A 144,179-nucleotide genomic window follows, 5' to 3' on the forward strand; every position below is an offset into this window, starting at 1 on the left:
GATGTAGTTTAACCTTCCTAGAAGGCTCATAACCTCAGTTTTGTTCTTTGGAGGTGGCAATTCTTAAATTGCTTTTATTTTTGAAGGATCCAACTCGATACCTCTTCGACTGACTATAAACCCCAAAAGCTTCCCTGATGGTACTCCAAATACACATTTTGCAGGATTAAGCTTGAGATTATATCGGCGGAGCCTTTCGAAGAATCTCCTTAAGTCTTTCACATGATTTGACTATTTTTTAGATTTAATGATAACATCATCCACATAAACTTCGATTTCTCTATGCATCATATCATGAAACATGGTTGTCATTGCTCTCATATAAGTTGCCCCTGCATTTTTTAATTTAAAAGGCATAACATGATAACAATATGTACCCCATGGAGTGATAAAAGATGTTTTTTCTGCATCTTCATCATCCATAATAATCTGATGGTAGCCCGCATAACAATCCACAAAAGATGCAACCTCATGTTTAGCACAATTATCCAATAAAATATAGATGTTAGGCAAAGGAAAATCATCTTTCGGACTTGCCTTATTGAAATCACGATAATCAACACACATTCGAACTTTTCCGTCTTTCTCAGGGATGAGTACGATATTGGCTAACCAAGAAGGATATTGAGAGACTTGAATGACTTTGGCCTCAAGTTGTTTTGTGATCTCCTCTTTAATTAATACACTCATGTCAGTTTTGAGTTTTCTCAACTTCTGCTTTATCGGAGGAAAATTAGGATCAATTGACAACTTCTGAACAACCATGTCAGTGCTTAATCCAGGCATGTCATCATAAGATGACGCAAAAACATCTTCATAATCAAACAGGGCCTGGATTATATCGTCCTTTTTGTTGTCGAACATGTACACTTATCTTAGTCTCCTTAATAATTTCCTGATCCCCCAAATTTATCGTCTCAGTTTCACTCATGTTTGGATTTGACTTATTTTCAAAATGATTGAAATCCCTCCTTACTTCTTCAAATACTCTGTCTTCATCATATTCAATTTCTTGACTTATTATTTCAATATTAGGTCGAAGATTAGATTGGATATTAAGATCTGGCGAAAAATTCTGCATGCATGTCATATCACTAGAATCGGCATAGAAAGAACTGTATAGAAGAAAATGAACAAACATATTAGGCTGAAATAAAGATGCAATTATATCCTATTGAAAAGGGAAATAGAATGTTTGAAATAAAACGACAAGAAAAAATCTGAATTACAATCCTTGAATGAATCGGACGACAAAAGAAAAAACAAGACAGACTACCAAGACTCGTCTTTAACGGGGAGAGGGGTGGCCTCCCAATTATTTAGATTGACATCAGGACTAATGAATTGCACATCTCTGTCGCTAGTGCCTTCTCCGAGTTCCACCATATCAACCTCGACAAATAAATCTTGAAAATAGTTGATCATTTCTTCGCTAACTTTTATCGCTGGCTCTAGAAAAGATGATTGATAAGATTTTATTGTCCGGGCTTTGATGAAAGATTTGTAGATTGGTTGTATATGCTTGGTAAGTGACCATACATCTCTCTTATGCTTCTTTGCCTTCACTTGGTCCTCGACTCTAGGCTGGTAGCCTAATCCAAAAGTACCGATGCTCTTTCGTAGACTCACTGGATAAGCTCTCCCTTGCAAGCAGATTCCTAAGCCTTTACCCGGCTCAAACCCATGTTTCAGCAATTCATTCACCACCATTACAAACGTGATGGTCATATTTGGTTTTGAAATGACACTCCCTTCAGGGACATGCTCAATAACCACTACCTCAAAAGCTTGATAAACCAGTGCGTAATTCTCATTATCCGCCTTGATAAAAGGGGAGGAAGAGTCTTTGTAGATTGACGAATCCCCCTCACCATGAACAATCACCTCTTGTCGGTCGTATTCAAACTTAATCATTTGATGCAACGTTCAGGGGACTGCTCCAGCCCTATGCACCCATGGCCTCCCCAACAATAGATTGTAGGACGCGTTGATATCCAACACTTGAAAATTCACAGCGAAATCCACAAACACTATGGTTAGTATGAGCTCTATCTTACCAATGACATCAGTTTTTGACCCATCAAAAGCTCTAACACATACATTGTTGGGTCGGACCCTTTCAGCACTAACATTCAATTTCTGTAGAGTTGATAAAGGGCAAATATTTGCTCTAGATCCTCCATCAATTAGAACTCGAGTGACATATGAAAGCTCACACTTTACAGTGATATGTAGGCTTTGGTTATGTCCTGTACCTTCTTTGCGTAGTTCATCATCTGAAAAGGTGATGCGGTTTACCTCAAATATTTTCCCAGCAATCTTCTCTAACTGACTCACTATAACTTTACTAGGAACATGTGCTTCATTCAGAATTTTCATTACAGCCTTACGATGTTCATCAGAATGTATTAGCAAAGACAACAACAAGATTTGGGCTGGAGTTTTTCTTAATTGTTCCACCACGGAGTAGTCTGATAGTTTCATCTTCCTTAGGAATTCCTCTGCCTCTCCTTCAGTGACCGGACTCTTTATTTGTATTTGGTCATTTTTAGTTTTCCTTAATTCCATCGGGACATAACATCTTCCTGAACGGGTTATTCCTCCCACTTCATCTATTTCTTCATCAATTTGTTTTCCCTTGTATGTCACGACAGTAGGATCATAATTCCAGGGAACAGCTTTGGGGTTAGTCATTGGGAGTTGGGATACTGACCTGATAATCACAGGAGGAATATGGGCTCTTCGCACGATCAAGATAGGCTTTTTTGGACCTTTTGGAACAAACGATTTTGCCTTACTCGGGATTGCCCAAACATCTTCAAGGGCTCCTTTCACAGTTAAGATGGGTGTGTTTGATGGACTCAACTTTTCTAACACATTTTCCGCCCCTAAAGGCATCATTTTTGTTAAATCAACAACATTTGCTGACTTCTCAATGCCAGTTCCCACCCTAAGGATTGGCTTATACGGAGATGCAAACTCTTCATGACCCTTCATCATTTCCAGCATGTTTATTTTAGTATGCCTCGGCAATGGATTTTGATTGATGTTGGGTCCACTCAGACTTTCAACTATAATTCGATTAGAATCGATCAAATCCTGAATGACCCTTTTCAAATACCAATATCTCTCTATGTTGTGCCCTGGGGCATTAGAATAATATGCGCAATGTTGAGAATAATCCAAATTTCTCGGGGGAGGATTCTACATCTTTCTCTCAATAGGACTCAAAACATTCAACGTCCTTAATTTTTGGAACAAGCTAGCATACGTCTCCCCAATAAGAGTGAACTCATCTTTAACGCCATTTCCCTTTTTGTATTGTGGTCTAGGACGGAAAGGAATTCTAGCAGTATTTTGATGAACTTGTGGGGGTGGTGGATGATTTTGTGGAGTTGGTGCACGCCATTGTGGATAAGAAGGGGGTGCAATTGGTTGTGCATTAAAAACATGATATGGAGTGTATGGGACAAAATATTGTGGAGCTTGGGAAGGAAAATAATGTTGTGGGGAATTACCTAGAACATGAGTCCTAGGCGCTGATACAATAGTGGCCACATCCTCCCTTCTCTTCTTCCCTCCAATATTTTCAGAACCATTTTGAAGCACTTGTGTTGTGGCTTTTAAGGCAGCTTGACTTACAATCTTTCCAGACTTGATGCCATTTCCCACCATTTCCCATACCTTAATAACTTCAGCGAATGTCTTCCTTACGGCAGAAAGCAGATAGTGAAAGTAATCAGGTTCTTGCGCCTGGAGAAAACGCCAATCATCTCTGACTCATTCATAGGTGGTTTAACCCTAGCAGCTTGTTCCCTCCATCTGATAGCATATTCACGAAAATTTTCCGTGGTCTTTTTTCTCATGTTGGCTAATGAGGAGCGATCTGGAACAATGTCAATATTATATTGGAATTGTTGTACAAAACATTAAGCCAAATCATCCCATGTGTGCCAGTTCGTGATATCCTGATCTATGAACCATTCAGATGCAATCCCTACTAAGCTTTCCCCAAAATAGGCCATAAGTAACTCTTCTTTTCCCTCTGCACCCCTCAATTGGTTGCAATATCTCTTTAGATGAGCTATGGGGTCTCCGTGACCATCGTATTTTTCAAAATTTGGAGTTTTAAAACCAGCAGGCAAGTGGACATGAGGAAACATACACAAGTCACTGAACGAGATGCCTTTGTGGCCTCCTAGTCTTTGCATATCTCTTATACTCTGTTCCAAACTCTTCATTTTCTTAGTCATTTCTTCATGTTCTTCATTCTTGACCATCTTCTCAATTTCGACAGGGGAACTATATTGATGAATGTGGGGATGAGAGCTTGGAATTTTAATGGCCTCTTCAAGAGTGTAACTCTGATCACGCCGAACTTTGGGCGGAGGATCGCTGTTGGATTTGGGCACCATCGTTGGTTGCGGGATGCTGTTAGTCGGGGCAGTTGACACAAAGAGTGGATTACTTATCAGAGGCGTATTCGAAGGGCGCACCATATAAGTTCCAGCGACATTGGATGTGTTAGCATAGGGGACGAATCCAGGGGGATATATCGGATCGCTTGTCGACACCTGGATAGGGTGAGACATATTTTTATTAAAATAGTCTCGAATTGAAGACGGTGGAGGTTGTCCACTCATCCAAGCCTCGTACATCTCTGCCATTTGTTGTCTCAACACCTTTATCTCTTCTGTTGTCCCTGTTTCCTGTAAAGTCATCTGGTTTTGGATCTCCTCATCATTGTCCGATTCATTTCCTTCTTTGGGGGCCATTTTCTGTTTTCCTTTCGATCTTGTGTTGTAAGGATGTGATGCCAATTTAACCACAAACCAACTACCTTTAAGCTAGTATGTCTCTCTTTATTTCTTTCTCTCTCTCTCTCTCTCTCTCTCTCTCTCTCTCTCTGAATGGAGTAACAAACCGATTAGTGTTAAGAAATTATGCACATTGCATCCACATACATACTTCTAATATGGAGGACCTTATGTTTCATCCAGGCTTACCTAGGCATTCTTCTCTTCATTAGTTTTTTAATATTTTATTATTATTTATTTATTTATTTATTTATTATCATTATGATCATCATTTTTTAAGAGAAAGAAGAAAGAAAAAAGAAAAGAAAAAAAAGAAAAAGAAAAATAATAATAATTTGGATCGAACCCCCTGGGTTGCCTACATATCATGTTTGGCCCATGAATCAGTTCTTGCGTAGTTCGAGAAAGATATTAATAATAATTTTTTTAATTATTTTTTTATTGTTATTTTTTTTTGCATGACATATGCACATAAGGTGACCGAAAAAGCGAATCTTTTTCATTCATTTTTAAATATTTTTAAAACAATGATTTGAATAATACAAGAAAAAAAAACAGAAGTACCTAGGACTTAGATAGACTCTAACTGAAGTAAAATAACTAAAACGAAAAGAAAGAAAAAACTTAAAATAATAATAAAATAAAATGAAATAATCACTACTAAGAAAATAGACTCGAAAAGAAACTGAATCCTCGAATCTCAATCATCTCCAAGACCCTTATAAGTCTTCGCCAATGCTTTCGGTAGATATGGAGACAAAGCACGGGCCTGTCAGCCCAACCTCTCATCGTTCTCGTGTAAATATCTAGCATAAACATTGTTGAGTTCATCCCTGAGTTGTAGTATTCGGTCTCTGGCTTCATCCATATTGTCATAACAATTCTGTAACCAGTGGTGAGCAGTATTGACTTCATGCGTCAAATTTTCCCTTTGTTCTTGGAACTCTTCAATTTGAAGGTGGAGTGCATCTCGCTCGGCTATCCTTTGACCCCTCTCAATCTCACAGTCTGTCATATAAGCACTGAAACGCCTTGCTATCTCTCTTTCGCCGTTCCATAGAGGCTTTAACTTGAGTATGGAGCCTAGACTGTGCGCAGATAAGTAAGTTGGGCCTTTTCTTTCTTATACTCCTCTTCCTGTTGCTCCATAGCGCCTGTGGCAATGCCCAAGTCTTCTTGTAATGTTAGAATAGTAGAGCGGTGTTTTCTAACTCTAACTTCAAATATCGCATCACGTTGGGCCAACTATTCTTTAGCGTTTTTCAGGTCATTACTTAGGATATCCAAGGTAGATTTATAGCTTCTTTCGACTTTGAGGCGAGCTTGCTTAATCTTAATTTCAATTTCTGCTTCTCGATCTATAGGTCCTTTTATTGACCCTTCTGGCATAACCTTAGAAAGGGGCTGATCATGAACCCAGTCTAAGTATGCTTGGTCTACCTCGCCTCTTGTGTGATCCTTCACCATATCGTGGGGACTTGAGAGTATGCATCCCCCCCAAATCTTAAATATCTCTGATTGCCTTAAAGGTATCTTGGGATGAAACTCATACATGAATTCACGCATATCTTCATTAGGTGGTAGAAACTGGCGTCGCCCAAGTTGTCACATGACTCTAAGTGGCATGTAAGGTTGGACACCTCGAAGACCCATTAGGACAATGAACGATCGAAAAGTAGACATGTATATCACCTCGGCCGATGGAAACCAATGATAATTCCACACAATCTTGTCAGCAGTCAGATTATTTAGGTGTTGCTTCCAAGTTTCAATACCTTTCGGAAAACTATGATCTTTGATTCTTTCTTTGTGACCTCCAATATAATCATCCCATTCTACTTTAAAGTCCACTGCATAAGGGTGATGACGAATGTGTTCAATCATCCATAGTTGTAATAACATATTGCATCCCTCAAAGTAATCTTTTCCATCCTTGCAAATAGTAAAAGCACGATAGATGTCTGCCAGAATTATTGGTACGATGGTGATTTTAGGCTTTTTCTCAAAAGTTGTAATGACTACATCCAAGTTCATGCTAATCTTTCCTTTCTTTTTTTGAAATACCACGATCCCCAAAAAAGCCACCACGAAGGCATCATAATTGTGTGCTTCCCAGGTCAGACGACACCCATTATTACGGAGTTTCTTTCCATACACTTTGAATCCATCACTTTTGCCATATCTTTTGTACAAAAATTCTAATAGAACCCATCCATTATCGAGACAACCACCTATATCATTCTCATTTATATGCAGTAATTCTAGAAACCTCCTCCCATTAATGTGTTTTGGTATCATAGGCTCTCCTTTGTGAAGATGTTTACCCTTTACAATGAATGCCCCTATCTCCTCAAGGGTGGGGGTGAGTTCACAACCAGAAAAACGGAATACATTCCTTAACGGGTCTCAAAAATGCACTAGTGCTTCTATCAAATCCCGTCGTGGCTCAACATACAAAAGGTATCGTAGAAATCCCAAGCGTTTGAACACCATTCCTCGTCCATGGTTTGTCATATTTTCATACCATGTCTTCAAGAGTATCGGGGCCTTATCCAATATCATGAATCGAGGTGATTGGTCCTCTCTTTGTCTCTTATCTTCCTTTCCATATGGATTCATATTTCCCTATATTATGATAGTGACAAACTAGGCTTAATAAAATATCTATTTTTTAAACAAGAATAACGGGAAAATCATACACACAAAAAAAGTAAATTTTTTCATTATTATTTTTTTTATAATAAAATAATCATACACACACAAAAGTAAATTTTATTTTATAATAAAAGTAAATTTTTTTTATTATTATTTTTTAATTTTTTTTTTTAAAAATGGTTATTAAATGAAGAAGGAGAATATATATATATATATATATATATATATATATTAATAGCCCTTAAAATTTTTCCAAAATTAAAAATATTAGTATTTTCGATTGTATTTTATTTTTGTTGATTAAATTTTTAATTTTTTTTTATATTAAAAGAACTTTGATGGTAATGATAGATTTTTCTATTTCTAAAAGAAATATGAATTTTGATAGAAAAAATTGTGTTTAAAAAAGGATTACGTCAAAACTTTAATTTGATATTTTTCGTTATAATTAATTTTTCATTATAATTCATTCATCTAAAGCCGATCAACATTTGTATAGTCTTCCCAATAATGCAACAAGTAACACAAATAATATACATGATACTCTCAAGTAGGGATACTTCTCCTGGACATGCTCGACCCTTGTGTCGAGTTCTCCATTAATTCAACATTATGCAATGCAGATAAATCGAATCCTATTAGGGATAGTCATCGTTGAGGTTTGTTTTACTAGGTAAACAATCTAATAGGGAAGGTATTTAAATTGACCATAAAACGAGCGGACTACTCGAGTCGAGAAGGGACAGCTTACCAGTAGCAGGGCTTTCTGGCCTCACTGTTAGTCCTTCCCATCCTAAGACATGTGTTACTATAGAATCCTTCCCAGGAGCGTTGCCGCATCTCTGGTATCTCAAGGCTTGGGAGCGTAATCGCATCTCCAAATAAAGTATCTCAGAAGACTTAGATGGATGCGCGAGAAAAGATAGTTATATGATAATTCACTTATTATCAAAAGGGTAAATAAGCAAGCAAATAACATATTATGCCATTAAACACAATATTCACACATCGATAAGTACGTAAATAAATAATAAAGTCATGTAGAAGTCCATGTTTACAAGCTCGAATTCTATTTCCCAGCGTAGTCGCCAGAGATGTCACACCCTTTTTTCACGCAGAGGCGTAAGGGTGTTTCCAATTTAAGTGACGTTATTAATTAGGGAATTATTTTAATTTTTTCAGAGTCGCCACTTGGAATTGAGTTACGGTGTTCCAAGTCACCTTTTTTGTTTAATCCCTAATCAAAAGAAAATGACTCTTTGTTTGGTCTGCGAACCAGTTCGGGTAAGGAATGCTGTTGACCGAGGGGAAGGTATTAGGCATCCCTCGAGTCCCATGGTTCTAACACGGTCGCTTTATGGACTTTTATGACTTGACTAATTTTTTGAATATTATATTGTTAAAACAAATGTATTTACCCCCAATCTTTGATTTACCCGATATATTTAAAACCATCCAATTTTTATAAGCATGTGAAGTTTTTACACAATTTTATTATTTATTTATTTATTTTTCATGCTTTCAACATTTGCTTACTTCTTAATTTCTCTTTTTTATTTTATTTTTTTATTTGTTTTTTTATTGTATTTTGGTTTCTCTCTTCTTATTTCTTTTTGTACTAATTTTTCACGTTTTTTTAATTTTCCTTATTTTATATTTTTGGTTTTTACATTGATTTTTATTCTTTTTCTTTTCTTACCTTTTTTTAAAAAAATAGTTGTGTTTTTTTTTGAATTGATCATACTAAAATATTTTTTTTAACACTATACTTTTTGTTTCTTTTCATTTTTTGCAGTATTTTTGTTACATTTATTTTTTCCTGTACATTTTCTCCATTCTTTTAATTATACTTTTTTTTGTATTATTATTTTTCTGATTCAGATGTTATTTCATCACTATTTCTTTTCTTCTTCTGTTATTCACGTATTCTACCTCTTTTCTTATTCCATTTTTATTGTTATTATTTTTTTAAATCTTTTTTTCTTTCAATTTATTATCCTCTCCTTATCCTAACAAGTTTATTATTATTATTATTATTTTTAATAGAATCTAAAAATAACAATGTAAGACAACACACATAATATCATATAAAATATAATTTAATACATTTTTAAACACAACCAAACAAAAAATTCATTCAAATTAGTAAGACATGAATATAAAAATTTGGATAACTATGCATATTATCATTAGAATCATAATAACTACACACATTATCATTAAAAACTAAACATGAAAAATAAGAATAGACTTAGACAATAATTTTACTAAGCATGAAATAAACTATGAGTTATTTAATATGAAATAAACTACGGTTTGTTATAGCATTTTCACACAAAATATAATTATATAAAAGATCTAAACATAAAGTTGATATGAAATATTTGAACAAACTTCATATAAAAACATAACGGTTTAACCACGTGTGAAATTTGACAACTTCAATATATTGCAATTCATTCTCGCATTATCATGACATAAAACTAATACAAAGTAAAATTAGTATTACCTCTTGTAGAAATTATTTCACGAAAAGAAAGAATTTAGGAACCACGAACTTAAAACCTCGAGCTCCACTATTTTTAGTTGTGTTTTTCTTTGTGCGTGGGTTCTTCGGAAAAAAAAAGTTTTCTTTGTTGTTTCTTATTTTTCTTTTTCCTTTCCCTTTTTCCCTTTTTTTCTTTCTGTCTGATTTCCTCTTTTTTTTTCTTTTGCTTACAAATTTTGTTTTCCTCTTCTCTTCTTTCTGTTTTCTCCTTTCTGATTCTTTTTTTTTCGTTCGTGTGTTTTTTCTCTTTTTTTTGTGTGTGTTTTTCTTCCCTTTTCCCTTTTTAATGTGTTTTTGTATATAGTAGTACTAGTAAATGTGTGTACGTGTGGTGTGAGTGGGGAGTGGGGAATGGGGTCATGGGGTCGTGAGTGGTTTGTTTTATATATATATATATATATATATATATATATATATATATATATATATATAGAGAGAGAGAGAGAGAGAGAGAGAGAGAGAGGAATAGTTAATCATGCAAGACCTTTTATTAAAGATTTAGGAAAAATAGCAGGACCATTTTTATCCTAACGTAGTTGGTTTGTAATTTTTTCCAAATTGTTTTATTCTTTTAGTATTATTATTATTATTATATATATATATATCCTTTTTTTTAACAATCAACATAAACTTATCTAATAAAAATTATATTTATGTTGTTTATTCTTATATCTTTTAAATAAACTTAATGAAAATAATAAAAAAGTCAAAATATATTTAATTTAGATTGATAAAATTATTTATGCTCTAAAAATTTGTGTTAAAATTTAAATTTGGTCAAAAATTACGTGTCTACAACTGATCAAGACAACAATACTCCCGCTCAGGCTAATGTGAAACAGCAAAACAATCAACAGCACACATGCTTCCAAAAATTCTAAGCAGGACACTGTCCCTGAGCCAACACCCTTTATTATAGTACAATCCTTTGTTGCTCGATTAAGGTATAATCAGGCCAAGAATGAGAACCCCATTGTATTAGATAGTTCAATATTCACCGTTAGACGAGGGTTGCCTACAATATTTCTAGAAGAGGATGATTATATCATCAAATTGGTTGAGAGCTGCAAATACACTTTCGTTGGTAAATTTACTAACACAATGCCAAAGTTCATTTGATTAGGAGAAGTTTCATCCTTCAAACCCAACTATATGAGGGATGAAGATAGCTCATTTTAATTCTCAACATGTGTATATTGATCTCGACAATGAGTTTGATTATGTTATGGTTTGGATGAAAAAAGAATGAGCACAGAAGGCCAACAAATGAGAATCCAAGCTTGGACCCCAGACTTCAAACTAGAGGAAGAAACTTCTATAGTACCTACTTGGGTAGCATTACCTGAACTTTCATTGCATTGCTATGACAAGGTTTTCTTAACGACTATATTGAGCTCCATTGGCAAGGTATTGTATCTTGATTTCCCTTCCTCACAAAACACTAGAGGAAGCACAACAAGGGTGAGAATTCATATTGATCTTACTAAGGAAAGACCTCTATATGTTTGGGTGGGATTTAAAAATTCAAACCCCAACAAAGGGAGGTGGCAAAAAGTTCAATATAAAGAAATCTCTTACTACTATATGTACTGTAAGCACCAAGGGCATATGGATAATGCTTGTAACATCAAAAGAAGATATGAGGATTTTAAAAGGTAAAAAGAAATGGAAGTTAAAAAAAAAGAACAAGAATAAGGGTGAATAAGAGAAAGGTGGCAATAGGAGCTTACAGATTTATGACAATGTTAAATATGAGGCAACTACAAGTTCTCATGCTCATCAGAAACAAGTTCAGGAAAAGGAAAACAGATCAAATGAAACTTAATGACAAACTCAAGGAAAGAAGCATATTATAGACCCTCAACAAACAACTCCTAACCATTTGCAGAATCATCAAGAGAAGGAAACAACGGACCAAGAAGAACAATGGCAGATACAGAAAAGAAAACAAAATAGGAATCAGGAACAACCTAATCCTAAGGCTGCATGGAGTCCTATATCACCTCAACACAAAGGAACCAATGGAAACTAGCAACAGATAGCAGCATATTCAGGTATGATTTCTACATTTCCTACTCACAATAATTATATTGATTTAGATGTGTAGGAAAAAGAGGACAAACTCATAGCTGAAGAGGGAAATAATTTCAAAGTATCATATCAAGGAGGTCATTCAATACAAGAGTCAGATATTGACTCAACTTTATTAATCTTTCACAATAATCTAAATATGCAAAAAGAATAGGTTGCAACTAAAAAGAAACAACATATCAGGTATTGACTCAAGAATTCCAATATCTCATCACCCTCATATTAATTATGTAGAGAATATTGAGTTTGCTAATGAAGTTGAAGAGGTATGGATGGGGGGTGTCAGGAGAAGCCTACTAACTAGCCGAAAGGGGTATCCAAAGGGGGATGGAGGGATTCGACTCATGTTATGCATGAGGTTGAACACACTAACTCTAGAATTGACTCTAGAGCCCCTGCTACCACTTTGTAAAGGCATTTCAATCAGAATTCTCAGAAAAATAAGAACCAAATATAAGGTGATGATACTAGTCAGATTTAGAGAGAATTAGAGCTGCAGGTTACTAAAACTAATGAGGGTTTGCGAAATCAGAAATCTGGTAACATTTCGACAAGTTATGATATTGTCTTAAAACAACAGTTTACAAGAGGTAATGAGGTTACAAGTACTCTATGTAACAAGCATAAAATTGAAGGTATTAATAATAAGCCAATGTAGTCATATCAATAATCCAACAAAGATCCTGCTGGGAAACAAATAACAAATCTCAGGGTAGACAAATAAAAAAAAAAGATACTATTAAGAGCAGAGAACAAAAGAAACTGAAAAACAAGATCACATTGATCAAGGTAAGGATATTGGTAATGATCGAAAATAACAACAAAATACTGAAAAGAACAATCAAGATTTATATTATGATGTAATAAATTCAGAAGATGAGTTTGATGAGGATAGTCAGCCCATCAATGAAAATGAGGGTGATGAGGAAGGGGAAGAAACTTATGCACATTTGATTAAGGCCTTTGGTTTTACTTTTCCAAGTGAATACCATGCAGAAATTTAAGAATTGAGAAATCAATAGGGCTTATCTGAAAAAGGTAGAAAACAAGTCAGAAAACATCCTAAACCAGTCTCAGTAAGTACATATGCCAATTCAAGCAGACTTACTACAAGGTCCAAAAGAAAAGAATTTTGATGATTAATACAATATGTTGAAATGCTAGGAGTATCAACACCCAAGCTTCTATGGAAAGACCCAAACTCTCAAGAAAATGCGTAATATCTCCATGATAGCTATTTTTGAACCTTTTGCAGACAATTCCCAAATCAATAAATACAAATTATTACGAATCATGGACAATGCTACTTGTAATCACAATGGTAAATTTTTTTGGCTTTTTTAGTCCAAGGATGTGGAATGTGATATTTTGAAAGGACATGACCAACATATCACTTGTATAGTAGAGCATGTGGAGCACAATGAGAATTTTATGGATTCTTGCATATATTCCAAATGCAAAGATCATTTGAGAAGACCCCTTTTGTACAAACTTTTTCACTTTTCTAATATGGACATTCCTTGGTGTACCATAGGCGATTTCAATGTTATTACGTCTACTGAAGAAAAGTATGGAGGTCTGCCCTATAATATGAACAAAAGTTTTGATTTCATTAACATTATTAAGGCTTGTGGACTTATGGATATTGGGTATAATGGACAAAATTTTACTTAGGTGTAATTAGAGAGCAAAAGAAGCAAGGTTGTGGAAAAGATTGGACAGAGCTATGATCAATGATATATAATTGGAGCTAATGTCGCAAACTACTATAACGCAATTTTCCTTCTGTAGGTTCGGAAAATCAAATACTTTAAGTTCATGTACTATTGGACTAAAAATGAAAAATTCTTAGACATTGTTAAGGATTGGTGGCAAAATGAAATTTCTAGTGTTCCTATGTGAAGATTCCTATCAGAAACTGAAAAGATTGGCTTCCACTTTGAGTATATGGTCTAGGAATAAATATGCCAATATATTCTCTAGGGTTCTTAATTTTGAGGAACATGTCAGAAATGCTGAAAAAAATGTTAATCTTCATAATACTGAAGAAACTAGAGCCAAACTTCATCTTATCAATGCTCAACATATCAAATACCTCAAATTGGAAGCATCAATTCTAAAACAAAAAAGTCAACTCCAATGGTTCAAGGAAGAGGATATTAATTCCAAGTATTTCCATTCTATTATAAGAGGCGAGAGTATGAAACTTTTCATCCACAAAATTTGTACTGGTGATGATGTTTGGGTACATGGGGATGAAAATATGGCTAAAGAAACTTGTGACCACTTTTAAAACATCCTTACAGGCCATGATGACAGGATCAATGAAGACATCCTAAATTGTATTCCTAGAATGGTTACACCTAAAAATAATCAAACTCTTCAACAAATTCCTAGTTTAGAGGATCTGACTCTTTGTTAATACTAATTCTACAGCCGGACCTGTTGGCTTTGGGGAAAAATTCTATCAATTTTGCTCGGAGGTTATTAAAGATGTATCGAATGTTGTCCAGTACTTTTATGGACACGCCATGCCTAAATTTCTCATGCATGATTGGTATTGTTTCCTAAGGTTGAGAATCCTAACAGATTCAATGAGTTTAGGCCCATCAGTTTGAGTAATTTTCCAACAAGATTATTTCCAAACTTCTTATCTCAGATTGACTCCTATTCTTTCTCAATTTATCTATGAGAATCAATCTAGATTTGTTAGAGGGAGAAACATCTCAGAGAACATCATACTTGCACAAGAAATCACTCATAGTATCAAGAAACCCAATGAAGGTGATAATGTTATAATTAAAGTAGATATGACCAAGGCATATGATAGAGTGTCTTGGTCATACACTAGTTTAGTTTTGAGAAGAATGGGTTTTGGAGAAATCTTTACTAATTTGATTTGGAGGATCATGAGAAATTTTTGGTACTCTGTAATTGTAAATGGTACTAGACATGACTTTTTTCACTCCTCTAGAGGACTCAAGCAAGGAGATCCTTTATTTCCCTCTCTATTTATTTTAGGGACTGAGATGTTATCTAGGATGTTGAACATGCTATATCAAAATTGGAGATACAAGAATTTCCAAATGGAGATTAGAGGTCCTCAAATCAACCATCATAACTTTGCAGATATCATCATATTTTCCTGTACTACCAGAGATACCCTTCAGTTAATTATGAAATCTCTTTCCATTTATGAGACAATTTTTGACCACCTCATTAATAAGGACAAGAGTCACTTCATGATACCTGAAAACACCCCTTCTTATATCATTGAATTGATTAGGGAGATCACTGGTTTCACTCAGAAGAGTAATCCAATTACTTATCTTGGATGTCCTCTATACATCGGAGGACAAAGAATTACTTACTACTCTGATTTAGTGGTAAAAATGTCCAAAAAAATATTGGATGTAAATATAAGATGCTAAGCTTTATAGGTAAGGTCACTATGGTAAAACATGTTCTATAATCAATTCATACAATGTCAGCTACTTCTACTAAGACTATCATCAGATGCATCAAGAGAGTTGTTATTGGGGATGGGATAAGAAGAAGAAGTATCACTGGACATCTTGGGACACTCTAAGTCTGCCTTATGATGAAGGAGGTATTGGAGTAATACATCTGAAGAAATATGTACTTCACTACAATTGAAACACTGGTGGACTTTAAGAACCAAAAATTACTTTGTGTGGTTAATTTTTTAAAGCAAAATATTGCCAAAGACCTCATCCTGTGGCCAAGAAATTTGATACTGGATAGTCATTGATTTGGATATATATAATGAAAAACAAAGGTACTACTAAAGTTCAAATCACTTGGGAAAATCAATGTTGGAAATATCTTCTTTTAGTGGGATTATTGGTTGGGGAATGATATTATAGCTCCTCAATACCAGTCATATTACAAGTCTGAACAATACCACAATTTCTCAGTTCTTAATAGATGGGCACTCGAATGAATCCTTAGTGAGACAATAGGTTCCTCCTCTTATTGTTCCTAAGATATTTAATACTAACATTCTTATCCAAGAGGGCATTCCTGAAAAACCTTTCTGAAAACTTAATAACAGTGGGGTTTATCTTGTTCCTCAGCATGGAATCATATTAGACAGAAGAAAAACAAGAGTATTATCAGTAAGAGCATTCGGCACAAACACATCCCCTTAAAAATTTCTTTTCTTGCTTGGAGGGCTCTAAGAAACAAGTTACCAACCAATGATAAGATCACTAGTTTTGGAATGGAACCTGCTCCCTGTTCTTGATGTTACAGACCTGGAGAAGATACTATTGAACATTTTTTTATATCACGTAACTTTAGCAACATTATTTGAAATTTTTTCTTTGTAGCTATGAGTGTTCAACATGTTCACATCCTCTCAATTCTTTTCTGATAAGACGGTAGAGACAGGAATATAAAAATGTAGTGCAGAAATTGATCATCCAGCTCTTCCCATTGATTATCTTATGGAACCTTTGTAAAAATAGATGTGCAGCAAAATATGGTACCAAGCAGACCAATACAACTAGGGTTAAATTCTTAATCCTTAAGGAGACTATTCACCTATTTTAGAAAAGTCTACCCCTTACATCTAATGGATTTTCACATGGAATGACCTATCTAGGACAGTGGAGACTAAAAGACATGAAACTATGGTTAAAATTGTGATTTGGGAAAAGCCTAGTCAACCTTTCCTAAAGCTTAATCCAGATGGTTGTGCTCATAACAAACCAGGGAAGATTGGAGGAGGGGGAATTCTGAGAGATCATCAAAGCAACATGATTTATGCTTTTAGTATCCCCCTTGGTTTTGGTTCAAATAATTTAGCAGACATTTCCAGACAACACTATACTCACCATCAGCTTCCTACATTAACTAAAACGAGTTACATGCTAGAAAAGATGAGAGCGTCAAACTTTAGAAGGAAGAAAATGAAGAGAATCAAACACTCCCTTTGAGAGCTTAATTTTGGTAGCTTAGTTTTAAATAGGTTTACTTTTTTATTCTTCTCTTTGTAAGGGGAGAGTCTCCCTTGTTTATTGCTTACTAGTTATGATGTATTGGAAGGAGTCCTCTCTTCTAGGAGAATGGTTAGTAGGTTTCTTTTATATGACGGGGATGAGTTGACTACCTCAGTAGGATGGTCGACTCATACACCATCATAGTTTCAGAGGTAAGGTTTATGTCTCCTTCTTTGTATTTTGGTTTTTATTTATTTATGATAGGTCCTGGGGGTGTTGGTAAGCCCCTGACCCCCCCAAGGGTTGTTAAACTAAGAAAAAAACCTGAAACACTGAACCCTAAACCCTCTCCTGTATTTCCTGTGAATCAAGTTTTAGAGTCTTACCATTCCACAAGTAGTTTGAAATTTCATGTTATGACTTTTCTTGCTTCAGATGTTAATGACAATATTTATCTTGTGCCTATTGTATCCTCTTAGATTGTTTTTGTTCCTCCCCCTTTGTCTCATGAGGAGCCAATCAGGAGGTCTCACAGGACCACAAAACCTCCTATATCGATGCAAGACTCTATAGCTCCGATTCCTCTGAGAGTCATACCTCTTGTCAGTTTCCTATCTCCAACTCTGTCACTTATGATAGTTTATCCAAATCATATAGTAGTGTTCTTGTTACATATTCAACTACTTTAGAGCCTTCTTGGTACTATGAGGCAGTGAAGAATCCTCTTTGGATTGATGCTATGAAATTAGAAAATGTTGCACCGAAAGATAATCATACATGAACTTTAGTAGATCTTCCTCCTGGCAAACTTTCTATCGGGTGTAAATTGGTGTTCAAGATCAAACATAAGGCCAATAGTTAAGTTTGAAGGTATAAGGTTGTACTGGTTTCAAAGGGGTTTAATTTAGTCAAAAGGAGGGGCTAGATTATACCAAAATCTTCTCTCATGTGGCTAAAATGGTGACTATAAGATTCGTGGTTGCAATGGTTGCTACTAAATACTGACCCATTTTTCAGATGGATGTTCACAATGCTTTCCTACTAGGTGATCTCTTTAAAGAGGTTTATATTTGGTAGTCATAGGGGAATTGGTAAAGTTTGCAGGCTCAATAAGTCTTTGTATGGTTAAAGCAGGCACATAGACAATGGAGTAGAAGCTTACTGAAGCTCTAATACAACTTGGCTTTTTTAAGCAAAGTCATTTTGATTATTCCTTGTTCACTAAATGGAGAAGCTGTCATATTGTTGTAGTTTTAGTCTATGTGGATGATTTACTTGTCAGTGAAAGTAGTTCAAAGTTGATACTATAGACTAGAAATGATCTGAAGCTAAAATTCAAAATGAAAGATTTGGGACAACTGAAGTTTTTCTTAGGCATTGAATTTTCTAGATCACAACAAGATATACACATGATCTAGAAGAAGTATGCCCTAGAACTAATTGTTGAGATGGGACTAGGTGGAGCTAAGCTAGCTAGAACACCTACAGAATCTAATATCAACCTTACCTATGTAGAATTTGATGCTCATATGAAGAGTCCAACATCAGGAGATATGATAGAATTCTGGGTGATGTATGTCCATATCAAAGGTTAGTTGGAAGATTACTTTATCTAACAATGAGAAGAGTTGACATAGCATATGCAATATAAGGGTTAAGTCAATTTATGCATAAATCAAAACAGTCGCACATAGAGGCAACCTTGAGGGTGGTAAGGTATATTAAGGCTGAACCAGGGCTTGGTCTGGTAATGCCCTCAAAAGAGATAGACAAGTTGATGGATTATTGTGACTTTGATCGCGGAGGATGTATTGAGTCTAGAAGATGTGTCACAATGGATATATAATAATGTTTGGTAAAGCCTTTGGTGTTTTGGAAATCAAAGAAACAAAACACTATGGCTAGAAGTTCTGCAGAAGTTGAGTTCATGTCCATAGCTTTTTAGGTAACTTGGTTAGAAGGATTGTATAAAGAATAGGGAGTCAACATGACACGAGTACAACTATTTTGTGATAGTAAGGCCACTATTAAAATTGTAGCTAATTCAATTTTCCATGAAAGAACTAAACATATTGACATAAACTGTCACTTTGTAAGGAGAAGATAATTTAGTTCAAACACATCATGTGTCCACAAAAGGAGCAGCTAGATGACTTACTTACCAAGTGCCTAGGAATGCTACCACATGATTACTTAATGACCAAGCTTGGATAGAAGAATCTCTTCCAACCATCAGCTTAAGGAGGGGTGTGAAATACTTATGACAAATGTGTGCTAGCTGTCCAAGTTAAGCTTAATTAAACTATATGTAACAAACTAGTTAAAAGTTAGTTATAGATTATTAGAGTCGGTTAAAGCTGAGTAAGTCACTGTATAAATACATATGTATAAGCATTGCTCATGTTAGATGTTTTGAATGATAATGAGAATCTTTCTTTAATTTTTGTTCCATGTATCTTGATTGTTTCACTTCTAACTTTCATGTACATGTTATGCATGGGTTGTTTTGCTAATTGGTCAATATTTAAAAAAATATCTATACAAATTAACCAGTATGGACACATCCACTTAAGTCAAATGAAGGAACCCTAAATTAGTCATGGATCATTGAGGGGGAAATATTTTCTAAGATCAAAAACTCTTTTAACAAATATACATAGCTTTTCTTCTCTCTCCCAAAATATTGGGGAAATCTATTTATTATAATGTGAGTTATGGTTATCTAACTCATAATACCATATTGCTTTCTTTTAATAGTATGAAGTGCGTTTCGAGCTGGCATATTCGTCCATGATACCCTACTATTAGTGGAAACAAATCTAGTTACACAAATTAATTAAATATCTTATATTTATAATCCAAAAATAAACAATATAAGTAAAGTGGGGTATCCACTTTGGCTAAATTTTAGAACCAATCTTCTCTTAGGTTGCACCTAGAAACGTCTACGCAGTAAAATTAAAAGATTGTATATTTGGCTCAAAAGATGAGTTGCTTTTATATTCATTTTCTATTGAGTGGCACCTCTTTATCCATCCTTAGATAATTACTTTGTGATTGTAGACGCATAACGTGAGATCATCGATTGCAATCGATACCCCATTTGTTTCTATTTACTTATCAAATATGTTTTAATTTAATTTTTCTTTTTATTTGTTATTTCTTAGTTTTTTCTCATATTATACCCTCAACTTATGGAAAATATAGTGAGCAAATATGTATACGATTTTATCAATTAAGGGATAAAGTGGTAATGTCACTATATCAATAATTGTTTTCTTAATAAATATGCCAAGTTAAAATTTAACAAGTAAAAAGAAACGCATCAGATATTTGAGTTTGTAGTATCACATGCCTATAATATATATAATTTCTTTCATGTCAATTTGTGCGGTATCGGTCGACTTTCGAAAGTCAAAACAATTTAAGTTTGACAGTGAAGTTTGAGCGTGGAATTTTTTTTTTGAAATAAATTTATATATTTGGAAATTACATAATAAATATTATAAGTCGCACTTAATAATTCAAAAAATACTTAAAAGATGTATGAAAAAATTATTATTAAAGATATTACTTATTTGAATCTCAAAATTCAAAAAATGACATATAAATTAAAACGTAAGGAGTACTTTATAATACTTTATGCATTTTAAAAAAATATATATATAACAAATTAAAAGCAAAATAATTAAATTAAAAAAAAAATAACTTTTGTACCTGAAATGACCAGAATAGCCTTTAAACAACAAATAAGCATGACAATTGCCAACTGCTTCCCAAGCAGCTTCTATATATAAAGTAGTTTTTAATTGTAAAAAATCAAATTGTCATGCACTTTACCTCGTATAACATGTTTTCTTTATTAGATTTAAGGGAAAAGGGTCAAAATATGCCCCTAAATTATTCGAAAAGGTCTAGATAAATCATCTGTTTAAAGTTTGGTTCACTTATGTCCTCGCCGTCCAACTTTTGGTCCAAATATGCCCTTATGGGTGTTTGTTGCTATGTTGGACATATCCAACTCATTTTTCATTTCTTTAAATGTCACATAAAATTGTCATGTCATTTTGACCTTACCATATGACATTTAGATGAAAATAGAAAGATAGTTGGACTCATAAACATCTAATCCGATCCATAAATAACCTCCTTTTAAATTCACTATCCGACCCATTTTTAACAATTTTGTTTAATTTTTATTTTTTCAATAAATCTCGAAAATGAGTAATTGGTTAACAAAAATAGAAAAAATATAAAATTAACACCAAAAATTCACAAATAAATATAGTAACCTTAAATCTAACATTTTAATATTTTTTAATTTTTTAGGTTAATCTCGAAAATGAGTAATTGATTAATAAAAAAATATGAAAAGTATGAAATATATATAAATTAATGCCAAAAGTTCACAAATAAATATAGTAACATTCCATTCTATAATTTTTTAAATTTTTTTATATTTTTCGGCAAATCCTGAAAATGAATAATTTATTAATAAAAAGGGAAAAATATGAAAACAAAATAAAAAATTTATGTCAAAATTCACAAATAAATATAATAACCTTAAATTCAATAATTTCAACAATTTTTTTTATTTTATGTTTTTTCCATATTTTCCTATTTTTTATTTGTAAATTTTCCATATTTTTTGTTAATAAACTCGTTTTTGGGATTTTCCGGAAATATTTAAAATTAATAAATTATTGAAATTGTTGAATTTAAGGTTACTGTATTTATTTTTTAATTTTTGGTGTTAATTTTATATTTTTTTCATATTTTTTATTAATTAATTACTCATTTTTGGGATTTATTGAAAAAATAAAAATGTTTAAAAAAATATTTAAATTGAATTTATGGTTACTATAATTATTTGTGAATTTTTGGCGTTAATTTTATATATTTTGTTATATTCTTCCTATTTTTTAATTAATCAATTACTCATTTTCGGAATTTATCGAAAAATAAAAATTAAAAAAATTGTTGAAAAGCGGTCAATAATTTATTTAAAAGGGGCTTGATTTATGGGTCGGGTTAGGTATTTATGATTCCGAATATGTTTCCATTTTCATATAAACGTCATGTGGTAAAGTTAAAATGACATGGCAATTCCATGTGACATTTAAAGAAGGCAAAATACATAAATAAACCCTTTAACTTGACTTCAAATCACATATATGCCCTTTAACTTTGGGTGTGCATAAGTAGACACTTAAATTTGTACAAAATTGAACAAATAGACATACATGTCCTACATGTCATTTTTTGTCCTACGTGGTGTCCTACATGTATTTTGCCATGTAGGACTCATGTGTTTATTTATTTAAAAGTTGGATAGTTAAAGTGTCTTTTTGTTCATTATAAAAGTTGGAGGTCAAAGTTAAAATTTGAAGTAAAGTTTAGGGTCCAATGTATGTATTATGCCTTTAAAGAAATGAAAAATGAGTTGGATATGTCCAACATGACAACGAACGCCCATAAGGGCATATTTGGACCAAAAGTTGGATGACGAGGGCATAAACGAACCAAACTTTAAACGAAGGGTATATCTAGACCTTTTCAAATAGTTTAGGGTCATATTTGACCCTTTTCCTTATATTTAAAGAGTTACCTATTATTGCAAATAAATTTTATTTTCTTTTGTCCAATATTAGAGGGATATGTTATTAAAACTATTTGTTTTATATTATTTGATCACTAATGTTTTTATTTTATCCCTATAATTAATTTTGGTTTTGAAAGTTCAAACACTTTTTGAAGATTTAGAATTTTTTTTCAAAGCTAATAATTAATATGAACAAAGGGCAAAATAGTAAAGTTGATTAATCTATTAATGATTTCTTATTTATCGTGTAAAAAAGTGTTCATTTAATATGAGATGGAGGGAGCAGCTGGCGAGAGGCGAAACCACGAATATGAGTTTGGAGGTTCTTAATTTTAAGACACTTTTTTTTTTGAAAAAAAATAGAGAAACTTTTGTTGATAGTAATTTCAAACTCACAACTCTAACGTGAAATACATTTTAACAGTCCCTTTTTTATTGCTAAACCATCAATTAGTTTTGTTAGGATGTTCACGAGCTAATGTATACATATAGTTATTTAATTTTCAAATACAAATAAAAACTATACAAAAAAAAATAATTTTTTTTGAAACTTATAAACCCGCACTTACCTCTGTCCTGCTCACGTTAAAAAAACCTATACGACTGTGAGTGCATGCATACATTACTCTTGTCCAAAATACCACAACTTTTTGGTCTCGTACGATTATTGGTGGATTTCATCAAAGACTTTGCATTACAATAATTAACATGTCATTATATGTTTCTTTCGTCCAATAAGTAGCTAGAATAATCCTTTGCTCATCATGTAACAAAGTTAGTGGAATAAACTTTATATTTATTTGGAATTAGCTATATGTATATTCTTTTAATTAGTAAAGTTGATGTCTCTATATATATATAATAATATAAATTAAAGGGCATTTTTGTGAGATTTTGCGTGTGAAATCTAGCCACGCGTCCGCTAATCACTTTCATAGAATTTTGTATTCAAGATCATGTTTCTCAAGATTATGTTGTTGTTATGTTAGTTCCAAATTCCATACATCAATGATATGTATATATATTATTGGATCAATATTAAGTATATATTTAGATAAAAGTATTTGTCATAAAGTAATTATTTAAAATATTTTAATAAAAGATTTAATAGATCATTTAGGTGCTTATGTGTCGTCTACTTATATGATAGATAGTTTTGGTGTATATAGTTTTAGATCATATGAGTAGGATTAAATTATTGATTCTTATAATTATAAAGTTTTAGCTTTATAAGATAAAAAATAGGAAAAATCACCGGTATGTTTATTGCACAAAATTAAATATAATTTATCTTGATTATGTTATTTGTGTTAGTGTATTTTATATGTATTAAATGGAACTAGTAGAAATAGAAGTTTTAAACTGTTTGACAAAAACCTATTCTCCCAAATTCATATATATATATATATATATATATATATATATATATATATATACACACACACACAAACACACACACATACACACTTATATTCATATTATAAATATTTTAAATTGTATATGCTAATTATCATTTTGATTTATTAAAAGGTGAAATTCTGAACAATATTTATGAAATGATAACAATATATATTGGTGAAATGATTAGTTAATTAATAGAAATATTCATGTCTCGATATAGAAATCATACGTCTTTTTGAAAAGCTTAGAACTTTGCATTGTGTAAAATCTTTCAAGTAAATGTATGAATTCGACACATGAAGTAAGTTAAGTAGTGCTCTAAAGAAAATTAGTAGTGAATTATTTGTCACTAATTTAAGCTATTGATTATAATATGTAATCTTCATATGGAGAATTACAAAGTGTTTAATAACATCACAATATAAATAAAGTAGACAATTACGAATTACAGTGAAATGATTTGTAATTTAATATGGTATGATTAATAACTCAAATCATATTTTCAACTTATTTCTACAATATGGAACCTCGCCAATCAATTTTCTGACCCCTATTGCGCTCATATAATTTAATTAGTATTCACAATTTTATTTCTTGGAGAAAAAAGAAAAGACACTCGTTTTTGTCTAGGTTATAAACGAAAAAAGGGTTCTTTCTAATGTAAAAGAATAATGATTTTTTTCACCCTACTTTCCCATCCATATATTGAATAGGGCCGATGATTAATTTATAATTACTATAAAATACAGAAAGCTGATTTTACACTTATGAACTTGTTTCAAGATTTTGCCTATACTTCGAGAAATATTTTTGAATTAAATTTATCAAGTTTATATATTATATCTTATTGAGAATTGTTATTAATTAATTTGTTAATCACAATCTAAACTTAATTAGTTAATCGATCCATTAGTTGTTAGAGAGCAGTTAGTTAGTAGTCAGTTAATTAGTTAGTAGATATTTTCTGTTTTTTTCTTTACAGCTAACATTCTTGTGTATATATACTTCAATTAGTAATCAAAGGCATCATCGATTCTCATTCAATATAGTACAATTTCTTCTTGATTGTTCTGGGTTACAGCAGTTCATTGGAGCTCCACCATTGATATAGAGTTTAATATGGTATCAGAGCAAGGAATCACTCGTCTTGTTTGAATCTTCTCGTCGAGTTATCTCGATTTTTAGTGTGAATCGTTATCTCGGTTTGTAGTGTGAAATTCTACTTTGAATTTTTTTCTCTCTGTTTGATTCTAGATCTATTTGATCTCCACATTCATGGATGTTGGTGAAAGTTTGTCCACCTCTGATGGTAGCGCCATTGTTAGCACTGATTCAAGCAGTGCTTTGTATGTGCATCCTTCTGATAGCCCTGGGATGACACTTGTTCCTGCCCAATTCGATGGAGCAGGTTATCGCTCCTGGAGAAGAGGAATTATGCGAGCTTTTTCAGTGAAGAATAAACTCGGATTCATCAATGGAAGCTGTGTGAAACCAGCTGCAAATTCACCTCAATCGCATCAATGGCAGAGATGTAATGATATGGTAACATCTTGGATTTTGAATTCTCTGAAGAAGGAAATCTCGGACAGTGTGGAATATGTCAATGATTCTGTAGAACTTTGGAAGGAGGTAGAAGATCGTTATGATCAAAAAAATGAAGCTAAGTTGTACTAAATCCAGAAGGAAATCAATGATCTTACACAAGGGATCCTCGATATCACTGGTTACTACACAATAATTAAGAAACTATGGGAAGAAATAAGCAATTTGAACTTGAGAAATCAATGTAATTGTGTATGTGTGTGTCGTGCTAAGGATAATATGCACAAAGCATAACAAGATCGTTGTTTGGTTCAGTTTCTCATGGGTTTAGATGAGGTATATACAATAGTGAGAGGCAACATTCTTATGATGAATCCGCTCCCTTCAATGGACCAAGCTTTCTCTCTGTTGATTCAAGAAGAAAAACAAAGGGAATTTCGACCCACTGTCCAATGATCTTCCTTGAATGCAAATGTTGTCACCAACAAAAGAAATCTACCAAGGAATTTCAAAACTAATTATGCTGGAGGCAACAACAATTCAGGAGGTAACAGTTTTATCAAGGCAGTAGTAATGGAAGAAATGCTTTGATTTGTGATTACTGCAAAAGACCAAGTCATACTAGAGACAGGTGTTATAAGTTACATGGTTTCCCTCCAAATACTAACAGGCCACCTAACAATAATCAACCTTACAAGCAGAATAATCAAAATTTCAAGGGAATGAGGTTGGTAGCTAATGTGCATGATATTACTGGCAATGTAATGTCTTCTAATTTTGCTAATGAATCTGCTAATGAAGAAGAACACTCACAAAGTAATTGATGTAATAACCCTAGCATCACAAAGGATCAGTATGGACAAGTTATGGATTTGATCCAACATTTCCAGCTTGAGAACACAGGGGATACCTCCAACACCTCGAATGTATGAATTTTGCAGGTATTGTAGTATGTTCCTCTTCCATTGATTTTGACAAACCTACATGCAAATGTTTTGAATCGATTTCTGACATGTGGATCATAGAGTCAGGGCATCTAACCATATAACTTTCAACAGAAACTGACTAACCAACATTAAAACCTTACCGTATCCTATGCTAATCTCATTGCCTAATGGATATAGAATTAAAGTCACTGAGTTAGGTGATGTATTAATAAATTCTAGGATCATTTTATATAAAGTTTTGTATGTACCTTCCTTTAAGTACAATCTCATTTCAATTCACTCTTTAGCAACATCTATGAAGTCCATAGTTTTGTTTATTAATGCATTGTGTCTATTACAGGCCTCTTCAGTGAAGAGCCTTTGAGTGATTAATAATTGCAAAGATGGTCTCTACTTCCTATGTTCAAGGTGTCTAAAGGCTGCTGAAAATATCACTAATTGTTCAACATGTTGTTTTTCTAGTCTTTCTAACAGTCTTTCAAATCTTTGTAGCAACACTCGCGGTTCTTTACCTATTCCCATTGAGAGTAAAACATGTATTCCTAGTAGCTGTCATGTTTCTTTTCCTATTTCTGTTGAGAGTAAAAACAATTGTAAAATACCTCCCATAAATAATATATCTTTCCCTGTTTCTCACGATGTTATCGCCTGTACTTCTTATTCCATTAATAACAATTTCACGTTTGATAATGACTCATATACACCTACTAATGATAATGTTGACTTGTGGCACAATAGACTTGGTCATGTACCTTTTGTTAAAATGAGAAATATCCCCACTCTTCCTGCTAACTTCTCCCCCAAATAACCATTCTTCTGTACAATCTGTCCAATGGCTAGCAAAGAGAGATTATCTTTCAAACAAAGTACCAGCCAAACCAATTCCATATTTGAGTTACTACATGTTGATATTTGGGGACCATACCATGCATCAACTCATGACAACTACAAATATTTCATCACACTTGTAGATGAGTACAACAGAACTACCTGGACTCATCTCATCAGTACCAAAAGTAATGCTTTACACATCTTGAAGGCCTTCACAAGTATGGTAGAGAATCAGTTCAAAACTACAATACAAAACATTAGGTCTGACAATGGCCTAGAGTTCAATGACAATGAGGGAACTCAATTTTTCTTAGAAAAAGGCATCATTCATCAGAAAAATTGTCCTTACACACCACAAAAAATAGTGTGGTTGAGAGAAAACACAAATACCTACTAGAAATAGTTAGGGCTCTCTTATTTCAATCAAAACTTCCTTTGAAGTATTAGGGAGAACGTATTCTCACAGCCACTCACCTCATAACCAGACTTCCTTCTACCCATCTCCACAATAAATGACCATATGAACTGTTGTACAATAAAAAACTAAACTTTAATCAGTTGGGATCTTTTGGATGCCTTTGCTATCCTACTGTACCTAAGCCACTCAGAGACAAATTTGAACCAAGAACAACTCCTCATGTTTTTGTGGGATATCCTTTTGAATAAGATGTTAAAAGGTAATGAGTCTTGCCACAAGAAGAATATATATATTTAGAGATGTAGTATTTCATGAACATGTCTTTCCTTTTACTTTGTCTTCAAAAATATGTAATTTTCCTTCTGTTCTTAGGAATGTTCAGAAATATACTATTCCTGTTTGTTTTGATCCTTCTGATTCTGTAGAGTCAAGGTCTCAAAACAACACCGTGAATGATCATAAATTTGATACTAATGCAAACCCTGACTTATCTCTTAATTATACACCTGTTAATGAACACCAGTCTTCTCATTCCCACTTTCACAATCATCACCATTCATTAACCATCCTTTATTACCTGTTGATGAACACCAATTACCACAAACTTCACAACCTTTGCAAACCTCACAAAGAAAGTGACACAAAGAACATAAACTTCCAGTGTACTTGAAAGACTACATTGTTTCCATACCTGCCACAAGAACTTCTCACAATACCATGTCATCTGACTCTAGTCTCTCGCTCAAAGCATTGTTTACCAAACACTATCACATTCCCTCTGAAGTCCTTGCATCTATCTGTCAAGTGTTGGTTGAGAATGTTTGTCATGACAGTGAGCCAATTTCATATGAAGAGGCATCTCTTAACCCTGCTTGGCAGAAGGCCATGAGATAAGAATTTGAGTCTCTCTATGATAACAACACCTGGAGTCTAGTTGAATTACCAACTGGAATACAAGCAATTGGATGCAGGTGAGTATACAAAGTTAAGCACAAAGCTGATGGGAGTATTGAGAGATTCAAGGCAAGATTTGTAGTAAAAGGCTTCACGCAACAGGTTGGGGTGGATTATACTGAAACATATTCACCCATAGTTAAAATGACAACAGTAAGGACTTTAGTGGCATGTGCTGTAAAGAAAAAGTGGAGTATATCCCAACTTGATGTCAACAATGCATTTCTTCATGGTGATTTACATGATAAAGTGTATATGAAAGTTCCACAAGGTCTTGAGGTGCATAATACAAGGTTGGTGTGTAAACTCAACAAATCACTCTATGGACTTAAACAAGCAAGCAGGTAGTGGTATGAAAAATTGACTGAAGTCTTGTCCCACAGAGGTTATTCACATTCACACCATGATTACTCATTGTTTTACAAAAAATTAGGGCCCCTGGTAGTGTTTTTGACAGTATATGTAGATTATGTTCTCCTCACAGGCACATATATTACTGAAATTGCTCAACTCAAGAAGTATCTGAATGACACATTTAAGATAATAGATCTTGGAAAGCTTCACCACTTCCTAGGATTGGAGATTTTGATACACCAACTATAGTACTGATTTCCCAAAGAAAATTTGTGTTGGATTTACTGAAAGAATATGATTGTTAGGAAAGCTAAACTTTCTCACGAATACTCAATTGGACATAGCTTTTGTAGTTCAACAACTAAGTCAATTCATGCAACATCCCAGGACTCCTCATTTACAAGTTGTATTTCACTTGCTCAGATACTTAAAACAAGACCCCACTTTAGGAGTGCATTTCTCAAATGATCCTGATTGCACAGTTCAAGCTTTTTGTGATTCTGATTGGCCTCTTGTCCAGATTCCAGGAGATCAGTAAGTGGATATTTGATTTTACTAGGGAACCGTCCTATTAGCTGGAAGTCCAAGAATCAAGAAACCATCACATTATCATCAGTTGAAGCTGAGTATAGGTCAATTCGAAGGGTGGTAGGGGAACTAACTTGGCTTCACAGATTGCTCATTTGAACTAACTATACTTGATCCTTCTCCCATTACTGTTTATTGTGATAGTCAGTCTGCCATACACATAGCTCACAACCATGTGTTTTATGAAAGGACTAAACATATAGAGGTTGATTGTCATTTTGTACGAGATAAAATTCAGTAGGGGCTCATATCTTTACAACATGTTTCTACGACTGATCAACTTGCAAATATCCTTACTAAAGCTCTCACTGGTGTCAAGCATTCTGCCATTTTGAACAAATTGGCTGTGAGATTCTCACCACCAACTTGAGAAGGGGATTGAGAATTGTTATTAATTAATTTGTTAATCACAATCTAGACTTAATTAGTTAATTGATCCATTAGTTTGTTAGAGAGAAGTTAGTTAGTAGTCAGTTAATTACTTAGTAGATATTTTCTGTTTCTTCTTTACGGCTGGCAGTCTTGTGTATATATACTTCAATTAATAATCAAAGGCATTATCGATTCTCATTCAATACAGTTATAATTTCTTCTAGATTGTTCTGGATTACACCAGTTCATTGGAGCTCCATCATTGATATGGAGTTTAATATATCTTCTATGGAAAAAACAATTTTAAGAAAAATTGTGGATCACCTTTCTAGAGCCTTTTCTCGTTTCATTCATTTTTTCAAGTAGGATATTTGTTCGTATGATTTATCCATTGGTTGCTTGACTTAGTACTTAAGTGGTGGTGGCCTTTACTATTCAATCATTGGGTATATTTTATTTTTAAGAAGATTTGTTCTTTTGTCCAATAAATTTATGAGAATTATCATTACTCTACTTCTTAAGAAAATATCATCTTATTCATTACTAAATATGAGAAAATAAATTAAAAATCAATTTGTTGTTCAAAGAAATATTTTTCAAGAAACACAGTTGACAACAAAATGTGGAATACCTAATTATATTCAAGTTATTATAAGGTCGCTTACAACATCTAGGTATATCAGGTTCACTAGGGGCAATTTTGAGACAAGTACAAAATTATTTTATTTGTTCATTATATTAAACATATATACTTATTTTTATTTCTCATGTCATTTTTATAATATAACAAGCGAAAACTATAAAATAAATAATGATCTTATTTATCATTAATATTAATTACTTATTTTCTAAATCATTTCTCAAATTTAAGATAGAACATTAATTAATGTGAGTATTATTATATTATGATAAAAAAATATTTATATCGATTATTATATTTTAGGATCCATGCAAAATTTAAATTGAACAAGAAAATAAATAAATGGTGAAGTAACAAGTGATACATGCTGTAAAAACCTCAACTATCAATCTTTAGGTTGAAGATTCGAGTCTAACTAGAGGGCAAGTGAGAACTCATAACATAAACACTATATTTATTCTGTTATGATATTTGATGTTGTTATTCTCTTCTTATTGCTATTTAGCGTGAATATTATTCTGAGTGAGAATTTTATTATTTTTTTTTGTTTTAATATTTGGTGCTTTTTTTTTATTGCTTTTCCATCAGGTGTTTGGAGCCCACTTTGAAGCTTTGATTAAATTTGGATAGCGGTCTGCAGGGCTTATTCGGAGGTGGCGCTCCCAACGTGTTTTTCTCCATACCCAAAGCTCGAACCTAAGACCTCGAATTAAGAGTGAAACAGTCCATATCGAGGTGCCATTGTTACTATCTTTATCATTGCTATCTGGTATGAGATTATCATTTTTCCAATAGGGGGAGGAGGGGCAAGGAACTATGTGACCTATACAAAGTGATACCACCCACAAAATCTCTGTGAGTGTCAATTCTATTCTTTTGTAAGTATCAATGATTAATTAATTATCATTTGTTATCATTGTCGAAAGAAAAAGGTTCCTTAACCAGGGTTAAGCAAAAGAAACCAAATAATTAACCAAACTTAATTATTACTTTCCACTTACCCTATATATACTAATCATTCCACATGCAATCCTCTCACGACAAACAAGATTCCATTTCCAGTATTTTAGTTATTTTAGTTGTACACCTTTTACATTTTTAAGTCCCAAAATTAATTAAACATGAAGCTCTTCATGCTAGCCCTCTTCATCTTAGTTATTTTTTACTATGCTTATCCATGGCCTTTCACTCTTGCAACTCTCCTCTTCTCCCTCCTACTTAATTTCCTCTTGAACTATTGGCTAGTGCCCGGAGGGTTTGCATGGAGAAACTATACTTACTATCATCGAAACCCTAATAAACTTCATGGTCCTTTTTCTTGGCCCTTTTTGGGATTTCTACCTCAAATGGGGTCGTGTGCTCACCGGAAACTAGCCAAGATTGCTTCATCATTAGGCTCAACTCGATTAATGACTATAAGCCTTGGTGCTAATCAAGTTATCATTAGTAGCCACCCTGACACTGCAAAGGAAATTCTATGGAGTGCTTCATTTTCTAGCCGTCCCTTGAAGGAATCAACCAAACTTCTCATGTTTGAAAGAGCCATTGGTTTTGCTCCCTATGGGAGTTATTGGCGAAACCTAAGAAGAATTGCAACGAATCACATGTTTTCTCCTAGGAGAATTTCATGTTTTGAGAGTCTTCGACAACTTATAGCTGATAAAATGATAGGAGAAGTTGTCAAGGAGATGAATGAGAGTGGTTTTATTGAGATTAGAGGGTTGTTGAGACAAGGGTCTTTGAGTAATATCCTTGAAAGTGTATTTGGGAGTAGTTTAGGGTTAGAAGGTGAGAGGTTAGGGTTAATGGTAAAGGAAGGATATGAATTGATTGGAGAATTTAATTGGTCAGATTATTTTCCTCTAGACTTTTGGGGTACTAAGAGAAGGTGTTATAAGTTGGGAGCTCAAGTGAATGAAGTAGTTGGTGAAATAATGAAAAAAAGGAGAAGAGAGGGAGAATTAGTAAATATGAAAAATGACTTTCTTAGTGTTTTGCTATCTTTGGCAAAAGAAGATCAACTTAAAGATGAAGATATGGTGGCTATTTTGTGGGTAAGGATTACTTCTGCCTCTTTCAATTTTGAATTTAACTTTTTTCTATATCCTCTGTCTCAAAATAAATGTCATCTTAATAAAATCAAATTTATTAAATAAGTACGGTAGGTAATTTATTAAAATATCCCTAGTTAATATATGTTTCTTCCAAAATTGAAAATTAGTAATTAAATGGAGTAGAAAGGTATAGTTGAAAAACTATAAGATGATACTTATTTTGGAACAAATTTCTTTTTGCTAAGATAACCTTTTATTTTAGGGCGTAGAAAATAACACTCTCTCCGTCTCAATTTAAACAAGTTTATTTTTACTGTTAATTTTCATATATTTTTAAATTATTTTGAATTGTCAATTATTGTGACTTATAGTATTTTTTACGTAGCTTACAAATATATAAATTTCATTTAAAAACAAAATAGAAGATTCCACAACGATTTGACTCTCGAAAAACCAAAAATATAAATTAAAATAAAACGAGTATTTTCTAATAATAAAAAATATTGTCAACTCGTTGAACATATCTAGAGTATATAATAATTAAAACTAGGTTGATAGTTAAGATTCGTGGATAATTTAAAGTGAAATGACTCATTATTAAAAGTTAACTTTGTTTTATTTAAAAATTACTATTAACTATTTTTTGGTTTAAAAATGAAAAAATATTGATTAGGTTTCAAAAAATCAATTAATCTTATTATTTAAGAAAAATTGACTTTTCGAATTACGGAGTCGCCACTTGATTTTGATAAAATCAAGAAAAATTTCAAAAGATTTAAAACAGATTAAAATCAATTGAAAAAACAAAGGTTCGAAGTTCAATGTACATCCCGAGAAGGTATTAGGCCCTCGGGATGTCCGCTAACTTGCGGTTGACCGGCGATTTGACTAAATGACTATTAAAAATAAATGGTTAACTAAATAAAAAGAAATTCGCTTTAATATTTTTTATTTTCATTGTTATTATTTTTATTTATTTCTAAAGGGAGATATTTTGAGGGAATTAATTTAAGGAAAACTAAATTATGATAAAAGTAAGTAAAACAAAAATAATAAAATTTAAATAATGAAAAATGGCCACCCCTTTAGGAGATTTTTTTTTTAAAAAAAAAAAAAATTCTACCAAGATATTAAATAATTCAAACAAATAAATAATAGAGAAAGAAATATTTGAACTTGGGCTTGATTGCCCAAATTCATTCAATTGGGCTTTGGCCCACCTGTCCTAATCTATTTACTTAGATTTGGGCCTTCTTTAAAACCTGCAGAAAAAAAAATGGCCTTTGGGCCTGTTAATAAAGGGGGGGGGGGGCTGAAGGGCCCTGGCCCAATCCTGAAAAAGAATCACAAAGTATACACAAGTGTATACATGCTGTATACAGCATATATTTGACCCATTTGGACCTCTCAAGCCCCGCACCTATTTGAATATATATTTTTCGCTACTTTTCCCTGTATTGCCCTGCGTATTTGTACCTGTACAATTTTTAAAACTTACTTAACAAATGTATATCGTCGCCCGATAATGTATACTAATGTATACGGGCTGCACCCTACGTCCGCATTGTTTGCCTAATTCCGAATTTTAATTAGAATAGGCGTCCCTCTACGTTCCCCTGCCAATCACATTTTTTACACATATTTATATTATATCGTGTCTGTATATCAGTGTATACAGACTGTATATCAGCCTGTTTTTCGACTTTCGAGAGTTTAAAGTCCCTTTCCAGAAGCATATTTTCACTTCCATCAACCCAGATTTTGGATTAGGCCTCCTGTGCACATTTCAAACTGTATATCAGTGTATTACGGATGTATACAGCTGGTATACAGCTTCTCAAATCTGCAAAACTTGCTTTCCAGCACTGAAGCTGCTGGTTTTCCGACCTGCAAATTAATTTCCAGCAGCTCTCTTCTTTTGTTCAACCTGTACGCCAGTTTTGAGGGGGTCTACGACTCGAAGAATATGTTTTGAGCCTTTACGGCTCCACGAGAGAATGCAACGAGTTGGAGTAGAATCCATAAGGATTCGAGAGGAGTTTCACATGCGATAAAATAGAAGTAAGTTAACATGTGAACGATGACGTAAACCAGATGTATTTTGAATGAAACGCAAATAAAAGAAACACATATAACTTTAGAGAAGGCCGAATGAAACCCAAACTAAGAAAATTGATCAAAGCTAAGGAAGCAAACTAAGCCTAAACAATAGCAACTCATGTTTGTCATTAAGCAAATTTATCACTAAAGCATGCAGTGAATGAACATGGATCATTAAATTCAGGCATACAAAGGCCATTAATTAGTCGAATAGCTACCAACACAAACGATAAAATGCATACCCGAGGACCTCACTGAGAATAGCACTATGAACTAGAGGGATAAAAGGTCCATTTTAAAGTGAGATAGCATGAATGAATCCAAGCAAACGACAAAACGTACAACACTATTTGGCAACTAGAATTTGAACTACCAACAAACCATATTTCAGACGAAACGAGATAAGAACTAAATTAAGATCGAACCATACAATTTCAAGAAGCACAAATCGAAGTGTACCCCTCCCCTACGCACTTAGAAACTCAAACTATTCCAAAGGGAAAAACACATTATAGCTCCATAGGGAATTCTTAGAAGAAGAAAGAAAGACAAACTTAAACAAGACTTGAACCAAGATTTGTATTCTATCAGGCAACGAAATCTTATGCTAAGGCAATAACCCATGATGAACAGAAGGGTAACAAAGCTTACATAACAACAATGACGTAGTAGGGAACATCATAGGCATTTGAGACATAATGCAAATCGACGCTAGAAATCGAATCCGATACTTTAAATGCAAATCACAATGAAATCCATAACCCATCAATCAACAAGAAACCTCAATACTGGACACATTTACAGTAGAAGCAAACCAAAGTCGAACTCGAATCGATGAATTAAACAAAGCTTAACTGAGATAAATTAACATAAGCATAAACTGTATTTACCTTTTCGAAAGCAGCGAGCGGAAACGACGAGCAAGATAGCAAGCTTCCACCACCGAAATGAACTCCAAACGGTTCCAAAGGCGAATCAACAAGCAGAAGAAACAGAATCGCGGCTTTCAATCTCCTTGAAGTCTCTTTCTTAAGTATTCACACGTAAATGTATATGATTGATGATTTCTAGCCTTAAGGTAGAGAAAAGTTCTCAAAAAAAATCCCCCTGTGACTGAAAAATCGAGGGTATTTAGAGGGGGACGCTAGGCTTCCTCTTTGAATTCGAAATTCGAAATTCCCTTGGGTCAAACCCATTGCGTGTTGGCGAGAGTGACCGTGACGTCTTGCGTGTCGCAGACCTGCGTGACAGCGGCAGGAATGGGTCTCTGCCATTCCGTCTCGTTCACGCGAAGGGGAAGGGAGAAGAGTGTGGGGAGTGACGCGGGGTTGTTGGCGAGTCGCGTCTGAGTTTTCTGGATTTCTGTCGAGAGGGGAAGGAGAGAGCGAGCGTGGGGGAGACGCGGGAAGGAGAGGGAAGGAGAGGAGAGAGGACGAGAGTGCGAGAGCGTGGGGAGAGACGCGATGGGGGAGAGATCGCGTCTATTTTTCGCTGGGTTGTTGGGGGTTCTGAGAATTGCGCGATTTCAGGGGAATTTGTCGCGTTTCTTTCTGGGAATTATTGGCTGTGTTCTGTTTCTAGAAAAGGGGCGTGAGGAAGGGGGAAGAGGGAAGGGGAGCTGGGTCGGAGCGGGTCAGGAGATTTGGGGCTGGGTCGGGTAGGAAATTAGGGGGTTTGGGTTGGGTTAAAATTAAAGGGAGATGGGCCTGAGGTGTAATTGGGTTGGGAATAAGAGTGGGCTGATGGGTAAAGGAATGGGTTTAAGATATACATATATACATATACATATATGTATATACATATATGTATATATGTACATATATTTATTTTCGCAAGGTTTATAAAACTAACTAACTCATACCGACGCGGGTCAAAATTGGGTGTCAACAACTGTCCCTCATTTTACTTGGGTGGATGCAAGCAACTCGAGGAAAATGAAGTTGACCGAACCAATTTTGACCAACTCCACTCGCCTTTAGGAAGGAGGATTTGACAAAGAGTTTAGGAATTATGGCCGAACCCTTGCAAACGGGTCTCCTACATATCTCAGGCTATATGAGAATTCAGGCCACTTGTAGTTCGATAAGCTTGATTTACCGCATGATTTCAAAGAATCAAAAGCCACCTCGACACCGAATTATGAAGGTGTCGAAATGCTCGAGAATAGAATTCGAGAGCGAATGTTGGAATACAGCCGAGTTTTCAACATTGAATCTGCCTACATACCCTTAAACCTTCGGAATCAGGCTGTGTGTAGTTCGACTCGATCTTTGGAAAAGGAAAACTATTATGCTAGCTAACCTTCGGTTTTGGACGAGTGACACATTAAACGAGTATGAAAAAGAGGCTTGTAACCTCTTAGCCATGAATGTGGCGCGCTTCACACCCATAATTAAGAACTTACACGGACATAATTTCCAAATGTTTTGGCGTATTGTCACTCAGATTGGAAACTTGCTTCCGATAAAACAAACTTTCGGAAGCGAGACAGAAACTGACAGAACTAGAGAAAACCCGTATGCCTCGAGAGGGTGGTTCGATTGTGGTGGAAGTCGCTCCTCTGCTCGCGTCCTAAGAGTTTGACACTCCTCTTTGGACTGTGTCCCAGTTCGCTGCTAAGAAAAAGTTCCACGTTGTGCTGCATCCCTTTTGATGTCGTCCGCACCTGTGGTTTTTGGAGAATTCATCCTTTTGGATGCTCTCGACAAAGACTGAGATAAAACTCGTCAGCTTAAAAAATGCAATTAGGATGGGAGACAGTGTCTTTTACCATGTCGACACTTCATTGTTCTCCTCCATGTTCGACGTCGACTCCATCGGTCTGACGTCCAGCATATAAAGCTTATGCCTTGTGTTTTGCAATATCATCTTCAATGTATTCCATACTTGATGTCGAAATAAATAAATAAATGCTGATGCGATATTGATGTTTCTTTTGTTGTCATCTTCGATGCTCTCCATGATGTTTATTTTTTATAAGAAATAACATAATGCAGTCGAGGCCAATGGATAAGTATTGCTCTTTCTTTATCCAAGTACGTCTTCTTGCGGGTCATGAATATCTTCTCGCGATACGTAAATTCCTGCGAGATATGAATCTTCTCGCGATGCATAACTTTCAGCGAAGAATAAAATCTTCTTGCGATGTGCAAATTTTGACGAGGCATGAATTCTTCTCGTCGTGCATAAATTTTGACGAGACATGAAATCTTCTCGTCGTGCATAATTATTGACTCGCGATGCATGATTTCCGCGATGCATGATTCCGCGATGCATGAATTCCAGCGAGGCATAAATTCTTCTCGCGATGTATAAATTTTGACGAGGCATGAAATCTTCTCGTCATGCATGATTATTAACTCGCGATGCATGATTTCCGCGATGCATGATTCCGCGATGCATGATTCCGCGATGCATGAATTCCAGCGAGGCATAAATTCTTCTCGCGATGTATAGATTTTGACGAGGCATGAAATCTTCTCGTCATGCATGATTATTGACTCGCGATGCATGATTTCCGCGATGCATGATTCCGCGATGCATGAATTCCAGCGAGGCATAAATTCTTCTCGCGATGTATAAATTTCGACGAGGCATGAAATCTTCTCGTCATGCATGATTATTGACTCGCGATGCATGATTTCCGCGATGCATGATTCCGCGATGCATGAATTCCAGCGAGGCATAAATTCTTCTCGCGATGTATAGATTTTGACGAGGCATGAAATCTTCTCGTCATGCATGATTATTGACTCGCGATGCATGATTTCCGCGATGCATGATTCCGCGATGCATGAATTCCAGCGAGGCATAAATTCTTCTCGCGATGTATAAATTTTGACGAGGCATGAAATCTTCTCGTCATGCATGATTATTGACTCGCGATGCATGATTTCCGCGATGCATGATTCCGCGATGCATGAATTCCAGCGAGGCATAAATTCTTCTCGCGATGTATAGATTTTGACGAGGCATGAAATCTTCTCGTCATGCATGATTATTGACTCGCGATGCATGATTTCCGCGATGCATGATTCCACGATGCATGAATTCCAGCGAGGCATAAATTCTTCTCGCGATGTATAAATTTTGACGAGGCATGAAATCTTCTCGTCATGCATGATTATTGACTCGCGATGCATGATTTCCGCGATGCATGATTCCGCGATGCATGAATTCCAGCGAGGCATAAATTCTTCTCGCGATGTATAGATTTTGACGAGGCATGAAATCTTCTCGTCATGCATGATTATTGACTCGCGATGCATGATTTTCGCGATGCATGATTCCGCGATGCATGAATTCCAGCGAGGCATAAATTCTTCTCGCGATGTATAAATTTCGACGAGGCATGAAATCTTCTCGTCATGCATGATTATTTATATTGCCCCCGTGAATAGTAACAGCAAGACGACCTCCAAATAATATATCGACTTGATCGATAATGATAAAAATAATAATTGCATAGCTGTCTCTTCTGAGGTAATGCATTGTCTTGATCGACAATAATCATCTTGTTTTGATAACGCAATGCAAATAGCGTCTTCTATAGAAATCGTGAAATCTTTGCTGAGATTCCCTTTTGATCCACCTTTGAATCTGGCCAGGCACTTTGTAAATTTCATGTATTGGGGAATGGCTTGAAATAAACAAACACATTCACAAGCATCTTGGCATAAAGATACGAAATGCTTCTTGCTTTCAATAAAATCACCGGCTTTGGAGATAGTCTTCTCCTTCTCCATATTCATCAGTCGGAAGAATTCGGTCGATTTCGAAGTGAAGCTATAAACCTGCATCCACAGAAAAATTGTCAGTTTTAAACATACTGATCTGTGTCGATCCCTTCGATTGTTTGCTCCTTGTCTTGACGTCCTCGGTTGATTTCCCGATTTCCCGACTTTTGATAGATAAGAAAATATCTTATGCCAAAACAGATGAAATATAATGGGGAAAATTTTTTTTTAAGAGAAGCAAGAAATTTTTTAAGAAATAGTATCTCGAAAAAGTCAATGCCAAGTCATGTCATGTCAGGCTTAACGAGCTTTTTTGAGTCCGACGCTTGTCGAATGAATTTCAGAGGCATTCCGGACTCGTGGGGAAGTCCCATGACGAAATTTTGAGGCCATCCTCAAAATTTCTGTCCCAGTTTAGTATCTTGCTCATCTTTCCATTGCAACCGAACAGATCTCAGAATTTTGAGATCTTCTCAAAAATTTTGTCCCAGTCGCAAACTCGAAATGTCTTTAGTTTGATCCGCTGAGGAGAAGGTTCCTTTTGGAGAATTTTTGAGTCCCTCTCAAAAATTCTGTCCCAGTTTCTATTGTAGAAGGGGGGAAATAGAAATCTTACGAGAGATATGACCGAGCCCTTGTGGCGCCTACGTATCCCGTTGAGGCAGGAATCAGGTCAAACGTAGTTCCCCTTTAAAGGTTAACAAGAATAAAATTTACAAAGAAACCGACCGAAGCCGACAAAGGCCGCCTACGTATCTCATTCTTGAGAATTCAGGTCGAACGTAGTTCAGGTCGTAGAATTTGGTCTTCTGTTTTGACTTGTTAAAGAAGTCTTACTTCAAATGAAATTTTGAGATCCTCTCAAAAATTCTGTCCCAGTTTCCATTATGGAGAGAAATGGAAATCTTCTGGGTATATGACCGAGCCGTTGTGGCGCCTACGTATCCCGTTGAGGCAGGAATCAGGTCAAACGTAGTTCCAACACAAGGAATAATCAAGGGGAATAAATGGGGTGACCGAAGCCGACATAGGCCGCCTACGTATCTCGTTCTCGAGAATTCAGGTCAGACGTAGTTCATTACAAGAGGGATAAGAATTCAAATTCGAACAAATACAAGCAAACAGAAGATTACAAGTAAATGATGGGAAATGCAAAACGAACTTCACGCGTAATATCTCTTGACAGCATCTGAGTTGATAGGTTTGGGCCACACAGCGCCATCCATCTCTGACAAGACTAAAGCACCTCCAGATAGTACTTTGCGGACCATGTAAGGACCTTGCCAGTTTGGTGCGAACTTTCCTTTGTACTCGTCTTGATGAGGAAAAATACGCTTAAGAACCAACTGACCAACTTCAAAATTTCTGGCTCTTACTCTTTTGTGAAAAGCGCGAGTCATTCTTTGTCTATACAACTGGCCATGGCAAACAGCAACCATCCTCTTTTCATCAATCAAGGCTAGTTGATCAATCCGTTTGCTAACCCACTCAGCATTACTTAGCTCAGCTTCTTGGATGATCCTCAGTGACGGTATCTCGACTTCAACAGGTACGACTGCTTCTGTTCCGTATACTAGCAAGTATGGAGTAGCCCCAGTTGATGTTCTGACCGTCGTTCGATAACCCAGTAGAGCATATGGCAACATTTCATGCCAACCCCGCTGCTTGTCAATCATTTTCCTCAGAATCTTCTTGATGTTCTTGTTGGCGGCCTCTACAGCTCCGTTCATTTGAGGGCGATAAGCAGTTGACCTTCGGTGGATAATCTTAAATTGTTCACATATCTCTTTCATCAGATGGCTGTTGAGATTTGCACCGTTATCAGTGATGATGGATTCTGGAACTCCAAATCGGCAGATCAAATTGTTGCGGACAAAGTCGGCCACCACTTTCTTGGTTACCGATTTATAAGAGGCTGCTTCCACCCATTTGGTGAAATAATCGATGGCAACCAAAATAAATCTGTGTCCATTGGAAGCGGCCGGTTCTATAGGACCGATGACATCCATTCCCCAAGCTACAAATGGCCAAGGTGAACTCATAGCATTGAGTTCGTGAGGTGGCACCCTTATCAAATCTCCGTGCACTTGACATTTATGGCATTTTTGCACGAATTTGCAACAGTCGTTCTCCATAGTCATCCAGAAGTAACCGGCTCGAAGGACTTTTCTTGCCAAGGTAAGCCCGTTCATATGTGTGCCACAGACTCCAGCATGTATCTGTTCAATAAGCCTCACGGCTTCAGCAGCATCCACGCATCTCAAAAGACCCAAATCTGGAGTCCTCCTGTAAAGGACTTCTCCATTCAAAAAGAAATTGAGAGCCATACGACGTATCGACTTCTTTTGATTAGATGTGGCGTCTTCTGGATATGTCCCAGACTCCAAGTACCTCTTTATGTCGAAATACCAAGGCAAACCATCTGGTTCTGATTCCACGTGTGAACAATGGACTGGATGCTCCTTCAAATCTATATCCAGCGGGTCGATGTAATCAATATCCGGATGTTTGATCATTGAAGCGATGGTGGCAAGAGCATCAGCTAATTCATTCTGTATTCGGGGAGTATGTCTGAACTCGATCCTGCGAAACCTTTTACACAGGTTTTGCACATATTGTACATAAGGTACAATCTTTGGGTTCTTCACAGCCCATTCTCCTTGAACCTGATGGATCAAGAGGTCTGAATCTCCAATAACCAGTAACTCGTAAACATTCATGTCAACGGCCATTTTCAAACCGAGAATGCAAGATTCATACTCAGCCATGTTGTTTGTGCAGTTGAACCGTAGCTTAGCCGCCATAGGATAGTGCTGACCAGATTCTGATACCAAGACTGCTCCAACACCTTTACCCTGGTGATTCACCGCTCCATCGAAGAATAATCTCCAACCTGGATAAACTTCAGAGATATCTTCACCCACAAATGACACTTCTTCATCGTGAAAATATGTCTTGAGAGGTTCATACTCTTCATCAACGGGATTTTCCGCAAGATGATCAGCCAAAGCTTGTGCTTTTATTGCCTTCTGAGTCACGTATACGATGTCAAACTCACTCAACAGCATTTGCCATTTAGCCAGCTTCCCGGTCGGCATCGCTTTCTGGAAAATATACTTTAACGGATCCATCCTGGAGATAAGATATGTAGTATACGACGACAGGTAGTGCCTCAGCTTCTGGGCAAGCCATGTCAGAGCACAGCATGTTCTTTCCAGCAAAGTGTAACGAGACTCGTACGGAGTAAACTTCTTGCTGATGTAGTAGATAGCCTTTTCCTTCTTCCCTGTCTCGTCGTGTTGACCAAGTACACATCCAAAGGCGTTATCCGAGATAGACAAATATAGCAACAAAGGACTCCCTTCTCGCGGAGGAACCAATACTGGTGGGTTAGACAAGTAGCTCTTGATAGCGTCGAAAGCGGTCTGGCACTCCTCAGTCCACTTAGTTGGGGCATCTTTCTTCAGCAACTTGAAGATAGGCTCACATACCACCGTCGATTGTGCTATAAACCGACTGATATAGTTTAACCTCCCTAAGAAGCTCATCACCTCTTTTTTCGTCTTAGGCGGAGGTAACTCCTGAATTGCTTTGATCTTGGAAGGGTCGAGCTCAATACCTCTTCTGCTGACTATAAACCCTAACAATTTCCCAGCTGGGACTCCAAAAGCACACTTGGCGGGATTTAGCTTCAAGTTGTACCTACGCAAACGTTCAAAGAATTTTCGCAGGTGTGTCAAATGATCCGAACTCTCGCGGGATTTAATTATGACGTCGTCCACGTACACTTCAATTTCCTTGTGAATCATGTCGTGGAAGATAGTCGTCATGGCTCTCATGTAAGTGGCACCGGCGTTTTTGAGCCCAAACGGCATCACCCTGTAGTGATATACCCCCCAAGGTGTGATGAAGGCCGTTTTCTCCGCGTCTTCTTCATCCATCAGAATCTGGTGATAACCCGCGTAACAATCCACAAATGACTGCATCTCATGTTTGGCACAGTTATCAATCAGAATATGGATATTTGGCAACGGGAAATTATCCTTTGGACTAGCCTTGTTGAGATCTCTGTAATCAACGCAAATCCTGATTTTTCCATCTTTCTTGGCGACCGGAACGACATTCGCCAACCAGGTGGGATATTGCGTTACTTCTACCAACCGGGACTCTATCTGCTTGGTGATTTCCTCCTTAATCTTCAAACTCAACTCAGGCTTGAATTTCCGAGTCTTTTGCTTCACTGGCTCGAACCCTGGGTTGATAGGCAGCTTATGAGATACGACATCGGTACTCAGCCCCTGCATGTCACTGACCTCCCAAACAAACACATCGCTGTATTCGGCAAGCAAATGAATCAGGCTCTCCTTCTGAGTTTTATTCAGGTGAGTGCTGATCTTAACCTCTTTGACACATTCTGAATCTCCCAAATTTACCGTCTCTGTTTCCTCCAGATTCGGTTTATGTTGATTCTCGAACTGTCGAAACTCTTCTACTACATAGTCTGGTTCCCCACTTTCTTCGTCGTAGTCGTCAGCCTCGCCGTCATTTGCCTCATTTCGTTCGTTTAGCTCATGACATGACATGACGTCGGCAGGTTTGTAACTTACGTTACTGAAATCATAAACAGACAAAATTAGAAAAGTAAAATATAACAAGCAATCGAATAAACAAAGTCAAAATAAGGAGGCTTTCATTTAAATTGAATCAAGATGCAAAGTTGGGTCATGGCACAAGGCCATGTCGCCCTTTAAACAATCATAACAAAATTCAAAATCAAGAAAATGCAGAAATGGTGGGTCTCGGGCCTCTTCCGAACGACCACCGATTTTGGCATGCACAAAATAATTCCTTTCTACCCAAAAGTCCGGGACATCAGGATTGGTGTGGACGTCCAATTCTTCAGCATCTCCCCCGGTTCAGCATCGCGAAAGCCAGCTGGCTCGGCCTCTTCCTCTATGACGGCATTGATCTCCTTGAACAGGTCACAGATTCCTTCCCCGTCGTCTTCAGGCTCGGCATGCTCCCGAATTGGAAAGGAGTGATAGAGATGCGGGATCGGCTTAGTCAACTCTTGATCCCTTCTCCTCTTCATCTTCATATCATCATCTGTGGGGATGTACCCCAAACCATACTTTGATCCCTGAGCAAGGACCGGAACAGGCTCAATAATTCCTTGGGAATCTCTTCCCAATCCGAAACCTGGCTCGAACCCATTTTGCAGCATCACCGTGGCTATCATTTTGTACACGGTTGGCATGGAGTTGAGGGCCAAATCTTCGTTGGTGGCATTCACCAGCTCCACCGTGTAAAAGTCTGCGCCTTGCGGCATCTCATCAATGACCGACACCTGCTTGCCCGAGCGACTTCCCTCGCCGTGAATCACTAACTCTTCATTTTTCCACACAAGCTTCATCATCTGATGGAGAGTAGAGGGGACGGCTCCAGCCATATGGATAAACGGCCTTCCCAAAAGAAGGTTGTAGCTAGTGTCTATGTCCAATACTTGGAATTGCGCACTAAACTCTGCGGGGCCCATTTGAAGGGTCAAAGTCACAGCCCCTAAGGTGTCTCTTTGCACACCATCAAATGCCCTTACATTGACCTGATTCTGCTCCAGTTTCCCAAGGTCAAAATTTAGTTGCCTCAACGTCGTCAATGGGCAAATATTCAAACCGGACCCATCATCTACCAAAACACAGTTGACAACCTTTCCCCGACATATCACGGTAATGTGTAGGGCTTTGTTGTGGGATCTTCCTTCGACTGGCAACTCATCGTCACAAAAGCTGATCCGGTGCCCCTGAATGACTTGATGAATCATAGCGGCCACGTTATCACTACTTGTACCTGAGGGTACGTATGTATCATCAAGAGCTTTCATTAAGGCTTGCCTGTGGGACTGAGAGCTCATCAGCAGGGCCCACACGGAGATCTGAGCCGGAGTCTTCTCTAAATGTTTGACGATAGAATAGTCCTTCGGTTGCATCCTTCTCCAAAATTCCTCTGCTTCCCCCTCGCTTATCGGCCTCTTAGCATGGTCCTTCTTCTGTCCTCCGAGAGCAAGCTCATCAGGAGTGTAGCACCTTCCGGACCTGGTCATGCCTTGGGCCACGGCAGTTTCAATGACAAATTTGGGCTTAACGAGGGTTTTCGAAGGCACCAAGGCAACAGCCTTTGCAGGTGTCAGAATAACAAACTTCCTCCTTTCTTTGACGCTTAAAGAAGCGACAGCCCTTTCCAAGTCCTCATGCATAATAGGGGTAATCATCTTTGTTCCACACCCGTCTTCATCCGTTTCAATCATATTAAGGTTGTCACCTCCATGATTCGGCAACGGATTCGTGTTGACGTTTGGCACTGCCGGTTGAAGAGAAACTACCTCCTGATCGATCAGGTCTTGGATTTTGTGCTTGAGGTTGATGCAATCTTCCGTGTCATGTCCAACACTGTTGGAATGATAAGCACACCTTTGATCTGGCCTGTAGAACTTCGAGTTAACATCCCCGGGTTTGGGCCCCACAGGGTGGATGTATCCATCTGCGGCTAGCCTCTCAAATAGTTTGGTCCGGCTTTCAGCAAGTGTGGTAAAGTTCCTTGAAGGCCTTTTTTCAAATCTCGGACGGGAATTATCATAACCGCTTTGCCGAGGGGGAGGCACCCGCTGATAATTTTGGGTATTTGTACGAGGAGCTTGGCTCCGGGGATAAGGGTTTGCCTGGAAATTTGGCATTGGAGCTTGGTAATTCGGGAGGGGGTCCTGGTATAATGGAGCTCGGACTTGATAAGTGGGCGGAGGTGGTCGGTAGCTCGACTGTACGTTGGCACAGTCGGGAGCAATATTCTGATAAGGGGATGGGATCGGGTATGGTTGAGGGTAATTTGGGAATATGGGAGAAAAATTTTGGAGATTGGAGGGTGGACCTTGGTACGACGAAATTTGAGCATTCTGATAGGTGGGGACAGTATTGTGGTTATTAGGATGATTGGATTGTGGGTAGTAGGATCGGTGAGACTTTGGGGAAGGCCTGGAACGATCTTGGGAATGTGACGGGTTTCTAGGGGTTTTTCTTTCCCCATACGAGACAGCGGCAACTTCCTCTCTTCGCTTTCTTATCAATCCTGAAGACCCAGGCGACGCAGATACACGGGCTATCTTCCCCGATTTTAGACCATCTTCGATAGTCTCACCAACTTTGACTATCTCAGCGAATTTAGCTCCGACCAGCAACATGATTCGATCATAGTACTCAGGCTCCTGTACCCGCACGAACACTTCCACAATCTCTTTCTCGGTCATGGGTGGCCTTACCCTCGCCGCTTCTTTCCTCCACCTATAGGCAAATTCCCTATAGCTTTCAGTTGGTTTCTGCTTTATCTTCTCTAGAGAATACCGATCGGGCACTATTTCAACATTGTAGGCGAATCGGTCAATGAAGTCCTTAGCCAATGCATTCCAACTGGGCCACTGCCTGGTTTCATGTGAAGTAAACCACTCGAGGGCCTCCCCACACAGACTTCGGCTGAAAAGCCGCATCAACAAGGCCTCATCCCTGCCAACTCCCACGAGCTGGTCACAATACGCTCTCAAATGCGCCATAGGATTGCCTGCTCCTCCGAAGGTGTCAAACTTCGGAATTTTAAAACCTTCGGGAAGGTTCAAATCTGGATGGATGCACAATTCTGCGTAGCTAAGTCCGACGGCGTCTGGGATGCACTGCAGCTCTTTCATAGCCCTTTTGATTTCTTCCTTTATATCGATCTTCACTTCTTCTTTCGCCTTCCATTCTCTTTCCTGTTCTTCATAGTGATCCAACTCAGAACCGTGCAGCTCGTGCTCGGCAGGAACGGGAACTTGGAAGGTGGCTCTTTTGGGGAGGGGTGGAGCTATAGAGGGACTTGGAACGTTTTGGGCGGTCTGGTAGTTTTGTGGGTAGGCCTGAGGATTGGTGTTCTGGCTCAAATGCGGATGGAATGCTTGGGTATTGAAGGCAGTTTGAGTTTGGTTTTGATTTTGTGGCGGTGGGGCAGTTTGAGTATTCTGAGGATGGGGTGGTATTTGAGGGTGGTTATTTGGAAGAGGTGAAGGAGTTTGGTAAGATGCAGAAGCGTATTGAGGGTTTTGGGTTGCGAGGTCAATCACAGACGGATTATGCACAGGTGTAGAAGGCTGGTTCTGAGTTGGATCTATGTTTGATGAAGGGAAGTAGACCGGAGGTCTTGCATCAGCAATATTAGTACCAAATCCAGGTGGAGGCGCATCCTGTCTCCGTTGCATTTCAACTTTCATTTCAGCAATCTGTTGCATCAGCTGCATGATCAATTCGTTCTGTTCCACTACAGTGGGCTGAGCCACCACAACATCAGTAAGACGCCCTTCGTCATTGTTGTCTCCCATAACTGTCTTTCCTTTGTCTGAATTTGATCGAGGGAAGGAATCTGTAGGACCTTTCGATCTGGTGAAGTAAGGATGATCTGCCAGCTTTATCGACACAGATCAATAAAAGGTACCTGAGATGTAAAAACAACTCAAAGGCAAATTTGTTAGTGCATATCCAGAGTACAAAATGCATAATATCGCACATAAAACAGATAAGCACACAAGTCGTTTTGTTTGAGGATATCTTAACCCACGAATAAGGGCGGATATATATTTTGAACAAACAGGAATTTGTTTGTTTGGAGCTATCTTGGGAAATCTGAATCACGTTGAGCTATGGTCTTCTTGCAGCTGCTTTGCGACGTCCGTTGATCTTATCTTTGTATCTCCGAAACATGGAGGAGAATGAAAATTTTCTGTGATAGGGGCCGGGCCGGGAAGGCTGCCTACGTATCTCACGAGGAGAATTCAGGCCCAACGTAGTTCGGATTTTAGGATGAAAATTTTCCATTCATTCTTTCGTTGTGATTACAAGGGAATTGAAAAACAACATTGAGATTTCTAGAAGACCACATTTGGAGATTTCTTGTCTTGTGGCTGCGTCATTCCTTTCCTTTCAGACGGTCGAAAATGGAGGCTTGTAGACGATTTCTTCTTCATCATCCTCCTCAGTCACTTTACGGTCGGGGCCACTGTTATCTGCTCCCAGATCATGGGCGAGGTATTTTCCGCCCTTTGGGTCGCTATGGGTCGCCAATTCCTCGTCGAGCGCCGCGTTTCTGTCCAACAACACAGCAGTCTCGATATCTATCTTCGCCTCTCTCGCCTTTCCTTCGTGTATCTCCAAACGAAGCAAGTTCAACCTTTTCCTTAGGCTTTCGGTTTCCATCTCAACCTCCTTCTTTCTCTTTATCTGTGACGCCAGATCTTCATCCAGGGTTGTGACCGCAGCTTTGTAGATCGCCGTGGTCACGTCTACTTTGAGTCCTTCCTCCTTAACCCTCTGAATCTCTCGAGTGACTCGCTCGATCTTTCTTCGCAATTCCTCCTCAGTGAGCTCCGTCTGGACGTTCTTGCCTTTGTCCATAGCGGTGATTCGACTTTCCTGAGATGACAGAGCGGTATTTAGGATTTATGGTATGGATTTTGTGTGAGAAACTTGAGACTCGGGAATTTTGGTCGGACATTTGTAATGTTGGCTTCTGTATACTCTTTAGGATTTTGGCTAGGAGTGGGTTTACGATATCCTCAATCAAAGCAACATAACACATAAACATTTAAACAAATATATCGTGTCCTAAACATGCATGTGACCCCTTTGTGCCAAGGGTAGGCCTAACGAATTGAAGGATGTATATGCTTTTTTAAACCCGATTATTATCCCCCACAAAATTTCATTAGTAGCATCCAAAATGTCTGATAAACATAAAACAGAAAATAGTCCTGAAAAATAAATTACAAAACAAAGTACAAATAAAACTGTCCCACGCAGGGGATGGTAAAAATCATGCCTCCTCTGATCCTTCGCCAAGTCTGGTCCTCTTGGCGATGTTGACTTCTTCCCACATGGCATATCTATTCGCCCAGAGATGATCTCTTGCCAATCGAGCTCCTTCTTGATGACTGAACCCCTCTATCGATTGAATATGTCGCTCCATGCTATCATCTAACTCTGTCATGCATTGTCTGGCCCTTCGCAGTTCTTGTTTCAATCGAGCTATGACTTTGGCATCTTCGGAATGACGACGTTGATGCTCTAATTCACTCTTATCAAACTTCTCTTGAAGGCGGTGAAGTCGGACTTGATGTTTGGCTCCAACATCGGCAATAATGTGAGGAACGTTTGGACCAGGCTCAATTGTTCCAGCGAGACTCTTTTTCAACCATTCTTTGTACTCCCTCGAACATTCTGGACGAAACCTATCTGGTACAGGCTCACCCAACACTCTTCGAGATCTCCACATCCTACGCATGTCTTCGGAAAATGCCACTCGCCCATTCTCGTGGTCAGTTACGAATTTCCTCATATCAGCAATCTGGGGCAACTCTTGCTTCCCTCCTAGTTGCCTCAGCACTCGACCGGGGGCGTATGGCCTAGTTCCTCTTAACCCAGCAAATACCAAATAAGGGACCTTTTCAGCTCGAACCACCATATTCTTAGTTACCACCAAACTATCTATCGACCATTGTACGTCTTCTTCTCTCAACCCTCGAAGCCTCGGATACCAAAAACTCTCTCCTCCAGTCTTGTTGCAACGATTATGATACAACCACCAGTCATGACTATGTAGCTCGTCGGATCGTCTAAAGGGATCTGGTTCTTTGGGGTTATGAGTCTTGATTAAATGACGCATCATCCACCACTGTAGTATCAAATTACACCCTTGAAAGAAGCGTTCTCCGTTCTGACACTTGTCTAAAGCCCTGTAGATGTCGGCCAGAATCATGGGCGCTAAAGTGTAATACTTCGTCGATGTTTTGTAATCCACTCCATAAAAAATGGCATGAGTGACCATAAATACACTAGGATGAATAGTGTATTTTGGCCCTTGGGGAAAAACCATCGTGCCGAGCAAACATATCGCAAATGCAAGGGGACGCGCCTCTTTCCATTTTTCTTTTGAGACGAACTCATCTTCATGTTTCTCATAAGCCCTTGCACGCCCAAATCGATAATATAACTTTCTGAAAGGTATATTCGGACCAGGGAGTTTGTCCATCCACTCGGCTTTAACCAATGACAATATCTCTTTAATTTTGGCGAAATCCCATGTTATAGGATTTAGGAGATCTGTATCTGGATGTCGTTTCCTTTTGTTGCACATGGCGATACTTTCATAACTGATGAGAATTTCTTCTATAGTTGGCGTCAACTCTACTTCCCCGAATCGAAAAACCATATTCTCGCTATCCCAGAATTTCACCATCGTTCCAATTAAGCCAGGCCACGCATTCATCTCTAACAACGACGGAAGATGACCTATGTGTTTCTGAACAATTCCTTTATCTTCGTTGTTCATGAACTTCCACCATACTTTGAGGAAAGGGTCAGGGACAGTAATCATTCTTGTTTTCAGAGGTTTGTGTGCCGGGTTCATCCTACAAAAATAGCGAACAAAATTTAGTCAATCCCCCACCCCGTGGACAATAAAGCGTTTTTAAAATGCATATACATCCTTCAATAAACACATAAACATGATTGTCCGTTTTTGGCAATTTAGGCCAAATAGACACAAGGTGGGCTTCTAATGGGCCCAACACGCCTTGGGCGTTGGGTCGTCTTAGTTCAAATGCTCTTACGTTCGGGATTTTGGCTCGGCTCTACGCTAGTTGACTAAGAGTGGCTTTTGAAAGGACCGGGAACCCAAACGGACAATTTGGGTTGAAACTCGCGACAACCATTGGACGCCTGACGAACCAATAAATTGCCGCTAATTTCGAAAAAGGGTGAGTATAAAAAAGTCCGGCTGCGGTTCCGCAAACCGTCCTTGAATATACTATACATATATATTGGAAATATGCCATGAATGCAACGACAATTTATGACAAATTTAAACATATTCAGTACAAACAATATTTTAACAAAAACAGTTAGTCAAACAGTCAAATCTTATGGTTAGAACTTAATTAATCCCCAGCGGAGTCGCCATTTCTGTTTTATTTAAAAATTACTATTAACTATTTTTTGGTTTAAAAATGAAAAAATATTGACTAGGTTTCAAAAAATCAATTAATCTTATTATTTAAGAAAAATTGACTTTTCGAATTACGGAGTCGCCACTTGATTTTGATAAAATCAAGAAAAATTTCAAAAGATTTAAAACAGATTAAAATCAATTGAAAAAACAAAGGTTCGAAGTTCAATGTACATCCCGAGAAGGTATTAGGCCCTCGGGATGTCCGCTAACTTGCGGTTGACCGGCGATTTGACTAAATGACTATTAAAAATAAATGGTTAACTAAATAAAAAGAAATTCGCTTTAATATTTTTTATTTTCATTGTTATTATTTTTATTTATTTCTAAAGGGAGATATTTTGAGGGAATTAATTTAAGGAAAACTAAATTATGATAAAAGTAAGTAAAACAAAAATAATAAAATTTAAATAATGAAAAATGGCCACCCCTTTAGGAGATTTTTTTTTTTTTTTTAAAAAAATTCTACCAAGATATTAAATAATTCAAACAAATAAATAATAGAGAAAGAAATATTTGAACTTGGGCTTGATTGCCCAAATTCATTCAATTGGGCTTTGGCCCACCTGTCCTAATCTATTTACTTAGATTTGGGCCTTCTTTAAAACCTGCAGAAAAAAAAATGGCCTTTGGGCCTGTTAATAAAGGGGGGGGGGGGGGGGGGGTGAAGGGCCCTGGCCCAATCCTGAAAAAGAATCACAAAGTATACACAAGTGTATACATGCTGTATACAGCATATATTTGACCCATTTGGACCTCTCAAGCCCCGCACCTATTTGAATATATATTTTTCGCTACTTTTCCCTGTATTGCCCTGCGTATTTGTACCTGTACAATTTTTAAAACTTACTTAACAAATGTATATCGTCGCCCGATAATGTATACTAATGTATACGGGCTGCACCCTACGTCCGCATTGTTTGCCTAATTCCGAATTTTAATTAGAATAGGCGTCCCTCTACGTTCCCCTGCCAATCACATTTTTTACACATATTTATATTATATCGTGTCTGTATATCAGTGTATACAGACTGTATATCAGCCTGTTTTTCGACTTTCGAGAGTTTAAAGTCCCTTTCCAGAAGCATATTTTCACTTCCATCAACCCAGATTTTGGATTAGGCCTCCTGTGCACATTTCAAACTGTATATCAGTGTATTACGGATGTATACAGCTGGTATACAGCTTCTCAAATCTGCAAAACTTGCTTTCCAGCACTGAAGCTGCTGGTTTTCCGACCTGCAAATTAATTTCCAGCAGCTCTCTTCTTTTGTTCAACCTGTACGCCAGTTTTGAGGGGGTCTACGACTCGAAGAATATGTTTTGAGCCTTTACGGCTCCACGAGAGAATGCAACGAGTTGGAGTAGAATCCATAAGGATTCGAGAGGAGTTTCACATGCGATAAAATAGAAGTAAGTTAACATGTGAACGATGACGTAAACCAGATGTATTTTGAATGAAACGCAAATAAAAGAAACACATATAACTTTAGAGAAGGCCGAATGAAACCCAAACTAAGAAAATTGATCAAAGCTAAGGAAGCAAACTAAGCCTAAACAATAGCAACTCATGTTTGTCATTAAGCAAATTTATCACTAAAGCATGCAGTGAATGAACATGGATCATTAAATTCAGGCATACAAAGGCCATTAATTAGTCGAATAGCTACCAACACAAACGATAAAATGCATACCCGAGGACCTCACTGAGAATAGCACTATGAACTAGAGGGATAAAAGGTCCATTTTAAAGTGAGATAGCATGAATGAATCCAAGCAAACGACAAAACGTACAACACTATTTGGCAACTAGAATTTGAACTACCAACAAACCATATTTCAGACGAAACGAGATAAGAACTAAATTAAGATCGAACCATACAATTTCAAGAAGCACAAATCGAAGTGTACCCCTCCCCTACGCACTTAGAAACTCAAACTATTCCAAAGGGAAAAACACATTATAGCTCCATAGGGAATTCTTAGAAGAAGAAAGAAAGACAAACTTAAACAAGACTTGAACCAAGATTTGTATTCTATCAGGCAACGAAATCTTATGCTAAGGCAATAACCCATGATGAACAGAAGGGTAACAAAGCTTACATAACAACAATGACGTAGTAGGGAACATCATAGGCATTTGAGACATAATGCAAATCGACGCTAGAAATCGAATCCGATACTTTAAATGCAAATCACAATGAAATCCATAACCCATCAATCAACAAGAAACCTCAATACTGGACACATTTACAGTAGAAGCAAACCAAAGTCGAACTCGAATCGATGAATTAAACAAAGCTTAACTGAGATAAATTAACATAAGCATAAACTGTATTTACCTTTTCGAAAGCAGCGAGCGGAAACGACGAGCAAGATAGCAAGCTTCCACCACCGAAATGAACTCCAAACGGTTCCAAAGGCGAATCAACAAGCAGAAGAAACAGAATCGCGGCTTTCAATCTCCTTGAAGTCTCTTTCTTAAGTATTCACACGTAAATGTATATGATTGATGATTTCTAGCCTTAAGGTAGAGAAAAGTTCTCAAAAAAAATCCCCCTGTGACTGAAAAATCGAGGGTATTTAGAGGGGGACGCTAGGCTTCCTCTTTGAATTCGAAATTCGAAATTCCCTTGGGTCAAACCCATTGCGTGCTGGCGAGAGTGACCGTGACGTCTTGCGTGTCGCAGACCTGCGTGACAGCGGCAGGAATGGGTCTCTGCCATTCCGTCTCGTTCACGCGAAGGGGAAGGGAGAAGAGTGTGGGGAGTGACGCGGGGTTGTTGGCGAGTCGCGTCTGAGTTTTCTGGATTTCTGTCGAGAGGGGAAGGAGAGAGCGAGCGTGGGGGAGACGCGGGAAGGAGAGGGAAGGAGAGGAGAGAGGACGAGAGTGCGAGAGCGTGGGGAGAGACGCGATGGGGGAGAGATCGCGTCTATTTTTCGCTGGGTTGTTGGGGGTTCTGAGAATTGCGCGATTTCAGGGGAATTTGTCGCGTTTCTTTCTGGGAATTATTGGCTGTGTTCTGTTTCTGGAAAAGGGGCGTGAGGAAGGGGGAAGAGGGAAGGGGAGCTGGGTCGGAGCGGGTCAGGAGATTTGGGGCTGGGTCGGGTAGGAAATTAGGGGGTTTGGGTTGGGTTAAAATTAAAGGGAGATGGGCCTGAGGTGTAATTGGGTTGGGAATAAGAGTGGGCTGATGGGTAAAGGAATGGGTTTAAGATATACATATATACATATACATATATGTATATACATATATGTATATATGTACATATATTTATTTTCGCAAGGTTTATAAAACTAACTAACTCATACCGACGCGGGTCAAAATTGGGTGTCAACAAACTTTGTGTCAAATGGTGTCAACTACAAAATTTATTTATTTATCTTGCAATAAGTCTACTACATGTGGTGTATATATATAATATATGGTTTAGATATATGTATATAAAATAAGTTTTTCACTTTTAGTTTTTCCGGCTCCGCCAACAACGGGCTTAATTAACTCTCATAAATAGAACTTATATCATAATATGCCTTTTTTATATCAAATTATTCTTTTCATTTCCTCAATAGAACTTAAAAGTAGGGCTGTGTATTGACTGGTTCGTTTTGGTTTTGAAGTTTGTCGGATTGGCTTATTGGTTATCAGTTTGTAGAGATGCTAAACCATTATAGAACCATTAAGATATTGGTTTATCGGTTATTGGTTTATTAGTTATTGATCGTTATCGGATCGGTTATCGGTTTAACCGTTAAGATTTGACACAAGAGAAAACATTAAAAATCACTTAGAAACAAGGTGACAAACCAAATAAACCATGCACTTGAGTTCACAAGTTACATCTTGCTCAAAAGCAAACACTTTTACATTGTAGAATAATCAAGTGTTTGAGACAACCAAAAATAAAAGTAGGAAATTAAACACCTAGTTGAAGACTTTATATACAAAATGGTATAAATATAATTATTTAATTTACTATCGGGTTATCGGTTAACCCATTAACAAAAAAACTTTAAACCGTTAAGAACCAATAACCCGATAACAAAAAAAATCAAAATCAAAATCAAAACCACTAAGTCAAAAACCCAATACTATAAATAAATAATTTTTTTATCGATTTCGATTCGATTTTGAACGGCCATACTTAAAAGTATATTACGGCTTCTCTATATTATATATGTATTCGTTTCATTTTTTTAATAGAACTTATAGCATATTACGACTTCTCTATATTAAGTATTTTTTTCATTTCCTTTATAGAACTTATAGCATATTACGGCTTTTCTATATTAAAAGTATTTTTTTTTCATTTCCTCAATAAAACTTATTAGCATACTACGGCTTCTCTATATTAATATTAAGTACTTTTTCGATTCCTCAAATGCATATTTAGATTAATGATTGTTTAATTAAGTCCAATAATAGAACTTATAATTAGAAGTAAGTTTACTAGCATAGCACGGCTTCTCTATATTACATATCTTTTCATTTCCTCAAGTACATATTTAGATTAATGATTGGTTTAATTAAGTCCAATAATAGAACTTATAATTAGGAATAAGTCTATTGCATAGCATAACTTTTCTTTATTACATATTCTTTTCATTTCCTCAAGTGCATATTTAGATGGATAATTAGCTTAATTAAGTCTAATAATAGAACTTATTATTAGGAATTAGTCCATATTACGTCTTCTCTATATTATTATACACACTCTTTTTCATTTCCTGACCAAGTGTTTATTTGATAAATGGCACTTGTCATATTTAAAATTTACAAATCTAAATTAAGTTAATTTAACAATCTTCTTAATTATAGTTAAAAAATGAATTATGAAAAAAAAACTCACCAACTTTGGTAGAGTTTTTGCTCTGTAAAAATGAAATCAGTCTCTTTCTTTCTTAATTATTTTACTGTTGTTTAACTAATGTATGATCTCATTATAACTTTATCTTTGGTTTTATTTGGTCAGATAATAATAAATAAAAAATATTTAGTTTTCTAAAACAAGCGCGCATTGAGAATTGTACGACTACAACATATAACATCGATATTAACATGTTTTACTTTCCAGCAAGATGAGATCAAATATACGAGAATTTTAACAATTAATTGTATATATGTCATTACATTTGAGAAGTGTACAATGGTAAAATAAATTGAATAATTTTTTTTTTTTGACTTGATATAGGAAATGGTATTTAGAGGAACAGATACAATTGCCATTCTTGTAGAGTGGATTTTGGCAAGAATGATTTTACATCAAGATGTTCAAGAAAAAGCACAAGAAGAAATTGACACATGTGTGGGTCAAAACAGAAATGTACAAGACTCAGACATACAAAATCTTCCTTATTTGCAAGCTATAGTAAAAGAAGTTCTTAGATTACATCCACCAGGCCCACTTCTCTCTTGGGCTCGTTTAGCTATGCATGATACTTATATTGACAAGTGTTTCATTCCAGCTGGAACAACTGCAATGGTCAATATGTGGGCTATTACACATGACCCAACTATTTGGGAAGATTCATGGGCGTTCAAGCCCGAAAGATTTATTAATAAAGAAGACTTTTCAATCATGGGATCGGATCTTAGGCTTGCTCCGTTTGGATCTGGACGTCGGGTTTGTCCAGGAAGGGTACTGGGGTTAGCCACAGTGCACCTATGGATAGCTCGACTTCTTCAACGATTCAAATGGCTTCCAAATAAACCTGTTGATCTTTCAGAATGTTTGAAGCTCTCTCTTGAGATGAAGAAACCTTTAGCTTGTCGTGCACTTAATCGAAGTAGCATTTAAGTAATTCTAATCTAAATATTGGTGTTATCACTTAAAAATCATATGGATGAAAAACAAAGTCTATAGCAGCTTGAAATGTGGTTAACATGTAAATGAGTTGATATGGCCTTTGGCAAATTAAAATATGATCATGATATTTTACCTTTCTCTAAATCTAGTTTATTTCCTTGAATATACTTTATGATTGTAGAGCAAGTTCATTATTTGTGTCACAATTCGAAAATGTTTATGATGACGCCTATCATCATAACCCACAGTAGGCAAATTAAAATCAAACATGAAGAGTCAAAATTGGAGCTTAAGTCAACAAGTCGCTTCAAAAAGCCGAGTCAATCTACTTAATGGTGTTTTAATTAACAAAAATAAAAATTAGGCAAATCACATAGTATAAGAAAGAATTACTTTCTATCTCTATTCTTTCATTAATTACCAAAAATCCCTATTTTTAGTGCCTTTTGGATACTTTAATATTGCAGGCGGATACTTTAATTAATAACGGGCTGATACTTAAATTATTAAATTGTTGTTATCAGTTTACTGCGTTAAAAAGGGTTTTAAAATAGAAACAATAATTAACTCCCACAAATTACGCGTACGTTTCTCCCTTCAACCAATCAGTCGTTCATAAACCTCTAACTGATTTTTTTTTAAAAAAAATCAAATTGTGAAACCTTCTGCTTGTTCTTCGAAAAATAGTAAAAATTTAATTCAAATAATTTTGGAACGGAATTTTGTGAAGGATCGATATGAGTATTTCGATCTTGTTAAGGCATTCTGGATCATGAGAAAGTGATGTTAGATACGAGCGATACAAAAGTGATGGGATAGTGATTGGGAAATATTGCGTTCGAGAATCTTATTTCAGCAATTGCAGCTGAATTGGGTATTTGATGAATTGAAAAAAACATTGATATCATATACTTTATGATACAATTATCTGATAATATTCTTCACTTTTTATAATGTATTCGTTAATATATTAACCATAATACACTAATCAGGACCATCCCGACCGAGGGCTAAACATAGATCTACTATGGTCTTTTTTTTGATTCTTTTATCTTATTTCCGGTTCCAATTTCTGGGAGCATTATGTTGAGTCACTCCAAGAGTAGAATCAGCAGCTCACCTCACGTTTTAGGAACCGAGGAATCACACGTAGACGGACCTGAGCATTCTCCTGCTCTACGGAGCCCTCTGGAGCTAGAGTTGGGGCTGCTTGACGCTCTTCTCCTTTCGAGTGAATTGAATTACTTCGGCTCGGATGCCTTTGATCAAATATTAAGTGTTGGGCTATTGCCCATATTCCATCCAAAGGCCAATGGTGAAATCCTACTTGGAAAAGGATTGGAATTATTCTATTTATTTGGTTTCCAATTCTATTAGGAAAAGGGTTGGAATTGTAATCCTATTTGTAGTTGGTTTTGACTTTGTAAGGAAAAGCACAACTCTATAAATAGAGGATGGTCTTGAGAGAATAATTAATTGCTCATTGGTATTGTCATTGAAAGACATTAGAACATAAGAGAGGTTTTTGAGAGAGCTTTCAACAAGAGAAAAAGAGAGAAAGAAAAGAATTCTTTTGCTGCAGTTTTTTTCTCCGATCAACAACGTTCAGATCGTGTTTTCCAATTAACTAATCATTGGATCGGACTGAAATTTGGACTGAGTGTTCCTGACATCTTGGTGGTTGATTTGAACGGTGGAGATCGGATTAGGAGGTTAGAAAGATCCTGTTTTAGGTCCCATACAGAAGCTGAGTTTGGGTTGTATTTCTTTCTATTTATCTTTTATTGGTGTAGCTATTGTTTGTTTTCTTTTGGCACTTGTTGTAGCCATTAGAAGAATATTTGTAACCTTCTTATTGGTATAGTGAATCAATTCGGATCTTGTCGATCCCGTAGTGGTTACCTTCGGTTTGAAGGGTTTTTCCACATTAAACTTGGTGTTCTTTATTGTTAGATTTTTGGTTTCATCTTTTCGTCACAATAATTGGTATCAGAGCTAAGGTTATCTATATGGAGGAGAATATGAGTAAGATGATATGTCTAAACAGAAGAAACTACAATATATGGAAAAGCAAGATGAAATATCTATTGTTCGTGAAGAAGATGCATCTTCCGTTTTTTATTGCTCATAAATCCCAGAATGTGACCGATGAAAATTGGGAATTTGAGCACCAACAAGTATGTGGATATATAAGACAATGGGTTGAAGATAATTTTCGCAACCATATTGTGAATGAGACACATGCTAGAACATTGTGGGAAAAGTTGGAGACGTTTTACGCTTCAAAAAACTGGCAATAACAAGTTGTTCTTGTTAAAGCAATTGATGACCTTTAAATACAAGGAAGGCAGTCCTATTCTTGATCATATAAATGATTTTCAGGGTATTCTTGATCAGCTATCAGGAATGGGGTCTGAATTTTGATGATGAAATACAAGGACTTTGGCTTCTTGATACTCTAACGAATTCTTGGGAAACTCTTCGTGTTTCTTTAACAAATTGTGCCACTAGTGTAAAGGTGACTATGTAATATGCAAAGAGTGGTGTGTTGAATGAAGAGGTTAGAAGAAATTCTCAAGACACATCTTCACATTCAGATGTTCTATATACAGAAGATCGAGGGAGACATAAGACAAGAGATCCGAGGAGTACAGTTAAAAGCAAAAGCAAGTCAAAATTCAAGAATCCAAATATTATATGTTATCATTGTGGAAAGAAAGCACATATTAAAAGATTTTGTAAACAATTGAAGAAAGATCTTAAAGAAGGGAAGAAGGAAGAAAATAATGAAAATAATGTTGTTGTTGTTGTCCAAGATCACCTTCTCTTTGCTTGTGATAAAGACGTCATCAATTTTGTATCTCAAGATACAAGTTGGATAGTAGATTCTGGAGCCACATCACATGTCACACCAAGAAAAGACTTCTTTTCATCTTATACTTCTATTAACTCTGAGGTGTTAAAGATAGGTAATACTAGTGAGGTTAAGGTGTTTGGTGTTGGCACTGTTTGTTTGAAAATCAATACCGGTTCAACGTTGGTCCTTCAGAATGTCAAGCATGCTCCAGACATTCCCTTAAATTTGATCTCTGTAGACAACTAGATGATGATGGATATTATAATGACTTGTGCAATGGCCAATGGAAGCTAACCAAAGGCTCACTGATTTTAGCTCGAGGAAGAAAATATTCAAATTTATACGTGACACAAAGATCGATTCTTGGTGACTCTATAAATTTGGTGGAGAGCGAGACTCTATCAGAATTGTGGCACAAGAGGCTTAGTCATATGAGCGAGAAGGGGATCACATGTTTGGATAAAAAGAATTGACTTGCTGGTATGAAACAAACAAAAGTGAAAAGAAGTGTCCATTGCTTAGCAGGTAAACAGAAAAGAGTTTCTTTTCACAGTCATCCTCCTTCAAGAAAGTCTGAGCTATTGGAGCTAGTACACTCAGATTTGTGTGGTCCTTTCAAAGTGAAGTCAAAAGGTGGTGCACTTTACTTTGCTACTTTCATTGATGATCATTCTCGCAAGATTTGGGTATATCCTTTAAAATCCAAAGATCAAGTGTTTGATGTGTTTAAACAATTTCAAACCTTATCTGAGAGACAAACGGGAAAGAAATTAAAATGTATTCGCATTGATAATGGTGGTGAGTATACTGATCCTTTTGATAACTACTGCAAATCGCAAGGAATTCGTCATCAGAAGACTCCTCCAAAGACTCCTCAATTAAATGGTTTGACAGAGAGGATGAACAGAACTTTAGTTGAGAGAGTTAGATGTGTGCTTTCAAAGGCTAAACTTCCAAATTCTTTTTAGGCTGAAGCACTTAACACTGTTGCTTATGTTATCAATTTGTCTCCTGTTTTTGCTTTGGATGGTGATGTTCCAAATAGAGTTTGATTTGATAAGGATGTTTCTTATGATCACTTGAAAGTGTTTGAGTGTAAAGCTTGTGTGCATATTCCAAAAGATGAGAGGTCGAAATTGGATGTTAAAACTAAGCAATGTATCTTCATTAGTTATGGTCAAGATGAGTTTGGATATCGCTTTTATGATCCAATTGATAAGAAACTCATTAGAATTCGTGATGTTGTGTTCTTTGAAGATCAAACTATTGAAGATATTGACAAGACTGAGAAACTAGATTCTCATACTGATGAGAGCTTAGTTGATGTTGATCCAATTTCTATTATTGATACATCTTCTGCACATGAGGGAACCCAAGGTAATGATAAAGATAATGATGAGAGTGTAGAACATATAATTGTTCCAACTGATGATGTTGTAGTTGATAGTCAACCAACTAATGTTGGGATGACCGTTTCGGATGCTCCGGAAACCTCTTGTAGAAGATCTACTAGAGAGAAGAGAAGATCAACATGTTATTCTCATGATGAGTATATTCTGTTGACTAATATGGGAGAACTTGAAGGTTATGATGAATTCATGTTAGATACTCATAGAGATAAGTGGAAAGAACTCATCGTAGACAATCATGAGTTTTGTAGAAGTGTGGCAGACAGGAAGCATGTTAAAAGTTCCTCCACTTGAAGTCCATTTGGCCCCTTGGTTGGAGGGGAAGTTTGTTAGGCTATTGCCCATGTTCTAGCCAAAGGCCTATGGCCTAATCCTACTTGGAAAAGGATTGAAATTATTCTCTTTATTTGGTTTCCAATTCTATTAGGAAAAGGATTGGAATTGTAATCCTATTTGTAGTTGGTTTTGGCTTTGTAAGGAAAAGAACAACTCTATAAATAGAGGATGGTCTTGAGAGAATAATTAATTGCTCATTGGTATTCTCTTTGAAAGACATTAGAACATAAGAGAGGTTTTTGAGAGAGCTTTCAACAAGAGAAAAAGAGAGAAAGAAAAGGGTTCTTTTGCTACAGTCTTTTTCTCCGACCTGTAATGTTCAGATTGTGTTTTCCAATTAACTAACCGTTGAATCGGGCTGAAATTTGGACTGAGTGTTCCTGACATCTAAGTGGTTGATTGGAACGGTGGAGATCGGATTCAGAGGTCAGAAAGACCTGTTTTATATCCCAAATAGAAGCTGAGTTTGGGTGGTATTTCTTTCTATTTATCTTTTGTTGGTGTAGATATTGTTTGTTATCTTTTGGCACTTGTTGTGTAGCCATTAGAATAATATTTGCAACCTTCTTATTGATATAGTGAAGCAATTCGGATCTTGTCGATCCCGTGGTGGTTACCTTCGGTTTGAAGGGTTTTTCCACATTAAACTTAGTATTCTTTATTGTTAGATTTTCGATTTCATATTTTCGTCACAACATTAAGTGCAATCATATGTGTAAGGTATCTTGTTAGTTTTGCATTTCTTTTGGTTATTAATGTATAAGTTAAAGATGTTGGATGAAGAATGATTAATATGAAATTCTTCAGCCGTGTGCACAATAAAGTATCATATTGTGATATATCTATTTATTAAAGTATCAATTAAATTTGGTTAGTGAAATAAGGATATTAAATGAATTTTGAATTAGTTAACAAATTTGTATCTGAATATGAATTAATTTGTTCTCATTAATCTGCGTTATATATTAATATGTGTGCATAGTACTATTTAAATAAAATTATTTGTAATAACGTATTTTGTGTTGTTTTTTTATTTTTATTTATGTAGTAGTACAATAAACTTGATCAAATAACAGATATATATGGTGTAATTGAAAAAAATAGATGGTAAAGAAGTATCTTCAAGATGTTGGGTAGGAAAGCTGGTCTAAGTCTCATGCATTAGTGAACTGGGGAAGAATGATGACTTCAAATATAGCTGAAATGTATCAATGGTTGCCTTGTGATACACGACAACTATCCAATATAAACTTTCTGGAAGAAACTAGAATTCTATTTGGTTCTTGAAATTGCAAAAATCAGATATAACTTCTTATACAAAGGAATCATTGGGAGGAGATTTGAAGAAATATTGATTATAAACGCGTCAAAAAGTACAAAAATGAAGGTACATAATTGTATTACAAGTATTATGTATCTTACTTTACTTCTAATTATATTATTATTTATACCAAATTAAAAAAAAACGTGTGATATATCTCTAATTTGTAAAGAATTGCGGGTTGTTCCATCTTCTGGATTTACTTTTTCAGTGTATGAAGGTGGGATAAGAGTACATTGTTTGTCTTGAGAGAAAAATTTGTCCATGTGGCAGATTACAACATGACGAGATACCTTGTCCGCACGCGATGACTGTTTTGAAGAAGAAGAATATTATAGATCTACACCCCTACTGCTCTGATTACTATACACATTAATGGATTAACAAATACTTATGCAGTTCCAATGGAACCAATGCCAGACAAAAGTAGTTGTACAGCTCCAAACTGTGTTTTGGAAGAAGTCGTCTTGCCACTAAGATACAAAAAAATGTCTGGTAGATCAAGAAAAAAAATCCAGATGAAAAGATTACAACAAAAATAAATTGTTGTGGACATTGTGGACAAGAAAGTCACAATATAAGAACATGTTTTCCAAAGGATTCTTGATGAGTATTTTTTAAGAATTTTTATGCTTCGTGTGTACTAATTTTCTAGATATTTTGAATTTGCTAATAAGATATTATTATTTGGTGTGAATTTAACTTTATATAAATGTTACAACATACAAAATATTGAATGATACTAAATATATCAAATTTGATTATTTTATATCTAAGTGTAAACTATAATGTATCATATGTTGGTGTATATAACAATTAAGTTATTTGATAAGTGATTTAGTATCATTTATATTATAGGTCAAATATATTTTGTATCTAATAATAAACTATTATCAGCCATTATGATTTAAATCAAATTATGTCATTCAACTTGATAAATGATACTAAATATATTAAATAAATTATTTTGTATTAATTGTTACATATACACAAATCTTTTTTGATAATAATTTAGTATCATTTACATTATAGGTTAAAAATATATTGTATTTGATAACAAAATATTGTTAGTTATTATGATTTAAATCAAAGTTATATGATTCAATGTGATAAATGATACTAAATATATTAAATAAATTATTTTGTTTCAATTGTTACCTATACACAAATATGTTTTTGATAATAAAATATGTATCATATACCTAATAATTTTATGAATATAGGATACCTAACAATAATATAGTATCTGACGTTGTAATTTATTTCAAGTCTACCACACGTTAATGTATACTAAATAAATTGAAAATCAGTTTGTTTCACAAGTGTGTAAAATATAGTATCAGATATTATGTATACAATGGTTATATTGTATCAACAGTATTAGTATAAATCATAGTTATAAAAAATAAATTGTAACAAGTTACTATATATTAAAGTATATATTTGGAGAAAAAAATAAAATTGAAATACATTTCTAGACAAAAAAAATATTCATCAAATTAATAATTACTTAGTAAGATTGTGTTGAAAGAAGAAGAAAAAATACAAAATACTAAATAACGTATCTTCAGCACAATAAAAACCTAACTATTCTACATTAATCAGTCCATCTTCTGCTGGTGTAGTCTAGCCTTAACTTTGTCCATATCATACTTCTGTAATAGTGTTCCGTATCTATTGTGAAGATAGTCATTCCAAAAACTAATAGATGAAATGTTGATTAAGTCGCTCAAATATTCAGCAAAAGCAGCTACATACATTCTACAGTGCAAATAAAAGAATCTGGTACAACTAAACTTTATACTAAAACTGAACCATAGCAAATTAATATATGTGGGCTCATGAAAATTAAAGATCCGAATATTTACGCACAGGCACCAAGCAAATGAAAGAATATTTAGCTGTCAAATGCACATATCCTTTAATTTGGGAAGCTAATAAAAGACTACTATATACTCCCAGGCCTCAACAATTAAAAGGGAGGGATGGTCTAATGTCATCCTTTTATTTTATCTAGTTATATTTTCAAATTATGGACAGAAAATAAACAAGCTCCAAGCAAGACAAGATGTAGTGCACATAAGTGTGAAACGCTAATTATTGTGCCAGAGGCCCTTCACCATATGTAATTGAAACAAGCTATCATTAAGTTAGTCACTAGGATAACTTCTTGTGCCAAGAAGAAAGTCTGTAATAAGCATAAACTTAGACATATCCAGCCTTGACTTTGTCCATACCATAATTCCATAACAGTATTTCGTATCTGTTGCGAAGATAGTAACTACGAAAACTAACAGATGGAATACTGATTTTGTCGCTCAAGTATTCTGCAAAAGCAACTATATACATTCCACAAAATTTCACTAGTCGTGATGTAAAGTGACAAAAATAGATTCAGGCCAAAATGATCCTTAAACAGATAATTGGATACAATAATGTTCATGTGCAACACATAAAAGGTACAAAATTTCAAAAATTATGTTAGTCGTTATATAAAGTGACAAAAATATTAACACGCCAAACTGATACTTAAAAAGTATCTAAGAAACATCAATGTTCATGTGCAAAACATAAAATTATCACAAAAATCAATATTTCTTGTGTGCATTGAAATAGTTGATACTGTATGAGTTTTGTTCACTTTTAGATACATTAATGTTCATGTTATTTGATACTAAATAACAATAAAACATTAAAATTAAACATATATATTAAATACATTAATGTTTCTTTGCAATACATAAAAGGTACACAAATTTCATTAATCGTTATATTAAGTTGCGAAAAAAAAAACAGATCAAACTGATACTTGAAAAAGTATCTAGGATACATTAATGTTCATGTGAAAACATAAAAGTATCACAAAATTCTTGCATTCAATGTGTGCGGTGAAAAGTTGAAATAGACGATACTTAAATGAAAAAATAAGAATCATCAAACTAAAGAAAAGATATGAATATGAGCGAAAATGTACATACCATGGTTTGTGTTAGTCGAATAATTGGAGGTGCCACCTTTCTACCCCTTTTCTTTGGAGTTTTCGAATCTTCTGAAGTTGATGCATGTTTGTTCTTTACAGATTTTCTCTGCTAGAACTTGGATTTGTCATGACTATCGGGTCATGCGACTTTTTAGAACTCAATTCTTTGATGTTTTCGATTCTGAAACAAAAACTAGAGATTCGTTAGAAGTTAGATTGATATTGTAAACAAAAACAGTAGGTACACAAAAAAAATGAAGAAATCGTAATGTAGAAAATGATGACCTATTTTTGACTTTAATCCGGATGAATAGGAATAGGTTTCTTTTGAATTTCAAATTTACTTGAAATTAATAAAAGAAAATTTTAGTGGGAAAAATTTTTGGCAAAATTTTTGGGAATGAGAAATTCTAATTTTTAGTTTCAAGGTGAAAAGTACTGGTTAAATATCATTGGGTGTCAAAAAAGTATTTTTAAATTTTAATAAAAGAGTAGGGAAATATCGAGAATAGTAAAAGTAAAGTTGTGTAGTTAAGTAATTATTCCTTTAAAAAAACCTCTGTAGTAGCCTACTAACTCGACAAATCTATTAACTTTGGTAGGAGAAGTGGGCCTAGCCCAATCACAAACTGCCTCTATCTTCATTAAATCACCACAATCCCATCTTTTGTACAACACGTACCCCTAAAATGCTATAAACTCGAGCCAAAACTCAAACGTAGAGTTTTTTTCATACATGATCCTGCAAAGTCTAAAGCGCAACCCTCAAATGTAGCTCACATTGCTCCCTACACTCCAAGTACACTAGAATGCCATCGATGACCACTATCCAAATGATTCCGAATAGGGCATGAACACACAGTTCATCAAATCCATAAATGTTAACATTGGTCAAACCAAAAGACATAACTATGAACTCATAGTGGTTGTAAAGAGTTCTAAAAAAGTCTTTGGAATATATATTCGTCGCTCTAACCCTCAACTGATGGTATCATGATCTCAGGTCTATCTTAAGAGCAAGATTGCATCCTAAAGTAGATCAAATAAGTCATTCATTAGCGGCACGAGTGACCCAAAACTCATGGGAATCCTCTTCCATAACACTCAAGAACCTCAGAGGACCAATTTGATAAGTCGTCCAATAATCTATTTCTCCCTAAGACATGCATGCCTAACTATAATAGGCTGCGGAATAGTTGTCACTAGAATAAAGACAAACACAAAGCAAGAAAATGACAAATAGATATCATAATAAGTCATAAAAAATGAAAAAATAATAAAAATGAGGTAATACTAATAGTAATAACTAAAGATGTTTATAAAACTATTTAATTTTCTTGTTATCATTCGTGGTAGATTTTTGCTTACATGAAATTACATTTTTACCTTTGATCATCATTCACTTCATATGTATAGAAAGATGTGTAGAATTACTTATTCTTGATAAAGTTTTGTTATAATGAAATTACATTTTTATTCTTAGTCTTCTTAATACAAATATATCATCCTATTCATTTTTATTTGTAAAGTTACTATTCAACATCTTTTTCTTTAATTTCAATTTAATATATATTATTAATTTTATCACACTTATTTACTTCCAAGTATATTAATTAGAGTCAAAATAAAAATGAAAATAATTAATTCATGATAAATTTTTATATAAAAAGTAAGCATTTTTTATAAGCATAATGAATAGAAAAAAATATTAAGAATCAAATTAAAATAATAGTAAAATAGAGTAATAATAAAATAAATATCACAATTACTCACAAAAGAAAAAAAAGTGAAGTAATAACAAAATAAGTTAATGTTAATAACAATGACTTAAGATGTTTCTAGAACTATTTTTTTTTTGTTATTATTCTTGGTAGATTTTTGTTAGCGTGAGATTACATTTTTTCCCTTGATCATTATTTACTTCATAATAGAAATATGATTCTAGAATAAATTATTATCTTTCTTAATAGATTTTTGTTAGTGTGAAATTATATTTTTGCCCTTGGTCGTCCTCCCAATTCAATCTTCTATATAATAGAAAAATACTAATAATAATAACTAAAGATGTTTCTAGAACTATTTAATTTTCTTGTTATCATTCGTGGTAGACTTTTGCTTGCATGAAATTATATTTTTACCTTTGATCATCATTTACTTCATATATATAGAAAGATGTTTCTAGAATTATTATCTGTTAGAATGAAATTACATTTTTATTCTTAGTCGTCTTTAATAAAAATATTCATCCTATTCATTTTTATTTGTAAAGTTACTTTTCAACATCTTTTTCTTTAATTTCAATCTAATATATATTATTAATTTTATCACACTTATTTATTTTCAGGAATATTAATTAGAGCCAAAATAAAAATGAAAATAATTAATTCATTATAAATTTTTATATAAAAAGTATGCATTTTTTATAAGCATAACGAATAGAAAAAAATATTAAAAATCAAATTAAAGTAATAGTAAAATAGAGTAATAATAAAATAGATATCACAATAACTCACAAAAGAAAAGAAAGTGAAGTAAAAACAAAAGAAGTTAATGTTAATAATAATAACTTAAGATGTTTCTAGAACTATTTAGTTTTTTTGTTATTATTCTTGGTAGATTTTTATTAGAGTGAAATTATATTTTTGCCCTTGATCATTATTCACTTCATATATAGAGAAATATTCATTCGTAATAGATTTTTGTTAGCATAAAATCACATTTTTACTCTTAATCGTCCTTACACTTTTATCTACTATATAATAGAAAAGAAATTACAATTGATAAACTGAAAACCCCTACCTTTTTTCAAAATTACAATAAGCCACTACATCACGCGCTCCGCATTGCTCAGTTAACCATAGGTTAGTTCCCGATGCTACCGTGGTTACTTTCTGGCCTATATATTTTCACTCTACTCCCGCCATCTTTCTTCATTTGCTGAGCAAAAACACACTCTTCTCTTCAACTTCTCCATTTCACTCGAGTCTCGTTTTTCTCTGTCAACAATGGTGAGCAAAACCTATGTCATCTCCATATGCTCTTCATATTTGTTTAATTTGTTGATTTACGTATTATTACTTCACTGCATGCCTAATTCTCAACATGATTCTCTCTAATTTCCAGGTTGTGGCCGAAAAGTTGAAGAAATCGGAGGTCACGGAGCAGGATTCACTCCTCCTAGTAAATGATCGATCTCATCTATTCTATTTTTATTTTTTTTGTTGATTTTGTATAACTCAAAGTTCCTGTATGAAATACATTATATCCCAGTGTGTGACGTAGCGACGATGTTACTTAAATGACATTATCTCGCATATTTTCGTTTTCTCATCACTTTTTGATGTTTTAGATACTCTGATTTGTATGGTTATTGCTTAATCGGTTTTTGTTAGATAGGACTACATGTGAGTCAAATCTGGAGGGTTAATCAATGATTTTTTTTATACTTGTGATTGACTAAGTTCTGTGTGTATTTTGAGTTCGTTCCCCCCGAGTAAAGTGTTCTATGTGGAACGTTATCTCGTTCAACCAATTATTAACGTATGACGCAAATATGAATTTATACTCTCTGTTTGTACCTGTTGACCTACGATTGACTCACCTTGCTTGTTTCTCTAGATCGTTGAATTGCATTTTCGCTTTTGAGCATTCTAGATCGTTGAGTGAATCTGTTTGTTTGTATTAATAACAGCATGTGTAAGATATGTTCTAGATCAATGACTGTGATCTAAGAAGCTAATAAGTTCATGAGTGCTTCTAACTTTATCTGCTTTGAATGCTATCATCGTAAGGTTTATTTGTGATTTCTGGACACTAATGCATCCCGGTGACTGAAAATTACACATGATTGAGTCACTTTTTCTCCATGGTTTTCAAAAACAGACAAGGAACTTTTTGGGTATTGCTATATTTCAACATTAGTTACATCAGAGGCCTCTTTCCTGAGAAATATTTCAGTGATAAATCTGTTCCAGCCCTAGGTAAGCTTTCTCTACAATTTTTTTTCTCTATAATATCCATCTATTCAGCTTTCAAATTTATTTACTAGATACTTACATCACAAGTCACAAGCAGAGATGAAGATCAAGAAGCTAACGCCAATGGATGCAGAGTCGTGTAGACTTATTGATTGGATGGAAAAAGGTATGTTGATCTTTTGCTAGTTTGCGAACTGAGCCTTACAGTTTATTGATTCCTTTTCATTTCTTACCCCTCTTTCTTCTCTGTCCCTAGGTGTTTATGATGCACTACAGAATAAATATCTGAAAACACTTCTGTTCTCTGTGTGTGAAGCAATTAATGGACCAATGATTGAGGAATATGCATGTAAGAAGAACCAAGATAAGTTGGTTAAGTGATGACTTCAATTAGGTTGTAGTATCATATTTGCACTGGCTAATCACTTCTGAGACTGACTAGATTACTATCTAGGACATAGTTGTTGAGATAAAAGAAAATGCTGAAAGAAGAGCTGATACTTTCATTAGTCTGGCTTGTGAAATAGCTTATACACTTAGTTGTTTACTTGCAGTTTCTTTCAGTTATTAAAGTTCTGACTCTGAAGAAGTGTCAATGAATGTCAATCGTGTTGGCATGAAGAAAGGTGGAACATTCAAGTCTAACTCAACCGATGAAATAACACCCAATCAAATGAGGTAGATATTGGTCTAATGATTCATTTTATTCTCATTTCCATACTGGTTGTTTTTTGGATTACAAGTACCTTTTGTGTTGAGAAGGAGTATGTTTCAGGAGTTCTGCTTGTAAAATGGTTCGTACATTGATACAGTTGATGAGAACTCTCGATAAGATGCTTTAAGAGGTAAAGCTTTCTATTGTTTCTAAAAAGTATGGCTTCAATTGTCTACCATCATCTTGTTGATAAGGTTCGATTCTCTTGGTATTCTCAGCGAACTATACTGTTGAGGCTTATTTATCATGATGATGTCACGGTATGCCCTTTTCACAAATTTGTTTGTTTCTATTTTTCTTTTTCTTTCCCCTTTCCTCTTTTAGCTTGCCTCTCGATGTTTGAGTTTTTGGTGAATGTAAGACTTTCATATATTGTAGCCATGCGGATTATATATTTGCATCTATAAGCACATTGCCTTAAAGTAGCTGCAATAATTATCATCTTTTATTGACATTCAGGATATAAGAGTTTTCCTATTAGAAGTCATCTCGCTTCTGTAATTATGTAGCTTGAGTTTATTTTTGAGTTTGAACCCCAAAATTGGCTCCTGTAGTCGTGTCGATAAATGGTTCTCGGCCTTCCCATAGACAGAAAACATTGCTTAGCCATATCAAAATTCGTTTCGTACAATTTTCTTAGCTTACATATTTCCAGTTCAGCTTTTAAATGTCATTTTGCTTCAAAAGTCACTCAGCTTGTCATATTTGGTCAAATAGCACTTTTGTAACAGAATTGCTGGTTGTGCAGCCTGCTGATTATGAGCCTCCTTTCTTTAGAGGCTGCACTGAAGAGGAGGCTCTTAATCCATGGACGAAAAATCCTCTGAAATCGGAGGTCGGAAATGTCAATAGCAAGCATCTCGTGTTAGCTCTGAAGGTGTGAGCCAGATCAAAGGAAAATGAATAAAACTAGTTTCCTTTTCAGTGGCCAATCAGTTCACACTGATATCTTTTCTTCCTCAGGTTAAGAGTGTGCTTGATCCTTGATGACAATAAAGATGATGTTATGAGCTTGGGAGCTGATTCTGCCGAGAGAGATGACAGTGCATCTGATACTGAGGTGGAATATTGGTTCCCCTCGCCTCAATTATTTATAAAGCTTGACTTTATTTTCTATCCTTTTAAGTATGTTCATGCGCCTGACTTTGTTAAATATCATCAATTTCAGTTCAGCGACTCTGACGAAGACCAATACATAGTTGCACCAGTTGGTAATGCACATGCCTCTATTCGACCTGTTTTGTACATGCATTTGATTCTGTCAATATTTTCTTAATATCATAGATTCAAAAAGAGAAGCTTTTATTTTTTACAGAAAAGAAAAATGTTCAGGATAAAGGTGATATGGTCGATGAAGGTACTTTTATTTGTAGCAAATGCTATTGACTTTCTTGCTGAACCGGCTTATCAAGAACTCTAATGTGTTTATTGGTTTCAGATGATACTCAAGATCCTCCAGAAGATGAACAACAACTTGTACGGGTTAAGGATTGGATCAGCACATACCATCTTGACAGAGTTGAAGTGACAGATGTTCTCTCAAATTTTCCAAATATCTCAGTGGTAATGTTCTCTGCTCGCTTTCCTATCAAGTGCTGGTTTCTCCATCATTTACTAGCCAGGCCTACACCTAGTTTTGCATCCTGATTGCAGGTTTTGATGAAGGTAATGAAATGACCTTTTAAGCAGATGATGAAGGTGTTCTCAATTTGAACTTCTATGGAGGGGAACAGTTATATTATACCCTAGTACCGATTCCCAAAGTCTTTGTGCCAAATAATGATCAGATGCTAAAAGGTTTTCTTTCTGGTTTTTAAGCTGTCCAAAGTTTCTAATCTGCTTTTTTTATTCTAGACAATTTGGAAAAGCTTGTTAAGGAAGGAATTCTTTCAAGTGCTGGCAGAGACACTTACATCACTAAGATGCAAAAGGTCTGTTGTTGTTTTCCTTATTTATTAATTATTTACATCTTTATCTCTTGAATCATAATATATTTTCCAACACCCAATATATCATATTCTTCAAGTGCAGAAATTCGACTATGAGTTTGATGTTGTGAAAAAAGAACCGGAGCGCCAACAAAACAAAATTGGCAGTCAATCTCAGCAGGCCAAGGTTGAAGATTACATGTACACGAAGGTGAAACCTGATTAGTATCCTTTGAATTGAGCTTAAAAGTATATAGTTGATATGTGTAATATCCTTCCGAAATATATCTGTTTTCTTTAGTTAATTTATATTTTCTAATCTATTAACTGTATATGTGGTTACACATGCTTGTGGATGTTGTGCTCCTACTTTTCCTCTTTCTCTATTTGTTCTTTCTGGAAGTGGTCCATTGTGTTAAAGTTCATCGCAGGGGATTGTGATTCACACTATTGCTTTACCTTGTGACTACTCCTTACATTTCAGTAATATATATGAAAGTGATTATCTCTTAATTTCTACTGTCTCTTCTCCCTTCCTCCTTTATATTTTAGAAAAGAACATATATTTGTGCATGATGACTAATTTATGGGTTGGGGGAGCTGGCCTTTACTACCTTCTAACTTTGGTGTTTATAGATAAAGAGTCATACAATTTGGGAGCTTGAAGAGAACATTTGTGTGAAGTTATATATTTTGTCCCCTCTTAAGAATTTTGGGAAGAGTAGTACATCTTCCAGTAATGTCCTATAGATTGAGGAGACAGATGTTTTGTATTTTCATTTAGCAACTCAAACAAAGGAGAGAAGTCTAGTGAAGTTAGAAGAGGAGTATGGACATTGGGGGAGGAATATGAAATAACAACTCTCTTTTAACTGCTTAAATAATTTTTTTGTGAATAGTTCACTAATGCTGATTTGCATGAAGTTGGATATTACTTTCTGTATTGCATGTTAACAACGACAGCCTCTTGTTTCAGGCTTTGTTTCATGCTCTTCCGATGAATTATGTAAGTGTTGCAAAACTCCAAAGTAAACTGGAAGGAGAAGCCAACGAAATTGCGGTGAAGAAGCTAATTGATAAAATGACAGAAGATGGATAATTTGAGTCTAAGGGCTACCGCAGACTAGGTACCCTCAGGCCTCTGGCAAACAGTATTTCCTGCTTTGTATAGAGCAAAACGAAGTACAACTTTCCCAATGATGGACTGATTTGGTCATTGCAGGGAAGCGTGTGATCCACTCTGATCTGACTGAAGAAAAGCTGGCTGAAGTTACGAAGGTCTTAGCAAAAGACAGTATGGTAATAGTCTTGAATTAATATAAGTTTGACTGTTTCTTGCACTTCTATTTTAATTCTCATCTTAAATTATTATAAATGGTCAGGATATTGACATGCATGAATCAGGTAATGATTCCACCTATCTGAATTTTGATATCGTTTAGTTAAGTTACTTCTACACTAATCATCAAAGATCAGACCACAAAATCTAATATTACTGTATGGCTACTAGACAACAACTGTAGATATCTATCCACTTGTGGTGCTCTCCAGTCTATCGGATCGGATCTCACACGTACTAGAGGCAAATGTGATGCATATTGGAACGGTTCTGTCATGAGCGATCAGACTGTCTCCAAGAGAAAGGAGCATGAAAAAACACCATCAAGCAACGCTGAGGTTGGTTCAGTTGTGGATTATCTCAATAATCTTCATTAACAATGTAACTCAGTAATTAATTAGTTGATTATCGCCTAACAAAAGTGCAGTAACAAATAGTTAGATATATATGATGTTTGTGCAGCCTGTAGCTTCTCGGGAGAGCTTTGTTCCTGGTAAGGAGAATGGAAGGAAAACCAAACTAACCTGATGAGTATGACATTGTCTGTAGTAGGTCCAGTCAGGACAAACGTCAGAGGAAAGCAAGCATGGTACGATATCAGTCTTTTAGAAAATCTTAGTAAAGAATCCTGGCTGAAGAAGTATTTGGGAAATATTTCTAATTGTTCTTCTCTTCTCTTTTCTCTATATACAGGTAAAAGAACCTATCCAGTATGTTAGACGCCAAAAACCTCAAGTTGCTTGATGGTTCCTTAACTTGAGTGGTGAAAAATCTAGCAAGTTTCCTTACTCTAATAGTTGTACTCAAGTAACAACATAGATCGATGCTATAAATAGGTGATATTTTACCTTTTCTTGATGGTGCCACACTTGCTCTGGCTTCTTCATTACTTTTATTTTATGATGTACTGACTGATTTGTAATAGATGTGACCACGATTCAAATGCTCCCTGTTGATATAAATATATACTAGCTTCTTGGTACATTGATTTTGCCTGTTCTAAGAATAAACGAAAATGTTCCCTACGATACATTTATTTTTCACATTAATATAACAGTGGCTTAAAATAAAACGTGACCAATTTTTCGGAGTATACTTTTTGTCTAATTGGTATGAACTTCTAAAAGAAATACTAATTGAAAAAGGAAGCAGGTATAGATAGAGAATAATTAATTATTAGTATGACGCACCTGTAAGATGTCTTAATTGTATAGTGTAACAGCAAGGTGGAACGGTAATTTGTACATTTCTCTGCCTTATCTTAGATTTCAAGATTTAGTAATTAATAATTTCTCTCTTTTTGAGTACTACACTACGCCCACAGTTCACAAACAAAAAAAGGACAAAGTTGGAAAATAAGCGTAAAAGGTCGAGATATTTCGCACTGCCTTCAAACAGAAATGGCACGTGTCCTTCTCGAAGCCTCCACACTCCCCTAGAAATGGTCATTTCCTCAAACGCCTCAATGATTCTGGACTAAGGAATCCCTCCTGACCCCATAGTAACGACACGTGTCATCTTCACAGCCCTTTGATTTTAATAAATATTCCCCCACTTCCTTTATCACCCAACAAATTTTCTCATTTGCATCACCAACAGCTGAGCAAATCAAACTTCCATACAACCAGCAGAATATGTCTACCAACAAGGTTTGTAGTTTGATCTCTCTACGTTTTTTCTAATTTTATCTTCAATTCATGTTCATCCGTAGATTTTTTTTTATAAAAATCTGTTTGATTTGTGATGGATAGGTTGAGATGGAGAAAAGCGAGGTTAATTTGAAACATCTAGGGTTTGTAAGGGTGTTGGCTCTAAACACTGCGGTTTTGTTGTCAAATTTGTATGATTATGCGAAGCAGAACTCGGGGCCTCTGAGATCAACTGTTGGTACAGTAGAAAACGCTGTAACAACCGTCGTAAGGCCTGTTTACAATAGATTTAAAGGTGTTCCTGATGAAGTCCTTGTTTTCCTAGACAAAAAGGTATTCAATCTTCACTTAATTTGTTGTTTTCATCAATTATTATGTATTATTATCTGATGATTACATCTTGTTAGGTAGGTTTTTGGGTTTTGTACTCTAAATGTTTGCGACTCTGCCTTTAATTTGTTTCAGAAAGTGTAAACAACTAAAGGCACATACATACATGAGTAGTTGATTAATTACCTAATGAATTTGAAGATGTGGGTTGAATTAGTCAGTGTCAGTAACTTGCAAAGATTTGTTGATGTAGGTTTTTTTGTTTATCCTCTTACTGTTACGTATACCTGAGAAGAATCGTATTCTGCCATGTCAGCTACTCAGTAGGCTGGAGTGCAATCTATGTTTTCGCATCTGGTTTTTTCACCAGTAGTGAATCTGGAAATTAGTTAATCCCAAATTCTGTCGAGGATTTTGTGGTTTGATTTTTTCATTGGTGTTTCCTTTTTAACCTATTGTGAGTATATATGATTGTCAGTTGGATGATGGAACAGCAAAATTTGATGAACATGCTCCTCCATTGGCCAAGAAGGTTGTCAGCAGTGTCCAGTCTTTGTTTCAGAAGGCATCAGAGGTAGCACAAGGCTTGTCCAAAGACATACAGGAGGGAGGTCCTCGTGCAGCTATCTATCATGCTGGTGAATTGTCTAAGCAATTTGGTACTACGCAAGTGGCAGTACTCTGGTATCATGTCAATCATTGTCCACCATTGCACGGAATTGCACAGATGGCTGCTCCTACAGTTGCTCACTGGTCCGAAAAGTACAATCATTTGGTAGCTAACTTGCAAGAGAAGGGTTATAGTGTTGTCAGCTATATCCCTTTGATACCTGTTGAAGAAATCTCAAAGGCATATAAACAGGTTGAATCTGCTGCAACGAAGAAAGAAGGTGCCACTGACTCGACCTCTAGTAAATCTGAATGAGATTACAATCTCAGTGGTATTGTTAAACCCAATGTTTCTAATTGTGCTCTTGAAAGATTTTAAGTTTGGGTTGGATTAGGAAGTGTGGGGATATCCATTGTATAAAAGCTATGGGGTATTCCCTTCCTTTCTGTAGCACATCTGATATGTGAATGATTTTGTGCCGTGTGTTCTTCTTGATCGTTTCCTTGGCTGTAGTGGCGTGTCTATGCGATGTCTTTCTATGCATAATGAAAGCTTGATTTGTCTAGTTTATGTTTGGGCATTTACTTTACTTATTTGATTAAGTTGTTCTTGTGAGATGAACGTATTCCAGTACCACCTATGTAAGTTGTTGCTTGCAGAATTGTTATCTCCTTTGCTACTGATAGCAACAGATTTTGCATAATTAAACGCTGAATGACAATGGCGATTACATTCCTTTTTTGTGCTGTTGTGATCTTTTGGAAGGACAGCGTACATTGTTGGGAAAACGCGGACAAGCACAAAAGTATATATGGTAAAATTAATAGAAATAAAATGAGAAAATAACGATACCAAGAATTTTACATGGAAACCCTTCTGAATAAGGGAAAAAATCACGGGCCAAGAGGAGCAATTTATATTACTATAGTAAGGAATTTTACACTGTGTAGTCACGACAACACTCAAAGTGACTACTACACACTCAAAAGGAACAACACTTTTTTGGTTTCCGTCTTTACTAAAATATCGCTCACACTCTATTTTTCTTCATAGATTATTTTCTTATATAGTCTATGGAATACCTCACTTTGCTCTCAAAATGATTTTTCTCTCTAACTTGGTGTGTTCTACAAATGAGCAAGAATGCTCTATTTATAGAAGGATAAAACCATACATATGTCACTAATGACATATGTAAACATAGCAAAGTCAAAAATGGTTGCAAATCTTACCAATTTGCCAACTACCAAATCTTTTCTTTTCAACTTCAATTACTATTCATTTTTAACAATTGTCTGTACCAATTGAATAGCTAAAGTTGACTAAAACAATGGGATGGATTCAACAAATCTCCTCCTCCAGTCCCATTTACTGGAAGAAGGTATCTTCAACTTCTTTAGAGAGAGCTCATACCCACAAGTTCTTTGCACAACTCGAACTTGTATTTTGGTATCATCTTGGTCAGCATATCTGTAGAATTTTCACTTGTGTGAATCTTTTTGACGTGAAATGATTCATTCTCCACTTTCTCACGAATCTAATGATATCTGACGTCAATGTGTTTTGTTCTTGCATGGTACATGGAGTTCTTGCTCAAGTCTATTGCACTCTGACTGTCACAATAGACAATATACTCCATCTGATTCAAACCAAGCTCTTGAAGAAATCGCTTTAGCCATATCATCTCCTTGCCGGCTTCAGTAGCCGCAATATACTCAGCTTCAGTTGTAGATAGTGCAACACACTTCTGCAACTTTGACTGCCATGATATAGCTCCCCCTGAAAAAGTAAACAAATATCCAGTAGTGGATTTTCTGTTATCAAGGTCACCTGCCATATCAGAATCTGTGTAGCCTTTCAAGATTGGATTTGATGCTCCAAAACACAAGCATTCATCTGAGCTTCCTCTAAGATACCTAAGTATCCATTTCACAGCTTCCCAATGCTCTTTTCCCGGATTTTCGAGAAATCTACTGACAACACCAACTGTGTGAGCAATATCAGGTCTAGTGCACACCATTGCATACATTAGACTTCCGACGACGGAGGAATATGGAACTTTGGCCATATTCTCTTTTTCCTCCCTAGCTGTAGGACACATCTTCTTGCTCAACTTCATATGACCAGCAAGAGGTATACTAACAGGCTTAGCATTCTTCATATTGAAGCGCTCCAGTACACGTTCAATGTACTTCTTTTGGGACAAATAAATCTTCCTTTTATCTCTAAGACGAGTAATTCTCATGCCCAAAATTTGCTTGGCATGACCCAAGTCTTTCATAGAAAAAGACTTACACAACTCTTCCTTTAGCTCGTCAATCTTGAAAGTATTTTTGCCCACAATCAACATATCATCCACATACAACAAAAGGATGATAAAATCATTGTCAGAAAATTTTTGTACAAATACGCAATGATCTGAAGAAGTCTTCTTATAGCCTTGCTCCCCCATAACATATTCAAACTTTTTGTACCACTGTCTAGGAGCTTGTTTTAGGCCATAGAGACTCTTTTTGAGTTTGCATACACAATTTTCTTTACCATCTACTTTGAAGCCCTCAGGTTGTTCCATATAAATCTCTTCTTCTAGGTCACCGTGAAGGAAAGCCGTCTTCACATCCATCTGCTCAATCTCTAAATTAAGACTAGCAGCCAAACCTAGAACTGTGTGAATCGAGGACATTTTCACAACAGGAGAATATTTCGTCAAAGTCAATACCTTTCCTTTGACCGAATCCCTTAACAACCAATCTAGCTTTGTACCTGGGCTTCAAGTTGTGTTCTTCAACTTTAACTTTGAACACCCACTTCTTCTTCAAAGCTCTCATGCCCTTGGGCAATTTTACCAACTCATAAGTGTGGTTCTCATGCAAAGACTTCATCTCGTCTTGCATGGCTTCAATCCATTGATTCTTGTGCTCATCTTCCATGGCCTCCTCATAACATTCAGGTTCTCCCCCGTCAGTGAGTAACACATACTCATTGGGTGAATAACGGGAGGAAGGAAACCGCTGTCTTGTGGACCTCCGAAGCGGAATATTTGATTCGTCCACAACTTCATGAACAACAGGATCATCAATAACAATATCATTGTTATTATCAACATCAACATGTTGATTTGATACATGATTCTGGGCGTCACCATGATTATCAAACCCAATAACATCATGCACACTTGTGTGAGGAACTTCATCATGATGGACTATACCATCAAAATTTGAAGATTCTACCTTCTCCGATTTGTCAATATCTTCAATTGTTTGATTCTCCATGAAAATAATATCACGGCTTCTCACAAGTTTCTTTTCAATTGGATCATATAGCCTATAACCAAATTCATCTAGGCCATATCCAATGAAGATGCATTGCCTTGTCTTGGCATCTAATTTTGACTTCTCATCTTTCGGCACATGTACAAAAGCTTTGCAACCAAATACTCTCAAATGGTCATAGGAAACATTCTTTCCATACCAAACACTATTTGGTACATCACTTTGCAAAGCAACAGCAGGAGATAGATTAATAACATGTGCAGCGGTCAATAAAGCCTCACCCCAAAATGAGTTTGGCAATTTTGCTTCAGAAAGCAAACATTTAACTATTTCCATCAAGGTCCTGTTCATCCTCTCAGCCAAACCATTAAGCTGAGGAGTCTTGGGAGGAGTCTTCTGATGTCTAATACCTTGATGCTTGCAATATTCGTCAAATGGTCCACAATATTCACCACCATTATCAGTACGAATACATTTCAATTTCTTTCCAGTTTCTCTTTCAACTGAAGCTTGAAACTGCTTAAAGACACCTAACAGTTGGTCTTTAGTCTTCAAGACATAGACCCAAAGTTTTCTCGAGCAATCATCAATGAAAGTGACAAAGTAAAGTGCACCACCCAATGTCTTTGTCTTCATTGGACCACATAAATCAGAGTGCACTAACTCAAGCAACTCTATTTTTCTCGAAGGAGGGTAGGACTTAAAGGAAACTCTATTTTGTTTATCAGCCAAGCAGTGCTCACATTTTTCTAATTTAGCACTTTGGAAATTTGACAATAATTTCTTCTTGGCTAGAACATGAAGTCCTTTCTCGCTAATGTGGCTAAGCCTCTTGTGCCATAATGTTGAAGAGCTATCGCTCTCAACCGCATTCACCATATCAACACAAGCAGAGGTCGTAGTCCAGTATAGACCACGACGTTTGTAACCACGAGCCACAACCAAGGAACCCTTAATGAGCTTCCATTTTCCATCACCGTTGATACTAACATATCCTTCATCATCTAAAACACCAATAGAGATTAGGTGCAGACGAACATCAGGAGCATGTTTCACATTATTCAAAACTAGTTTAGTTCCAACACTAGTTTCCAAACAAATTGTACCAATACCAACCACCCTAGAAACAGTTTCATTACCCATACTCAAGGTTCCAAAATCACCAGGAGTGTAGGAAGAGTAAAAATTCTTCCTTGATGTCACATGAGATGCGGCACCAGTGTCCACAATCCAATTTGACTCATCACAAGCAATATTTATCATGTTTGTATCAAGAACGGTAACAAGATCTTCGGTAGTGACGGTGGCTAGGCAATTTTCATTGCCATCTTGTTTAGTTTCCTCTTTGTTATTGTTCTCCCTCTTCAACTTCCTACAGAACTTCTTTGTGTGCCCTTTCATGCCACAATGATAGCACTCAATATCCTTAAGTCTGCCTTTGGATTTGCTCCTATTTTGTTCTCTATGCTGAGAACTACGAGTTTTATTTCTCCCCCTGGGGCCAGTTATCAGGACATCCGACGAAGAGGAACCTTGAGTTTTTCTTCTCATCTCTTCGTTCAAGACACTACTCTTGGCGGAATCCATAGAGATTACACCATCCAGAGCAGAATTTGACAATGACGTTCTAAATGTTTCCCAAGAATCTGGTAGGGAACCAAGAAGAAGCAAACCTTGAATTTCTTCATCAAATTTGATGCCCATAGCAGATAATTGGCTCATAATCCCCTGAAAATTATTCAGATGGTTTGTCATCGGAGAACCATCATGATACTTCAAACTCAACATCTGCTTTATTAAAAACATTTTGTTGTTGCCAGTCTTTCGAGCATACAAACTTTCAAGATGCTCCTAAAGGGTTCGAGCATGTGTTTCTCCAGAGATATGGTTCAACACATTATCGTCGATCCATTGCCTAATGAATCCACAAACCTGTCTATGCAACAGACTCCACTCTTCATCTGTCATATTATCAGGCTTTACAGTGGTAAATACTGGTTTATAAAAATTCTTAACATAAAGCAGATCTTCCATTTTCCCCTTCCAAATGGCATAATTAACACCATTCAAAGTAACCATTCTACTTGTGTTGGCTTCCATTGTTTTCCCCAAAAAAAATTATCGCAAATCAAAGTAAATCTTTTCTGATGTGGAAGTTCAGACTATGCTGCAACCACAGAGCATACTCAGATAAAACCTTGGCTCTGATACCAGTTTGTTGGGAAAACGCGGACAAGCACAAAAATATATATGGTAAAATTAATGGAAATAAAATGAGAAAATAACGACACCAAGAATTTTACGTGGAAACCCTTCTGAATAAGGAAAAAAACCACGGGCCAAGAGGAGCAACTGATATTACTATAGTAAGGAATTTTACATTGTGTAGTCACGAACACAATACTCAAAGTGACTACTACACACTCAAAAGGAACAACACTCTTTTGGTTTCCGTCTTACTAAAATATCGCTCACACTCTATTTTTCTTCACAGACTATTTTCTTATATAGTCTATGGAATACCTCACTTTGCTCTCAAAATGGATTTTCTCTCTAACTTGGTGTGTTCTACAAATGAGCAAGAATGCTCTATTTATAGAAGGATAAAACCATACCTATGTCACTAATGACATATGTAAACATAGCAAAGTCAAAAATGGTTGCAAATCTTACCAATTTACCAACTACCAAATCTTTTCTTTTCAACTCCAATTACTATTCATTTTTAACAATTGCTTGTACCAATTGAATAGCTAAAGTTGACTAAAACAATGGGATAGATTCAACATACATCTGGCTAGGCACAGGATACCACATAAGATTTGGGCGTCAACAATCTGGATTTTTTATTTGCTTCGGTACTAGGCTGATGTTGATTGCATATATTATGCAATAGGGAACTGGGAAAATCAGTATGTTAGCGATCAATGTGTGAAGCCAATGTATTAAAATCTACGGCGTGACGAATCCAATTTCCGATTCACATCTTGGGCATTTGATCCAATAGCGTTTGGTGAAAATGTAATCCAATCCAAACTGAACACAATCTTAGTTGGGTTTATCTTGGTTCGATTATTGGTTTGTGAGATATAGTTGTCTTTGATGAACAATCACTTCTTCTTATGAAGTTGTCTACATCTGGTTATTTGGGAAGAGATAACTCTAGTAAACATTTCACTACTAGTAGTAGCTTTGAAATTGTGAACATTTTCGCTAGTGCTGGTGACACATTTTATAATTTCAATGCAGCCGAGAAAAGTAAGGATAAATAAAAACGAGGCCACAGTCTTCAGCTTTCGGGAGGCAAGGACAGTAATAGACAAAAGCCTCCATGATACATGTGTAGAGAAAATGTTTTGGGTATTGTGTTATGGTTGTATTTTTTTTGTCAGTGCGCAGAGGTCAAAAAAAGAGTTGGCCAAATAACCATTTTTCAAACTTAATTCGATATTAAGACAAAAGTCTTAAAAAAATAAGTGATATAGCCACTATTAAGGACATCACCAACATTGTCCTAATGACAGTTTGACACATATAAAAGAGTTCTCTATGTTTTAATATCTCCACTTTGAAGCTCTCTATGTTTTAATATCTTTATCTTGGTTCATTCTTCTTTTTTCACGAATTTGGAATAATATATGTGTATTCGTATTTGTTAAAAATTATTATAAGAAAAAATGAACGGGATAGAAAGCAGAGCTTATTTTGCTGCTAGCTATTGAAAGAGCAACGAAGTTCTCCGGTTAAAATATCTATTTTCAAGGTAACATTATCTTCTACTTCATAGTCATGTTTTCTCCATTTTTTTTTCAAAAAATAAGATTCAAAATGATTTCCCCTCCATTTTAGATATTTGAGAAATCTTCCATAATAAACACTTTATAACTCATCTGTACAAATGTCAAACTTTATCGATCATTAACGATTGATACTGTAATCTATTTTATATCTTTGTAGTCGATTATGACAGTAACTGAATTTGTTGTTGCTGGTGGTGATTATATAGGAGTGTAGAAGGAGACTCCCAGAAGTTGGAATTGGAACTCTTTTAGTAAGACGACAGTTCCCATTGCGTTACGTTCCAATGATTCATATGACAATATGATTGCAAGCGTAACTGAGGCCAATGAGTTAACGTGCGAGCTAAATGACTTGGTGGTTAGCTATCAAATGAATGGGAGGGGCAAAATACATTCCACATTCATAAAAAATGATAGGCACGTGAGCTTGTATATGTTAGATATTGGTATTGATGACCCTAGGCCTACAGTGAGGATAAACGTCAATGCGAGGCCTCCAATTGAACAAACAAATTCATCTAACGGCAATAATGATTCGATTGGAAATGAAATATTGGGTGATCATTCAAAGGGGAGCTTGGGGATAATTCAGATGAGAGCTTGGGTGATCATTCAATGAATATTCATGATGATCCAACTAATGTAGAAAATCAGTCGGCAGATGCGGAAGATCCCGAACTCGAATGTTGTGAAGAAATGCAGGGACAAAAGGATTGGGATCACATCCAATCATTCCTTCTCATATGGAACTAATTTATGTATAAACCAAACTTTTAGTAACAAGAACGAATTGCAATTGTTATTAGCCGATGCGGTGGCAAAAAAGTCTTTTGATTTTGCTATTGTGAAGAGTTGTACTAAATACTTAAAGGTGAAATGTGTATCTTGCAACTATGCATGGGTGTTGCGGCCGAGAAAATACGAGTGTTCGGATAGATTTTGTCACGATCTGAGCCTACACCTTGGATATGGCAGGCACTCGAAGACCATTGCTGGTCCCCAAGCGAATTCTCATCCTGACTGACTACAAGTGGAAGACTAACTTAAGCATACAAAAGCTTAAAACTGAAATGAACAACTTTGAATAAAAATAATATATTTAACTAGACATAAGATAGGCAAATTTATTTTTTAAAACATTTAATAAAATAAATGATTTATACAAACTGCTCAACTCAACTGACTATCTATGAAGCTTCTAAAAAATAAAGATGAAATTCGGGACAAAATCTACGACCTCTTAACTAAACTGAAAAGTAAATGAAATCCTCCGAAAGTAAGGAGACTCACCATCGCTATCTCGAATCTCGGATGTATCAACGAAGCTCTTGTTGAAGATCCCGAGATTCTGTGTCTGCATCATCAAAAGATGCAGGCCAAATGGCTCCGTACGTGGAATATACAAACATGTAAGGGGAATTCTAAAGCATAACATAAGCTTGATACTTGAATAAAAAAGAAACATACTTATCTCTTTTTAACTCAACTCAAATCAAGAATAAGATACTCAACTCGAACATTAGATATTCAACTCAAAGATATGATACTCGACTCAATGAAGTACAAATTAACTCAAGATACTCAACTCCTGATACTCAATTAAACTCAATTCAATATAAAACAGTTTAAAACAAGTGCAATATAAATAAAACTTTTTTAAAACCATGATATTAACTCAAGATAATAATATCATAAGAACATATCATACTCCCTCTCAAAGTCTACTTGTGCAATGCATGAATGAAGTCTCATACGCCCATTCATACTAAGCAGAACCCCTTGAGGAACCATGTAATTTATATTGTGGGAGTTTCTCTAACCAACAACCAACACCATGAGCCTAAGTGGTGATACAACGTCTTGCCCACACTGCCAGAACTGTCCTATACCTTGCCATCGATATAGGATATCCTCTACCTAGTGGATCCACTGGCTAAACTTACATGATCATCTAAAAATTATGACACATTAATACCCATGATGGATACATAGTTTACATGGGGACTTGAATTATGTGAACTCTCATTCCAACATCGGTGCTCAATACTACTCCCAAAACATACTTTTGCTCATAATTTTAATAAAACTTCATTCCTTTGGGTTGAGATAATTTACTGAACCCTTTAGCTTTAAAAGCTCCTTTTTTGGTATCAATGTTCCCCTTTTAGTTCAAAACTCTTTCGGAACTCTTAGTTTCCTTTTAACTTAACTGTGAAACATTTATAAACCTTTAGAGAATACTTATTTCCTTTATAACTTTTGAGAAATTAACTCAACTCTTGCTCTTTTCTTGACTTGAAACTGAACTCTTACTGGAATACTTAACTCATTACTCTTTCTTGACTTGAAACTCGACTCTTATGGAATACTTAGTTCCCTTATAGCTTTTGAGAATTTAAATCAACTCTTTTCTCTTTTCTCGACTTGTAACTTGAGCCTTAAATCAAAGTTAAAATGATTGTGTAAGACCTTTTGAAAACTTTAAGAAATTACTTTGACTTGCTTCTTAACTTTTAAACTTCACTCTTAACTTCCCTTGAATTAAAGTATGGATTCAAGGTTCATGATCTCATGTGTATGTTTTCATGAACTTCAACTTGGAGGGTTCATGCGGAATTATGAGCATGAACTACTCAACTCGAGAACTCAAGGATAGTTCTTAACTCATGAATGTTCGACTTATAGGGTTCGTGCAGAATTATGGGCATGAACAACTCAACTCAAGGACTTCATGTGTAACATATAATAGTCCCATGATTACAAATATAATCTCATAAAAATAAGGAACTCAATACTCAAGGCTTCGAACTTTGAGATACCACTCCTCTCAATGATACTCAATTTATGGAATTCATGCGGAAGTTATGGGCATGAACAACTCAACTCGAAGGTCTAAGTTACTAGATGGAACTCATACATATGACTTTCTCACTCTCTTATTTAATTCCTCAAAACTTAGTTTAAATCAATGATGGATCTCAAAGATTTCACAATTGAACTTGAAGACTTCCTTGAGCACTACTCTTAACTCTCTCTCTTGAATGTGAATTATGAATTCAAGCATTATGGTTCATGATATGAAAGATCTAGGTGATATTGTAGACTCATGAATACATACTCTTCACTCTTATACTCACTTTCTTGAGTCTTAAAAAAAGTTACTAGAAGTTGTAGAAGACTAATCAATTAGACTCAAAAGTACTTTCTTAGAACATTTGAAAGAATTCTCAAAAGTTAACTCTCAATGTTATGATCATGTTAGGACTAATGTGAATTATGCATTCAAGGTTATGATCATGTTATGACTAATTTTAGGTGTTTAGAAGTAGATTAGATTAGTTAGAATTGAAAAGGAGTGAAGGTGCACCTTAAACAAACTCAAACGGATGGAGCTACCGGAGGAAAACTGGACTGGAAAGACGACCTTGGGTCTATAGGTGGCGTGGGTCTTAAACCCCTGATGGACAGATACGGGTTTGGAGCAATCTGGCAGGCACGCCGCGCCAGGCCCCAACCCAGAAAATTCTGCCGAGCACTTTTGCTCGTTTTTTCACCCTAAATCGCCTAAATTCAAACAGTTTCTTCCCCAATCACTTGGATTTGATTACTTAACTTAATTAAACTCTAATTTACTGGAAAAAACACTAAACTTACTCAATTTTATCTCAAGAAATCATCAAAACTGCAATACAACAAGATTTAGAATGAACTTAAGAACACCTTTTAAGAACTCATCAAGAACTCTAATCTTTAAACTTTAAGCATCAAATTTCGCTTAAAAAATACATGATTGGCGTGTGCGTAAACTAACCCAACACTATGGAAGCTTACATACCTCTTAGGGATTATACCCATGGCAAAAATACACCTCTTCTTGATCTCTAAAATAAAACCCTAGGTGATTATTAGGATTATAAAACTGAACCTAATAGGATTAGACCACTAAAATATGACTAAAAACGAGTTAAATTTGATTGGGTAAGGAAAGGAACAAAATACCCGCACTATTTTCTGCTAACCTTCCTTAACCTAACTTCAAAAGGTTATATCTCACTCATCAGAACTCGAAATTTAGCAAACTATGCGGCTTTGGAAATATAATTCAAAGATATTTCCAATGGTATCTTGTATCACACCTAACTCATCCTTTACTAGGATTTATGGTCCTTTGAAGTTGACTCAAAACTCATACTTAACTTAACTCTCAAAATTTCATATTTTTGTTATTCCCAATTTAATTCTTTTTAGAACTCTTGGTGCTAAATCTATATAACTGACCTTGAGACTTAAGAAAATTTTAATTCCACGGTGAAATATCACTCACTACGATTAACGACTCAAGTATTAAATTGAAAAAATTTATGGGGTGTTATAGATTTTGTATCTATAAGTACATTGGTGAACATAGTTGTGGCGTTAAACATGCCAACATTAGCCATAGAAAAATTTCAATCGAAGTGATTGCTTCACTTTGTGTAAATATGTATCGTGATGGCAAGGGTCCAAATGTTAAAGAGATTCAAAGAGCTATGTTTAGTTCTTTTCATTGTAGTCCAAGCTATTGGTGTTAGAAGGTGGTGTGGTTGCTAACGAAATGGTTCGAGGGAAAGCGGAGAACGAATATTCATGCTTACCAGCTTTTTCTTACATGTTCTAGACAATCAATGTTGGTTCTAGTTATTGTCTTATTGCAAACGAGGATAGTTATAAGTTCATGAATTATTTCTTGGCCTTTGGTGCTGGCATTGAGGGATTTGCCCACATGAGAAAGGTAATTGCGGTTGATGGCACTCATTTACATGGTAAATACGAGGGTGTATTATTTAGCAATGTGGAACAATATACAAAGAATCATGTTTATCCGATCGCTTTTTGTGTTGTGGACAAAGAAAATAATGTATCTTGAATGTTCTTCTTTGAGAACTTGAAGGAGATTGTGGTTGATGAACCAGATTTGTGTTTTATCTCCGATACGCACAAGAGTATCGCCAACGGCATTGTAAACGTTTACAATCATGCTCACTACGGATATTGTATGAGGCACCTCAGTGAAATCTCCGCGTAAATCATCATTGTGCAGATTAACTTTATCTTACTACAATGTGGCAAAAACTTATTCTTTGGAGGAGTTTGACAATCATTTTGTAGAATTCAAGAACAAATGTCCTGCAGCAGCCATTATCCTTGAGCATGATATTGGTCTTGAGAAGTGGAGTAGGACACATTTTCTTGCCAACAGTTTTGATATGATGACCACAAATATCACCGAATCACTCAATGCTATGTCGATAAACAAAAGAGGGTATCCCGTGGCCTCTAAATTTAATTCAATTGCTAAGAGTTTGAAAAATTTTTTAGGGAGAGGCATGCATATATCCTCAAATATAAGGGTAATCAAACGGTGCCGGCTGCGGAGAAAATCACAAGAAAAAAAATGATCGAGGGCTCTTGTATGTGGAGAATATAAAGTGGGACGAAAATCAATTTACTATTTTCGGTGCGGGTGTTACTGCCTATGTGGACATACTAGAAAAGTCATGTTCATGTAGGGAATACGATTTGATCAAGATACCTTGTGCTCACGCGATGGCCGCTTTGCGATTGAAACATGAGAATGAGTATGGTATGAGCTTCTAAAATTACTCTTTGCCTTTGTATAAAGTTGAAGCTTACCTTCCTGCATACATATATTCTATTGATGTTGTCCCTCTCGAGTCGAAATAGTGTTCAAGAAGAATTCTTTAATGTAAAGATTCTTCCTCCTCTTGTCGATACCAAACTTGGAAAGAAAAGAAGAAAACTTGTCAAAAGCATCTGTGAGAATTACAAGAGCCAGAAGGAAAAAATGTTCGATTTGTAAGAGAACCTGACACAAGAAAACTACATTTGTGAACAACAACACATCTTAAACAAACTTGATAGAATTTATTTTTGTAATGAAGCTACTGCTTGTTTTTTGCTACTGTAATCGAGCTTCTATTTTTTTTGCTGCTGTAATCAAGCAACTGCCTATATATATATAAATTATTAATATATGAAACTTATTAACATATTAAAATTATTAACATATGAAAATTATTAATGTATGAAATTTATTAAAATATGAAAATTATTAATATATTAAAATTACTAACATATAAAATTATTAAAATATGAAACCTATTAATATAAGAATTATAATTATTAACATATGATAATTATGAACATACCAAAATTATTGATATATGAAAATTGTTAAAATATGAAAATTATTAACTACGAAAATTATTAACATGTGAAAATTATTAATATATGAAAATTATTAAAATATGAAAATTATTATATATGACTATATATAATGTACCAAATCAAACAATGCTTAAAAAATAATCTAATTATAACTAATTCAATTATAAATAATACAAACTAAACGAATCCTTAATGAATTGTCAAAAAAGTTGGAATTTGAACTATTATTTCCATTGTAAAATATGTATATGAAAATATGTACTGGTTGTCAAAATACATATACATCTTAGATAATCGATGCATATCTATGTGTGTGTTGTGTGTATGATCAAACTACAATAAGAACTTCGAAGCTACTGTTTTGTTCTCTGTTTAAGTTGACTGTTAGTCAAGTAACTTCTCATCTTGTTTGAGTATCGGAAAAGGTTCTGGTCATTGTCACCTCATTTTATCCTTATTAGCTCTCAGTCTTCTTTTTGGAGACATCAGACTTTCCGGGTCTAACTACATGGCATTCTTACATAGTAACACCCCAACATCTCTAATTGTTGATAACCAATACATGTTTACCAAATATTAGACTTCAAGACGGATATCGATCAGGTGACACTGAAGAGGCACATATACAGAGTTGTTGTTCTCTTGATTAGACCACACCTTTTTGTTGACAGCGATATCATATGCAAACAACGAAATAGATTAATAATATAAGTTGTCTAAGGTTGGATAAAACCATACAAGTATGAAAATCATCACTATGGACAACATGGAGCTACTTATTAAACTAAACTTAAAATGGTTAAAGGACGAAATAACTTAACTAAAGTGTAAATTATAATAGGACGAAACAACTAAACTTAGCTAAAAAAAAATAGAAAACGATCAGAAGCAACAATTATAAATCTACTTCTTCAACTAATTTGTGTGATGCACACTTATTCCTCGTCATTTATGACCAACAATAATCCCTTTACTTCTTGAACTTATTTGTGTCTTGAACGCTTAATTCTTCATCATCTATGATTAGGTTTCTTTGTTTTCTACTCTTAGCAGCATTAGTTACATGTGCTTCATCCTCATAATCTTCTAAGTCAGTCAACAACTCATCAACAGATACCTGATTGTTCTTCAAAAAGTAAATTTATCAACATATTTATTAACCATGTTAATCCTTAAAATGATTTGAATTTTTATATTAAAACATTAAATGTAATTACATCTCTTTGGTCAATCCGTTGGATCCCTGATCTTTTGGGTCAGTTTCATTTTTGGATAAGTTCTTCCCCTGGAAGAAGAACAGTATGAAAAATAAATTACAAAGTAAACGTAATTGTAAATTACAAACTCATGGTCTATATTGCGCGATCAATATCAGCAGGGTCTGTCGTCTTCCATTTGCATGCTGGATGAGGAACTCGATGACGAGAATACTGGCTCACTGTTTGGTTGCTGGAAGGATCCATTTTGGCAATTGACAAATAAAACACAAAAGGTTTTTGGCATGGGTTCCTTGCAATTTAGGAAAGCGTACGCAGTGTAATCTGCTCTCTTATACCAATTTAGGAAAGTTCTTGATGGCATTTCCATTTCGCGGGGGGACAACACCCTACGGAATATTTGAACTGCAAATCCCCATGACACTGATATGGTCCAACTGTTAGCTTTGTCATAGCAAATGGATTGTTGCATAAGACCAGCCGAGTCAAGCTTCATTGGAACTGTAAGACGCTGTAAAGCTTGCACTCGAGTCACATTGGGAAAGATTGGCTCCACCACATCAAGATGGTGCAACGTTACCAATGGCGCTATTGGATGTGATGCTAGCAGACCAAACAAGTTTCCGTACACATCGTACTGCACATCACCACAAAGTCATAATCAGATATGTCTATATCAAAATGATTAACAATGTATAAGATCCAGTGTGAAATTACTTTTTCACAAGCATTTTCCATTATGTAGCAAAAACAATAAAACTATAAATTCGCGGTAGCACAAGCCTGAGACTCATAAACAAGAACATACAGATTATAACGTCTTTCTTCTTACAAAGACGAATATAGACGAACCATTTAAGACATTCTATGCAGAATCCAGCAATTGATTTAACCTTTAGCAATTCAATTACAAGGAACAACTACTAAACTCCATATTCCATTCCAAATCATCCCAGATATCATCACTAACATTTTTTCATGGGCAACTCAAACCGGATGCTAAAAAGATTTAAACAGAGAAAAACAAATACAAACCACCATTTTATTCAAGGTACCAGATTTGGTTCAATCTGCTTATTAAAGCAGCCTTTTTTCCCTTTTTCTTTCACATAAAAAAAAAGTCATCTTTAAGTAGTATAGAAAGAAGTCTCCATGCTTCTACTACCATTCTTGTTTTTCTTCTTCTATGAATTTGGCACACATGTGCCAATTAATTCTTTGACTTGTCACAGAATTTAAAAAGTCACCAAGCTCCTCTTTTAACTTGCATTAAGCAGATACACATGTGATATGTTTCAAGACTCATTAAGAGTACCCAACTACCAATTGTGGAAATGCTTGCCAAATTTACAAAACCAGCATGTGAGGTCCTCAGATGTTGTCAGAAATGAGCATGGAGAACATATCATTGTAAAAATGGTAAAACAAATCATGTAAATACATAATACATAAACAAACACTTGACAAATATGAACACTCCAACTTACAAAATGATTATCTACAACCTACAAAATGATCATCTAGACACCTCCAAAATTTATGCGTTACGTCAGCATAAGGTGTCTACGAGACACAATGGGTGCCAGTTTGAGTGTTTAGTTGTCTGTTGAGACCAAGTTCAGGTGTCTAGATCTGCACTCTCAAAGTTGAAGAACTTACTTATCAGCTGAGGCCAAGTTTGAGTCTTTTTTTATGTATTATGCCTAAAAACTACACATATTCAAGATTCACCCATGACAAATGCATCAAAAAAACATCATATAGTACTTAAATAAACCCAAAAAAGACTAAACTAACCTGATGAAAACCAAGTTCTTTGGTGAGTGGAACACCAAGTTCAGCCATACAAGCCTGCATTCTATCATCAGAACCATAAAGCCCAGGGTACCTTTGAATGCACTTATCTTGCATTTTCTCAAGTGCCTTGGCTAAAGGATAACTAATAGCAAATCCACCACCCCCATATGCCATATTATACGAAAAATAAATATTTTGCAAATGACTTTCACTTGAACTCCCAATATAATAATACTGATTATGATCATATTTGTTCAAAATACTTACTAAATTATTAGTAACAAAGACAGTATCATCATCACCCATAACAAACCACCTCACATTCTCTATCCCCAACCTCAACGTCTCCGATACAATCCTCGATATCCGTATTGCCGACCGATGACCCTGCCGGTTTTTATAAGCAAACCGGGAAGTATCACCGGAAATTCTCAGCTCCGGCAGAGATTCTCCGTCACCTTTCGAAGTTTTCACCGGTTTATCTAACCATACAATTACTACATAAGAGCTTCACTACAACAACAATAGATTCAATGAAGTCCTACAAAGTGGGGTTTGGAGAGAGTAGAGTATACACATACCTTTCCCCTAGCTTAGAGGTAGAGAGGCTATTTGCTTAGATCCTCAGCTCAAGGAAAAACAGTCCAGGAAAAGAATAATCAGAACTGAAAGCATACTAAAAAATTCTAATCAGTAACTACAATTGCATCTTCAACAAAATCGGAGTCATTTTCCATGGGTTTGACAACTGAATGATTGTTCTGTGGTTTTACCTCATCCTTCTCATTTATATGGTAGTTTTTCCACAAACGAATAGTGTGATAAACAAATTACAAAAGAACATAAAGTCGGAATTGTCCAACTTTACGAAACACAGAGAGAGAGGGTGGAGATGCAGTGTATCACTTGAATATTTTGTCACAAAAACATCTTTAAATGGTAAAATCGTACAACAGTATGCCAGTGTACATCAAAGTCAAAAAATGTTTGTTGAAGCTATATTATTCACATAAAAAGAAAAGTGAAAACAAACCTGATCCTCTCTTGTGATTTTGTGATTCTCAGCACATATTTCAGCACAAACTCCCATACCACAATCATTGTAGACATCCGTCAAACCATCTTTAAGCATTCCATCAACAAGACTATCATGACCTAGACGAGATCCCTTCCTGCAACGATGCCAGTATAGGCCATTAATGAATTGAAGAACAATGTTATTCAGAAGTAATAAAAAACAAGAAACAAAAGTGGGCAACACCAAGTCTACCACATGGATTAGAAATTAAAGAAAAAGAAAGTTAAAACAGCAACACAGGCTTGCTGTTTGAGTGTTCATTAAGCTCGTCGTCACGCTTAAAAACAGAACATGTGCATGCTAAGATCAAACAAAGGGAACATGGGCATTGTAGACATTACATTGAATCGTCCCCGAATAGGTATATGACAAAAAGTTTGGAAAAAGCCATTTATTCTCCTTATAGTCGCGAATTCAGTAAATTCTTTCTTCTCTTACTCTTTTTCACAAAGGGGAGAGGAAGGTGGAAACCTTAAGTCTGAACTGTGCTAGCTAAACTGTTGAAGAAAACAAACCTTGCTTCTGTAAAATACTTGGGGACATTAGACATGTTTTCCATTCCACCAGCAACAACAACATCATTGATGCCCAACTGTATACTTTGTGCTGCAAGCATAGTTGCTGCAAAGACGTATATAGTAACATTAAGTTACAACCAAGTCACATCTCGTGGCCCTAACAACTGAATGATTGTTCTGTGGTTTTACCTCATCCTTCTCATTTATGCTCTCATCGATTTCACCATCTTCACTCACATAACCATTGTTGCCGTTTGCCTTCTGGTAGTATTAAATTGGATAATTAAGAATATGTTAGTGGGCTGGATTTGAACCGTTTCAAATGGGTTGAATTTGAGTGGTTGTGGACTGATCAATTAATTATATCTATTTAGTGTGATCTTTTAAATGAGGGGTTACTTTTATTTTTTATAACAACACAGATTTTTTTTAATGAAAAAGATAAAATAATAAAAATACAGATTTTTATTTATTTAATTAAAAAGAAAAAAAAGGATTTTCAAATGGTGGCCATTGGGGGCTGCCACATCAGCGGTTTTGGATTCACATTTATATATATATATAGATTGGCGACTATTGTAGTCAGTAATTTTAATATAATTTAAAATTAAAATTAAATTAAGTTTCCAATTAATGTGCGTCAATCTTATATGCTGAAAGTCCCCACTTTGATCCCCAACTTCGATCTTGGGCATCCACATTTCGTTTTTTAAATATTTTTTTATTTAATAAATTTTGATCCATTGGATCTTCTAATTAAATAAAGAAAAAGGGTAAAGTAATAATGATGTTATATCAAATCTAATTAATTACTCACCTTCACTCACGTCTCTCTAACTGGCTTTTCACTTTCACTCACGACTCACTACTGCAGCGATAATTTTTTGCGCAGATGAAGGGCAAATTTTGAGAGAATCGTCTGAAAGAGGTAATGTAAACTTTTCTTCTCTTTAGGGTTTCAATTTTTTTACGGTAAGGTATTGTCTCATCCTCTTTAGAACTTCAATTTGGTGAGGTACGATAAGTAAATCATTTGAAAGAGGTAATATAAAGTCTCCTTCTCTTTAGGATTTCAATTTTGTTGAGGTACGGTGAAATCTCGTCCTCTTTAGGATTTCAATTTTGTCGAGGTATGGTGAAATCACGTCTTCAGTTGGTGAGGAACGGACTTGCAACTGATAGGAGATTATCTTGAAATCTTTAAAAGAGAGTTAGATTGGTTTAGAAGAAAGCGATACACGCCGCAAAATTTCAGTATTCTATAATTTGAAAATCAAAGGTCAGAAACAAAATCTTATGAAGATAATAAGACGAGAAAACCACCGCTTTCATCGATGATTCACAAATGAAAGATCAATTTTCCTTTCGCTTTCTAGTAATAATCCATATAAAAAGGGGAAATTCACTTTAAATTTTCTTTAGAATATGTATAACTATACAATTATCAGGTAATTGTAAATACTAATTACTATCTATACCATATCTCATTTTGTACTCATCATATATTTACAGTTTGAGTTGAACTGATATCAGTTGCTTATGTTACTTAGCTTACTTCTTGCTTGACATGGGAAGGTAAACTTATATGAAAATAATTGTTTGATATGTCATGTAGCTAGTAAGAATATTTAATCTAAAAATTCTTAGACATTGTAGCCATATGTACTGATTAGTTATTTGTTATTTGATTAGATGCCTTGATTTGTTATGAGATAGATGTTGAATGTACCGTAATGTTTGTTCTGTTATTTCTGAATTCTCACTTGCAGATGTTCGTATCTTATGTGTATACTATTTGTGATGCCTAGGGATTGGTTGATCATCATGATAGATAAATGGTGTATTCATGTGAAAGTTTTGCTAGAATTATTTTATGAACTAATTTACATAATAAAATGCGATGAAGTGTTTTTAGTTTAGAAAATACGAGTTATGATGCTTACATCTAAAGGAGAATTTCAGAACCAAAGAAGAAATTTTGTTGTTTCAGGCTATGTTGTGTTTCTTAAAAAATATTGTTACCTAGTAATATGACCCCTACTGTTTTATAGAATAATCCATCATACTATTCAACATAACATATTCCGCTAGCTGGGTATGTACCGTGGATGGAGTCTAACAAATTTCTCACTTCTTTGTTTGTGGTTTTTTACTTATTGTATGTCATATTTGCTTTCTTACATTGGTTTGAACTTGAGAAGTGATGAAGTCCGAGTTTTTTATGTGTTTGTTTGGTTGTCGTCTAATAGTACAAGTTTATGTTTAAGCCGTTGAATGAAAAAGATAAACATATATGTTAATATGATCAATGTCATTTTTGGTTTTTAAGAAAATGGAGGTGGAACATACTATTGCTATTGTTAAGGTCAAATTCGGTAGTGCTGGTGCAAAACATATTCTGCTGAGAAATGACTTTTTCATGTTTGTAAGAGTTCTAGTGTTCCCGAGTGCTTGACAAGTGAAGAACTTGTGAGAAAAATAGAGAAAGAGAAAATTCTATATATATACACATGTTGTGATAAGAGCTTTATATAGGAGAGAGTTCGTAGTAAGGAGAAGAGCATGTAAAAGTTAATTAGCAGGACGAATATGATTATGCAGATTATAGCAGACAACGAAAGAGAGGATATGAGTTAATTTGTTAAAGTGTACAAGTTTATTGCATTTTTACTTTATTAACTATAATACATCTGTTTCAGCATGAAATTGCTAAATGGTTGCTGACAACTTTATGAATCAACAACTTCAAGAAGTAGTTACTGGCAACTAAAATGCACATGAAATTACTAAATTGTACCTTGCCTAATCAAATCCAAAACATAACTGGATTGAACTTTAGCAAGTTTTGATTCCTTTTTTCACTTCTTCTTTTTCTTCTTTTATTTTCTCTCTTCAATCAACAAATTAGAGTTGATATAGGCTTAATTTTCACACAGATCTGGATTGCTACTGAATTTTCTCGACACTATGCATGCGCCTCCTCTATACTCTCAATTATCTATCTCTTTCCATAATCTGTGAGTTCAAATTAACTTTGAGCTTTTGTATTTTCAATTTATGAAATACTGATTATGGATAAGAGTTTATATTTTATCATTGTGTCTCCTTTTTGTACTAAACTATCAAGATTATGCATTAAAAATGTTATAAGATGTGGTGTATTCTTAAATTATATAAGATTTGGTGTTTTTTTATGTCAAATATGAGCAATTTGTTATATTGTGTAGCTAAAAAATTTCTGTTTATAAGATTTAATTCATAGATGTGTTCTTGTTTGAATTATTGCTAGTTTGTTGAGTTAAGTTCTCAACTTTTCATTTTCGTAGATGGAATTTGCACATCGTAATTGGATGTATGATCGAACTCATCCTAATCATTCGGGGTTGAGAGTGGAATTTATGGACGGGGTTAAAGAATTTATTGCAAAGGCAAAAACTGAAAATGATTTTCTTATAGAAGACACAATTAGGTGTTCTTGTGCCAAATGCAAGTGTATCAAGTTATTGAAACCAGATAAAGTTGATTCCATATTATAAAAAGGAGTTTATGGATAATTATTATGTGTGGACAGTTCATGGAGAGAATGAGGTCAATGTAGCTAACGTTGATTTCCATAATGTGGTAGGTGGTGTGAATAATCCAATAGAGGATAATAATGTTGAAAATTCTTGATTTAGTGAAATGTTGAGAAATGCTTTTGAGATGTTCCCAGGGATTCAATCAGAACCAAATTGTCACGCCCCGTGCTACCCTCGAGACGCGGACACGGAACCTGGGACCACAAGTGATCCTAAGCTAACCCTGCTAGCATGATCATGAGCATACTAAAAATAATAAACTGTTACAGAAGCTAAATCATAATTTAAACTAAAAAAACACGGAATACCTATATTTTGTAACTGAGATATTTGAAAATAATGAGTTTAATACAAAGAAATATTAACTCAATACTAAGACGAAACTAACTATGTCTGAAATCAGCCTCTAAATTGGACTAGAAATACTGGGACAAGCCCCAGCTAAATCTAGCAAAAATTGAAACTAAAAGACTAAATACTGAAATGAAACTCATGACTATTGTCCTCGGAGAATGAGGACTCACCACTGAATCTGCTAAATTGCAGATCGTAAATCGATCTATGCGTGGTCTGGATGCTGAGAACCTGAACCTACATCACGATAAGATGTAGCGAACATGTGCGTCAGTAATTGAAGGGTACTGAGCATGTAGAATAGAAAAAAGTTGAAATAAAACATAACTGAACAAGCATAAAAGCAAGTATAATAATCTGAACATGATATAGAGAATTATGAGCTAACTGAATGCAATGACCAATTTATAACATGCTGAAATTGAATACTGAGTATACTGATAAATGATCAATCCAAGAGAGTCTAAATGAACTGTGGGAGTTACTAATAAGCGATAATAAAATCATATGATCTAAATGTGGAGTCCGATGTATACGCCTCACTGAGAGGACCCAATATACCCTGCCAAAGGTATAAAGGCATGTTGGCGGTATCACTAAAGTGATTGCCCACAGAGGGGACTTACAACCTACTTGGCTAGTAGTTCTGGGACTAATTGAATACGGTGAACACTAGTCCAACTCGGTATTATGCTACTCCCAATGAATTATGTAGTTAACTGATTATGTTTGAATTTTCTGTAATTACTGGATAGCTCAAACCTGCACATGCAAACTCAGAATGCAACATTTGATCTGATAATGATGCATTAAAACTGAGGCATGTATAACTAAATAACTGAAATATCTGACCTAACATGTGTAATTCAAGAACTAAAGAAATACATAGCTAGGGTTCTAAAATTCATGCGATAAACTGAATAATAACTTTACAATCTGATTTGGAACATATATTTAGTAAATTCATGAAGTTCTATCAAAGTTCTAGAAATCCTAGGTTTAATCATGATAAGAGAATCAAGAACTGATTGAAAACAAGGGACCCAATGGGTGAAAGGAACCCATTAGTGAAATCCCACATATCTTGTGATGAAATTCACGAAGAAACACATAGATTTCGGGGCTGGAACTGCTGAAATCTTGTTGCATTCTTAAGCTAGGGTTCTTGACCTTTTTCTCCTTTCTTGCTTCTAATTTTTCTTAGTTTTGATTAATGATTTACTTAGGGTAAGTTTTAGTTATGTTTCTAGGCTTAAACTGACTAAAATTTGATGATTTAGTTTCAAAACGATGTATCTTAGGGTTTAAACAAAGTGCGAAAAGACTAAAAGACCCCTGGGTTAATTGCTGTTGGACCAAACGACGACCTGGACAGACAGTCCGTCGCCATCGATGGTTCATCGTTTGTTCCGTAGGTTGGGCCTGTTCGACAGGCCTTTACTAAAACAGGCATAACTTTTTACTCGAAGGTCTAATTTTAGCAAGGTCGGTGGCTATGGAAAGATAATTCATTTATATATAGTTTAGTAGGTCATGAGACACCTAATTCATTTTGTGTTAAGATTCATGATCATTTGAAGTTGACCCAACTGCATTTTTCCCCCTAACTGTTTGTTAACTTCCACCTACGGTCAGACCTATTGTCCGTAGGTCCATCTACGGATCGTGCTCGTCAATCATGGTTCTTTTCAGATAATGGGTAAATGGAGTGTTAATTGACAGATATAGACTACGGACCGTAGTCTGACCTACAGACTGTCAGTTCGTCCGTCGTTCGACACTTAGTCAAATTTTCCTGGGCTGAGATTTTTGGGGTTTCTGACTCCATCGAAGGATGTGCAAGATGGACCATGGGTCAGGCTACGGTCCGTCGATGGCCACTGTCTATTACACATGTGGATTTTCTAAAAAACTAGTTTTTGGTCTGTTTTGGATACGGGGGGTTACACAAATGATAAGGCTAAGAGCTTCTATGAACACTTAACTGTTGATGTTAGATTGATAAGAATAAAGTCATACTATTCAATTTATCAAGCAGGCATGGATTATATTATTGGGCTTATGAATGACCTTAATCCGAGTAAAATTGACTTACCCCAAGATTTGTACACGACAAAGAAGTTGGTTTCTAAGTAAGAACTTTCATTAGAAAGGATTGACTGTTGTGAAAAAGGTTGCATGTTATTCTATAAAGATGATGCAACTTTATAAAGTTGAAAATTCTGTAATAAAGTTTGTTGTAAGGAGGTAACAAATGTCAAAAGGAAAAAGGTCCCAGTAAGGCAGTGCATTACTTATACCTAGGTTAAAGAGGTTATATGCATCAATGAGTTTCGATCCTCATATGAGATGACATTATGAACATAAAAGGTTACATGGTGTTCTATGTCATCCATCAGATGGAGAAGTATGAAGCATTTTAATAGAGTGTTTTCTGACTTTGCTAGTAACGTAGAAACATTAGGTTGGGGTTATGCACGGATGCATTCACTCCATTTGCAATCTCTGTTTGCACCATATTTATGTTGGCCAGTATTTGTTATGTCATATTATCTCCCCTCGAGTTATGTATGAAAAGTCGGTATTCGTACCTAACTTGCATTATTTCAGGTCCACAAAATCCAAAAAATTTAATTGACATATACATGCAACTTTTGATCGATGAGTTAAAATTATTGTAAAATCAAGGTATAGAAACATATGATCTATTGCATAAACAAAACTTCACATTGCGTGTTGCTTTGTTGTGGACTATAAATAATTTTCATGCTTATGGAATGTTGTTGGGTTGTCAACTGCTGATAAGTTAGCTTACCCATGTTGTATGGAAGTCACAAAAGTATTCACATTAAAACATGGAGGTAAGAACTCATGATTCAATTGTCACCGTCAATTCTTACCAATGGATCATGAATTTAGGAGAAATACATCACCTAAAGAAATGTGGCATAGAGTTAGGGATCTACCTAACGTAACATATTCTCCACAATCTAAGATACCTGGTTATAGTGTTACACATAATTGGACAAAACAGAGCATATTTTAAGAGTTTCTTTATCGTAAGCATAATCTTCTTCGACATAATTTGGATGTCATGAATATTGAAAAGAATCTTTTTGATAACATATTTAATATTGTGATGGATATTAATAACTAGACAAATGATACTTTGAAGGTTAATATGGACTTAAAAGAATATTGCGGGCGAAGTTAGTAGAACTTGACATACCTTAACAACAAGATTCAGAATCCCAAGGCTAGTTATACATTCACTTTAGATGAGAAGAGAAAAATTTGTGATTGGGTCAAGAATTTGAAGATGCGTGATGGATATGCTTCAAATTTATCTAGATGTGTAGATATGAAAAAAGGAATTTGATGTCTATGAAAAGCCATGATATGCATTCAATGACTTGCCAAATAGAATATGGAAACCCATAACAGAAATAAGCGTTTTTTCAAAGAGTTATGTTCTAGTACATTGTGGGTGGAGGATCTAAATTACAAAGAGAGTAACATTTTCTTAGCTTTAGATAAGTTGGCAAGAATATTTCCTCCTGGTTTTTTTAATGTAATGGAACATCTCCCATTCATCTTGTGCAAGAGGAACGACTTGGAGGACCAATTAAAGGTAGATGGATGTATCCATTTGACAGGTGATGAATTTTACATATATCTCTTTTGTGTTAGAATTAGAAATATTTCATCCAAACGTCACAATATATAAAATTATTGACAAAAGTAAGAGGACTATAAAAAATATATGAAGAATGGAGGAATGATGGGTAATGCATATCTGGCAAGAGAAACTTCTGATTTTATTTTATATTATTTTGAAAGTGATGTGTCATGTTTGAGAAATAGGCTCAATCGACATGACGATGGAGGAAGTGTCGATCTTTTGGAACCACCTTTTTTCATAGAGTTGGAAACCAAAATAAGCCACAAAAATATAAAAGTAACCAAAATAAGCCACTATTTTAGTAAGTAACTAAAATAAGCTTAGTGGAAGAAAAAGTTTCACTATATCCAATAATTTAAACGTTTTCCGTTAGTTTCATAACGTTTATTTTTTATATATAACGGAACTTTTTCTTACACTTTATAAAGTGGAGTTTTTTCTTCCACTTTATAAAGTGGAACTTTTTATTCCATTTTATAAAGTGAAACTTTTTATTCCACTTTATAAAGTGAAACTTTTTATTACACTTTACAAGAAAAATATTTTTCACGTCTTGAATAAGCTTTTTCAGTGTTGTCATATAAATTATATTGATTTGATATGTCATTAAAATAAATAAAATATTTCATTATGTATTTTTATTATTTTATTCTGAAAAATCTATGTAAGGACGTTTATACATAGTCGATAGCACCTACAACATAAAGTCTTCTATATTTGTTCATTTCAATTTAAAAAAAATATCTTCTACACCTAAAGTTAAAGTTTCAATTTATTGGGATGACGAAATTATACATGACGGAAATACCATTTATTATAATTGTCCTCACAAACACAATGCTAAATATCCAATAAATGTCCGATATCATAAATTTATTTCATCAATTTATAAATGAATGGGTATAAACAGTACGATTATAATTTGATTATAGTCGGAAAATACCCTACTTCATTTTTATCACATGGACAAGTAAATTTTGGAGAGTGAATTATATATAATGACGAATCGTTGACCGACTTTTTAAGGGTTCGAAATTACTATATAGATCAAATCAAGTCAACAATACTTGGAATCTATGTTAGGAAGGAGCCTAAGATTAGTCAACAACGTTCTCCTTTATCAGTCGATGTTCATCCCTAATTAGAAAATCATAATAGCATTGGTGAATTTTCGATAATTCAATCTACTGATTTTCCTAAAATGACTCATTATCAAAATACTCTTACTGGTCGATATGATTTTGATTTAAACAAAACTATCAATGATAGTGATCGGTAATGCTCAATTATTATATTTCAATTATTGTTTGTTGATTTTGTCAATTATTTATTAATTTATATTATTTATTATTCTTATTATTATATGTTTTGTAGCGGTTTACCTCAGCAAGATAGGGATATTGCTCCAAGTTATGGACTAAATAATTATTTTGGTTAGTCCTCACACTTTGAAATGACGAAAAATGTTGGGACATCCTCAAATTTTCATGTCTCGCCTAGTTTTGACGCAGATGATTATCACTATGTCTAACACTTATTTTTTTAAGTGAATTTTTGATGCAGATGACCATCTTCAAAGTGATTTCTTTTGGAAGCCATGAAAAGAAAAATGAGAGAAGGTGAAGGTGAAGATGAAAAGGTAACTTTTCATAAATTGGAAGATTTTCTTCCACTTTATAAAGTGGAATAAAAAGTTCCACTTTATAAAGTGGAAGAAAAAGTTCCGTTATATATTAAAAATAAACGTTATGACAGTAACGGAAAACGTTTAGAAAATTAGATATAGTGGAACTTTTTCTTCCACTAAGCTTATTTTAGTTACTTACTAAAATAGTGACTTATTTTAGTTACTTTTATATTTTTGTGGCTTATTTTGGTTCCCAACTCTTTTTCATATTCAATCATCCAGAAAAAGGAGGTCCAAAACATACTCATAAGCGAAAATTAACTAACATGGAGCTAAAGTCAGCTAAAACACATGTATTATTGAATTGTGCCCAGGTCCAACCTTATCATAGGTATGTACATATATTACCTAATTCAAAACAAGACTCATTTCTTCTTAACTAATCAAATTTATTATTTTGTTGGACAATTATTTTTTTGATACATATTGAAATTTTGGTGCTTATTCTAGGTTTACAGAGTGGTTTAGAAAATATGTAAGTGTTACCTAGTACTACTAAGTATTTTTAAATCAATTATATTAATATTATAAATTTTTTTCTAATTTAATATAGGTTCATAATCCAGTTAATGATGTGCGTGTCGTGAATGTCCAATTTTTGCGTGATATAGCATGGGACCTGATCATAGATTCAGAATAATGTCTAAGTATTTCATTAATGCGTATAAGTTTCACATGGAATAATGATCCGAAGTCAAGAAAACCAATAATAGTGGGGTGTGGGTGAAACGTAAGAGAAAATTTGATTATTATGGTGTGCTTCAAGAGATTATAGAACTCGAGTATATTGTTGATTGACAGAAGAAAAAGATATTACTCTTTCGGTGTAAGGGGTATGATCCTGATCCTAGTAGTATAAAAGTGCATCCTCGGTACAAAATAATTGAACTTAACCACACGAGACAATATCATTTCTATGATCCATTTATCATTGCAAAAAATGTGAAACAAGTGTATTACATTTCTTCTCCTTTGTGCAAGAACAAATCTTCGTGGCATGTGGTTATAAAAGGCAAGCCTGTGGAAAGAGTGGAAGGTGGAGGATGTATTGGATATAGCATATCAAAATGATATTTCAAGTGCCTGAAGCAATGGTGGATGGTGAATTAGCAGGTGAATTACAACAAAGAGAAGGCACATATGTAAAATTCGATGCTACTATTCTTGAATCAATTCCAACTAATTATGGAGAAGGAACATCTAGGGCTAATAAGGAGGAATCCTAAACTGATAAAAATATGAAACAAGTGATGAGAAATTCCTTGAAGAAAATGAAAAAACTGATGAGGAAGAATTTGATAGTGATTATGAATCAAGCAAATATGATTGACTTGTTTGGAGTGTCTTATCCAATGTTTTTTATGATGTCTTACTCAATATTTTCTATGGATTTTATTAGTGGTTTGTTTTTTTAGAATGATAAGTTTATCTTGTCTGTTGGTATGACTGTTACTCACATTTGTCTAGTTCCTTGCTTTCTAAGGGACAGAACGAGAATCAGAAAGAAAAGAAACAAGAAAAAGTATCCCCGTCTAGCTTCATCATATTTTTCTACTGTTGAGCTACATTTTCTAGTGTACAAGTAGTGGACTAACCAAATTAGTTAGATTATAAAAAAAAATCTCTCTGCAACTATGATTTCATTTGACATGCATATTATAGCCCCTTAAGGTGTTTTTGTTTCCCAAACCATGCATGAACGTAAAATGTTTCATGAATCGGATTGTCCTTTTACATAATATATATAGTGTCAATAATCTGTAGCAGGGAGGAAAACTTCTTAAACAGACCTCACCATGTGTATGCTTCACAATTGAAAGTTGTGTGATTAATGTCATATGTATTGTGTCAATAATTTGAGGGAAATTTGGTAAATATTAAGTGTTTTAAATTTAACTGCTATATGATGTTGAATATTTGGTAAATAGCCAACATGGTATAGTTATTGTGTTCAACACCTGCTTCTACTGTTTGGTGTTATAATTTCTATTATTGTTTCTCTTTTTTTTTTGTTTATTCAATATGCTGGATTTTGAAGTAATGATGAGAAGACAGTTTTCCATATCATTGTACACAATATGAATTCTTTTGACATAAAAGACTGGAATTGTTGATGAATCAAAATATTGAAAGTATTTTCATGAAGAATAACATCTAATGATTTTGTTAGATTGTTATTATAAGAACATTGAACAAGAACAAAGAGTTTCAAGAAGAAGAATAACAAAAGTATGTACAAGTTATGCACAAACTAGCTATGCACTGTGCATGTTTGTAATCCATAAATTCTCCTAGACAAGGTAAGTCAATATCTGAGGGCTTGCATTTTCATTTGAAGCCATCCAATAGTGTCATCAACTTTTTTAAGCCTTCATTAATTGTTTTCAGGTTTTATATTTTATAGGAAAAAGACATAAAAACCCTCTGAAAACTCACTTTAGCACTTAAACTATACGGACGTTTAAATATCCTCCTTAACATCTTTGAAATGAATTAAAAATCACCCTGAGATTATTATCCCACTCTCACTTGTCACATCATAGCGATGTAAGTGTCACAACAACGCCATAGCAGCACCACGTTATTAATTTTTTTCACCGTTTTTCTTTAACACTTCTTAAAATTAATTTCCACTAATAAATTCATTCAAAGTGCATTTTCTAAAATTAAAATTAAAAATGTTGACCCATTTTTATTTTAGTCCACACCTAGCCCCTACCCACCCCCTTACTTCTTTCTTCTTCCTTCTTCACCATTTCTAACTCTTCAATGTTCATTTTTCCCCTCTCCATATTTTCCGACAACGTCCACCATCCAAACTTCTTTCATTGTAACTCTCAAATCACCGTCGAAGCTCCATTACTAGATTCTCCAAAACACCAAAAAACAATCGAATCACCACTTTGCCATCAGTTTCTTTCTTAAAACACCATTGATAGTGAGCTTCGAAGCTCTTAGACGGAGCAACAAAACAACAATAATCAGACCATTTCTCTTCTTTCGCATCTTATTTGGTAAAGCTCCAACACCAGAGAGACAAAGGATCTACCGTCACTGCCTTCGTCTTTGAAAAATCAAAAATCAAAAAAAATCACTGATTCTACCTCCGCAAAGTCCGGTAAACTAGCAAGTTTTTTGCTCCGGTGAAAATTGATAAAAATTTATACATATGAAATTGACGATAATAATAAGATGGTGGTGTTGGGTTTTGTGGATTACTAAAGAGATTGTAAAATTGAAGTAGTTAATAAAGTTATAGGTGAAGATGGAGGAAAAAATGATGCTTCAACGGGGAAGACAAAAAAATAAAGAGGATAAAAGTTATATTTTTATGGGCCAATAAAATTATTCATATATTTTAATATAAGGTAATGTAAGAAAATAATATTTAAAATATTTATTATATATTGACCAATAAAAATATGTCGTTTGTATGATTTTATACTTTTTTTTTCTTGTTTAACTCCTTCACAAGCTATTAGGAGATTGAACTCACTCTCTTTGCCATGTCATCCTCTAGGGTGGATTTTAATTCATTTCAAAGATGTTAATAGGGATAATTAAATACCCGTGTAGTTTAAGTGCTAAAGTGAGTTTTTGGACCAAATTCAGGGTTTTTTTTCATGTATTTTCCCTATTTTATATTACATATTTCTAGAATTTCTAACCATAGAGAATTTTGATTATTTTGGTTTCGTCCAGCAACTCCTCCAACTTATTATTTGTCTACCTTTTTTGGCCATAAATAAAAATTGTTCTCAACTGTAGAAAATGCTTTCATTTTGCCAATATTTGTTAGTTATGCGTGACAGCGTGAAGTATTTTATTCTTGAATAATTTGTAATTTGTATAATCTTTGAATAGCTTATTAATTTAACGTGAGAGGAACACTCTTAATCCTTTGTTAAAATGGTCACTACTGATGCTTTTTTTGAAGTTAAATTTTAATTGGTTGCAGAGAAAACACAAAGCTTGGGGCATAGTAGTGAAATGTTACGTTCGTAGTTAGTACTCTTTGTTATTTGTGTTGATTTATGCACATGAACCATGATGTTAGTCCGTTTGTACAGAGAATGGACAATTGTACTTGTATCTTTTTAGGAAAACAACATGATTCTCAATCAACTTCATTGGCTCCAACAAGTGAATCAGCCCAACAACATGTAGGAGAATCCATTACCACCCACCTTTCCTCCTCAACTGCTACTTACTATTGCTCCGATTAACGATTGGATCCCTCAGGACAGTATTCTTCTAACATCTATCTCCTAACCATTACTTATCCTATCCAATAATACAACATTAGTAGTTAGTTAGATAGGGTACCAATCTAGCAATTAAAAAGGTAAGCTGAGAAATGCAATAAACTCTTATTTCTGAAGACAAAATAAGAAACTACACATCTCCTTATTCCACTCTAAATGGGCGTCCAAGATCCCTATTATTGAGTCATAAAGCATGGTGATGACGATATATAAAATATGTTATTATCATCACCATGACTAGTTGCATCTGTCATTCCCCTTAGTTGAGGTACAAAATGTAATTTACTACTAACTTATGGAACTCCTTAAGATTCTGAGAAGACCATGTGGCAACTCCTGAAATTCGAAATGATTATCTTGTTACATGTTGTGAGTTTTTTCAAAACAAAATTCTGAAACTTCAATATATCTTCTTCATTTTTGAAATAGGAAAAACTAACAACTTTGAGAAATATTGTAATTCGTATTTCATGATATGAAAAAATATTAATAAAATAAGTTAAGGGGTAATAGGATCTTAGTATAGTATAAGTGTGTCTTTAAGATTTCGATCATATGTTGAGGGGATACTTGTGCATTATCCCCTCATTTTTTGGAAAATTGAAAATCTCGACTACAGTAATCGAAAGATGACCGAATTAGTGAATATACTATTATGTATACCGACTGTAGTAGTCATAAAATTAGTTAAATGATTAATAAATAAATTATATGCCGACGACGACAGTAGTCGGAAAATGTATTAATTGATTATTTAATTGTTCAACAATAACGACTACGGTAATCGACATTGTTTCAATTATTATATTATTATTTTAATAGTTTTCGACTACAGTAGTTGGAATATTTATTAATTATTATTTAATTTCTCAATAATCACGAATACTGTAGTCGGCATTGTTTCAATTATTAAATTATTATTTTAATAGTTTCTGATACAGTGATGGGGTCTTGTTTTATATTTTAAGACTAGCGTAATCGAAAAAGTCCAACTGCTATAGTCGGTAAAGAATTTTCAACGTTCAAAATATCGACTACTCTAAAGTAGTCGGAAAGTCATTGAAAAACCTCATTTTTTGACTACATTCCGACGAATTTTGTAATCAGCGAATTTCTAGTAGTGGGTAGTCTAGTTGTTCAAAAACAGAGCTAATAATACAAATGGATGGCTGAAAATTGCATAACACAAATAATGGTTGAAAAATGCATAACAGAAATGCATTTATAGGTATTCTACTTGTTGTTCAAAAATCATTGTCTTGCATGATTCAAAAATACAGTCTTGCCAACAAAAATACATGGTTTAAAAATACATTACACGAGCATTCAAAATAAACTAAAAGTAGCTTGTTGTAGACCTTTTTAACATGGGTCAAAATCATAAGAACATTCCAATTGAATTACTTCATATTTCCAGTTTGCTTTCATTTGTTGTAACTGTGGAGTGTTGACTGCATATTTTTCCTTCCATTTTAGATCATGGGGTTTAAAGCCAATGTCTATATTGGTTGGTGAAGCACCGTTCAATTTTGTTGGCCCATTTAGAATCTTCTCACTTGATGTATAAAAAAGAAAGTGTAAAATAAGGTAAAATCATAATATGGCTATCAGAATATACGCCAAAACAAAGTAAACATATTAAGTGAACATACATTAAATACTTGGGCTCCAGTTGTAGGATCAGAGTAAACACCAACACCAGTTGCATGCCTTCTGTTTCCTCCAGCTCCAACTATGTTTTGTTTCTGTATCCGTAACTGCCAGGCAGTGAGATACATTTGATTGTTTCCATTCTTCCAACAGCAACTAATAGCTCACCCTCACAAGCTCTCTTGAGAAAACAACCTCAAATTCAATTATATTTATATACCACTTCAATCATCCTTGCTTAAATGCATGAAAGAATACATAAAAATGTTATTTTCTGATTTAATTTTCTTATCGATTCTACCCAACAAGAGCTTTTAGCTGCATAGTTACATAATCTGGCAAATTGCACATTCCAATCACCCATGTCTTTATTCATAATCCTCTGTTTTGCCTTGTAACAAAGAGTCTTACCAACATAAAGACCCAATGTCTTTCTAGCCAAATCTTGAATTTGCAAATCCTTATGTATAATTGAGATACAATTATGTCCTTAAACTTTCTAGCAATTAACTTTGAAATAAACAACTTGTTCCTGTTTAATGGAATACGCTTATGAACTGGATGATAGTTCTTCACAATGAAATCACCTGAGTCCTCGTCAATGGAAGCATATAACAATCACTTACCGTCAGGATTTTTGCATTTTACCGTCACTGTATGTTTTTCATTAGGTCTTTAACTTTATCAGCTTTTGGTACTCTACAGCATAATCAGCCACTACTTTTTTGAACTAATTTACACCCTCAAAGATTTTTTCAAGCTCAAATATTGACACTTCACAAACTTCATCATACTTAACTTTTTTGTTTCTCCTTCTAGAAGACATATCTACTTCCCTACAGCATCTACATCTAGTTGTTTATCACTATCATACTCTCCAACAGTTAGAGTTATCGATATAATCCTCATGTCCATCCAATTTTCATGCATATTTGTCAATTTTATTTTTTTTCAATACCCTCAAAGCTTCTATCTATACCACTAGCCCTTCCAAAAGGTATTTCTTCATATTGAGTAGTCTTTTTTTCTCTGTTTCTTCTTTCTTATATTTTGTCTAAATGCTCTCAACCCCTCATCAACATCTGAACCATCTTCCCAAGGTGTATCTAAATCTGAATTACTACTCAAGAAATCAGATTCACCATCTCAACCTAGATTAACATCCTCATCCTCTCCACCTAAGTCAACAACCTTACCCTCCTTACAAAAGTTAACATCAACACCCCAGCAAGGTTAACATCCTCACCCTCACCACTAAGGTGAACTGCCTCACCTTCTCCATCTAGGTCAACAACCTCACCTTCTCCACCTAGGTTAACATCCTCATCCTCTCTACCTAAGTTAACAACCTCACCTTCTTCACCAAGGTCAACATCAACACCTTCACCACCAACATTAGCTAGATAGACTCTAGTTACCTAAGTGTCAAGGAAAAATTCATCTAATACATGACAGACAAATACTTCAAAGTATCCTCGTGTTTTAAGTATTTAAGAGGTGTAGGAGATGTTGTTCAGTTGTAACCATTGTTTATTCAATAGATCTTTGACACAAAAGTCTTCAACTGTTTCATAATCCAATTCTTTATTATAATACAATAGTTTCAAAATAGAAAAGTGATCCTTAATAATATACTTGAGTGCAGGCACAGTTTCCAAAATAACAAGGGACAGATATTCCGAATAAGATTTCATCATGATAAATCTTTGTTAATATAATATCTTTCATGGTCAATTGTTAGGTAATCCTATAAAATATCAAATAAATCCTAGCTGAAGATAACGGAATATACTCATATAACTCATACAACAACTAAAAAACAAAGCTTAAAAGTATATTTTCTAGGTTATTTTCTAGGTTAAAAGTATAGTAGGGAAATATTTCCAAAAAACACAAACCCTATATTTTTACAAAATCCTAGATTTTGTTTAACAAAACATGTAAAAAAAAACATTAACAATTCTAACTTACACAACGAAATCTTCAAGATCGTAATACGAACACGACGAATCCAACTTCAATCTTGAGGAAATCGCGAAGATGGAGAGCTTCAATTTGGAAGAAATCGCAAAGAGAGAGAGAAGTTCTATAAAAGTTGATGATTTAGGAATTTTTCCCAATTAAGACATACAAATACACGCCAGATACATGTGATAGTTGTTAAATGATCATTCTATACACGTCGGATACACGTGGAACTTAAATACACGTTCCACACAATTTATGGAAAGTGATAAAAAAAATATATTTTATTCAATATGTACTAGGACTAGTTGAGGTGTCTAAATGAATAATGAGGACAACTTTAAGGGGCCGCAGAAGACTTTGGCCTATTCCTGATATACACATGATATACTTTAGGTCATGTATGATCAACATACAACCTGTATGTCCCATGTACGTCTATATGCGTCTTCATATGTTAATCTAACCAAATTCCAATAACTACAAAGTTGATACATCCATCTAATGTTTGGTATACGTATCGTATATCACATATACATCTCGTTTGTGGTATGAATGACTTGTATATCAAAAATATGACTATCATATTTGGATACTTTTTAATAAATCGTGCATATCAAGTTGTTCATTGCTTGGATTAACCTGATTTTTATATGATTAGGAAGTTATTTGCAAAGGGTTACAACTTTTATACCTAGAGTATTCCCAAATTCACCACCAATTAATAATAATTATATATATTTGAATTGAGGCTTTGTGCAAATTCATTAGGAACTTTTGATGTACATGTCTTTTTCAACTTGTTTGGGCCTAAGAGCAATCTGTATACCCTAAATCACTTTCAAAGAACCTTGTACAGTTAATGTAAGTAACACATCTGTTACTCAATTTGGAATTAACCATAAAGATTTAGGGGTCATTTGATAGAGTAAAGAAAAATAGTGTTGAATAAAAGTAAAAATATATATATATGGTGTATTATTAATATTGATATTAATAATGCTTACATTAGTTATGCTAAAATTACTTCTTATGTAGTGTTTGATTTGGTGTATTAAAAATAACATACATTGCATAATTTTTAAATAATAATATTTGCTTACACTACAACAAAAATGACAATTAGCAACATTTAATTCTTAATTGCCGCTAAATATGTATTTTTAGCGGCAATTGTCACTCTTTGTATATATCCCTAAAGCCTTTAGCGACATTGGTTCTAATGGCACTTAAGTAATACCGATAAAGGTTTTATCACTCTTTATTAGTGTCAATATTTAATGCCGCTAAAAAAAAACTGTTATAGTGTTACGAAATAAGTATATTGAAACTCCCAATATCAAAAATAATATAGAGAAAATATATTGTAAAATCAAATCAGTTAAACATGAAACCTATATATTTTGATTTGGCAAGTAACATATATATCTATTATATGCAAATATTATGTGCTGATATATATATATATATATATATATATATATATATATATATATATATATAACAAGTTAATTTTTCTGTTAAATCCTAAAAAAAATAGAGTTATAAGTTGGTAATTTTTCTATTTTATCTTTGTAATTAATTGAAAAATGAAACTTTTTTATGATTTTACAAAAAGCAAAGAAGATCGGAGTGTAAATCATTAAAAATGATAAAATAAGACGCAAAAGAATATGAGCAAATATATTAGGGATGCAAAATAAGAAATTAGTAGTCTTTATTAACCAATCTGGTTGATGTAAACATTTTTAGGGATAGTAATTGGTAAGGCATTAAATGAATATAGAGAGGGGAAAAAGAAAGTAAGAATTGTTTGGGGAAATGGGAGCAAAATCTCAAGGTTACTCCTAAAAAAAAGAGTAAAGTTAACAAGTCAATTTCCATATTGTTGTTTCTCCATGTTTAGCATTGGCATGTCCTCTACTTTCACAACCACTTTCTGTTGAGGGAAACACATTATATTTCATATCTAACCAACAAATCTATCTGAGGTTAGACATCATATATATTGGACCACTCCAACACCCTTCTTTTTCTTTTTTTTTTCTCTATATATACACAACAAGATGTGATTGCTAGTTTGGGGGATACTTATTATTATTATTATTGTGAATAAGTGCACCTCCACCATGTGCTTGCCTTAATTTTCATGACTTTGTTAACCCTTTCCTTTGAACTTTTATTTTGATGATTCTAGCTAGCTAGGTACATAAAAGTATTTATTTTATATCAAGTCTTGACTTTAGACCTAGTAGCTCTGCTTGTTTTGATATCATGTTTGAATTATGTAATCATCTCATTTAAAAATAAAACTTGTTTGAGAGAGCACATTATTAATTTATTATTAGTTATTTGTAGGCTCAATGTCACTTGCTACCACAGGTTTGAAAAATCTAGTTAAGGTGGATATTATTTTCTCGTTAATGTGTATTTCCCTATAAGGAGGAGTCATTTGATTATTTTAGGATTGATTATTTGAGATAAATCATTTCATCTTGTATATGGAACAATTTATTTCATCATTAAGGTATAAATGACGAGATAAATAATCTCAAGAATGTTGGATATATGGCAAGAATTAATGAAAAAATTGAATAACAATGACGATCTAGACTAATACCTTCAACCAAACGTATAATAAAATAATTCTACATTTTATCTCTGAAATTAATATCGCTTATCATCGCTCACACAAAACACTCACGAATCCTATATTTTATTTTTGCCTTTGGATTTTTTAAACTCAAGAAAATAAAGTTCTCCCCCATTTTGCTTTCTTTCTAGTCCTTTTTTTCCATCTTTTTCTTTGGTCAATCTCTTGTTCTGACATTATTTGACCAAATACACAAAAAAAATTAAAAAAAAGTTGAAAAATAACAAGACAAAGAAATGCCCTCTTTCTTCATTTGGGATGTTAACTTTTTTATTTTGTGTAAACTTATCTACTCCTGTCAATATGAACACTTCGGTTTGAATGTAAATCAAAATAAGAGGTGTATATATTCAAAATAAATAGGAGACTTTAAGGTACTTATTTCTAGTACAAATTGCAGGTTTTCTTAGTACTTTCAACAGTACAAAAGTACTTTTTATAATAAACATTAATAATAGATGCTAAGTATTATATCTATTTAATTATAATTTGGTCAAGGCTCCAAGATCTTAGAGATACTATTTAATTCATGAAATGCATCTTCACTATGTAATGGAAAAGGCTATCGTTGCTTGCTACCTGACAAAGACGATTTCTCCGCGATTATCTTTCAAATTTTCACTTTGATTATTAAAATTCTTATTATTAATTATTATTTATTCATTTAGTTATTTCAATTATTTCACCACAAACTTCATTTACATTATCAAAGAATTTATATATATTTCATTCAACATATTCAATTGATTTTTTTTTCAGAAAAGGAGAAACTTAATTAATTAAATATTCAAATAAGATTTTAAAGTAAAACTTACTGAACTAAGTAGAAAAGAAAGCACAATTACATTTTGAATCTTGCTTTCTCTGTTTCCACATATATGCTTTTCAAGACTTTCCAGCTTTTAGCCTTTAACCTAAAGCCAAGAGACAAATTACTAATACCAATATATTTGTTGTAACCAAATCTCTCATCACCCATTTTTGTTTTCCCCTTTAACCTAGCTCCTACTCTTTTTAACATACATTTTTTTTTTACTTTACAATTTAATTCGTTTTACTTTAAACCAAAAATTATATATATATATATATAAATGTAATATTAAGTCAATCTATAACTCTATATCGATAAGAAGTATTATTTTTGTTTAATGCAAAAATGAATAGCTGTAAAATGTATAGGCCCACATTCATGTAAATTTAAAGATAAGTTGAATGAAGAATAGAGATATCATTTGGTCGGGAGGCAAGAATAAAGAGAACTCATCATATCATATTCCCCATTCATTTCGTTTCTTTTTTCCAACCATACTCTAAATTAATACTCCTATTAATATTCAAAAAGTAAAATTTTAAAAACAAAAAATACTGCAGAATAATTTGCTTTTTTTCCACTTTCATACATCCCAATTTCTTTTTTACTTGTTTTATACAAAAATAGAGACCATAATTATATTCCCAAAAACGGCCACTACTAACTTGCCCTTCTTTTACCTTTTTTACTTGCCAGTAAATTTTTGAGACTCACGTGCCGTTACCGTCACCTTCACAGTCAAGCACACTGTTACTCTCGCCGTTTAACTCTCCCCCATGTTTTGACCCTCCTCGCCCATTTCTCCGTTACCGTTACCGTCATTTTCACCGTCTTCGTCAATCCATCTCTCTACAGGTGTACACTCTGCTTTATGACGCATCTTCCAATCAAGCGCCTGACAAGCGCGTGAGCAATAGTTAACTGTACCACAAACGGAGCACCGACGGAATTCATGCCTCCTACTTTCGGGTCTTCCACAGCCAGCATGTGAACAAAGCCGGAGCCCCGAACCCGGAACTCCCCCTTTAGAAGCAAACCATTCCGTTAAAAACTGATTAGCCGGGTGGGCTTCCGGGGCAGGAACATTACACCCAAAATCACTCAGTAACGGACACCCGCTACCTGCTCCGTGTCGGTGATGAGGCAGTGGGTTCCACGTCAGCCACCCGCCGGCGGTCAGAGCCGAAGGCGTCATCGACAAAACAGCGGCGAGCTCACGCGCGTTAGCTTGGACGAGGAATCGCCGACCTTCGGCGATGTTTTGCTTCACGCCGTACCCATCTTGTAGACAGTGACCAAGCTCTCTCAAAGCATCGATGTGGCCTAAGAAGGCGGCGCGTGCACAAAGGGCAACTCCGGCGCGGAGGTCCTTGTCGTTCTTCGAGCCACCGCTGCCGTTGAACTGTATAACAGCCAGAGAATAAAGCGACGGCGCGTGAGAGCTAATCGCCGCCTTCGCCATCAAGGACGCGCCGCTCCCTCGATTTTGTAAACAGTAGAATCGAATCTGTGTTCAACAATAAAAAAATCGCCCAGTTAATATATATATAAAAAATTAATTTTAATTTCCCCATTAATAAAATCAATAGATATAAATACTCACCATTCCAAGGGTATAACAAGCTTCAACATTTCCGGCGTCGGCGCATTGTTTCAGAAAACGTTGAGCAGAATCCGACCAGTTTTGTGCTTTCACTGTTAACATTTTCTGGGAAGCTTTTGATAATACAAGCGAATGACAACCTAACCCATTTAGTCTTTTGCATCTGCATATCAAAAAAAAAAAAAAAACAGCTCCATTAGATACAAAAAAAATTTTGTTTAGTTTTGAAAAAACGGTGAAAAGAAGATCGGAACCTACGTAATCAAAACGTTAACGAAATCAGCCGGCGATGCAGCAGAAGAAGTGAGTTTGCAGAGAATAGATACAACGAGATCATCCGGCAAAGAATCAAAAAGATCAGGATGATGACCAGTAACCCCCGGCGAAAGTCTGGATCTTTTCCGATGGTCTCCGACACCGGGAAAATCATCTCTTCTCCTCTTAACAATTTTGTTTTCTCTACACATGTTTACTTTTGGATTTGGATAACAAAACCCTCTTCTCGTTCTCATTCCTTTATACCCACAAACACTTTCTGTGTGTAAAGAAAGAAAGGTAAAGTAAAACAAACACCAACGACGACAGAAGCCGAATGCTCTGTATATATATATACACAAACTCAGGACCCAGGCGCAGGATAAGAAATCAGATGAAATGACTTAAATACCCTCCTTAGTTGTTTCAAAGCTAATGAAAAGTTGGTCAAGCGGCGCTGACCAGATCCGTCGTCGAGGACACTTGCTTTAATTTTTTATTTATTAATTTGTTTTCCTTGTATATGCATACGCCAAAAAGGTTTAAAAAAAGTTAAAATAATTCATTTTTTGACAAAAAGAGAAACAAAGTAATTAGATGTATATAATTACAAACAAAAGAATTAATTTTGTGATATCTTTTTCCTAACAAACTGATTAATCGTAATAATAATAATAATACGTAAGTATACAAGTGAAGCTACTAATGTTGTTTAAGTAGATTCGAGGTAGTTGTTATTTCTGTTTGTTTTGTTTTAATTTCTATGGGGTTTGTTTTAAAAGTAGTTAATTTTGTTGTGATTAACTTAAATAGGCAACTAATTACGGTTTGTTTTAATTTGTACGTTCTTTATTTTAAAAGCGGTTAATTTTGTTATGATTAAATTAAATATATTTTATAACGACAGTAGAAATTGAGGAATACGTATGGTAGATGAGAGTGGGACAACATTTGTAACAAAATTCAGGTAGCAAATTTTGGGGACTGAACGAACGAACGACTCATCCACTTTAAAGGTCAAACGGGTGATTTCAGCAACGGGACAACCTTTTTACTGCTATTTTGTATTTACTTGCCTTCTCATTTTACGTTACAAATTCTTTTCTAGATATATAATTTTAAAATATAATATTATAATTGATTAGAAAACCAATGTTTACATGTAACAAATATAAAAATTATATTCGTATATTAGAGTTATTATTTGTATAATTATGCTTCACAATAAATTTTATGTTTAATTATAGAGTTTTAAATTTGTATAATTTGCTAAAAATATTTAATTTTATATAAATTGTTTAATTTTATATAAATTCATTTATACTATAGTAAAATTTGAATGTGTATAATTATAAGTGTAAAGGATGAATATATATATGTACCTTCATTTGTATATTCACTTTTATCTCGCTTAATGCAAATACGAACGCAATTTATACATTTTATACCGAAATATATAAAATGATTACTTGTATATTGGAAATGTTAATTGTATATCAAATCAGATGGCAAGAAAATGGAATGTTTGTTGTGAATTGCCATTAAAATAAACTATGCCTATAACATTTAATTTGAATTAATAATTTTTTATTTCATACAATTTTTTCTAATTGAAATTATACAAGTATTAAGATGTAAAAGTTAATTATGAAAAATTTATATATTATTTTATGTAGATATTAATTATATAAGAATTGATATTTTATTTATCAGTTATCTCAATTTTTATCATGTATAAAATAAGAGTATATAAAATTCTCTTGTAGTTTATATATGTATTCGGATTGCTAAGTTGTCAATCAAATGAATTATTTATTTTGTGTATACTTATCAAACATTGTATAAGTTTTATGAAAATTAATACATAAATATTTTTTTTATTTAAATACCAAACGATCTTAATTTCATTTTTTGTTTTTAGAAAGTTTATGAAAAGTAATACATAAATATCTTTTTTTATTTACCTATCAAACGATCTTAATTTCATTGTTTATTTTTAGAAAGTGAAAAATATTATGTTAGCGAAAGAAAATGTTAGTAGTTTTTTTATTACCACTAAAACTATATTATCTACATTTTACCATGATTAACCTATCAAGAAATCGTTTGTACATTCATGTTACTAATTATGATAACGCATTTTGCTCATAAAATTATTTTGTACTATGACATATTAATATGAAAGAAATTTAGATTTGATGAGAACTTTAATACGAATTTTATCTTGGACCACTAACCAATTACCTTATAAATGCAAAGTTCAAATTACATTATTCAGCAATAATAATTTTTCAACTTTGTGATAGTTATATGCGCATGGTATGACGGCTCAATTTTGATTTTATATGAAATCCCCCTTCTAACGTTTCCTCCATTGACCTTCTTTATCATCAAAAATAAATAAAGTATTAATTACTTATATATTATATTTCCCATCAGCTACAATTAATTTCTTTAATAATTTTCAGGAGCATTTTCCATGTAAAGCTTATAAATGCTGTTTCATAAATATATATATTGTAATTTATACCGTAGCAAAAATAAAAGTGTATACTTTATAGGAGTAATAGAGTCGTTAATGATCGGTGGGAATTAAAAGGCATTGGTTTCATTATTTGCATACCAAAAATCAAGGTGTTATTGTTGAAAAAAAAAGGTCATGTAATTAAAGTAATTGATTAAAAAAGGAAAAGGAATTAAGTAATTAAATGAGATGATTCAAATCGGCTAATTTTGACCATTTATTTAATTTTTGACCTAACCTATAAAAAGGATATATAATTAATTAATGAAAAAATTTTTATCAGAATTTGATCTGAATGGTATGTTATTTATGTTGTATTTATTTTATAAAATATTCTTACCTTTTTAATTATAATATGTTTTTTAATTTAAAATGGAAAAAATTAATTTATTTTACAATTAAAAAAATATGATTAACTTTTTAAAATTCTAGCCGAATTTTCTGGCTATCTAGCATTATTGTTAATTAATAACCAAGTAAGAGAATAAAAAACAAGAAATAGAATAAAGGATATACAATGCTATCATTTCCATACCAAAAATCAAGATTTGTTGTTGAAAAGTAATTAGTATAATTCTAAGAATTAAAAAAATGTAAATAAATATGGTTCAATTTGCTAATTATGTCCAATTCTTTAAATTTTTGTCCTTCTAAATTAGAATGGATATCAAGTAGGTGAAGAAAACATGAAGCTAGAATAAAATAATAGATCATGGGGCTCCAATTCTATGTATTGCATTAAATTACAAAATATTATAGAAGAGTTTTTTCCTTTCAAGACTAGCCGATAATGACTTTAGTAATAAGCGTTATAGAGATGAAGAGTTTGACTTGGTATGTAAAAATAATTATATTTATTAACTTAGGATATGTATTTTATGCTCCACTTTGATTTATTAAGGGGTTGTTTGGTTGTGATATTGAAAGTTCTACATGGAAAAGTTATGAATACTTCGTGCATGATCTAGCATCTCTAGTGTATAGATTTAACTTAATAATATTTTCCATTAATTGAAATATAAAATTCATTTCATATTTAATTATTACGTAATAATTTTTATCGTCAGATATTACGATAAAAATAATATAATTATATTATTATTTCCACATAATTAGTAAGTCATTAGACAATTGTAAGAACAAGAGTTTAAAAAACACAAATCCCCCCTCATTAAATACAAATACAAACGCAAAATTAGAATTGCTATAGCATATAAAATTAATTAAAGGTGTAAATGGGAATTAATTGAAAACATTAGGTTGCTTATTCCACTTTTATATTCATTTGGATGGCCTTTTGTGTAGTAAAGAAGAAAAGGATAAGTTGAGAGATGACGAGGATCTAAACAAGTGATGTCGACCACTCATGTCAATCCTCTACGCCCCACGTCTCCCTTCTCTCTATTCATCAAACATACTACATATCCTTCGCCTCAGTTTCACCTTTCTCATATTGAATTTTAAATATAATAAACTTTAATTACAAGTCTTATATTGAATTTCGATATAAAAAAATTATATATTTTCAAACTATAGTAAATATCTTCGATTAAACTTTTGAGATATTGGTGCCCCTATCATCCAAAACTAGAACATATATACTCTTTATACTAACGGACATACATGTGACATAGTCTTATCCACCGATCCGACATCAAATCGATGGATAAGATTGTGTTACGTGTCCATATTTTGTCTTCCGTTAGAGTAAAGAGCATACTAGCTCTAATTTTTGGATGGCAGGCGCACCAATATTCCAAAAGCATGACAGAGGATATCTACATGTCATTTACGATAGTTCGGTCATATATTTATCCTTTTTCTCATTTTTTTATATATAAAACTCCATCTAAGACTTTTGATTAAAGGTTAAACTGAGACGAAAGATATGTTGTATGTTTGGTGAAGAGAGAGAAGGGAGACGTGGAGCGTAGAGGATTGATATGAGTCATTTGAATTTAGTTGGTACTTCATATTGGTTGGAAGGTCATATCCAAATAAATCGTACAATATGCCATCTAAAATTAGTTAGTACTTCAATACGAATTTTAAAAATGAGATAGAAAGAAAAAGACATCTATTTTTTAAGAGTTAATTCCACTCATTCAAGTATTAAACAACTTCTTTTATTTCTTTTAAAATTATAAAAATCATTTAATTATTACTATTTTTTTTAAAAAAAATATAAGAACTTTATTTTCTCTCAATTAATAATAAATATATTTAACTAATTTGCATTATACTAAATTACTGATTTAACTATGTCTTATACCCAATTTTAGACCTGGTCAAAAATATTAAGAGTGATTTCTTGACAATTACTAGCAATTCTAGAGTTACAAACATTGGTCAATTCTTTTTAATTTGTTGTATATTGCATGCCAGCTACCAAAAAATGCACGTCGTTGTGCTGCTATTTTAGAGATTTTCGAACGTCTTCAACTCATTATAAGCCAAATTCAGGAGGGGCATTTTTATGTTCCACTCTAGTCATATTTCGCTTTCATTCACTAATTAAACATTTTTTCCTTCATCAGAGACAATTATAAAAGAAGTTGTTAATTATTAGAATCGAAATAATCAGATTTCGTGCACAACTAATATGTATTTTCTAGTTTCTAAAGGTGGATAATGATTTAGTCAAATATATTTATTATTTAAAAAAAATTTAACGTACATGACATGTTGATTAAAAAATTTTTTTAATGTTATTTAAATATTTTTTTGAAAACGATAATTTCATGAGTTTATCGTCCTAAATGAAATAATATTGGTTTTATTAAATAAAAATTGATGCTTATAATCAAACTGTGGCCGCTACAATTTCTGTCACAATCTCAACCCTTCGGGTAAGCACTTTGTGTGTATTGGGTAAATCTCCCTCTGTAAAATAGTCTGCAAACCATATAGGGGATATAAACTGCACTAGGCAAGCCCTATACAACGTGCTCAACTCAGAAGGCATTCAGGGGGATCAATCTCGGGTCATCTGCGTGGATAACCACCCTCCAAACCAACTAAGTCGTACCTTTGAAAATAATAAATACAATGTTGAAAAATGTAATAAAGAAATGACTATAATTAATGAGGAACTAAGTGTTGATTTCATAAAGTTAACAAGTATTATTGGACATTCTAAAATATTATGGTGCACAACTATTATTAGACGGAAAAAATAATAGCTAACTAGGTCAAAAAAAATACTTTGAAAATTTTAACTTCACCAAAAAGCGTCAGGTAAGAACATCTAAACGTGTGAAGTTAAAATGTATGATGAAATATGATTATATAATATGGTTCATATAATGTAGACTTACCAATTAAAAAAAATAGTGTGTGAATTGACATAATAATGAAAACAAAAACTATTAGTTGACTCAATCTATAAGAAGCCTTAAGCGTAGAGTTATGGCCGCCCACAATGAACAAATTAACATATAGTTAGTCGTTTCCGATTATTTTTCAATTGCAAAGCGTGCTAACTTGTTTACACATTACAATTTGTCCAATTGCACAGTAAAATTAAACCTAATAAAAAATATTTTTTTCGACTCTCACTCGGTGTTCAAAGCTCACATTGAAGCTCTAACTAAATGCACATCACGCACTGCAGGTCCATTCGTGGATGACATTTCAACAAGATTTTCTCCATTCCCATGCTCAAATCCAAAATATCTAATTAAAGGTGAAACACTCATATTAATGCACCAACCATTCCTTCTCTTAATCTAATATTCAAATGTAAGCATCCTCTTATAGTCTTATACGTACGCAAACATTGAACTTATTTTATTATATGATTAATCAATAATCTAACCAAACATTTTTCTCATGTCGATTATTTGAGTATTCTTGCTATGATAATTTGGCTGAGAAAGACTATAACTCGTATACGAGTATTTATATGAGGTGAAATTCAAATTTAACTAGAGTTCGAATCAAGAATCAATAAGGGGAAGACAAGCATATATGGCATGAGTTAGTAGCTAGTTCGCTAAGAGAGCATATGCATGTGGCCATCTCTCGAATGATTAAGCATTAAGTGGGATCTCGAGATCTTCGCCAATTGTTATAGAAGAAGGGTTTTTTTGACGATCCGAAATTAAGTCTTTGAAATCTTTGTCAATCATTATATAAAATAATTTAAATAGGGGTCTCAAAATAATTATGCGGGTCTCGAGATTTTCGCCAACAGTTACAAAATAAGGATCTCTTGAACAATCAAGTACTAAGCAGAAATTCAAAATTTTCATTAATCGTTATATAAAATAATTTAAATATGAATCTCTGAACAATCAGACGGTAAGCAAAATCTTGAAATTATCATCAACAGTTACATAAAATAATTTGAATAAGAATCTCTAAACAATCAGGTGGGGGATCCCGATATCTTCGCCAATCACTACAAAATGAAGATAAACCTAAAATCAACTTTCAGTTAGATTAATGGAAATGGAACCCTAGGGTTTAAATATCTTGTAATTTGTTTCATTATAATTTTATTATATGATCATCTGATCATAAATCTAATACTTCTCTTAAAGCACCTATATAAATTCAATGATACTAATATTTTAAGGGCAAACGATATTAGAGATAATGATTCAAGACATTATAATAAGAATATGTAGGTTTGACGACACAAATTTTGTCAGGTGAAATTTAATAAAGATATTGACAGAATGGGACATTAAAAGAGTTGCGTTATTCTCCCCTGTTACATTCATGACTATATATTATAGATTAATTAGCAAGTTGATGTTAAATTCTCCTCTTAAACATATAATAATAAATGTAATGGCCTGCGTTACGTTGTGGAGGTGCATAATTATTTTCTTTTAATAATAATAATAATAATAATAATAATAAACAGATAAGATCGATAATGACGGCTACGGCAACAAATTTAAAGTAATGTCAATTTCATGATGAATAGCTAATAAACCTGCCCACAATTTTTTTAATAAATAATTGTGACTGCAAACATCAAATAAAATAGCTTTATAACATGGTCGGCATAAATTAGCAAAGCATGACTATACTATAATCTATTGTTGTTATTATTCACAAGCTATTGATTTCTAATCATACAATATATTAATGAGTTCGGAATCTAAAATGGTGAAAAATGTTAATAAAAATTTTAAAATGGTATACAAAATTTCTTTTTAATTAAAATGGTAAAAATTTTCATGAAATAGCGATTTTGTTCGCTTGAAAAAGTAAAATCGCTGCAATAACAGCGATTTGATATTGATTTTAAAAAAAAAAAATTAAGCGATTTCCAAATTAAATTTTTTTTTATTAATATGTCACAGCTGAGGTATCGACTTAAGTTTAATTTTTAAAAAAAATTATTTTTTGCTTTTTTTAAAAAAAAAGTTTAAATATTTTTTTTAAAAAAAAAAAATCAAATCGCAGCGATTTTTAATTAATCTTTTTTCTTTTTTTAAAAAAAATCAAATCTCTAAAAAAATATTTTGATTTAAAATCGCTACCTGGCAGCGATTTGATTTTAAAAAATAAATTAAAAATTTAATTAAAAATCGTTGTGATTTGATTTTTTTTAAAAAAAAATTATTTAAACTTTTTTAAAAAATAATTAAAAACAAAAATTTGAACTCAAGTCGCTGCCTCAGCATCGACATAACAAAAATATAATATATATATATATATATATATATATATATATATATATATATATATATATATATATATATATTGAAAATTGCTCCTTCGGGAGTGATTTTGTTTTAAATCCTTTTTTAAAAAAAATAAATCAAATTTAACAAATCGCTGTTATAGCAGCGATTTTACTTTTTTCGACGGACAAAATCGCTGCTTAATAAGCGATTTTACCGTTTTAGTTAAAAAAAATAATTCATATACTATTTTGAAATTTTTATTAACATTTTTCACCAATTAGGCTTCGAACTCATATATTAGTGCCTATACAACATTTTATATGGTTAATAATAATTCAATCTCTATATTTATATTATATTATTGCTTCATAGTTTGTTATAACTATATTATTATACTATTATATTCTTAGATACTCATTTTTAAGCTTCTTACATATTTTATGTGTGTGGGGGGAAAAAACAGTGGAGGCAAGATGCGGTAGAATCAACCGTGCAAGGCACAAAATTCAAGAATGAATATTCCTTTTTTTTCTTTATATTTATTAATTTTTTGTTTTTCATTATGAATTCTAGTACTATTATATTTTTTACATACTAAAAAGAGTAGTTAATTTTTTAACTTTAGGATTCTAATAGAATCTTTTTGTAAAATGAATTAGACGTTAATTTTTTAACTTAGGATTTTGATAGAATCTTTTTGTAAAATGAATTAGACATTGGATAGTATTTTAGTTCTCTACTTACTTTACTGCATGTTTATGTTAGTTAATTGAGAATCTCTCAATTAATTGTGCCTATTTATTATTTGTTGTCGATGCATATTATTTAGATAAACGATAGTTATTGAATATTATCTCCATATATATGTATTTTTCTTTTAAGTACTTGTCTAATTTGTTTTTTAATTTTCATCTTCACAAATTAAGATAGGATCATTTCTTTTACATATTATACTTTCAACTTATTAAGTTTGAAAAAGGTAGAATTTTTTAAAAATTTTAAATCTTTAATTCATCTAATTCATGATTAACAAGGATAAAATTGTAAAGTTATTATATCGATTATTATTTTTTAATAGATATGTCAATTTAAAAATAGATAAATAATAAAAGGAGATATAATATGACACAGTTAACATTTTTATTTTATAAATTCAAATTATGAAGAAAGTAGAAAAAGTTTGGATGGATGTGCATCAGAATTTGAGTATTATGTGCATGAAACTTTTTTAATCAACTTACGCAATATTTAATTTAGTTAAATAAGGAGTCTTTCGTTAAATGATGATATTTTTTTAAATATTTTAAATTATGAATAATTGTGATTATAACATTTTTAATATAGTTTTAGATCAATTTTATTTTTCATTCTTTTTTTAAAAAAAAATTATCTGCACAACTTCGTATAAAATATTAGATAATTTTACCTTCATGATGCTGTGAAATATCTCACGTAAAAATGAAACGAGAATATTAGTACAGTTGAACCTGATACGGGTTTATTGAAATGTTATAAGAATATTACTCCTTGATATTACCTCTATTTAAATTAAAAAAGAAAATGTCAAAGAGATTTTATGTATATGATTTGCTTTAATAAAAAAGGATTTGTTGATATTTACTTAATTACGTATTTATTAGTAATTACCCTTCTCACTGAGTAATCCTTTTTAATTTTTAAAAAAATAAAAACATCCAAACAAAAGGCTACAACAGAAAGGCAAAAATTAGAAAAAGTTTTTCGTAATTTAAACTTGTAATTAATAGTAAGTATGATTTAATTTTGAGATGGACACATTTATCTACCCAGCCCAATGGAATATAAAAAATAATAGTTCATAATTGCTATGAAAGGAGTACTGGCCAGATTATTTTTACTAATTTAATAAAATTGGGCAAATAAATAATATGTGCAGGCGTGCCTCTTGTTTGTTCAAGTAGTTAGAAAATTTTTTCAATGGGGCCGTTGAGTGATGGCTACATGCGTTGTTGCATGTAATTTTAAAAAAATAAAAATAAAAAACATTCATTTTTAGGGACACGTGTCAACTTTTTAACACTTGGGAAATAAAAGAATAGGATAAGTTTGGATTTGGAAGGAATGGTGAAGAATTGTGTTAAGTGGATACTCTATACTTTCTCCATGCTTGGATAAAAAGCCTAAAGATCTCAAGATTTAACAAATATCAAGACACCCTCAATCTAGTTGTAGTGGGGTTCCTCTAATCCTACCTATTATTGTTATTTATTATTATTATTATTGGATTTGAGCTTTAGGTACGATAAAATTTTTAATTTACTTCATAAATAAAGTCTTATGTAAGGGCAGAGTTATTTTAGATAAAAGGTGAATCGTTTCACGTTTTTCATTAGAAAATTATATAATGTATAATGTTAAATGTTATTTGATTAGTTTATTTTTATTTTTTATGTTATGTTAATTAAAAGTTAATTTATCTAAATTTTAAAGTTAAATTAGATTATATTAATTTGATATATTTTTAATAATCAAAGTTCTAAATTACACTTTTTTGTATATCAGAGTGATGAAAAAAATACTTCGTAAAATGTTAATCAAAATTCTCATAGTTTGACTCTAAAAAAGAAAATCATGACAACTAAAAGTTAATTGAGGGATATTTCGTGTCAATTTAAGTGACGGGTGTCTGATTTCAACATTCAAACAAGTTTAATTTGATCGTAAAATTTTCATACATCTTTTAAAAATATTTGAATTGTTAATTATTGTGATTTATAGTACGTTTTATGTGGTTTACAAATCTATTAATTCTATATTTAAAAAAATAAAGATTTTCTGTATGAATTTTCAATCAAACTTAAATTGTCTGACTCTAAAAAACGATATGTGTCCACATAAATTGAAACAGAAAGAGTAATTAATATAAGTATATATTTAATTTTGCAGATCCCTAATACATCTGACAAGAAAGTTGGCACATCCTTCACCAAATTTCTAATTTTGTCACTAGTTTTATGCTACACAAATTCAAAATAATCGAGCTTCATTGCATATATCAAATATCGAATAAAAAAAAGTATTGTTCATATCTAGCAGAATTTTCAGCACATCCTTATTGGTTACTTATATAGGGGGGAAAGACACTTAATATATCGACCACCGTAAAAATGACCTAAATTTTAGCACTAATGATAATTGTAACTACCTAAATTGCTTCAAGAAGCCATCCAAAAAAAATAAAGAACTTCTAATTGAATTCTAATTTTTTTCTTAGTTCAGTGTTGTAGTTATGCACTATTGAGTTATGGTTAATTAAAGTTGTTGACATAATTAAATTTAAAGGAAGGAGGGGGCATGGCCTAAGAAATGGTAGAGTAAGATAATTGATATGTTAGGTACGTACGTTATGGCTTTGTCTCCTTGCTAGTAATATTATATTATATTATATAGTATTATAAGGCGTTAAAAATAGGCAAACAAAGAAGTAATTGTAAAAGATTAATATGGAATACAAACATTAATCACAAGTTAACCATCCAATATTATGGCAAATTACTTTCTAATCTATCTACCATGTGATGTACTTTCTTTTCTTAGAGTACATTTCAAGTGAAAATCCACATGTCTTCATTAGTCGGTTGCATGGAGTTACATAGGGATATGCTGTTCATAATTTGAACTTAAATTCGAGATTTATGATCAATGATATAATTTTTTTTTATAACTTGTCATAATCTTTGTTAAGTGATAGATATTAATATCGTATTTATTAGCCTTTTTATATTCTTAAATATATTTTTTTATTAAAATTCTGATTTCACCAATATATCATCGACAATTTTAATATCATTTATATTGATTTTATTTATTATTATGACGAATTTAAAAAAGTCAAAAGTATACTCTAGTTATAATTTTAACTGACATCGCACAAAAAAATAAGACTTAAATTTTCAATTATAATTTTTTATTTTATTTTTCATACTAAATATTATTATCATTATTAAAGCTCTAATTAAATTTAAATTACATACAATAAAATTTATTTGAAAGTGACATTTCTAATATAATTTCCTCCACGTATATCTAAAATACAAATTCAAAATCGCTATTTAATAATGTTGCAACCCCTATTAATTGTTTGGTCATAGTATGTTGCTAATAATTCAAAAGGAAAAAAAAAAAGATAAAGAGTTGATTTCTATTATTAGAAAAAAAAATAACTTATAGAGTTTGGAAAACTAATTTATAACAATATAGGGGACTAGTGTGCTCATATATGAAGAATTTGTTAAAGTTGTGGGTCCCACGCTTTTTTTGTTGGAAGGTTTGAAGACAGGTAAAGTTTGTTCCCTTGGAATGGTGCACGCCTTTTCTTTTTAGTCAGACACGTGGCACAATATCATGCCACATCAGCTAACATTATTGTTAACGTGGCATCTGCATGCGCCTGCCACGTCAGAAAATAAAGATTACATATTCTGTGTAGAGTTTCTGTTAAGGAAAGGTATAATTCAAAAGGAGAAAATACGTAATAATTAATACTTTTTTTCTTCTCTATTTCCAAATTTTAATATTTCCAGTTTAAAAACAAACGTTTATGTAATATATTGTTGTGTATGACTCATTTGGTAAGAAAATTATTCAAGAATATAATATAAAATAATAATTATTCGTAATATATAGATAACATTTTATTTAAATAATGATAAATATTTCAAATGTTCACCTAATATAGATTAAAGAGAGTATATGCATAATTGATTAATTTGCTTCAATCGGAATTGGATGATTATACAGTGAGACCCTCCACAACTCTATTTCATTATTGTAAAAAATTATAAACTACAGGTTTTTAATTAAAATCTCACACTTCACGTATACATATTTTAGTATCAAAAGAAATTATTTTCTTCTTCTTATTTCTATGTAACTAAATATACATCACACAATTAATAATACTTCATTTTCCCCATTTTTAAGTAAGTTACTTTGACTCGGTATGAAATTTTAAAAAGGCAGAAAGAGTTTCAAAACTTATGATCTAAAGTAAATGATATATATTTGTATTATTTCACTAACGGTAATATAGAACTATGTCATTTATTTTTGAGACTGACTAAAAGAGAAATATACATATGTTATATATATATATATTACCATTCGTGGAGTAAGCATAAAAAGAATTAAAGAAGACGACCACTAGTACTTTATTAGAAAAGTAGAATTAAAGAAAGATTGCAAGTGTAAATGTGAGGAAGGATTCACTTTGACACAATTTCTTTAACTATGGATTAAGTGTTGATGAAGTAAAAAAATAAAATAAAATTATGTACCCTAGGGGTTGATTGTTGTTGACGAATCTTCGAATGACTTGTTACGTTAGTATTCACTCTTCTTTTGAAGAAAAAAAAATCGATTAACAACAAAATATTGTATTTTGTACTACAACTCTTCAACTAAATTTTTGGAATATGTTATTTACTCATCAATTCCTTATATCCCACTTCTTTAACAGAGTAAAATCTAAGCAAAATTTTTTCTCTTAATTCGAGAATTTCCTCCTCCATGCATGTTTATGCATTGGTTCGTTCAAATTTCACTATTTATTTATTTAATCATTTGATATACTAGGATTTTTTTTTCTATTTTTAGAACTTCAAATTTTTAAACTTAGCTTGTTATCCAAATAAATTTGATAAGTTATTGTATATAGTTTGAAGGATGATTCAAGTAGTTTCACGATTACACACGTGTATGGGAAATGAAATAAATATTAAGAAATCACAATTGGGATATTTAAGATATAGTTTATTGCTACTATTGAAGAAGTTCGTAAAAACAATTAGCGTAAAAATGAATTTTTGTATATGTGGGGATGTGGTTGACAGAGGATGTTGCTTAACGCATTTTCCATATGTTTAAACACAAATTCCTCGTAATTCGAGTCAGATACTAGCACGCTTCCAAACACGTGATGTTTGAGTCTTCTCCAAGCCATAATCATACTTCCACTTTCCTTTCTTATCCATATCATATTTATCGGTTCATTTTATATGAGTTATTGAAACTAGGCCGGTTTAAAATCAAATTGAAATTAATAAACTAATTTGATAAAAAAGTTATTAGTTTATAGTATTGAGTTATTGATTTAGTGGTTTTGATTTTTTTTGTTATTCCTTCTTTTCCTAGAAAACGTCCGAAACAACCTGCTACAAAACTACCGAGCAGGGGTAAAAATACGATAAGTAGATACACGAGTTATTGATTCTTAACGGTTTAAAGTTTTTTCTTAGTGGGTTACTCGATAACCCGATAGTAAATTAAATAATTATATTTATACCATTTTGTATATAAAGTCCTCCTTGGCTTGGAGTTTAATTTTCTACTTTTATTTTTGGTAAGTGTTTGCTTTTGAGCAAGATGTAACTTGTGAACTCAAGTGCATGGTTCATTTGGTTTGTCATCTTGTTTTAAGTGATTTTCAATGTTTTGTGTCAACCGATAACGATAAAAAATCGATAAACCAATAACCGATAAGCCAATATCATAATGATTCTATAATGATTTAGCATCTCTACAAACCGATAACCAATAAGCCAATCCGATAAACTTCAAAATCAAACCGAACTGACCGATACACACTCCTAATTGGAATGAAGTTTTTGCATTTTATTTAATATGAATGTATTTTATTTTGATACGAGGCTCAAGAATATTTTTTAAAAAAGTTTGTTATTCCCAATAAATTATAAATATTTATGTAACTGTGAATTATGATATTAATTGACAAAATAAAAAATTATAAAAATTTAAATTATTTAGTAAACATAAAAAATGTATTATCTTTTTGAAATTAAACTAAAACAAAAAGTAAGGAGTATATAAATTGTGATAGGAGTATTAAATATTCTAATTCTAAAACATTAGTGTGTAGTTTCTATGTATTATATTAGCTATTTCATTTTGTGATAGAATAATAGTAGCATTTAAAAGATTTATGTTATGAAAGAAGAATTTCTAATTATATTCTCAATATACGTTCTTTTCACATATGGACACGTTTTTTTTTTATATATCATAATTAAGTGTATACTAAAATTAATACCTGTTATAAAAAAATAATTATCGTATTTAAAAGCTAAATTCTTATATAAGTTATTGCTTCCATGATTTAAAATTTTTTATTGAAAGCTTTATAAGAATGGAAGAAAGACGACCCATGAACGTTGAATAATTCTCTACTCTATATATAAGTTTGATTTTTTATTTTAAACCATACACACATAAAATAGAAATTCTTTTGATAATAAAGAGTGATGATGAAATATTATATTACGATATTTAATCATCTTATTTAAAAACTTTATTTTAAAACTATTATCATATATAAAATGACCTCAAAGTTCTTTTACATGAGTCTATGTTCCATGAATATGAATGTTATAAAACCCATATGTTTAAATGAATCTCAACATTATCTAATAAAGAAATGATGGATGGCACACGAGTCGCAATGTGGTCAAACAGAGTTTGTGGACCCCACACTTAGGATAATCTCAACACAATTATCACTAAACCTTATCCCTATCAAAAAAGGAAACAAATTCTATTTTTATTTTTAGTGTCAAACTATAAATTTTAATCAACATTTTAAATATATATTTTATCATAATATTAATATGCAAAAAATTGTAATTTAAAGTACTTTTCATATAGTTTTAAAATACCTAATTTTTTTATTTAAAATATCGAATTAATGTAATCTAATTTACTTTAAAAATTAGTCAAATTGATTTTTAATAAACGCAACAGAACAAACAATTTTGAACGAAGAGAGTATACTTAAACATTTGTTTATAACATTTTTTTAAATAGTAAAAAATAAATTGTAATTATAGATAAATAAAATAAATCATATTGATAAAATAAGACGAGAAAAATTTTCTTAGAATTTTCTTCGAATGTAGAAATATTTTGATCTCTTTGAAATTTATTTTATCTCCGTATATAAAAAGATTATGAGAATTATTTTAAAATATTTGATTGTTAATAAGAGTTTAATCATATTTTGATATATGATTTCATAAACATAGGAAGTATTTGAGACGCCTCTTCAAAGTTCATATGAGCTTTATATATATTGACATTATTTAGAATTTAAGGAAAATAATTAAGTTTTAAAAAGTCTAATCGAAATAGATATCGTCCGATAGAGTATCATAAAATTTTGAGATCTACGAGAATAATGCATACTAGTACGTGCTCAATAACATTATGCGAGTTCGTATATAAAAGGGTAAAAAAATTGTCAAAAATTTTAAAATGGCATATCAATTTTTTTTAAAATCAAAACGGTAAAATCACTCACGACGTAGAGACTTAGGCCGTCTGAAAAAGCAAATCGCTGCAATAGCAGCAATTTCTTATTTTTTTTAAAAAATAAATTAAACAAATCGCTCCACGTAGAGCGATTTTCAAAATAAAATAAAATTATTTTTTTGCATAAGTCGCTGCTTCTGCAGCGACTTCCATTAATTTTTTTTTTGCTTTATTTTAAAAGAAAAAATTGAATAATCTTTTTTATTATTTTTTAAAAATCATTGGCAGCGATTTTGAATTATTTTTTTTTAAAAAAATCAAATCGCTATAAAGGCAGCGATTTACACTTAATTTATATATTTTTTTAAAAATTTAATTAAATCGCTGAAAAAAATTAGCTGATTAAATTAAGTTTTTTTAAAAAATAAAAATTTAAGTGTAAAGTAAATAAAAAAATTTAATGGAAGCAGCGACTTATTCAAAAAAATAATTTTTTTTTGATTTTGAAAATCGCTCCATGTGGAGCGATTTGTTTAATTTTTTTTAAAGCAAATTTAAGAAATAGCTGCTATTGCAGCGATTTGCTTTTTCAGAACACTAAAGTTACTACATCGTGAACGATTTTACCGTTTTGATTTTTTAAAAAAATTAATATTTCCTTTTAAAATTGTTGACAATTTTTTGACCTTTTGACCCCGAACTCAACCTTATGCTGTATGTTGAAATATACATAATTTTTTTTGGGAAAATTGTGCAGTTATATTGAATATTAATTGTTATGGAAAATAGTGATTCACAACCATAGTTTTTTATGTTTTTAAATTTTGCTATTTATTTAATTTGTATAATTTATTTAATTGTATAAATTAAAATTTTATATAATTCTATTATTAGTTGTATAAATTCAGAATTTATATGTAATTGTCTTAGCTATTTGTATATGATTTATGAAAAACTCTCAATAATCTCCTTATTTACAGTGACAAGTAAAATACATAAACAGAGTTCTGAAAAAATTCTGAATGTATAAAATACAGAATAGGATATAGTTATCATATTTATACATTCACAAAAGAAATAAATAAATAGATAAGTAAAATATATGAGCTACGCAAAACGTACAAATAACAACTTTCTTAGCAAACAAAATTATATCTATGAAGCGCAATTATCAAAACTATAATTATAAAGTCTTATAAAGTCAATTAAGTTTGTTATTTCTAAAATCTTTCGATTTTCACCGTGCAAAGTAAATCCAATGAGAAAAACATGAAACAAGTTATTTAAATTGAATTACAAAAATACCCTGCTGGACCCAAGTAAAGAAGGTTGCATTGATGTCTGCTATTTTTGTTCATTGAGAACATGGGACTATGGTCTTGGCTCATCCATAAATAGTAAAACATACCATAAAAATAAATACCACACAAAGATTGAATGGAACTATGCTCATAAAGTTCTCTCATTTCAAAAAAAAAAAATACTCCTCCGTTAAAAAAAGATTCACCTTTTTTTGAGCCCTACTAAGCCTATCACCCCATTCTCTTCACCTGATACAAGGCAGTCGAATTACCTTTTTGATTTGTTTTTAAAAAAATAATTTTTTTATAACATTTTAATTTCAGCTTTTCACGTAACATATTTAAGGCTACAAGATCAAAGAACAGTTTTTTACATTTAACCTAACTTTATTTTAGAACAATAAAATACAAAAGTCTTCTTTATACTCTTAAATTCCATGTCAAGTCAAATCATGTCATTCTTTATGAAATGGACCAAGTAATAATATATATTACTATACTTTACAAATGTTATAGTCTAACGTGTGTGTTTTCCAAAATTAATATAGAATTAGAGGATATTTTTGTCATTTAATGAGTTTTTGCTTTATTATTTTATTTTTGACAAATCAAGAGAAATTTATTATTTTTATCTTACGACTATATTCATCATTAAGTAACTATATAAAGTAATACTATAGGCAAATCTAAAATTTCAAAAATATTAATAATTAATTTAATAAATTCATATATATAAATAGTATAATTTTTTGGATAATTAATTTTTGATAGAGCAAAATGAAGCTCGATATATAGAAAAAGTAAAAAAATAATTTAGTCAAATATCTAATTTTATGAAATATTTTTTATAAGTATGATAGCATTACACGAGACACTATAAAAAGAATTATATTATGAGTACATACAAATTCAAAAGAATTTTTTTAACTCATGCTAATTAGCACGACTTAAAAATAAAACAAATCTTCTTCTAAACTTTAATTTTTAGATAATAATTTGGACCTACAAAATTATAAAAAGGAATTATAGTTTTGTTATTTAAGGATAGGGATTAAGTATTTTAATTATTAGGTAGGTGAAAAAAAAGAAGAAGAAAATGTAAGTAAGTAAATTGGAGGACCGTGTAAGCAAAAGAGATTACTTTTTGCTCCCTTGTTATGAGACAATTGCCTTTACGTGCATGGTAAGTGAGCTCTTTACTCTTCAAAGTTATTGACCAACTCATCATGCTAGTTTTGGGTTCCTACTACAACTCATTATACTTGTGATAGTTCGAGAAGTCGCTCCGATAATAGATATTAATTGCTTTCAATTTTAAGATTATGAGTTCGATTATCAAATGAACCAAAAAATATTACCTAACAGACTATCAACTGAAATTTTAAAAATTCCAAATGAAGTAAATGTGTTTTTTTTATTTTCATGACCAAACGTCTACTAATTATATACAAAAGAACATATATGTATTACGCAATGAGTGCATTAAACTTGGAACAAAACATATTGATCCACAACTAATTGTGGGAGGCAAAAGTAAAATGTCTTGTTTTCCCCTTAAGAGAGGGTAATGTGATAAGGTTGAAGATGTGGATTCGGTGGAATCCAAATCTCATTTTTTGTTACTTTTAGCATTAAGGTTGGTGGTGGTGGGGAGGAATGAATACTGCTTTATTATGCCATTAGCAACTTAATTGCATGCCACCACTAGCTAGGCCATCCCTTTAGCTCTACTTATTAGCTTACACATTATACTATTGTTTTTTTTTTTTGAACTCATTCAGTAGTGCTTGATACTCGTATTGGAGTTTGATTATTTTGCATTCGCCCCATGCAGGAAAAAACGCTCCCCATCAAAGATTTTTTCATATTCAGAGCTCGAACCTGAGACATCTAATTCTTAAGAGAAGAGTAGTCCGACTCACTGCACCACTGTCATTTTATGATGGTACACTATATTATTGTTACTACCTATCCTGTAATACTTAATGTGACTAAAAATAATAAATTGAATTGTAGCACATAATTGAAGGGTTGGAGGAAGGAAAAAAAAGATGAAACAAGGAATAATGTCGACATAATCCTGGGGGTGGGGACATATAATCAGCCTCCAAATATTTTGTTAAATATCAGATCCATAAGCACTAATCTTTTAAAAAGATTTTTTCTTTTCCCATATCGTATTTTCAGTTTTTTCTTTTCTTTTTTTTGCGCCTTTTGGACCAAAACAGGGAGAAGACAGTTTCAGTGGTAGCTAAAGATTTTTTATTTTTTTAAAAAAATTAATTTAGAAGTAATAAAAGTACTCCTTAATTTAATGTAAATTATTAGTTTTGTTTTTAAATGAGATAGTCTGAAAAGTATTTAACTAGCTAAATTTAGATATACCCTCGATCTACAGTATGACATAGACACATAGTAAGTGGTCTCAAACTCTTGTACGTAGGAACATGAGACTCTTAATAACACTCTAATAAAAGTATTGAAAACACTCTTAAACTTGATCAGTATTTAAGAGTGTATTTCACTCATGTTACAAGATTGACGAGTGTATTTAAGTTAGTCAAGCAAAGGAACATTCTTATGATTGTCAATACTTCAACGATAGAACTAATAATTTATCTTAAGAGTAGGAATACTTTTAATACTTTTTAGATAAATCGGGTGTGATTGGAAATGTAAAAATCTCACGTCTCGGACTACAAAAATAAAAAAATATATTGATGATTAAATTGTTGAGTACATGCTCTTTATATAAGGAGAGAATTGTAGAGTACTAAATCTTACTGTAATACCTATTACTATTACAATAATATGCAAGTATAAACTAATCTAGTCCTAGTCGACTTCAGCTAGTACAAGAAGTAACAACCTAGTCGATATAAGTGACCTACACCTAGAGTATTTCTAACTCCATGTAGTTTATGGACTTAAGTTTAATGGAGCATGCGACAACGAGTTGGTGAAGTGAGGATGTCGACATGATATAAGTAGAAGGGGTCATCACAATTTAACATGTGCTTTTTTTTTGTCAAACACTCAGAGAGCGAAAGAGCTCTTAAGCTTTGATACCATGTAAAATCTCACGTCTAGAACTAGAAAAATCAGTGATTGTATTGATGATTAAATTGTTGAGTACAAGCTCCTCATATTAAGGAGAGAATTGTAGAGTCCCAAGTTAATTATACTTAGAGTCCTACTAAGATACATATTATTAATAATGCAATTATAAAATAATCGAATCCTAGTTGTCATCTAACCCTAGTGCATTTCAGCTAGTACAAAAGTAATAGCCTAGTCGATATAAGTGACCTAAACCGAAAGTGATTCAACTCCGCGGTACACGTTAATTGGATCAGGTTGTTCAACCTATTCCATGTCTTCTGTTTCCTCTATATCTTCAACAGGAAATACTTGAACATTGTTTACCGAAACGATGCTACAATTAAATTTATATGAGATTAAAAACACACGTCTTAATTCAACTCATTAATTTTGAATTAATAGCAATTAAATATTGCGATGATAGTAAGTAAAGATAACAAAAAAGACTAGTATTAGTCAAATTGTTCGAGTATGAATATATTACAAGTTGTGCATGTAGTAGTAGTCAAATTGTTGCAATTTTTTCTTTAATTTATTTCCTCCGTTGGAGATAGAGTAATTTGTAGCCAACATGATAATTGAGAGTAACCCTATTAAAAATTGAAGAGACACAAAGGTACATTAAAACATAATGTATAACAAGGAAAAAAGGGGAAATTTCATTGGCAAAAAGTTAGAGAAGGCAATCAGAGTTTGGTACACTTTATTTATTATATATACATGGAAATGCCTTTTATCTTAATATATACTATTGAAGATAAGACATGTTAACATGCTTTTGCTATTGCTATGGTGGGTTTAGAGTTGGCGCCGTCTCTCTTTTCTTAATTGGTATAAACTAAAAAGGAAAAAGGGCTAAACTAATTTATCACTAATGTCCATTTCCTTTTCTATTTTTTTTTTAAATAACTTTTTCCTAATGTTTTTACATTGCATGATGATAATGGTTCAACTTATTCTTTTTGCAAAACATTTCCTACTTATTCTTTCAACTATGTATCCACTAAAATTCTAAGATATATTTCACTTATCATATAAATTATTATTATCAATATTTTTAAAATGTTATGTATTTTATCATTGATTAAGAGCCTCCTACATATCTTATGTTTGGATATGTATTTTTGCTATATAATAAAAAAATAAAAGGAGAGACAAGTGAGATTTATATGTATTTCATATATATGTAAATCATAGTAGATACATGTATTGTTATGTTTCTTGGATACCGGGTACGTGATGAGCGAAATGGGAGAGAGCCGACGAGATTCGTTATGTCTTCCAGATACATGCAAATCCACTTGGATACAATGTATCTGGAATAAAGTAAACCTAAATTTGACCTCATGTATTTGAGAGACATGCATCTAGATGTTTTCGGGGGCACACAAATCTGATAAGATATATAATATTATAAACTAGAGTGTATCTAAGTAATTAGTTCCTAAATTAGTAAGATTTATGTAAGCTCCCCTTTAGAGGATGAATATACACTTGGTTTTTTTGGATAAATATAATTATGATAATCCAAACAATATTGTTTATATGTTAATTTTCTCTACAATTAAGTTAGAGTGAGTGAATAATATTTAATGTATGCTTGGCTGGTCACTAGCTCTCAACAAATAATCACGAGAGAGCTAAATCTTAGTCTCAAGTCAACTAAATATATAGTTATTTGTATTAATTCAATCTTACGCATAACTTTTAACTACTACACTATCCCATTTTCTTCCCAATTTCCCTATTATTTTTTATTTCAATAAATTCTCTTGATTATAATTCTTTTCTCCAATAATTGCCAATAATTTTCCCTTCTTTCCGTGAATTCTCTTGTTAACCTGTTTTTTTTAACGTGAGTCATTTGTATTTCACTAAAAGTATATATGAATTAATTTCATAACGAGAGATATATCAGAAAAAAATTTATCCGCATCTAATGTTTACACCAAGTTAATGTAAAATACGTAATTTAATAAAGTAAAATACATGTAAATTAATTATGATCAAGTAAAATGAATCATTAATTTAAACACATGACATGCATGTATTTAGGGATATATCATACCCTATTTCTCTCTTTTTTCCTCTTATTCCTACTATTCCAAGCTAAGAAGGCACACTAAAACAAATTCAAGATTATTAATATAATTAATATTGTATTATATTTGTGATAATAATATAATGTGTGTATTTTTTTTTTTTTTTTTTTATAAATATCACTAAAAGAAAAGAAACTATTATCACTAAATATCTCTTTTGCTGTTGTATAAATTCATATTTAGTCTAATAAAAGGGGATTAGTTGGATTTGGGATTCGTGAGAATTTAGCGTAACGAACCATAAATGGGAGATCGATATACTATCGTGTATGATTGCTTAACGCATTTGGCTACTTTATTTTAGGGTTAAGCATTTTATATTATATAGGACATAAATTAAACTTAAAAGTGGACAAAAAAGAAGAACAAATTTAATTAAATATAATATACTCCATGTAATATAAATACCCCACCTCGTGAGTTGTGTAAAGAATCCTAGTGAAGAAGAGAAGCATTGAGTAATAATGAAGCAAAATATGAAGGGGACATTCTTTTGTTCCTTAATCTTCCTTTTATCTACTTTACAATTTCCAATTTAATCAAACTCTATTATTTTAATGTATTAAAACAAAGTCCATATGCAAATGCATGATTGACCTCATTAATTTCATGCTTTATACACTAGTCATATTCTGGTCAAATCTATTTTAATTATCATATCTAACTATGCCCTATTTTTAGGCCGGCTTGGGAGCAGTTATCCCCCCCCCCCCCCCCCCCCCTTTTTTTTGGGATGTAGATTAGTGACATAAAATTATTATTTAAAATTTTTATATGGATTTATTTTTAATTAATAATATAATTATTCTTATTTTATTTTATCTTTTGATATAAAGTATTTTAAATATGTCAATATTTTCAAATAAATTTTTAATTTTATAGGGAAAGTTTACCTTTTATATTATATTTCATATTTTTTGTTAAAAAAAATTATAATATATTATTATAAGGATAAGGCCCTTCAAAATTCAGGGGCCTAAGTATATGTTTTTTCCCTTTAATATTGTTTGAGTCGGTCTTGTTGTAAGTTTCAATTGTTCAAAAATATTGTTTGCTTGCTAAATTTATGTGATGCTATTCTTTTTATATTAGCTCTGAAAAAAAAATATTATATTATATTTAGAATCCTAAGCGTATGTTATATTTACATTTCAAGGGTTAACTATATAAAATTTATTCTAACATTTTCTAAATTTTAAGTAAGTATCACGGAAAGTCATTAGAAGGAAACAAAAGATATATTCTTATTTTGTATTAATTATATTTATTCATCGTTATGATTTTTTTTAATTTATAGTATTTTTATATATAGTTTCCAAATATTAAAAATTTTATTATAAAATATAAATTATTATGATCTAATTTAATTTAAAAATTAGTCAAATTAACTTCTAAAAATAAAAAATATGAAAAGTATTTAAGAACGGATGAAGTTAATTTATTTTTTAAAATTTTAATTTATATAATTTAGGAAAAATGTACAAGTAACCCCTCAATCTATGTCCGAAATTCTAAAGACACACTTATGCTATACTAAGATCCTATTATCCCTCTGAACTTATTTTATAAATAATTTTCTACCCCTTTTTGGCCGACATGACACTAGCTTGGAAAAAAAGTCAACCAGCGTTAGACCCACAAGATAGTGTCACGTAGGCCGAAAAGGGGTAGAAAATTATTAGTAAAATAAGTTCAGGGGGTAATAGGACCTTAGTAAAGACTCAAAATAGTCTATCATCATTGGGTTAAGACTCAAAGTGATCCTTGAGTTTTCATATGGAGCACTAATAGTCCCTCATGTTTGTAATATTGGTGCACTTTTGGTTCTCCCCTAAAATTTTGCCTATTTTTCAATATTAATTTTGTCCAAAATTTTATATAATGAATGTCCAATCGTATTTTTATATGTTTTATAGAAATAATAACTCTATCTGAGAGAAGGTGATAAGAAAAACACTTTATTCTGTTCATTAGAAATATTACTGTAGCTAAATTAAGAACATCTTATCATATGACTTTGCAGGAAAATAAAAAATTGTACTACTGCAAGTGAAATTATCGTGATGAACCTCTCGACTTTACCTGCAATACGATTTTTACTAAGCAAAACAAAAATGTTTTTCTTCTCACATTCTTTCATATAGAGTTGTTATTTCTAATAAATATAAAATGACTCCCATACATAGGTTATGGATAAAATCGATACTTAAAAATAGGTAAAAATTTTAGAGAAGGACCAAAAGTACACCAATATTACAAACATGAGGGACTATTAGTGCTCCATGTGAAAATTCAAGGACCACTTTGAGTCTTAACTCAAAGAAGAGAGACTATTTTAATCCTTTCCTCAGTATAAATGTGTCTCTGAAATTTCGAATATAAATTGAGAGAGTACCTATAAATTATTTTAATACACGTATCGATAGTTTATTTTGAATCATAAATTTATGATTTCATTTCTTATCCAAACACCATTGCATAATCTAGGAATGTGATTTTCTCTTTCTAATAATAATTGTCCCCACTACTGACCCTCCGTCGTATATTATTAATTATTATACTAAAAATAGTTGTACATTTTAGTTGATCATCTTACTAAATCAAGAAAGTATTAACTAAAATTTTCTTATATTCCCTTGTGTTAATTCTTTTTTTAAAGTATTCACAGTTTTTTGTAAGAATCTCAAAAAGAATTTTTAAGAGGTGAATTAGAAAAATGATCTTTCTATTATGATTTCTTAAACAATATCTAAAATGAAAAGTGATCAACTAATATGGATCGAAGGAAGTATTATCCTTTGAATATATATTAAATTTAATACCTTGAGAAATATATTAGATATGTCGAATAGTACAGCCTTACTAAAAACAGATGGTTCTTAATATTCGGTCTGTCCAATAATAGTTGTTCATATACTGTTTTGAGATGTCCAACAATACTTGTCCACTTTGTATATGACATCAACATATAATTTTACATTTAGTTTCTAATGTATCCGTATCATTAATTATAGTCATTCATGTATTACATTTATCAAGACATTGTATTTAATATATTTAAAGGTTATCTTTTAAAGAAAAAATCTTTTTGGCCCCAAAATTTGGCCCGAATGATATTTTTCTATGTTATATTACCTTTTAAAATATTTTATCCTTTTAATTTTAACATCTTTTAACTAAAAATGGAAAAAATCAGTTTATTTTAAAATTTAAAAAATATTATAGTTTCTTTTAATTTCTAGCCAAATTCTGGTAAAATTTTCTGACCATTTGGTACTTTCCGTTATTGAAATTACCCCTCTATTTATAGTTTTTAGGAATCATACAAAATCAATAGTGAACAAATATTGTTGGACATATATAAAAATTATTTGTCATTTCATAAAACCAATGTATAAATGACATTGTTCTTTCTATTATACCATTGAAAGTTATTAGTCTTAAGTACGAATTTGACCAATATAGAAAAATTAAATAATTACATTCATCGACCAATTTTATGTTCACTTATTGAAAAAAATAACTTTAAGCGAATACTAAATAAAGATATAATAGCAAACTTACATACACTAAAACAAAAACAACTTTTAGCGGCATTAAATATTGACACTAGTAAAGAGTTTCAACGTCTTTACCGGCATTAGTTAAGTGTCATTAGAACCAATATCGCTAAAGGCTTTAGGGACATATCAAAGAGTGACAATTCCCGCTAAAAATACATATTTAGCGGCAATTAAGAATCAAATAACACTAATGATCATTTTTATTGTAGTGATAATTTCTTAAAGGACGTATTATCTAAAATAATGACGTATAAATAAAAAAGATAAGAGTGTTTAATGTTTA

The 144,179-nt window shown here is 33.3% G+C and overlaps 5 protein-coding genes, 1 long non-coding RNA gene and 1 pseudogene across 8 annotated transcripts; 4 read left to right on the plus strand and 3 right to left on the minus strand.

Annotated features, from left to right (window-relative positions):
• Nucleotides 1-3,929: 3,929 nt before the first annotated feature.
• LOC138348640 (uncharacterized) lies at nt 3,930-4,775 on the minus strand. The gene has a single exon (XM_069298199.1). It carries the CDS (start codon nt 4,773-4,775, stop codon nt 3,930-3,932), a length of 846 nt encoding a protein of 281 aa, XP_069154300.1.
• Nucleotides 4,776-25,353: 20,578 nt separating this feature from the next.
• LOC138348641 (uncharacterized) lies at nt 25,354-25,752 on the plus strand. Its single transcript, XM_069298200.1, has one exon. The coding sequence runs from the start codon at nt 25,354-25,356 to the stop codon at nt 25,750-25,752; it is 399 nt and encodes a 132-aa protein (XP_069154301.1).
• Nucleotides 25,753-31,701: 5,949 nt separating this feature from the next.
• LOC101268279 (cytochrome P450 78A5-like) lies at nt 31,702-57,638 on the plus strand. The gene is made up of 2 exons (XM_004239161.5): nt 31,702-32,778; nt 56,880-57,638. Exons 1-2 carry the CDS (start codon nt 31,846-31,848, stop codon nt 57,483-57,485), a joined length of 1,539 nt encoding a protein of 512 aa, XP_004239209.2. The 5' UTR covers nt 31,702-31,845; the 3' UTR covers nt 57,486-57,638.
• Nucleotides 57,639-69,343: 11,705 nt separating this feature from the next.
• Nucleotides 69,344-75,338, plus strand: LOC101266723 (meiosis-specific protein ASY1-like; annotated as a pseudogene).
• Nucleotides 75,339-91,613: 16,275 nt separating this feature from the next.
• LOC138348514 (uncharacterized) lies at nt 91,614-95,201 on the minus strand. The gene is made up of 4 exons (XM_069297926.1): nt 95,045-95,201; nt 94,853-94,958; nt 94,293-94,431; nt 91,614-92,099 (listed from the first exon to the last, which is right to left on the minus strand). The coding sequence occupies exons 2-4, from the start codon at nt 94,951-94,953 to the stop codon at nt 91,617-91,619; spliced, it is 723 nt and encodes a 240-aa protein (XP_069154027.1). The 5' UTR covers nt 94,954-94,958; nt 95,045-95,201; the 3' UTR covers nt 91,614-91,616.
• Nucleotides 95,202-95,589: 388 nt separating this feature from the next.
• Nucleotides 95,590-105,702, plus strand: LOC101244371 (uncharacterized). 3 transcript variants are annotated; one of them, XR_011221156.1, is made up of 5 exons: nt 95,590-95,783; nt 97,792-97,872; nt 103,844-103,902; nt 104,033-104,108; nt 104,379-105,702. It is a non-coding gene; the product is annotated as an uncharacterized lncRNA (long non-coding RNA). The 3 variants fall into 3 exon arrangements; XR_011221157.1 differs by lacking the exon at nt 97,792-97,872 and having other exon boundaries at nt 95,600-95,783; nt 104,379-104,631; nt 104,710-105,702; XR_011221155.1 differs by lacking the exon at nt 97,792-97,872 and having other exon boundaries at nt 95,612-95,783.
• Nucleotides 105,703-115,939: 10,237 nt separating this feature from the next.
• Nucleotides 115,940-117,787, minus strand: LOC101267990 (F-box protein At1g67340). Its single transcript, XM_004239160.5, has 3 exons — nt 117,362-117,787; nt 117,104-117,266; nt 115,940-117,007 (listed from the first exon to the last, which is right to left on the minus strand). Exons 1-3 carry the CDS (start codon nt 117,613-117,615, stop codon nt 116,264-116,266), a joined length of 1,161 nt encoding a protein of 386 aa, XP_004239208.1. The 5' UTR covers nt 117,616-117,787; the 3' UTR covers nt 115,940-116,263.
• Nucleotides 117,788-144,179: the final 26,392 nt, after the last annotated feature.

Source organism: Solanum lycopersicum, chromosome 5, assembly GCF_036512215.1.
Source record: "Solanum lycopersicum chromosome 5, SLM_r2.1".
Lineage (NCBI taxonomy): Eukaryota > Viridiplantae > Streptophyta > Magnoliopsida > Solanales > Solanaceae > Solanum > Solanum lycopersicum.

Excerpts from the sequence above, each read along its gene's own strand:
- LOC138348640 (XM_069298199.1), bottom strand. The coding sequence starts at position 4,775 with ATGGCCCCCAAAGAAGGAAATGAATCGGACAATGATGAGGAGATCCAA.
- LOC101268279 (XM_004239161.5), top strand. The coding sequence starts at position 31,846 with ATGAAGCTCTTCATGCTAGCCCTCTTCATCTTAGTTATTTTTTACTAT. Across the intron at positions 32,779-56,879 it reads ATATGGTGGCTATTTTGTGG|GAAATGGTATTTAGAGGAAC; the intron begins GTAAGGATTACT and ends GACTTGATATAG.
- LOC138348514 (XM_069297926.1), bottom strand. The coding sequence starts at position 94,953 with ATGCTTGCAGCACAAAGTATACAGTTGGGCATCAATGATGTTGTTGTT. Across the intron at positions 94,432-94,852 it reads AAGTATTTTACAGAAGCAAG|GAAGGGATCTCGTCTAGGTC; the intron begins GTTTGTTTTCTT and ends GCATCGTTGCAG. Across the intron at positions 92,100-94,292 it reads AAATCACAAGAGAGGATCAG|TACGATGTGTACGGAAACTT; the intron begins GTTTGTTTTCAC and ends GGTGATGTGCAG.
- LOC138348641 (XM_069298200.1), top strand. The coding sequence starts at position 25,354 with ATGGATGTTGGTGAAAGTTTGTCCACCTCTGATGGTAGCGCCATTGTT.
- LOC101267990 (XM_004239160.5), bottom strand. The coding sequence starts at position 117,615 with ATGAGAACGAGAAGAGGGTTTTGTTATCCAAATCCAAAAGTAAACATG. Across the intron at positions 117,267-117,361 it reads TTCGTTAACGTTTTGATTAC|ATGCAAAAGACTAAATGGGT; the intron begins GTAGGTTCCGAT and ends TTTGATATGCAG. Across the intron at positions 117,008-117,103 it reads CTTGTTATACCCTTGGAATG|ATTCGATTCTACTGTTTACA; the intron begins GTGAGTATTTAT and ends TGTTGAACACAG.